Consider the following 144,179-nt stretch of genomic DNA (forward strand, 5'->3'; position numbering starts at 1 on the left):
GTGAAGTGAGGTTGGCTGTGGCTTGCTCTGCTTCTCTCATCTTTCAGAATTCACCCCAATATCCTGCTCTGGTTTTTTTTTTATTATTATTAATAAGACCATTTAGCAATTTGACCACAGTAAGGGCGGGGGTCCCATGATGGATAAAGGCTTTCCAGGTGTAGAATTTTGGGGGTGGAGCACCCATATTCCTGATAACCCCTCACCTATGCTCTGTAAGGAAGCCCAATAAACTCACTGGTTCCCCAGAACTCTGGTTGGCTCCTAGGAGAAGGGTGGATGCTGTTTACATCTCCCCCTGGGGAGGGACATTACCTAGCAGAATACAATTCTGTTCACCCCAGTACTTCAGGAAGAGGCACGGGCCCCACCTGCATGGGGACCCTGAAGTGACCTGCCTCCAAAGAAGGACAAAGGCCCCAAGTTAGCAGAGAAAAGTGGGACTAGGATCTGCAGATCAAAGCATCTTCGCGCTTTGCAGATAGGTGTGGCTGATCCTAGCTCCGCCCCAGCCCACTCCCTGCAGTGCTGGACACCTTAAATGGCTGCCTTCCTGTTGCTGAACTTAAATTCTTTGTAAAGGCAGGGTCTCCCTGTGTAGCCCAGGTGGTCTTGAACTCATGATTCTCCTACTCCTGCCTCAGAGGGCTAGGGTTCTAAGCATGTGTCATCATGCCTGACTTGCAGCTTGGACATTTAGCATCTCCTAAAGGTCCCCAGGTTGACACCACTGAGAAGCAGTAGAACCTTTAGGAAGAAGAGGCTCCGAGACCCCAGCCTCTTCCTGTCTCAGACTTTCCACGACGATGTGCCACCACAAGCCCAAGGGCATGGATGGGACCGAATAACCACGGAGACAAACCCAGGAGACAAAAATAACTCTCTCTTTATAAGCTGTCAAATTCACGGAAGGCTGGACGATAACCCCCACATGATTTCAAGTGGACAACAGTAGCAGCATCACTGGTGTCCCAGCCAGAGTGGATGACAGGCCTGGTCATGAAGGCAGTGCCACCAGGGGCCCAGACCCCAGACCCACCAGCCACTGCATATCCACTGCTGCATTAAAGATGCAGCTATCATCATCTTGGTTACTGGCTCCCATGATGTGGTCACACAACTGAGACTAGGGTGCACTAATTAGTAAGTGCTCAACTCGCACTCAGATGGGGGGTGGGGAAGAGGGAGAGAGCAGGGCATCTCACATGTGCATTGCCAAGTTCTGTGATGTCAACGCTTTCGTCATGGGCAATTTCCAGGTACTAATGACATCAGTGAACTTGAGGCTGGGAAGGCTGAACAAGAGGAGCACACAATCACATGGCATCCACATTTCTACCACAAGTATGACAGCCAGCACTCAGAGAGCACGCAGAATACTAAATGTGCGTTAGGAAGTAGGCTTGTAACTACACATCTTGGTCTTCTGCGTAAGTAATCTAAGCTGACATAACTTTGGTTTTAACAGTGGCTGGCCTTAACAACTGCCAGCAAATTCCCTATAAAACAGAACAGTTGGTTCCTGTAAGCCCTGATGAGCCACATCAGATACACAGCTCCCCGGAAAAGAAGAAAACACAGTTGCCACACGGTAGCCAAGGGCCCAAGTTCAAGACATAGAAAAGCCTCTCTGGGGCATCCAGGAATGTTGGGGAAGAACTGCACAGGGTGTGGGAGGTGTCAGGAATGGCCACATAGCGGTCAGTGTCTGGAGGTTGTCTTTTGGTTGTGGCTGTTTCTGGATCATAAGCAGCAACTGAGACCCAAGCCCCTAGTTCTGACTGAGGTCTTCCTGTACTAACAGAGCTGTGAGGAGCATGCTGGATATTCTCATCCCATCATTTGTAGTTCTCTGTGAGGAAAGAACATTCCTCTTCCCAAACAGGGACCCTACCTTTCCCCGGGAATGCCCACCAGCTTCCTGAAGAAGCTCTGCCTTGCTTAGCTCCATCTCCCGGGGAGAGTCCTGTCTGTCATAAGAGCGGTCTGGAATCCCTCTCTCCCTCCTTACCTCCCATGCTTCACTTTGGGGCTCAACCTTGGAGCAGAAGCAGTGGGGAAGATGGCCAGTTTGGGTCTAAGGACCAGGGGAAGGACAGTTCTACAGAGTCACATGCCAGAGCACAGTGTGGAACAGAGCAGCCCAAGTCCCCCCCAGAAGAAAGGGCTATAAAACAGATCTGCGTGATAACACAGTGTGAGTGCAATTAATTGTTGTCAAAGCATTTTGCTGGCTGCATTCATCTCTTACGTGGGAGAATAAAACTGTCATAACGATGACAATTTTATTCAACATTGGTGCAATTACCAAGCCTAAAAATAGGGAGCAGGGGGGTATTTTTCTTGAGGCTGAGCTGTTACCCCTGTTGCATGGCTGGGACTGTCACCACCACCCCCTACCCCCACCCCCAGGAAGGAGAGAGAACAGGAAGAAAACAGACTCGCTGAGGATTGCTACTATGAGACATCTAGTTTTTTTTTTTTCTCCTACATAATCCTTTGGCACAGCAGAGGGAGGGGCGATGTGGGGAGGAGGGAGGGGCAGTGTGGGGAGGAGAGAGGGGCAGTGTGGGGAGGACCAGAAAATGAGATTTCCTGGGACAAGATTGTAGAGACAAGCTCTCTGCTGTGAGCTCTCCAGACACAGTTGACTTATCACACCCATGGAGGCAGTGTGCACCTTCTGTGACAGACGAGAAAGTGGCGTCTCAGAAAAGTTAAGCACCACAAATTCACCAACTCTCTGATTGCAGTCCGGCACCCCAGGTTGCTTGCCAGGAGACACGAGAGGCTCGCTGCTCAGCTCCTGTCCTGTCCATCCTCATCCTCTCTCTCTCTCTCTCTCTCTCACACACACACACACACACACACACACACACACACACACACACACACATATCCCAGCACCCCTTCTACACCGCATCACTCTTTTAAGAATGCAAAAACATCAAGACCCCAGAGGCAAAAAGGCTCTGGTTGGCAACTTGGCAAGTGTGACTCTGGCTTAGGTCCTTGACCTCTATAAGTTTTGTACCAAAGCTTTCAACTATGACTATGAAGACATTCATAGTTCCTCCTTCATAATGTCATTGTGAACTGAACGAGATATATATCGAATGGTTGGCAGGAAGCTGGGGCATTAGGTAGCACATAGATAGCAGGGCAGAACTTCCTGCATAGAGTACTCAGCATTACCAGGCACAGGAGACATGAAGTCATGCCATCTTTACAGCAAGCCAGGAGGGAGCCTGGCTTTCTTCTCTCCCCTTAACAAAGGGTGACCTTAAGTGACTCACCATCATCCAGGTCACACAGCACAGCCACATAGGGCTACCACAGGGAAACAGGGTCCATACTCCAGGCTAGCTCAGGCACAGGCCTGAAACACCCTGACCTATGCTTGGTACATGGGTTCTGTCTTGCTCAATAAAAACATTTCCTTTGGATTCTTGAGGCTCCTGGAAGTTTGAGGCATTCCTCCTTCCTTTCATGGGGCATACAATGAGAGACAAAGTTAGCCGCCTGAGCAAAATTCCGTGGGAAGAAGCCTGCATGGTTTTAAAGCCACACCCCTGACCAGCTGTACACATCTGCAAGCAGCTCTTCTCATTTACGGAGGCACCTGGCACACACCTGCACTCCATCGATCGCCCATCCACCTTATTTTTACCATCAGGAAAATGAGCTTCTCCTGGGGGACTGAGAATTAGTTGTAACTCCCGTGAGATCCCTGGACTTGTTTCCCAGTCACAGTTGACAGCAGGGGAAAGTTTTGAATGTGTTTCTTTCAGAAAGGTAAGAACTACCATGTTAAAAGCCTAAGGGAAGAATTGCTCACATCCCTGAAAGAAAGCCATGCCTCTAAAGCTCTATGCTTTCAAATCCTTCCTCATAAAAGTCAATGCTAGCCATTGAACTTTGGCAGGACCTCAAGCTAAAGGCACAGAAGGGGCATGTCCTCGTAAGTCAGACTTCAGGTTCAAAAGCAGGTCTTCAAAGTTTCCTCTCTTTAATACCGAGAAAACAATTGGATTTTGTGGAGGATTCAATGTGCCAGGAAGAGTATAAAATGTAAAAGCCCTGGCGTATGAATTTCCAGATTCCACATTAACAATCTCTGATATTGGTGTCTCCTGTCAAAAGCTACTTCAAGCCCTTTTGGAAGAAGGTGAAGTATGAAAGAGACTCACCCTGAGAGGCACACAGACCCCTTCCTTACCTTCTCCATGACAGTTGCTTTTTTTTTGGGTTTTTTTTTTTTGTTGTTGTTGTTGTTGTTGTTTTTTAAGATGGTGATGGAGTTAGCTTTGCACCTGCCACCCAGACTTCACTGCTTGCTGGCCATAACTAGCCACCCTGCGAATGGTACCCCGCTGAGGCCATGCAGCCTCAACAAGTTACTCAGCAGTAGCAAGGGCTCCAGCCAAGGGACAGCATCATCCTCCCCACACCTCCCTGTAAAGGCTATGGTTTTATACTGCTGGGCCCTAGGGAATCTGCATTTTGTTTTTGTTCTTCCTTGTGAATTTTATTTTATTTTCTCCCTATTTTGTTTCCTGCAGCATTTTTAGAAACACGGTGTCGTTTTGAAACTGCCTTTTTTTTTACCTACTAGTTTGCCAACCATATGGAGGAGACACATCCAACCCCGGATGGATTGAAATGAGAGAGCCGGTGAGGTGAGCCACTGAAGCTGCTGCTGCATTTTAAACATAGCACACAATGTGTTACACAAACACCATTCAAAAACCTGAGTCACAGGATTCAGATGGGAGCATATATAAATAGCGTGTGTGTGTGTGTGTGTGTGTGTGTGTGTGTGTGTGTGTGTGTGTGTGTGTAACAGTAGAAAAGCAAGGAGGTTTGGGGAATCAGGTCAAAATCATTGTGCCCAAGTTAAACATCATAAAAATCTCAGCCTTGTCACTATTTACATCCCCTTGTACAACTGCCACCCCACCCCCCAAAAAAGGAGCAAAAGCCAAGTGGAAAATTCAAATAAGCAGATGTCCCCACATTGAACTGATCAGCACAAAGGCTGTGCAGCAGCATCAATTGAAGTGATAATTATGGTGTCTCACTTCCTGGCTGTCCACACCCATGGACACAGCAGCTCTCTGCTTCTGGACTTCAAACTGCTTTGAGGTTTGTTTGTTATTTTAGGCTTTGGCTCATGCCAGCCAGCTGATTGGCATGTTATGACTCTGATGGATTTTTTTGGTGCCGTGGCAGGACACATCTTGGGAAGGTGAAGAACTCACACCTGGGACATGTTGCAAACATTTTAAAAATCCATTTTCTCACACTCCCCTCCCCAGTTCGCATTGAGCATGGCTTGCTGTCAATGCACTGTCCCACACCCAGCTCAGGAAGTCACTGCTCAGGCTCATGGACATAACCAGGGCCTAAAAATGACATGACAGCAGGCTCAGGGCAGACCCACTGGCCTTGCAGTGAGCAAAGCATGAGGTCATAGCTCTGGAAAAAATAGAACAAGAGTCCTGGGCAGCCCCGTGGTATCCTTGAGTGTCTCAATCATCTCTGAAGACCTGGCCTTGGCCCTGAGTCATTCTGTCCCTTGGCTGGTACCTTCTAGCTTCTGGCCTCATTCCCACCATCTAGGCAGTTATCCATGTGAACTTGCAAGTTACTGATGCTCAGTGAAGTGGAGGAAGAAAGCAACAACCGCATCTCCAGAGGTTGAGTGTTTCATCAGCTATAAGCTGGCACCCCCGATGCTCAGAGGGGCTCTGCAATCCATGTGGGATGTGAACAGCAAAGGCAGCAACACACACAGCAACAACAGACACACATGGGTCACACGGCCCTGTCTGCTGTGTGACTCCAGCTCCTTCCAATCAGTCTCTGCCGAGCGGGGTGTCTCCATCATCCCCATCTGGTCCTTCCCCAGCCACAGCTGCCGTGGTTCCCAGCGGCGGCCTCTTCATCAGCAGGAGTTAGGAGCTCACTAAGGTGTAGATCATGCTGAATGCAAACAGAAATGGAAGAAGAGATGTCAGCAGGAGCCTGCGGCTCTCAGCAGTCCCCTTCCAAGGCTGGAGCCCATGAATTCACCTCAATCCTGTCTCTATGGTCTCTGACTCACCTACAGAGGCTTTGCCACACCCCACAATGCAGAAATGTTTGTCTGTTAGGATGGCATTCTGTGACCCCCGTGAAAGGTGTGTTGTCTCTGGATGCCTGTGAGACACTTCTTTGGGATGATCACTGTGGCTCATCGCTTTTCTTGCAATTATGAGCCAGGTGCCTATGGGGTGAGGGCACAGCAAATTCTTTATGCCACCAGCTGCTGTCACATGCTCACATGATGGCTGTGTCCAAGGGTCCCCAGGTGATGCTACATAATGTGTCAGTTCCAAGGGTCAGGATGAATAGCGTTGTCACCGATGCGGGTGTGGGGGCATGAACACACAGGGCAAATAACATAAGTAAATCTTAACTTGGTATATGTCCCCAAACCTCCTGCTTTAGGGGATGAGTAGTGACCAAGTAGGGGGACCTGCATTCCTGTGACCTGACAAGAGCTTCAGGCTGATTCTGCAAGGCAGATGGGTTGACCAGAACTACAGTCTACTACTTTTGTCTATTTAGAGGAGGAAGAAATAGAGTTTTTTTACGTTAGAGACACCTCCCCTAACTCTAACAAAGTGTCTAAGAAGCAAAACCAAATAAAAGCACCTAAACTATTTTCCTTCTAACCCTGCACAGCTGGGAAACCACTGGGCTCCTCTGGAGTCTCATGTCTAGAGCCAGACATGGCATATTCGCCAGGCCCCACTGGTTGGGTCTGGAGCTACACAGATGGCTTCTCACAGTACAGCTCATGACAGATCAACCACATTCTAACTCCAAAGCTAGTCAGTCCTCTGTTCATTGTGGACTGAGCCTAATTGTAGATAACCCTGTTTAACTTACCGTGATTCTTTTATTTGGGATTCATTGAACACCTACAACATACCAAGCATCATTCTCAGCGCAGGGAAATAATGGTGAGAATGTGGCCTGAACCCTGACCATGAAGGAAGATGCAGCCAAGCATCACGGATTTAGTGAATACCTACTATGTGCTGTGTGCACTGGGCGGGGCACCGCAGAGGTAGAGGAGAAGGAAACAGATGAGTTCTCTGCCATCTGGAGACAAGTGACCCATAAACAATGTAAGTATAGACACGGAGGAAACAGCCAAGGCGAGACCAGGATGGCCCAAAGTCATGGGATGATATAGCTTTGGCAAATAATGTGGATCGGGGTTACACTTGGAACCTTTCTAGCCAGGCCTGGTGGCACAGGCCTGTGATCCCAGCTACTCAGTAGACCAAAGGTTCAAGGTTAAGGGTGGCCAGGGAGATTCACCAGAACTAGGTCTCCAAATGAGTAAAAAAAAAAAAAAAAAGAGCCGAGGGCATGTAACTGGGTGGCAGATCACTTGTCTAGCATGGGTGGGGCTCTGGGTTTGCTCTTCAGGACAAGGAAAGAGGACAGAGAGGGGGAGACGGGAATGGGGAGACATAGATAAAGGGAAGGAGAAGGGGTACAAAAGAAAGGAGAATACAAAATGGAAGGAGAAAGAAAAGGAAGATCCTCCTACTGAGTGGGCAAACTGTCTACACTGGACTCTTCCCCCGGTTGACTATAGCCTCATCTCTATCACACGTAACCCGTAAACGTCACCTGCACCACAGGACATTCTGAGAAGGGGACAGTGGTAGGGGCCACATGGCTAGCACAGTACAGTAGAACAGGCTCATTATTTTGGGTTGGAGACATTTCTCAAGCTCTCTGAAGCCTCAAGAGCTACACCTCACTGTCTGGTGGTCCTTAGCTTCAGTTTCAGCATCTCCAGTAAGACACTCAGCTCAGAGGTGGCTCTGCATGGACCTCACCCCCACCCCCACCCCCACCCCTTAACATGCCCCGGGTGAGAGCTCTGCACTCCCTGCCAGTTCTGGGGCTGGGGTTGGGAACTCTCCAGGTGGAATTAACTAACAGGGCCTTCCAGAAAACACAGAGGCACTTTGAGGTCAGGTACAGTGGGGAATGCAGGTACACTGAGCTGGTGCATGGGCTGCAGGAAGGCAGAGGAGTGACATGTACAACTGTGCTTTGAAGACAAAGCTGTGGGTGTGCTTCAAATGCCATGGCAAACCTTCGCTGAGACTAGAGGACAGAAAGTTCAATGGCCTATGAAGGACTTAGCTATAGAATTATCACTCCCAGCTAAGGGCCCAGAGCCACCAACATTGTCCACGTAGCCCCATGGACCAGCAGACAGCTGACAGACAGGAATTCTGGGAATTCCTCCACCTTTGGCTCCAACAGCTCAAACCCCAAATCAAGGGCCCTGCTTCAGTCTCCCAAACTAAGATGGATCTCAGGATGATGGGCCAGGAGCCAGGGAAGGCCCAGCCATGTTCTCCTTTAAAGGGGGTTGCTGCTATTTGGGGACAGGCCGCTCAGCCCATGACTGAAGGTGGCCTGGAGCCTCATGAAGAAAATAAGGCCGAATTCACACCAGAGAAGAAACTCCACCTGTAAGTGGCCTCTGCCTTCAGACAAGCTTTGTCAACCCTCTGAAGCCTCCCGGAATAGCAGCCAGCTGGAGCTGCTAAAGCCTTTAGTCAAAAGGACTTAGGTGAGCTGCTGGTCACTTCAGCTTCTCCTAGTAGGCTCCAGGGGCCCTCAGGATTCTACAGCTTAGAGCAGGAAGCATCTGGACCCTTCATGAAGGATAAACCTCTGAGGCTGGAGTAACCCTTGACTTCACAAAGAAAGCACTAGAATAACTCTGTGACCCCCCAACTCCTCATTGCTGATGTGAACCATGAGGCTACACCTCCTGGGCCTCCCTCTCTGCTGACCCTGGAGATTGAGGGGTGGATGTAGGAGCAAGCTAGCCTTCCAGAGTGCCAGGTTCCACCACAGGCACATGTAGCAGAGTCGTCATGGAGCTCCTGCAAATGTAGGAGTCTGGACAGTAGATCTATTCCTACTGAAATGCCTAGGAGTTATCAGCCAACCACATTGTAATCAGCTTCCTGTCTCTATCCCCTGCCCCTCACTTTGATAAAGACTTGTTCAGGGGTTCTGTACTCAGTTTGAAGTTAGCCTTTGAATCATAATTGGTGTGACCATTATCTGTGACCATGGGAAATGTTTCTACCTTCACAGATCCAGGTTCCTCCTTTTAAATATATGGGTAAGGACAGAATGCATCTTATAAATTTGGCAATGCATACAGCGTGGGGGCCCACAGAGGCTCCCTAATAAGGCCTTACTCAAGATCAGAAAGTCTGGGTTTGCTTTGCCCAGCAGGGCTGCATAATAGGATGATTTGGCCAAAGGCATGGGTACCAGGTGTTTTGAAGGGTCTACACTTGTTGATACTTTATACCTGGACCTTGACAGGGAGAGGGCTTTTGCTCCTCCCCTTGATGATATATAAAAAGCCCATCATAAATAAATTTGAGGTGCCTGGGTGTTGACCCAGGGCCCTCCTGAAGCTATCCTGTGTCTCTTTTTCTTCATCTACTTCTGTATTTCTTCCTACTATTTCCCACTTCCTCACTCCCCATCTCAAGGGACCCTTCGATAGGTGGGGATTGAACCCCATCATTGGTCCCCTGACAATACAGGAGACCAATGTTTTTGAATGTTGGGCAGTGTAATTCCCCAGCCTGCTACATCCAATCTGAACCCAGGGGTGGCTGTGAAATTAGCACCCCCACCCTCCTCTGCCTCTGCAGAGACAGCACTGGGGTGTTCAGGGACATCTGTGACCCTGCAAAAGCAGGGACAAGATAGCAAGGTGGTCAGGAAAAGGCCCCAGAAATGAATACAAAAGGGATCAGGAGACATTTCCAGAACAGGGAGCCTCCAGAGTACAGACCACAGGATGACAGCTCCCAGCGCTCTGCTGAGCCAGGGCGTTCAAGTGATGAGGTGAAGAGAGGGGACCCGGAAGTGGAGCTGCAAAGTCGGCAGGATTTGCTCAATTAGGACGGAGTTATGAAACATAGAACTGCAGCATAAGCATTTAATGACCCAATGTGCCACTCTGCAGGGTATGACTGCCACTGGAGGGCGAGAGGCCACTGTTACAGCACCCAAGCGTCTTCACAAACAAGCTGAGGGCAAAGGGTAATGAGGCTGGGCCCCTGGGTTCACTGATCCCCCAGTGGGCTGAGCTGCTGGGCTCTGAAGGGCAGGAAGCCCTGCTGGGAAGAAGCCCTTGACAGTCCTTCAGCTGCCTGCTAAGAGATGTGATTAGATGTTTCCCTGAGCTGCTAAGGATGTGCACAGAAGCCTCTTCCTTCCCCAGAAACCCTTGCTTCTGAGTCCTGACAACTGGGATCAGAGTCTACTGGCCGAGATCTCCTGTCATCGGCCATCTCCCGAAAAGCTAGCTCTCCCAGGCCAGCCTGAAGCCCCTTCCCTCTGCTGCTGGGCCGAAGCCAGAAGGAGGGTGGGACTCACCAGTACAGGTAGTAGAAGAAGGAGAGGAGGTAGAAGGCTAATTTACACCAGGCCTCCTTCTGACAGTAGCTCAAGGTGTCCGCGTTCATGACAACTGGCGGGTCGTAGGCCAGTTCTGAGCTGTCTGCTGGACAGTGAAAATACCTACAGGAAAGAAGACATGGCAGTGAGGTCTCTGGGGCTCAGGGCTCCCCACTCTGTCAGGCCAAGGCCCCTAAGCATCAGACATTCCCCTGAAAATCTGCCTCCTGCCAAAGTCAGATTCCAATCACTGCTATAGTGCAACTCGGCCAGAACCTTCTGGTGGGTGTTAAGGTCCTCCAGCAGATCTCTGGTATCATATAAAGGTGCTCTGGCAGAAGGAAACATGTCACCCAGTAGTATGGCCTGAATGTGAACTCTCCCCCATGGGCTCATATGTGGGTACACTTGGTATCAAGCTAGTAGCGCTGTGTGTATGTATGTGGAGGTAGGGCTTCACTGGAGGAAGTGGAGAAAGTTATAGAATAGTCCCACTTCCCGTCCCAGCTCTCTGCTTCCATCTTCCAAGACGAAACAAATAACAGGACAAGTTCCTGCTGCCATGGACACAGCCCTATCCACCATGCTTTCTCTACCATGGCAGGCTGTATTCCCCCAAGCTATGAGCCCAAATAACGCCTTCCTGCTTCAGGTTGATTCTGATAGCCCGGTATCCTTGGGAAGCACCAAGAGCTCCCTTTGGGTACAGATAGGTGTGGAAGAATTGTATCCCCTACTTCCTCAGTGTCTATAATCGGCCTTGAGTACTAAGTGCCTTGGACTTGCCCCTTTCCCAGGCTCTCATCTAAACTCCTAGATACCATGCAGAGACATTACAGAGTCATTATTAAGGGTATGGGTTGTTTCATTCTTGTTGTTTGTTTGATAGAGGGGCCCAGAAGAGCAAATAGAACATTGACCATCTTTGGGGAAGCTGGGAAAGAGAACTGTAGGTGGAAGAGTCATCGTCAAAGGCCACAGCCACATCAAGCCCACAGCTGCTGACCAAGGCCAGGGGATCATATAACAACTGGGTCCCTCATCATTGTCTGCAGCTCTTAGTTCATGTCCCACCAACATCTGCAGGGCATATATTCCCTATGGAGCCCAGTGCAGCTGGAATGGCCAAGTGCTGCTCTTTAGCCACTGTGGGAAAGGATCCTGGGAGGCAGAGGTCCAGACTGCCTCTCCTGTCGGGCCTGGAAGAAGCGCCAGGCATGGGCCTGACCTGAATACTGCCATGTTAGCAGACACCTGCAGAGCTGGCATCGTCTCAGTCACCTCTTCCTTCCCTTTCAGAGAACTGCACTGGCATTATCTGTCACCGACACTGTGCTAAGAGGACATCAGAAGCCAGATCTGATGACAGCTGCCAGCTCACAGCCCTTGGGCCACTCACCTCTCCTCTTCGCCAGAGCAGATTTCAAACCGATTTGCTGTCACTGTGGCTTTGTTCCCAGGTGACCTCATTAAGCAGAGGCAGAGCAACAGGGTGACCAAAATGACTTGGTGGAAAGGAATAAGACTGACTCTTTTGCTTGCCGCTCACCAGACTGTCCTTCCCTGGGTCAGTCATCAACCCAGCCTGGGCTCAGACATAAAACGGAGATGAAAATTGTGATGCTGATGTAAGGTGATGTATGCAAATAGCCTCCCCCAAACAGCCACCAAAAAGTGGTGGCCAGGCGGGTTTGACTGAAGCCGAGTGTGAGGGCACACTTGTCTGCAAGAGAGACGGCATGGCATTGACCTGACAGAAGGGAGGCAGATAGGTCAAGGCTATTAGCTCAGTCTGTTACATGCTGCAAGCAGAGGACCTCAGCCCAGGACCCAGGACTCATGGTAATGCTGGGCATGGTGACGTGAGGTTGTAATTTCAGGGCTGGAGATGTCAAGACATATGCTCCTTGGGGCTCACAGGCCAGCCAGCCTAGCCTACTTAAGTGAGTTTCAGGCCACCAAGAGACTTTGCTCCACCACCCACCACTGCCACCCACAGGTAGATGGTACCACATGAGGAACTACATCGGAAGTTGTCATCTGAACTCCACACATGCACATGTACATGTGCCTGTATATACATAAACACATGGGATTGGGGGTGGTGAGCAGACAGAAAAAAAGGAAAAAAGAGAGGAGAAGGGGGTGTTCTAGGACTCTAGGTAATTAAGGACTTGTGTCTTCCGTCTGTCTGTCTTTTGTGATCTGATGACTTCCTAAGAGTAGAAGTAGACAAGGTTTTTACAGGCAACAAGACCATGGCTGCTCCTGACCTCCACGCACACACATTCCAGGTTTGGATAAGAACTAGATCTAAGAATAGAGCGCAGATCCAGCGTTCACAAGCTGATTGCCTTTTCTGTATTTTTGTGGGGTTGGAGGTAAAGCCCACGGTTGCGTGTACAGTAAGCACACAATTTTCCACCAAGCCACCTCCCCAGCCACTGACCACATTTTGCTAGGCTTCATCGACAGACCATGACTTAAAGACCCTCGGGAGAAATTTCTTTTGTAGGGAGGACATCCAGCCTGGGGCTGCATGTGAGGTGGAGAGGGCACAGATGGACTCTCACAGGCGAGGTGAACCATCACCATCATAGCCTACTAGTTTAGAGGCTTCCTCTCCCTCACCTGCAACCAACTGTTGGCCAAAGCCTGTTCAGTTTACTTTCAAAGTTCTGTTCTCTCGCCATGCCAACTTCACTGGCCAGGACCCATCTCCATTATCTCGTCTCCTTTATTTCTTCACCTGAAGTTTTGCCATGTTCCTAATTAGATTTTGACTTCAACACATCTCTACTGGCCCATCCTTCACACTCTGCCAGAATCACCTTCTAAAGCTCTAAAGCAATGCCATTTTCCTCCTTCCTTCTCATGGCTTTCCATTCCCTCCAGTCCCAAGCTCTCCATCAAATCTTCTTGGACTCTCCATATGAGATTCCCAGATGTTCATCAACTGCACCCTCCAAGAGCCCCTGTCCAACCATGTGAAAAGATAAAAATTGTGCCCCAAGCATGCCAAGTGTTCTCTCACTTATGGGCATTTGCAAATGCTTTTCTGGATTTTTCTACACTCTTCAGACTAACTTAAGTGTATCTTTCTCTACATTCCTACACATTGTCCTCAGATGTCTGCTAAGAAAATAATTCCTTCTGCTTCTAGGATGTACCTAGGATAAAGATTCATACGTATTTCATCTAGGAATTCCCCCTGAAAGCCTAGCAAGTAGTAAATGGCCCATACATTTGCTAGTGACATAGTGGAATGTTCTAGGTGTGGCTAATTCAAGGCTATACTTTATGGGAAAGTGGCAATGATGGACCAACTGGCTTGGGGGTCCAGAGCTCTGCGATTACAGGGTTCGAGGAAGGCAATTGAGCCACACAATTATAATCTCCACTTCTCTGGTATTTCCCACTTCTGCCCCATATCCGTCCTATAGAAAACCCAAACCATGTGATCCAAAGCCCAGTCTTAGAATAGTTAACATCATAACTGCCCCCAGGAAATCTAGTGCAACTGGTAGGTGCTTTTTTTCCTTTTCTTTTCTTTCTTTCTTTCTTTCTTTCTTTCTTTCTTTCTTTTTTTTTTGTGGAGCTGAAGATCGAACCCAGGGCCTTGCACTTGCTAGGCAAGCACTCTACCACTGAGCTAAATCTCCAACCCCAGTGCTTTTTTTTAAAGGAAACAATTTAAACATCAAAGTTTGCCCTTTCAAAGTGTATACACAATTCAGTGAGTTTTAGTATTTTTACAGAGTTGTATATCTATCACCACTACCTAACTTCAGAGCATTTTCATTACTCTTATCCTCAAAAAAATAATTGCCCACTGGCAGTCATTGCCTGTTTCCCCTCAGCCTTTAGAAAGTACTAGTTTACTTTAAGTCTCTACAGATCTGACTATTCTGGAACTTTCATATCAATAGACTCATATAATGTGTGATCATTGGGTGTGATATCTTTAACTCCTATTTTCTTTGTGGCCCATACACACTGTAGCACATTTAAGTACTTTGTGTCTTTTAAACTTCCAAATAATGTTCCATTGCATGGATAGATCACATTTCCTTTACCCATTCATCAGCTAGTCAGCAACAATGTTGTTTCCATGTTTTGGATACAGTGAGTAATGTTGTAGCCACTTTTCACACTAACCCATATGACTGGGGTTGATCAACAGAGTCAAGAGGACTTACTTCCAGCTCTGGAGAGTAAGTTTGTTCTAGGTAGCTTTGTTTGTCGATTTGGAACAACTTACAGTCACCTCCCAGGAGACCTTAACTGACAAACTACCGAGGTCTTATTGACCTATGGGCATGTCTGGGGATTGTCTTGACTGTTGACTGATGTATGAGGGCCCAGCCTATTGTAGGTAAGTGGTACTATTTCCTGGTCAGGTGGTCCTGAGTTATGTAAGAAAGCTAGCTAAACATGAGCCTGCCAGCGAGCCAGCAAGATACCGTCTTCCATTGTTTCTGCCTTCCAGCTTCTGCTTGAGTTCCTGCCCCTCACTAACAGGCTGTAACCGATAGCCTGTTCCTTCCCTAAAGTCCCTTGCTCAGAGTTTTGATCACAACAGAATTGTGTCTCTAACAAGGTTTCTAAAAGAAAGGGATAAAAGGAAGGCACCTAGTGGCTGATCCATCTGGGCACACTGTCATTGGGTGGGAAACTGAAGGAGGATGGCCCAATCCAGACAGACGGCAGACAGACCTACCTCCAGAAGTGATAGAAAAGCAGCGGAACGTTCAGCCCCAGGGTGAGCCACTCCTGAGCACACAGGAACATGATGCAGAAGAGGCTGTGAATGGAGTACTCCGGCAACACCAGCTGGAGAGGGAGCACAGACATACACAGGCCTGGTTAGAGGGAGGAAGCGCCCCACCCACTCGCTGCCTCCCATGCAAAGGTCTACCCTGCAGCACGGCCACTTCCCTGTGACTGAACACTTCAGGAAAGTACTCCGTGTTGTAGACCCAATCCTGAGTAGGCACAGGCCCTCCGTACTTGCCTAGGAAAAAGGGAGGAGGTTACCCAGCATATGGGCTGTCTGGAAAAACTACTCATGTTCTCCTATCACCTGCCACCTGCCTTGCTCTGTGCTTCTGGCTCCTCTGTGCCCTCTAGCTAATAGGTGTGTTTATTCTCAATACAGGAAGGACTCGGGAGTTCCTAATACAGAAAGGCAATGGCTGGTGGTGGGAAGGTCAAGAAGAACCAGAGAGAAATGCCAAGTAGCAATGGTGAAGACAGGTGGCCTCTAGGTGAAGGGAGAGAGATAAGCTCAGACACAGAGGGGCCAGCTGGAAGAGGGGCACCTCTCCTGGGTGGGCACATGTGGCATACATGAACTGTAAGCTAAAGATAACTAGAAGGTAGGAATTCAACCCCTTCCAGTAATAAAAGCTTCAGGTGTGCAAACACACTCATGTAGGCAGAACACACATATACAAGCATGTGTATGCACAGCCTGTGCGGTTCACTTAGACCTTCACAGATGCCCTGGTCTTCCAACAAACTCTCTCTTTCAAGGGCCATCTCAAAGTTGTTTCTAAGGGAATCCCTGCCCATCCTCTCCTCTCATCCCCATACCTAATCCCTTTTATAAACTTCTATAAAAAAGAAATACTTAAGTTTTAATTCACTGACTATAGTCCAGAAGGCAAAAAATAATATTACGTGTGTGTGTGTGTGTTCACATCTGTGCCATACATAATATATGTGTGAAGATCGGAAGATAATTTGTGGGAAACAGTTCTCTCCCTCCACCATGCGGGTCCCAGGGATAGAACTCAGATAATCAGACTTTGTGGCAAGTGTCTTTACCTGCTGAGCCAACTCACCAACCCTGCCATAGCATGTTTTCTGACCCACCCATACAGACCATCCTACAACCTGTCTGTATGGGGTTCTCTCCCACACCTGACACACATGTATATACTCAAGCACTCCATAATCTGACTCAGCCACGGTCTATCTTATTCCAATCTCCTTTTGCAATGTGCTCTGCATGTCTCCCAGTACATGTGACCAAATGTACTGGTCTGACCAATCCCATATGGCTATAGCATGGCTAGGTGCAGTCTGTGGTCACCGCCCTAGATTTGTATGGGTGGGAACAACTGCTTCAGATCAATTCGCTTGGGCACAGATCATGGCTTTAGCCTCTCACTGTAGGCAGATAAGCTACCTGACCAGTTGGCCCCTGTAGAAGATAAGGACACAATCACACATTAAAAACAAATGCACACACAGGTACACATGGGAGAAATGTATTTTGTAATTGGGGGCCGTCTTTGTTATCACCATCTGGTGGAGAGTGAACTGCATTAACCCTAAGTTACTGAGTCCGTGAGCTTGGACTCAGAGCACAAGCATCATTCCTCCGGGGCCATGACTTCGGGGTGAACCAGGCACTGTCTACGCCTATGAATCTCAATTGCGTGGTAGGACAGGGGGGCACGTCCCATCATTTCTCCTTAGAGGACCTCAAAGCTGTCGTTGCTGGTGTCACCTGTACCCAGCAGGAAGAAAGCCCACATTCTTGGAGCTGGCATGCCAGCCTTGCTCTGCCATGCACGTCTCTACATTTTGTAACCATCACTTCCAAGCACTTATGCCAAGTAATTAACATGTTTAGAGACAGCCACTTGGGGCTTGAATCATCCATTACAGCTCTATTCCCGTCTCCAATGCCAATGACAAACCTCTGAATGGTGACAGTTCAGAATTCACGTCCCTCTATCAATCACACTGCTCCTCTTTCTTTGGGACTCGATTGATAGTGGAAGCTGGGACAAGTGGGCAGCATCTGTCACTATGCCCCGTGTGGAGGAAGCTACTTAATAGAGGCTAGCTCGCCTTTTAGGGATGAGAAGAAAAGCTAACAAATCCTTCTGCTATTCTGCATGGCTCTTCCAACTACCTCTGAGCATCGAAAACACTAAGCAGGCTCCTCTCCTTAGCCCCAGGAGACTTCCTGTTAGCAACAATGCCCTTGTGGTATACTTATTGTCCCCCATGTTTCTCTAGGCATCCTTTGTCACACTGGTTTAGACAACATAAGGACCTTATTCCTCCCAGACCAGATGGAGCTTAGCCAGGCCACCTGCACTGGCCTGTACCATGGCCCCTCTACACCATCCCTTCCTTTCCACTACTTGGCCTTTGGAGCATAAGACACTGTGTCCCAGATCCCAGCAGCTGTGAGTGGAAATTCCATAAGAAGCCTGGAACACTTAGCAGCCAATGAAAAACGCCCCAAAGTCTTATTTTGTTCTCTCTGACGTTGCAAAGCACAGTTACAACAATGGGTATACTCCATCATCCTGACACCAGAGGAAGGAGAGAGGCCCCCAGGCAGCCTGCGATGGGGGAATGAGAACAAGACATGAACTTCTGTTGTTCTGAGCTACCGAGAGTCACGACACACTTTGATCCATCTGATGTAGCCAGAGCCCCAGAATGAGAAATCAATGAGAAAAGTAAAGCTGTGTACATCTTCCCTCTTCATCCTCCCTGAGCATCCTTCCAGGCCTTTGTTTCATAAGCCACAGAGGATGCTGTGACATGCTCCTGCCACTGGGCATGTTGAGTGCTAGGCGAAAGGTCACCAGGCAGGCATAATGTTTATTCATTCTGGTGGGCGGCCAGCTGGGTAGCTCCCTCCCAGCTCAAAGAGAATAATGGCTAGAGAAAAATGCCCCACCCTTGAACCTACCAGAGAACGTACAGAAGAGGTGATTGAAGCTCTGACCATAACCCTAGCCAGTGTCAGCCCTTAGCACTGGCAAATAGATTCTGTTTTCTATAACAGAGCTGTTGAATGGCACCAATACCCCTGGCCAGTGTCAGCCCTTAGCACTGGCAAATAGATACTGTTTTCTATAACAGAGCTGCTGAATGGCAACGGTACCTGTGATTCACTGAATGAATTATAAATAGAAACCACTTCATGCAGGCCACAGTCTGCTGAGACCCTGTGTCCTGCTTTCTGTAGTTACAAATAGTAAAAGTGGTCTCTCTATTGTAGGGTTGTTGAAAAGCTGGCAGTTCAAGCCAGGCAGGCTTGCCTGCACACACCTATGATCCCAGGCTAACGGGGCAGGCTACATAGTGAGATCTGTTCTCAAAAAAACAAAATCTAACAAGCAAAAGACAGCAATGAATGGCAACTCTGGAAGGGTCAAGGCTTTATGATCAAGGCAGGACCAAACACTGTTGGAAAGACAGAACAGACCTAAATGGGCATAGAAACCAGACGTCTGCATTCTAGAAGCTAGAGCTAGAAAAACCAGACAGGGGCTGAGAGGATGGTTCAGTGGTTATAGCACACGTGAGGACTAGAGCTTGGATCCACAGAAACCCACATGCATGTCAGGTAGGCATGGTGGCCCAGCTGCAATTCCAGCCTCAGAAGGAGGTAACAAGGGATCTTCAGAGCAAGCTAGGTAACAAGACCAGCCATCAGGGACAAGCTCTGGGCTTGACTGAAAAACCCTGCCTCGAGGGTGAAGAAAGAAGAGTGATTGAGGACCACCATCAACCTTGGCTCTCTACATACTCGTGCATACATGGGCATGTGCACCCACACACACACATCTGCCCATGCACATGCAAAAACATGTACCCATGCATGTATATATATATACATATATATGCTCAGACTCTCTCTCTCACACACACACACACAAAATGGAAAAAGAAAAATCAACAACAACAACAACCAAGAAGTCACTGCCCCGGGTAGCTGTTTCACAAGCCGCCAAAAGGGCAGCTTGTTTAGTAGGGTATAGGTCAGGCCAGACGCCAGGTTAAGACTGGAGTAGCTGGCAAGCCCGTTCCACTGCTGGCTTCCTGTCCAGATTCCAGTAGTGGGTTTCCGTCTGCTGGCAAACGCTCCCATCTGGATGTTCCTGGGCCACATTCTCTCCTGAGCTTCTAGTTTTCCCAACAGTGGCCTCTCTGCTTCCTCTTTCCGAATCTGACATCATCATTTCCTACAGGGGCACTTCGATCTGCTGCTCTTGTTTTCTTTTTTATTTCTACAGCCCCCTGCGTGCCTGGACATCTGTACCTCCCCCAAAGCTACCACAAGAACCCTCTGGTAGAGTTCTGTCCCAGGGGACTGTGGTGATATAATGTGTACCTAATAAAGCTTGCCTGGGGATCAGAGGACAGAGCCAGCCACTATATTAAACATAGAGGTCAGGCAGTGGTAGCACACGCCTTTAATCCTAGCATTCAGGAGGCAGAGATCCATCCGGATCTCTGTGAGTTCAAGGCCACACTGGGAACAGAGCCAGGCTTGGTGGAACACTCTAATCCCAGCACTAGGAAGGAAGGAAGGAAGGAAGGAAGGAAGGAAGGAAGGAAGGAAGGAAGGAAGGAAGGAAGGAAAATGTCAGGGCACAGAAAGGTACATAAGGCGTGAGTAAACAAGAACTCACTCTCTTGAGGCTGAGGATTTCATAAAGGTAGGAACTACTGGCTGACTTGTTCTGCTTCTCTGATCTTTCAGGTTTCACCCCAATATCTGGCTCCAGGTTTTTTATTTATTTATTTATTTTTCAGAGCTGAGGACCGAACCCAGGGCCTTGAGCTTGCTAGGCAAGCACTCTACCACTGAGCTAAATCCCCAACCCCTCTGCACAGAAAAGCATCCTCCATATATGGCTTGGCTCTAAGCCTTCACATCTTGCTTTCCCAGGAATTTTTTTTAATTAAATTCATTTTTGTATGCCAAAATATGTGAAATTTTATTAGTAATTAAAACAAAGTATTAAATACTTGGTTTTAGCAACCTCGGGCATTTAAAATATATTGTATCAAAATAAAAATCAAAACATACTAGAATTATAATCTGGAATTTAAAACTCTTTGTTGTCTGGGTTGTTTTTTGTTTTTGTTTTTTTCTTGATTAAATTTGTTCTTAGATAATTCATATATGTGCTAGATTCTGGAAGGGAAAGACTCATTGTCTCCAGTTAAATTCTTTTAAAAACAAGATTTATATTTATTTTTATTTGTGATCAAGTATTTTCTCTCTGTTGCCCCAGCTCTCACTCATTTATTCATCCACCCATTTGTTGCCACGATACAGGTTGTTGGTAACCGCATGTGTCTTGGGAGAATAATGCCATGTGACAATTTTGGGATTCTCTCCTTGTCTGGTAAAGAAGGGCAGTGGGTATGGGAGGAGAGACTTGTCTTAGCCTCACACGAAGAGGAAGTAGAGTCCATGGCTGTCTATATCCTAGATTGGAATTGCAGGAATGATGTGTTTCCTGGGGTGTGGGGGGCTCCCTAAAGCTGGGGAATGGAGCAAATGGTGAGATGGAGCAATCATCTGTGAGTCCCAAGAGGGTAGGACTTCTGGGAGGTAGTGTATCCACATGCATGTGTGTGTGTGTGTGTGCGCGCGCGCGCGCGCGCGCGCGCACGCAGGAGCATGCACCTGTGTACATGTATGTATGTAGAGGCCAAATAGGGACATTGGTGGCCTCTATCACTCTCCCCTGATGCCTTGAGACAAAGTCTCTCACTGAGCCTTGAGCTCACCTTTCTTTTCTTCTCCCAGCGAGGCTGGCAGGCAGTAATCCCCAGCAACCCTCCTGTCTCTGCCCCACCAGTGCCGGGTTACAGCTGTGCATAGCCACCTCCAACTTTTCCTGAATTCAGGCCCTCATGCTTGCCCAGCAACTCTCATCCACCCAGCCATGTCCCCAGCCTCAAGGACCAGATCTCTAAAAGGAACAAACACAGCCCACGGCCATGGAAAGCCCCTGGCCACAGAAAGTCCACTGCCATAGAGATCTGGGTCTGAGTTTAGTTCAAAGACTGTGGAGGCTGCAAGGCTCATCTCCCCCAGCTCTGAATGTGTCCTGTCAGCTCAGACAACAAGCTTTCCAGCTATAATCACATTGGGCTGAAATGATGAGCATTATGTAAATTCCTCCCTGTTACATAAAGATCAACCATGTGATTGAAAGACCAGCCACTGAGCACACAGGCCCTATTCCCCTTATCTCTAAAGCACCACACCTGCTGGTGAGGGATGCAGGCTAGACTCTGAAGGACGGTGCTCTCAGAGGTGAGCCAGCATCAAGCAACGGATGTACTGCTACGGCAACAAGCGTGATCTTCACATTGTGGCAAATTGCCTACTGGGGAAGTAACTTGCCCTTCTTTTCTGAAGGTCGATGAAACAGCCCACAGCCAGAGTTGGCTTCCCAGTTCTCAATCTAGACTTGTCAGTCTGTCAGTCTTCTCCGACTGACACCACCTTCCAACCTCCCCAGCTGCGAAGACAAACAAGCCATGGGCTGCTTAGTGCCCCGCCTCTCAAGCCACACAGTGCTGGCCCTGTCTGTGTCCCTGGTACTCAGTTCCTGTGTGTCTGCCAGTGCATGGGACCCTAGCCAAACAGAATCAGGTGACAGTCTCATGCACCTGCAGCGGAGTCCATCCCTCTGTGTCCTCAAATGAGTCGGGCCTCTTGTTGACTTACCTGAGCAAGGGGACATCAGGACGATGCTATAGCTTGAATAGTCCCCTGGGGTGGCACTACTGCGAGAGGTGGAGCCTAGAGGAAGGTCTTTATACAACTGGAGGTGTGCTCTTGAAGGAATCATGGAACCTCCACTCTACTCCTTCTGTGATCTCTCTTTTGCTTCCTGGCTATGAGGTGAGCAGTTCTGCTCTGTCACCTACCTGCTGTGACGTGCTGCCTCATCCCAGACCCAAAACTGACAGGGACGACCAGTGAAGGACTAGAATCTCTTCAAGCCTGTGGGTCCAAATAAATCTTTCTTCCTCATAAATTGATGATGGAAAGTGTCTTGTTACAGTGATGGGAGCTCAGCAAGAATGGCCGGCACGGTTAGGAAACTAGCATTTTGCTGAACTGCGATAAAAGCGTCTCTGAGTTGTCGGGAAGCCTCACACTGAAGCCGTCTGATCTGCACTGGCCACTTCTAGGTGGTTACTCTGAGCGACAACTGCCTTCGGGAAGGCATTTGACCCTGGGGAGGGCAGTCCAGTCGTTAGCCCTGTCACCTCAGGAAGTAGGATCCCAGCCTCAGCCGGCCTGGGGGATTCAGTCGCTGAGACCTGTGCTTGAGCTGACTTGAGTTTTGTCTATTAGAGGCCACTGACTTGTTCGATGTTTTGACCCCCTGTAATTCTCATGAAGGTTTGCCAACTATTTTTAATGGTAAGCCAGTGTCTCTAAGCAACCCAGCACCGACCGAGCTGCAGTCTGGAATTATAATCGCCAATTTTATCTGCACCCATAGCTTCAGGTGTGGTTCCAGGCCCACCACTTCCAGGAGCTCCCCTGAATGCCCGCAACAAGTATTGCTTTGATATTGACTACCCACAGCCACAGTCAGACCCGCATGGCTGACCTCTGAAGATGGGAGTCTTCAAGGAAAACAAATAGGTCATGTCCCCCCTGTCCCTCTGAACCAGGAACATGGGGGTTAAATGGGGCACAAAGGCAAGGCAAGAATTGCCTGCCTGAGTGGCTCAGGACACGAAGACAAGAATATTCCTTCTCCTCTGTGGATGCCCAATGGTCATCACAGGCCCGAAGACTCTGGATGCTCTTTACAGCCTAGAAGGACTTCTTTTCCTGACTGGCTATCTGGGCCTCTATTCCTCCACACCCAGGGCTCTGGGTGTGGCCTGACCCTTCGGTTCCCTGCTCCTTGGGTTCTGCTTCCAGGCTTAGTGGCTCTGACTGACTTAGGCACCTCCAGTCCCACCTTTGGGCCCTCACCCCCTGCTGTTGCCATGTACCGAGCACACTGGTCAACTGTCTGTATAAAATGCTTCTTCCCAGGCTGCCCACTGTGGAAGTTCCCCTGTTCTGAACCACGAGAAGAAGCGCACACACCGCCAGGCTCCCCCAGAGTACTCAGGTGGAGTGCGGGTGGCTTTGTTGCTGGTGGAAGGTGAGGGGGAGGGGGATGAGGTGACAGGGTAGACGTGTCTCAGTGTCAGGCATGCCTGATTCTCCCCTGACAAAATGGGTCACATTTCTGTCAGCTTCAGCAGCACTCAGTAGTTCCCAGGTTTTAAGTGTTTCAGAATCATCTGGAGGTTTTGCTAAATGGAGTAGGGATGGGGGAGTTGCTGGGCTGCCTCCTTCCCCCCACACACCTGAGATTCAGATTCTGTAGTTCTGGGGTGGGTGGGGGGCGGGGCTGAGCTCTGACTGACAAGCTCCCAGTGTGCCATGAGGATGCTGCTTCTTCAGTGTGTGTTCTCTGGACCAACCCACCCCCTGGCACTTGGCAGCTTGTTAGGAACGTAGAATTTGGGTCCTATCCCAGATCTGCTGGAGCAGAACCTGCCTTGGAAGGGCCCCAGGTGGTTTATATGCACATCAAGGTTTGAAAAACATTTCTCAACACTAATTCTCCAAAGGGTTGAGCCTGGCCGGAATAGCATACAGACTTGTTAAAAGAGCAGCTCTCTGGGTCCCACCCTAGACCCCAAAACTAGCAGACACTGGACAGAACCTGTAGTTTCAGTCACTTCCCATGTGATTCTGTCAGAATATTTAAGCCAAGGTTACACCTCAAAGGTCTTTCTTGCCAGAAACTGAGTCCTCCAGTGGGGTCGAAGGTTCCTCAAGCACTTCACAGGGACAGACTGAGCCTATCACCACTGCTTGGGGACTGGGATCTGCTGCGGAGCATGCACAGTCATGCAAGTGAATGTAGCCCCTAGAGGACCCCAAGGCTCCCCTAGTCCCAGGCTCCTCCAGTCCATGGCTTCCCCAGCCCAAGGTTGGTGGCATCTGCTTGGTATGGAAGTTCACTGGGCTTCCTCCTGTCTCCAGAGGTTCCGCCTCAGATTCCCATTGTATCTTCCAGTATTCTGCAGGCCACCTCTTCTCTCCCTCACTCTCTCAAGCAGCGTTCATCTGTCTTAGTGTTTCACTGGATACTTCTAGCCAAGACAGGTGACTGGTTCCTTTTAGGACCAAACTTTGGACTCTGGCCAGGCTTTGCCCATCCTTCACACCCACTGGGTCTGACTTTTTGCTTGCAGTGATGAGACACACTTGAAATTCAGTAGTCGACCTGTCAGGTTCCTCACACACTTGCTGAGGAGACTGGCCCACCTAAGAGCCATGCAGGGGAGGTGAGAGCTGGAACAGTCCCTCACACAGTGCCACATTTCCACAGGAACAGAATTCTCCTACAACTTGCTGAAAATTCAGACAGCTGATGTTAGCACTTGTAGCTAGCTAGCTACCCACTCTCTCTCTCTCTCTCTCTTTTTTTTTTAATCTAAGCTAGAGATGAGGGAAGAGGAATTGTGCCCATACTAGAGCAAACTGCTAGGAAATGTTTCTGACTGTGTTAAGGGGAAGAGCAGGAACCAGAGGGAATGTTCCAGAACGCAGGGGAGCTAAGGGCTTGACTAGCTTAGTTCTGATGTGGAAGAGTCCAAGCCTGACCTGCTCATACTATGGCATGCCATCAGGGACAGGGCAATATGAAAACAGCATTGTCTACAAATAAGGAAAGTGGAAACCCAGAGACAAACAGGTCACCCAGAAACAGCATGATGGAAAAAGCAAAAAACTACTCATCCCAGCTGGAGAAAGGGAGCTGGGCACTTGGAGGAGACAGCCTAAGTCAGGGTCACAGGGCTGGCTTGCTTATGGAAGCGAAGGGTGTCCTTCCACTGAGAAGGGAGCGATAGCGCTTGGTACTGGGTCCCCGAGAGGAACTCTGCCCCATCACACAGGCTGTCACCCACAAATCCTCCATGGTAGAAACTAAAACCCTTTAGCCGACCTCTTTCCAAACAGAGAAGACTTCCAGGAGATCATTACAACTATTGCATCTGGCCAGGGGGACCCTTGGGGACAGGGCACAACCACAGGCAGGAAGACACCTCTTCACCTCTGCTTTTGCATGTTCATTTATATATTATTCCACTGTGTGCACGAGGAGGTCAGAGAACGCCGTGTGGGATTGCTTCTCCTTTTCCGCCTTTATGTGGATTCTGGGATTGAATTTAGGCTGTCAGGCCTAGACGGCAAGCAGCTTTACTCACTGAGCCATCTTGCCAGCCTCCTCTTCCCCCTATGCTTACAGTACATGGTAGATGGTGGTGAGAGTCCCTGGACTCACCTTCCTGCAGCTTACTAGTGAACTGAGTCACACCCACCATCCCCCCTTCCCCTCCCCTCTTCCCAGCTGCCTCCTAGTCCACAAAGGGAGAAGCGCAGCTTGGGGGAAAGACCCTATCACCATACCCTCCCTGTCCAGCCCTTTCCTGGCTTCCTCCAAATGAGGTTTCTGAAAGAGGGCAATCATCCACACATGCGTCAAGCATGTGCCTTAACAAAGCCAGCCTTCTGTCTTCAATAGCATCATTGTCTTCTAAAGGAGAGTCCTTCCAGGATAAAAGCAGCTGATGATCTCACTTAAGAGCTACTAAATGGTGCTAATTACCTGTTAGATTCAGCAGGTCCGTAGGATTTTGCTCAACACAAACCAGAGGGTGAATAGTATGAACCAGTGAGAACTGGCATCTGGGAAAGGAGACACATGCAGCTGTCACCCATCAATTAGTGTTTGCTTTGTTTGTCTCACTGTTTGTTTTCTGCAGTGTCAAAAATCGAGCCCAGGACCTCCAGCATGCCAGGTGTCATGGAGCCAGTCCCCAGTCCTTCAGTCTTGTTTTTGATACAAGGTTATCACCCAGGCTGTAGCCCAGGCTGGCCTCAAACACTCCTGGCTCTAGCTCCCAAGTACTAGAATTTCAGGCAGTGCCAAAATACCCAAGACAATGAATATTTATGGACTGGCCTAATGGTGGGTGTCCAGGAAAGTGTCCTTACCCCCCACTGAAGTGCAAAGACAAGGGAGATGAGCCCAATACCCTCCAGGGCCTGGGTAGAGCAGGTGGTCCAAACCTGAGCACCTTCCTAAGTGTGGACTCAAAATCTGGCCATGTGAATAGAGGTTGGGAGACCCAGCTTTACCAGGAGTCTAACTTGGTAAATTCACATTTTAAGGAAAAGACATAATAAATAATATTGTAACTGTTACTTCTGGAATGAGCAGCAGTGGCAACCTCTTAGTGAAAACATCAGGGTCCATTTCCTATGAGCGTAATGAGTATTTAGAGTAAGTGTGTATGGAACTCTCACAGCTTCATGTGGCATGTGGTACCTCCCTAGGCAACAGTTACTGCCTAGAAGATGAGGCATTTGACATACACAATCTCCACAGAACTTTCCAGCTGAAATATTCCAGCCACTTTGTAAAAAATAGCAATTGAACTCCCTTAAAAATTGAACCAATGAATCTTCCCTCTCTAACCTATTTCCAGGGCTTGCAAGTTGTCTATGTGCTCCCCTCCACCACTTCCTGTCCTCAAAACATGCCGTGAATTTGGGGGAATCTGATCATCTGAGTGTCAGCAACAGCTATGCTCATTTGGTTTGAAGACAGTTTGAGCCCTTGAATTTTTGCAAGAATTTAGTCCCTGGAGTCTTGTTAATGGCACTCAGAGGGTGGAACCTCAACCCACTAACTATTGAGTCACTGGGAATTGATCAGGTCAGAACACAAGGCTAGCTCTCTGTCTTAGCTACTTGTCTATTGCTGTGACAAAATACTATGACCAAGGCAACTTATAAAAGAAAGTATTTAATTTGGGGCTCATGGTTGCAGAGGGTTAGAGTCCATGACCATCATTACAGGGAGCAGGTGTCTGACAGGCAGACATGGCAGAGGAACAGTAGCTGAGAGCCCATATCTTGATCCACAAGCAGAAAACAGAGTTATTTAGGCCATTTCCCTAACATGCCTCTCATTGTCAAGCATACTTTTAAGTGTGAAAAATCCTACCAGCCCTTTCAGTAGCCTGAAAACTGAGGCCAATCCAAGACTAAGTTGGTGAGTCTCGGGATCAGTAGGCCTGGTCCTACTTTAGTGTCTGTCTGTCCCATATCCACAGACTGTTACAGCCTTAGCCTGGCTGGTCCTTTACAGGTGTGTCCCACTGGGCAAGGAAGAATATGAGTAGGCTCAAGACTCCAAGCTCTGGGCACCCAAAGCCCTGGCTTAGATGTAGCGGGAGGCCAGGAACACAGGACCCAAGTCCTTACAATAGAGCAGAAGGTTAGCTGAGCATGTGAGTAACATATCATCCAAAGAAGAATGTGGGGAAGTACAAGAATGTGGGGGAGCAGAGTTGCCTCGAAGAAGAAAGGCCTAATACGGGGGCGTTGTCCAGGAAACATATTGTGATGGAGTTAAGTGTGTCCATGCCCAAATGCATGCACTGAAATCCTAACTGCCAATGGGATAGTATTCAGAGGGAAAGCTTTGGGAAGGAACTAGGTCATGACAATGGAGCTCTCGTGAAAGGAACTAGTGCCCTAAAAGCCTGGATCGCTCCTATGGTATAAACAGGCACTCCAAAGGGAGTCAGTGGGGACCCATGTTGAGGTATTTCAAAAATGACCTATTCTCCTCCCTCCCATCTCCTCTTCTCATCCTTCTCACTGGGGCAACATCAGCAACAGCAGCAGAGGGCTACCTGGAGACTTCCCTCCTGGCTCCATAGCTCGTTATGATAGGCTCAAGCTTGAACTTGACTCTCAGAAGCCCCTTCTTGAGTCCTCGGGAAGCTCTTTGAATCCTGAAAGTCCTTCCACTGCCCCACTCCCCTGCAGGCACCTACCCCCAAGACTTCTCATGCAGCCCCGTCCTCCCCAGTCACCTGCCACTAACTGGGAGAAGTCTGTCCTCTCCATGTCCACCTCAGTCACCAATAACCCCCCGTTCTTGGAGCTTTCGACACTGACTTGTCTTTGGAGGTCCCAAGACAATAGAGAGGACAGAAGCCGTCTGTGATTCCCAAACAAAGCTCAGGACACAGGTTCACCGCCTCACCTACTCACTCAGGATTCATTGTTCCTCCAAGTCTGTAAGCTGTATGTTTCACAGACACACCGTCCTGTCTGTGTGTGGCATATGTCCCAGTGTGGAGAGCATGCCCAAAGTGGTGCTATGGGGAAGAAATAGATGGCTGGGAGGCTGAGGGGCTGGAGGGCTGGGGGATGGAGGGCTGGGAGGCTGGAAGGCTTAGGGGCTGAGGGGCTGAGGAACTGGGAGGCTGGGAGACTAAAGATCTGGGGAGCTGGGAGACTGTGGATCTGGGAGGCTGGGGGGCGGGGGATGGGAGGTTGGCATTCTCTAGAAATGCTGCCCCCAAAACCAAAGCTTAGGAAAATGAATGCTCCGACTTTACTTGTCCTTCACAGCAGTTCAGGCAAGAGAAGACAATGGTCAGGACGGTTAGCTAGACACACACTGACCGAGTTGAAAAACTCTTGAGAGGTCTTCATTGATTATCTGAGAGATGGAGGAGAGGGAAAAGTGGGAGGAATAGACTCGCACTGATAGAGTTGCAAAACACTTGAGAAGTCTTTATTGATTATCTGAGATGAAGAGGCGGAGAGAAGTGCGGAGGAACAGTCGGGACTTCACTCAGCATCCTGAAGCCTGCCTGGCTGGAGTAGGTGCCTGGTTGGCGCACAAGCTTGGGCAACATTCAAAGCAAAAGCCCTTTCACAGAAATATGTATGTCCAGCACAGGCCAGGGTCTGAGGTACATGGACGACACACAGGGCAGTCTGGTTCTAGACATGCAGAAGCCGGTCCTAGGAGAGAGCTTTGGGGACTGTGGAGGAGTCATAAAATGAAGTCTTAGATCTTGGGCTTAGAGCTGATGTCTCAGGGAGTGGGGAGCAAGAAGGCTGAGAATAAACCAGGGCTATGTCCTCAGTGTGACTAGTACTCAAGAAACTAGGGAAGAAAGAAAAAACAGACTGGATGTCAGGAAAAGACCAGCCACACAGACAGAAGGAAAACACAAATCGTGTGTCAGGCAGGCCCTGTGCTCCAGACAAAGAAGATATGCCGAGCCAGATCCTGCAGAGGCAAAGACCACAGGGAACAAAAAGGCCAGTTTTCTGTGACACCAAAGTGCAGCCATTTCCCACACTGTCTAGAGCAGCTCTGTGACAAAGGCTGGCAGAAGGCAGCGCCTAGAAAGGAACATGGCAATAGGGGATTCCCTCGTTGGCTGCATGCAAGAGGAGCCAGCTGTGTGTGTGAAGGCATTCTATGGGAATACCTGGCCCAATGTCACTGTCTAGGTGACATCATACTTCGGTGAACATTAGGTCTTCACCTGAAGTGATCCACTTACAGGCAAAATGTCAGAATGCTAACAGTGTATCTAGAAGCTAGAGACAGTCTGTGAGTCTCCGGTGGCACCCACAGCACTCAGGGTCAATGCTTTCACAGTCAGAGAGTGGGTGTTCAATACATAATCAATGAAGTGATTCATGGGCTGACCTGAGGTCCAAGTAATCACTTCTCCATGGAATAGCAATCATGCCCAGGTCATACTGTCATCTACAAACTCCCCTAAATGTTTTTCAGTTAGCAACAGATGCCAGAGTCCTGGGCCAGGTGGAATTTATGCTATCTGAGACCACAGCCCTGTAAATGTATAAATAAGCAGGTAAGTCCTTTGGCACGTATCCTCCATACAGACCAGGGCATGCAAAGCAGGCAGCACCCCAGTCCACCCTGGCTTTGGAAGCGTGTGAAGAGAAGCTACCAGTCCCTGTCCTTGGTTATTTTACCCCCATGATCTCTCATCATGCTTCATATCTTCCCTGGTGCCCAAGGAAACTTTGCTCCTAATAAGTTGATTCTCAGTAATGTAAGGAGTCCAGGTAAGGTATGTGTTTGTAATACTCTTCTGATAGAAAACTCCAAATAGTGAAGACATTGCTTATTAGAGCAGCTTGCGTGATTTCTAACCCAGTTTCTAGGGCATTCACTTCAGGGAGACCAGGTCAGGCCGAGGCTTCTTAGATGAGATGTGTCATGTAGTCTATATGTTGTAGACCGATTTTTTTAAAATTGCATTTAAATTAGAGGAACAAAACTCAGCGAGAGCAGAGTAACAAAACAGACGATGCCATACTGGTCAGGGGATAGCTAACACCTCGGGCTTTGGAGCCCAGTGCCTATGGTGGGATGCTTTATGCAGCCTTGGTGCAGCGGGGAGGGGCTCGGACCTGCCTCAGCTGAATGCACCAGGCTCTGCTGACTCCCCATGGAAGACCTTGCCCTGGAGAAGGTGAGAAGAGGGGGGTATGGGTTAGGGGGGAAGGCTAGGGGGGCAGAGGAGGGAAGAGAGGGGGACCTGTGGTTGGTATGTAAAGTGAATAGAAAATGTCTTAATAATAAAAACAATTTTTTTAAAAAGGGAATAGCTAATGCTATCAGAAGGCAAATATGAGGCGTGAATAGAGTAAGTTCAAGGCCAGCCATGGGGGAGAAGGTCTAGCTCGTGATAGAGTGATTGTTTAGCATATACCAGGCCCTGGGTTCAGGACCCAGTACCAATAAAAAATGCTAAAGTTCTTCTTCCTTTCAATAAAACTGGGTTAAATGCCTATTATGCTGATAATAATAATAGTAATTATGTTCAGTGCCTTTCACTGCTGAGTGTTCTTCTGTGTTGTCTCTTCTGTTCCTTGCAGTAATTAAGCAGATGCTTTTATACCCCCATGTCACGTTCTAGGAGAAAGTCGAACACTGGCTCCCAAGGTCACATAGCCCACTGACTTGGCCAGAATTGGCTGCTGGGCCTACAGCCTCTGTAGACAAATAGAAATCAACTCTTGGCACTCATCACATGTACATGGGCAGGGCACCCAACAATCAAGGCAAGGCCAGAGGCGTGGGGTCAGCAGCAAAAATAGGAAGTGTGCGGTGGATTTGTCTGTGACAGTCCAAACTAGACACACTTCCCAAAAGACATGTCTTATTTCCTCTGTTCAGCTTTTCAATAAACCCAGAGACACTTCCTAGAAGTAATGTGTGTGGTGATTATAGTTTAAATCAAAGACCCAAACAGGGAAGGCCTCCCAGGCAATGTGTATGATTCCTGGTCCCTCAAAAGATGGTATTTCCCTGAGTCTGGACCTCAAACCAGTATGGTCAAGGAAAGCAAAGCATGCTGGGGCTTTTCAGAAAGCACTTAGGTGTCTTTGCAAGGTAATTAACTTGACTTAACAATGGACGCCTTTTAATCAGAGCACGGTTGACAAACAGCACAGCAGTCGGAACCTGAGAAGTTGGGGAACTTGGGCTAAAACTCCGGAGTTTTCAAGGTGGTTGCCAGAGCAACCTCAGGGACCAGTCTCAGGAAGAACTGAAGTGTTCTATTTTAGAAACACCCAGTTGATCACAGGAGCCAGAAGGAAACAACCAAATAATAAGGTACTGAAAATTCTTATAATACCTTATATAAAGATGAGCAGTTCCCCAAACTGGAAACAGTTCATTCTGGAGGAATATTTTGACCCTGGGAGCAAAATGATTGCAGAATGACCCCAAAGAGGTCTGATTATCACCTGTGTCTTACACACACACACACACACACACACACACACACACACACACACACAAAGAATTAAAAGCTTCTCTTTCCATATGAACTCCCTCTCAATCTTGGCTACGTTACAGGCTCCTATGATCTTTGGAGCTTCATCTCCTGAAAAGCCTCTCCTACATGAATGCATATGTGTGTTCTTCTAGTCTACAAACACTTGCTAAAACAATTTACCTTGTTACTATATAAGATGTCCTGCCAGCTGAACACCAATGAAGATGAGCTAATGACACAGCTCTACCTTTAGGCAGAGTACAAATTAGAGGATGGGCACAGAAGACAAACAGAACCACACAGCATCATGAGACTGCAGCATATGATTGTAGAATCTCCCAGAGCCGTGATTTATAGACTGTTATAGATGAGGTCCTTTGGTAGATCATTATCAAAATGTAGATCTCCAAGCATTACCTCCATGTCCAGAGAATGGGGTGCCTGGGGCTGTATTTTAAATGCTGAGCATATGGAGCATGCTAGGAGAGAGAGAAAGATCTCATTCCTAGTGGAAATGGTAGTTAACAATTTCATGCAAGGAGTTGGGGTGGGACCTTTAGAAGAGGCTTTCTCACCTAGAGAAAGAACAACCCCTCAAGGGTCTAGCATATTCCTGAGGAGAGGCAGGACCATGTACACCACCTGGGGGAGGCTATTGGAGAAGGCCATGAAGGTCATTGGAGGACCAGAGAAAGACTTCATGCAGTTATCAGAGCTCCATGAGCCTGGGAATAACACATAAGCAGTCTTTACAAAGGTAAAGGACTATGATGGATGCTTGGGCAAAAGTGGGCACCAGAATGAAAGGTCTGCTGTGTACCTGCTGTTGCGGTTAAAATAGGCAAGCTCATGAAACCCAGAAAAGTGATGATGGTCCTGACTGACTGCCACTCTGGATACAAAGCTGTTGTCATGATGGTGGCACCTCAGACCAGCCCTATAGCCATGCTCTGGTGGCTGGAATCAACTGCTGTCCCGGCAGAATGACAGTCACTATGGATCTAACCACCGAGAAGTCAAAGACCAAGCCGCCTGTGAAAGTTTGTAACTCCAATCACCTCATGCCCACAGGTGCTCTGTGGACATCCCCTTTGACAAACAAGGTTGTCTTTCAAGACTCAGCTCTGAGATGCAAGGTTAGCTGAGATGCCAAGGTCAAGTGTGAGGAGCAAGCTAAGTGGGCAAGAACAAAAGGTTCTTCCAGAAGCTCTGGCTTTAGGTGTTTTCTCCCCGTCACTAAAAATAAGAGAAAAAAAGAAAAGAAAAATCAATAAGAAAACAACTTGTTCCTAAGAGTAGCATATCTGAAGAAGGAAGATATGAAGAAATATTATCTTAAAAAATCTCAAATAGTGCTTTGTTTTAAAGCAGATTGTAGGAGGCTCACAATGTGCAGTTAATTAATTGTGACATATTTGTTCCCTGTATAGCTATATTTAGCAAGACCGGGGATCATACTTTATTTATTTGTGCTTTAAAGCATTTGTCCCTGGATTTTCTCAATTCCTACTTCAGAGAAGATGCAGGTTTATAGACAGGCATCTACAAAGCACCTCATTTGAGCCAGGAATTCACAGCACTGTGGGGAAGGAAGCAAGGAGCTGCAGCCTTGGACTTCAAGGAGAATATAGCCAGACACAGGAGATCTAACAGGTAAACAAGATATCATTTTACAGGAAGACTGCCTTAAAAAAACCAGCAAAAGAGAGAGGGCCAGAAGCATTTCTTCAGTGATGGAAGAGAGAAGGCTTTGCACAAGAAGGGACAAACAGCTACACTGAAATGCAAAGGCTGGCTGGCGTGCAGGTCAGTGACACAGCACGGTGATCATATGCACAAGGCTCTGCATCCAAACCCCAGAAGAACTGAAAAGTAACGTTTTAGACAAGAACATTCCAGATAATAAAATAGAGTAAGAAGCAAAGAACAGGGATCACAGAGCAGAGACTGCATCCTATGTGTCTTTCTTGTGCAGCTGGCACATAGCCAGCACTCAATACATGCGGTGTGAGGAAGTTGAGTGTCTAAAAGCGAGCAAACCCCAGCGAGGTTTAAAGACAGATTAAGAAGGAGTCATGGAAGGCCGCAGAAGTGATGCAGGTCCTTTATTGATGGTCTGTTCTCCAAAGCTGGAATCTAGAGGCTCTAGGTAAGATAATCACACACAAGGTTTGCATGCATCATTCTGACACCACTGAGAGAGGAGAATGAGAAGAACAGAGGGACAGACCCAAACCCAGGAAAACAACAAACAAAACACAGGAAGTTACTCCAAAAAGGAGAGCCTGAGCCCTTTGGGCAATGGCTTGGAGAAGAACTGTCATACACAGCACACAGAATCCAGAAGGTATGGAACTCAACTCAGGTAACATGGAAGATGCTCTCACCCAGTGAGCAAAAGAACACAGTTGTAAAGCCATGGAGAGTTCTGGCGTTGGAGCAAAGGGAGAACCCTGGGTCCTTCTTGTCCTCTCTTCACATTCTGGTTTCAACCCTCAAAAAAGCAATGGCCACCAACTTTCCCACATCCTAGGGAAATGATAAGGAGGAAGCCTGTGGTCTGGCCTCTCTGGCTTTGGGACCTACTCTTAGTACATACAGGTATGTCCTTTAGCACATATCCTCCATACACACCAGGGCATGCGAAGCAAGCAGCACCCCACAGCCCCACCCAGCCAGTAGATGAGTGTGCAGTAAGGGTCCAGAGCCTGCCTCTATGGCAACACCAGCCTAGAGTGAGTCCTTGACACTCTTTCTCAGAATACTCAGAGATGCCAGATCCCAACATCCCCTGCAGGTGGTGAAGTGGACGTGATGCCATATCTAAACTCTGTCTCTCCTCAACTGGGCTAAAACTCAAATACATGGAGTAGTATGGTTCACTGGTACCACTTACCCTGAGACTGAGTTTGAAGGAAATAGGGAGGTTAAGATTCTCCATTAACTGTTAAAAACTACATGCCTGGAGTTGCAGAGAGAGCAGAACAGGCGGCAGAGACTTGGGGTACAACCTGAAGAAGGTTATGACTGAAGATCCACTAGTGACTGAGATCTGGAGCCCAGAGTCATGTTGTTTGTTGCAAGCCTGCTGAGCAGACCAAGAGTGACATGACAGAGGTGATCTGAAAGACAAATGTCCCATCTCAAGACTTTAAGCACTCCCAGCTGACTGCTGTCCTGGGGGAATATGAATCAACTACTGTAAAATCAGTGCTTTTTTTTTCCTCAAAAGAATCTTGAAATTCAGAATTTTCTGTGAAGTTTTCAGTCTTAAGAATATTAATTAAAAGGGTCAAGGAAGCAAATTCTCAGGTCACACCTAACTTCAACTCTTAGCAGAAAAATAAAAGGAAGGAAAGAAAGAAGGGAGGGAGGAAGGGAGGAAGGGAGGGAGGGAGGGAGGAAGGGAGGGAGGAGGAGGGAAGGAGGAGGGAGGGAGGGAGGGAGGGAGGGAGAAAACAAAGTGAAGGAAAATACACATGAACTATATCTGGGGAGTAAGGCAAAGGACAGAGATAAACTAAAAGAACACAAGTCAGAGAGAAAACCAAATCCTCTCACACCTGGGAAGCCAAAATCAACAAGGTGACTAGAGTCATGTCCCCAGGAACTCAGAAAAGCATTAAACAAAGACAATGGTCTACTGGATTTGATGATCAGAACACAGTGGGTGACCTTCAAAAGCATCACTTTCAGCAGAAGGAGAGGGATGTCCACTCCGCTGCCGGAGACCCCAAGATGAGTAAGAGGATGAGCGGCAAGGATTGCAAATGACTCCCTCCAGAACTCAGCAGCCCACAACAGAAGGAACGTGTGGGAAGGTAGCATGGGGGCTACCAGGTTAACGCGATCTCTCTTCTTGGACAGAAAGATGAGCGGTGTTTGAAGATGAGGAGAAATGTGCTAGGTGCTAGCGAGAAAGAGGAGATGCTCTAGACATGGGGGTTGCCTGGCTAGGTCCCTAGGAGACTCAGAATGGCAGTCACCAGAAGGGGATAAAGGGGCCCTGAGTGTTAATATTCTGATTGGTCCCTTCAAATCCCGCCCTTTGCCATCCTGCGTAAAACCTCGTTCTAAGGGAAAACTCCTCACTTCCTCTTTCTTCCACTTTTCCTCCCAAGAGGAGGTGTGCACCCTTGATCTCTCTTCTTCTTCTTCTTCTTCTTCTTCTTCTTCTTCTTCTTCTTCTTCTTCTTCTTCTTCTTCTTCTTCTTCTTCTCCTCCTCCTCCTCCTCCTCCTCCTCCTCCTCCTCCTCCTCCTCCTCCTCCTCCTCTTTGTCTCTCTTTCCTATCTTTCTCTTCATCTCTCTATTATAATAAACTCTCCACATGGATGAAGCATCTGGGATGTGAATTACTGGCCGCTGCTGCCATGACTACATGCATGCATCTGCCCAGCATGTTTCCCTGCACACACAGGATATCCTTGGGGGTCCCACCCCACCCTCACCCTCCACACAATAATTCTTAACATTGGTGCCCAACATCACCAGGCAATCCCACCACTTTCTCCTGCCCACTGGCAGTCTGAGGAGCTCTGGGATCCTGTACCACCTGCCATTTTTCAGGCTGGAGCATCACTGAAGACTCTTCACCCTACCAGATCGGTAAGATTCCTCCCTTCCCTTCTGAATATTTTCCCACAAGTGAGGATTTCTCTTGTTTCACTTGCTGATACCACGTGTCTTTCAGGCTCATAGCCCTTTAGCCCTGTCCCTGTGCAAAGGCATATGGAGATGGCCTGTGCCTTCTCAATTCCACAGCCCATAGCCTTTGTGATGACAGTCCATTGACCCTCTGGGATGCTGGAGGTCAGTCTTATGGGACTTATATCTCATTGTGGCCCCCAGTGCATTGCTACTTCTGTCTTTTTTCACAGTCTATTTCCTATGTGTGAATAGAAATGTATGATTGATTTGGCCACCTATGTTTCTTTCTGACATTTATTTATTTATTTGTTTGTTTGTTTGTTTGTTTGGTTTTTCGAGACAGGGTTTCTCTGTGTAGCTTTGTGCCTTTCCTGGAACTCACTCTGTAGTCCAGGCTGAACTCACAGAGATCCGCCTGGCTCTGCCTCCCGAGTGCTGGGATTAAAGGCGTGTGCCACCACCACCTGACTGACTTTTAAATGCTTCAATTTCTCTGCTCCTTATCTGCTCAGTTTATTTTGGGAAAACAACAACAACAACAACACATGAATACTTGGTCAGGTGCCATATTTGATATAGGCGATCATGTGATAAAGGCGCCATCTTAAATAAGGGTAACCACATGGTCTAGCTGCCATCTTGGCTAAAATCAAAACAGGCAGGTCATATGACCTCACCACCATTTTTACTAAGGGCAGCATGGTGCTCAGGCCATAAGTGTAGAGGGAGGTTAGGGAATCGCCTCCTGCCATGCATTGTTTCACTATCATTTCCAGGCAGAGGAAAAAGTTCCCTGGCCTTGGCCTCTCTCAGGCTCCAGCCATCTGGGTGGGGCAGAAGTCCAAAGATGGCCTGGCATTTGTTCCTCAGCAGCCACTCATGTGGGTGGGACCTGGAAACATAGAAACTTATGCACTTCCCTCCGGAGGATCAGCAGAAACACATGTAGGCAGTATCATTATATTAAGATTTTAAATTTCAGATTTTAACATTAACACAATTCTGATACACTTTGGGTCACAAGCTCAAGATTTGAAATTTTCCTTGGCTACTCAACTCCTGCTTTTCCACAATTTGGATTTCAGTACTGATTGATAATACTAGTTTATCTAAAACTTTTTTTTTTTTTAACCTCACTTGTCTATTCCTAAGGATGACATTTTTATTTTTCTCTCTCCTGGTCTTGGGATTCCTGCTCTTCTCAATTATTACGACCATGGGCCAAAAGGCTCCAAATGAATTCATGAATTTTAACTCCCGTCTCTAGTCTGTATTTCAGCAGGCTGGCAGAAACACTGAAGCAGCAGTGTGGACACAATCTGCAGCACTTTCCCTGCTATAAATGTCAGCAGAGAAGCTTGTCTATGTGATGTGGACCAGCCCAGCCAATTGCAATTGTTCCCTGCCTCTACAGCCAGGTCAGATGACCACATACTTAGGTCCTCTCCTTACCTTTAACTAGCCAGAGTCCTCCTGACCATCTGCACCCTGTTTCAGCTTGAAGTAGCTATGGAGAATACATTGTCCTATGCTCCCTGTTCCCAGGACAGGCTGGAGGGCTAGGTTAGGCATGGAAATCCTGGCATAGAGTCCACCAAGAGGGTTCTTTTCCTTTTCTCAGAGGGTCCTTTTCTCAGAGTTGGGCTGCACCCTGACTCACAAGCCCCTTTTCTCCTGTTATCATTCAGCCTTGGGATCTTTCCCCTGTCACTCTTCTTTGCCTTCTCAGGAGACACCTTAAGAATAAGTATTTCTATATAAGTCATTCAGGCTTATAATCTGGCTGTACTCAAAGATCAGAACTACAGCTACAGGAACTTAAAAATAGTAATAGATTCATATATCACTGCCAACAGCTTAAAGAATGTCTCTCCTCACTCAAGGTCTATTTAGGCTTAAGAATGTGAACTTCCCTGTCCTTGCTAACTTCACTAAGCTGTAACTAACTGGGAAACCTGTATATTCAGATTTAAGTCATATATATGCTCTCAAAGTTATAAATACATCTAACAGATTTTGTTCCCCCAGTCCTCAAACAGCTGTAAAGATCTGAGGATATGGCATTTAATATAAAAGCCTTTTTATGATAAAGAGACATGTCAGCTACTGGCTGTATCCTGTATCTCCTCCAAGAAGATGGATGGCCGCAGAAGAACTTTCACCCAGAAGCTCATGGCAAGGCTGGCCATGCAGTGAGAAGCTGATCCTGTCCAGACTGTGAATAAGTGGAACAACAGAGGACCGACTGCCTCATACTGCAAAGTCAAGGTGGGTCAGGCTCCCCAAATTTCTACTCCACAGAAAAAAAATCTGTCAGCTCTTCTGGGCCTATCAGCTGAACAAGTGCTGCCTTTGGGGCGTCTAACCCCCCAAACGACCTCGGAGAGACTTGGGATTGCTGCCTAGGTAGCTGGAAAGCTGTCTCACTTCTTAAATTTATCCTTCTCAGATCTGATGATGTTTGCTGACTAGGGTATCAGTTTAACAGCCCCAATCCCAAGAGCATATATGTATGTATATATGTACATATATGCTCTCCAATTACAGATAGGTGTGCCTTATTCACAGGCTTCATGATACAGGATAGACCAATTTCAGATATAACTACAGAGGTTCAACATTTTAATACTGATAAATTCAGCAATTCAGCTTTGATAAACTGATAGGACACTGACTACAAAGAGTTCTTAAGAGTTCCTAAAAGGATTTTTAACCCTTTTGCCATGCTGTGAATCCACTCCAGCTGTCTTACAGATACCTACAGACTCCTGGGAAAAGTTTTGCTACCACATCAAGAAATTCGGTCTGATGAAAACTAACTATCTCCAGAGTCCATTTCTGACCCCACCTATTTTTCAAGCATATTTTTGCAGATTCATTTTTCCCACCTGACCTCCAGAGAAATGGCAAATGGCTTCTATACTCCTGATTTGGCATGCCATTTCCCCCCAACTTCCTGGAACACCACTGCTGTAACCTACCTCCTCAAGGAACGTTGCTGAGATCTTCCACCATGTGTGACTCCTGGTTTCTCCCTCCCCACTTTGCCCCTTGTCAGCTTGAAGTAGCCTCGGGAATTCAGCACCCTTGTTCTCCCACTTGCTCCCATAACTCACCCCTTTTATAAAAATCAAAACAGAGGAATGTTAATATTCTGATCTGCCTCTTGAAATCCCACCCACCCCTTGGTGCTGCCCTGAGTCTTGATGTAAAAGCCTCATTCTAAGGAAAAACTCCACCCCATCACCATCATCATCATCATCATCATCGTATCTCTCTCTCTCTCTCTCTCTCTCTTTCTCTCTCTCTCTCTCTCTCCCTCCCTCCTACTTTTCCTCCACACCCTCTTTCTCTCTCTCCTTCTCTCTCTTTCTCTCTGTCTCTTTCCAATCTTTCTCTTCATCTCTCTATTATAATAAACTCTCCATGTGGATGCAGCGTCTGGGTTGTGAATTACTGGCTGCAGCCTCCATGACCACATGGTGTACATCTGCCCAGCATGTTTCCCTGCACATTAGGGATACCCTCGGGCATCCCTCTCCCACACAATAATTCATAACACACTAAGAAAGTTTGAAAAGCAGGAACATGCAGTGGCAGGGAAGGAGATAGGGGACTTAGCACCACACCACTTACCAAGCACTCTAGTACTGAGAAACTAGGTGATGGGAGGTGCTGTGACAGTGGTGGGCTGGGTGGATGAGAGGACAGCTACATGAAGACCCTGCTTCAGTCAGAGGGTGGAAGCTGAGTGGGCTTAGGCACTCTCCCACAGAGCCTGTGAGCTGGGGCAGCATGTAAGGAAGGCCAGCTTAACCAGGGCAGTTTGTACCCTTCTGTGGGACTATACAGTGTAGGGACTCCAGCTGAGGGGCAGGTACAGCCTGCAGGCTCCATAGCTGACAGCCACAGTTTGTGGTGGGCAGCCATGCTGCTCATACTATGTCTCACACTATGTACGCACGAAGACCTTAAGAAAGTGAGGGCTATGAAGCCATCAGTCTGAGGGAAGCATAAGGGTTGACATTTCTTTTTGTTGTTGTTTTATTTAAGAATTTTTAAAATTCATTTTTACATACCAACCACAGATCCCCCTCTAATCCTTCCTCTTGCTCCCCTCCAAGCTCCCCCGCTCAACCCACCCCTCATCCCCTCCTTCAAAAGGGTAGGGGCTCCTATGGGGAGTCAGCAAAGCCTGACACATTCAACTGAGGCGGGACCAAGCCCATCTCCCCTGCATCAAGACTGAGCACAGCATCAGGTAATGGGCTCCAGAAAGCCAGCTCATGCACAGAGATAGATCCTGATCCCACTGCCAGGGGCCCCTCGAACAGACCAAGCTACACAACTGTCTTCAAAAGGGTTGACATTTCTAACAAGCTGTTGGGTGACGATAAAGTTGCTGGCCATGGACCACTCTAATAATAGTATTCCAGGATTCACACTGCTCACCAGCCATGATGCTCACACTAACATGCTTATGAGATCTAGTGAAAGCTGATTATACTTGAGGAGCTGTAGTCACTTGAATATGGGTGGTGCTCCCCAAATGTTGGTGTCAAAGGTTTACACCCCAAGCTGGCACTATTAGGAGGTGGTGGAATCTTTTGAGGAGGGGGGAGGGGGGCACTGGTGGATGGCATTCGCATCATTGATGTGCTTTCAAATGGGCCTCTCTTGTTTCTTCCTCCTCATGAGGTAAGTGGTTTGCTCCGCAAGTTCCTTTCACGAAGTCCTGGTTTGTCACAGTCCCAAAGCCACAGGAGCGTTTAGTCTTAAACTGCCATCTTCAAAACTGTGAGCTAAAATAACCCTGCTCTCTTTGTAAGTTGTTGTAGGACAGAGATCTGACTGATAGAAGAATCCACAGAGGGATAAAGCCCAAATGAGGGAAGAGACAAAAGGCATCCCCTACATGATACGAGCTGAGTTTAAAAGAACGAGAAGGTCCAGCTCCAAGTAAAAGTCAGGGAGGAATGACTAAAAAGAGCAAAGAGAGCTGATGCACGTGGCTGGAGCAAGTCTCACAGCCCCAAGAAGGGTCACCCTCCTCTGCAGAACCTTCTCGGCACCCACTGCTGCTGCCAAGGGAAATCCAGTTACCACCCTTCCCCTTCCTTAGCTACAGTGAGTGTGTAGGGCTCAATACCTCACATATCCAGCACAGAACACACAGGCAGGAACCAGAGGTCTTGAGAGAGACAGGGGAATGGGAGGCAAAGGTGCTGAGCCACCGGAAACAAATATTGATCAGGGTGATTTGTGACTTAACACAACTAATAATCAATGCTATAGAGCTTGGTTGTGTGTGTAAGATGCATGCAAAGTACGGAAACTCCACAGTGGCCAGTGACGGGGAGATGGAAAGGACAGGGCTTGGCCCTGTAGCCTGCACCTCTGTTCACGTACATGCTTACACGGGGAAAACTCAGCATGCAGGTGGCTGCCACCATGTTCCTCGGCCCCCCTGTGCATGGGAATGTCCCCCATTCAGTGACTCTCCAAAGGGGTTAATGCCATTAAAGCAAAGACTGCATGTACTGCTCTAGATTGAAGGAGACCATGGAAACATGACAGCTTGATGCCATGTGCGATTCTTGATTGAACCATGGGTTAAACAAACTATAAAGAAAATTATCAGAGAAATAGTAGACTATGAATAAGAGGCATAATTCAATGGCATTTTAACTTCTTCAGTGTGACCATAACACTTCTGTTATCCCAGAGAATGTATGTAGGGATGAAAACCATCACGGGTACAATGAAATGATCCAACAAAAATAAAATATGTGTGCTAAACACACAGGGTGTCGGGGCAGGGAAGAGCCCATGAAGCAGGTGTGGCTGTTGCTAAGGAACTGTGACTCCTGGTGATACAGTATCAAACTTCATCATTACACTCTTTCAACGCTCCCTGATACTGTTCAAAATCAAAAGTTAAGAGAGGTTCTCTGGGGGTTCAAGCGCAGATCTTCCTGTTGTCCACTGCAGACCTCAGCTGCTGGGGGATGCCTCTGTTGGCTTTCAGAGCCTTTGCTTTGCTGGGGAGATTGAAAGGAGAGTGCTCAGCCCTGCAGCTATACTGTCCTTGCAGGGCGACCCTTCTCCTCCAAGCTGCTACTTCTAGGTAAGATGAGGCTCTGCATTTGCTCCTCTTCAAGGATTGTAGGAGTCCCAGCTGCATCTTGTGGGTGATGCCAGCTGACTCACCTGTAACAGCTGGTCGTGACTCTCAACTGGATTTTGTATCATCTAGAAAACACATTTCTTGATGTGTTTGTGAAGGCATTTCCAGAGAGAATTAACTGAGGGATGACAACCTGTCCTCCATGAGGATGTCAAACTTCCCATGTTCTGCTTAAACACTTACTGTGTATGGGGCTGGCTGGCCATAGAATACTAGGGTCCTACAGAACCAGGGAACAATACTATGTGTAAAATAATGAGGCTATTTTTTGCCTCCTGTGGGGGAAAAAGACAGTAATTTCTGTCTTTCAGGACACAAATTGCTTCAGAAATGATTCTAAGCTCAAAAACTGGGTAGAAGGGTGAAAATCAGGGAAGGACTGGGTGCGGCTATTGCCAGGCCCACATAGTTACCAACCGTGGTGAGAAACATGAGATCCAAGGGTTCTCTGGGGTGCTCTTTTGCAAACACGGCTGCACACGGCAATCATTTGGGGAGCTTTAAAAAGTACCCACGCTGGGTCCCATCCTCAAAGATTCTGCCTTTGTGGGTTTGGGTAAAATTCTGGTCATCAGGATTTTTTTATTCTCCCCCAGGTGATTAATATACTGCAAGGTTTGAGGCCCTCTGCTAAGCCAGACTCGTAATTCACATTCATTAACACGCTTGCTGCCCCGTGGGGTTCATTTGGGTCGCTAGCATACTTAACCTTGGGTAGCATTTCTCCCCTCCCAAGGGCAGGGCCAAATGGGGTGTGTGGACACCAGACCATTGTCTCATAAAGATCTCCTGCCCCTGTAACGGGCAGAGGTACTGACCTGGTGCAGTAAGGTGCCCTCAGGTCAGGGGCAGGCTGTGGGGGGAGGGGGCGTCTCCAGTTCTGCCAGCCAGTTCCTCACAGCCAGCTGGCCACATCACAAAATGCTGTGTTCAGATCTGAGTTTCCAGTTCTGCAAAGGGGTTTGGGGGTGGGAATTAAAAGTCACCCCTGACAGGGTTGTTTCTACAGGCCCAGGACAGTGTAGGAAAAGGCTACTTCCTGAGAGGAAGCCATGCAGTCAAATTTTCTCTGATTTCCAAGAAAAGCTTGGTAGAGGGAGGGAGGGAAGGAGGGAGGGAGGGAGGGAGGAAGAGAAAAGGACTCAGGTTTGGTACTGGCACACCTCCCCCTGAGGCAGGCCAAGGAACCCCCTGGGAGGTTTTAGAAGACTGTTGTCTGAGCTCAGCCTGGAAAAATTAAGTGCAACTTTTTGGATTTGAGTCATTTGGAGCCCTGGGTTTTAAACCTCTAGGGGTTTCCAATGTGTCGCTGGGGTTGAGAAACGCTGGCCTGCTAGAACGCGTTCCTGACTGCTAAGCTGTGCATCTTCCTGGGGAGTGAATGATGGGTTCCATTGTGACAGGCTGGCCTGAGGGCCGCCCAAGGCCACTGAGTCATAGCAATACTGGCCTGGAGAAACAGATACCCTCTTGAGGGGGGTGGGGGGAGTATTGAGACAGGGTATCACTATGTCTCCTGGCTGTCCCAGAACTCACTCTGTAGCCCAGGCTGGCCTCAAACTCATAGATATCTACCTGCCTCTGCCTCCCAAATGCTGGGATTAGAGCACTTGCTCAGTTCAGATGGGATTGAATGCCACCACGTTCAGCTCACAAAGGCCCTATTTGCACCACTGAGTAGGATACAGACGGCTTCAACCTTTGGGGGAAAGTAACCTGGCAGGTTTTTTAAAAGTACACATCCATATTACCTAGCCTTCCAGGCTCCCTTCTGATAGAAGCACACAAATTATTGTTGGGTTATTCACAAGGGGCCAAATAAAACCAGGAACAGAATGGTCATAAATACGGACATGACTAAAGAGTGTTTACTGTGGGGTATCATGCATACTTGGGTGATCTTTCCTCTTTAGTGAAGAGGAACCCACACTGACATCAGAATTGTTGCCTCAAATTAGACAGTCCAGCTGCACATTGTAGACAATGCCTGCAGACCGGATAACTTCGTGGATGCCACCATAAGAAAAGCTTTAGTTGAGCCACTGTGGCATGGTGACTGCTTGTCCCCCTTCTCCCCCGGTTCACATGCTGAAAGTACTGCCCCTAACGCGGTGGTATTAGAAGGCGGGACTTGGAGAAACGATTAGGATTAGCTGAGATGATGAAAGCGGAGACTTCAGGGCTGGACAAGGAGAGGAGTAATGATCCAGAGCCAGCAGCTTCCTCCACAATGAAGACACCTCAAGGTGACAGCCACCTGTGGGCCGTGAAGGCTCTCAATCTATTGACGCCTTGATCTTGGACTTCCCACCCCCAGAACTGTGAAGGTAAACACTGCCCAGGCTGTGGTGTTTTATTATAGCAGAACCCATAGGCGGAGACAGCCAGTATGGACTCTTCTTCCACATCTGGCTAACCTCACTTCCTCCAGCAAAAGAAACAACCATTGCATCCTCTGTACTCTAGCCAGAGAACAATGAACTTGTGCTGGCCTCCCCAGAGCTGGTGCTTGTAACTACCTCTTGGCACAGCCTGCCGAGGACCCTAAGTGGTCTGTCATCCTTATTATCTCCTTCAGCCCCAGAATGGCTCAAGCTGGCTTCCAACCAAGTGACGACTTCTGGCCAGGAACATGCCTCGATCTCCTGGGAAGGAATGTTCTATAAACAAAACTAGGGTAATTACACAACTACAGTCCTACTCAGCAATCTGCACTTCTATAGGATGTGAGCGTCATTTATATAGATTTGATTCTGACCCATATCTTCTGGGGAGACAGGGGCGAGAGCTAATTAGAATGATAAATGACCCATGCTTTACATGACATGCACTAAATTAATAGTGGAGACTTTGGTGACAGATCTGAACGCTACTTCCTGTGGGAAGCATGGCTTCTTGAAGGGATGAGGCCGGGTATCTTTGAGGCATCTCCTTTTCGTCACAAGTTTTCCTCACAATAAATTGACTTTTCAGCCGGGTGGTGATGGTGCACACCTTTAATCCCAGCATTTGGGAGGCAGAGCCAGGTGGATCTCTGGGAGTTCAAGGCCAGCCTGGTCCACCAAGTGAGTTCCAGGAAAGGCGCAAAGCTACACAGAGAAACCCTGTCTCGAAAAAAAAAAAAAAAAAAAAAAAAAAATTGACTTTTCATTCAGACAAACATAAGACTACTTCCTTTTCCAAATTTCCCCTGTGATTATAGGGAAATTCTAGAAAAGCAAAGCCCAGGCACTGGCTGTTCACTCTATCTGCTAGTCACCAAGGGACAGAGTCAACAGTAGACCAATCGTTTTCTCTCTCATCAAGGGTTGGTTGTTTTCATAAAAATCTCTTCCCTGGCATGTGTTATGGATTGACTATTCACTATCCTTCCCAAACTCATGCTGAGGTCCTAGCTCCCAGGACCTCAGAATGTGACAAGCATTTGGAGACAGGGTCTTTAAAGAGGTAAAGTTATGACATCACTAGCATGGGCCTTAATCTAGCGTGACTGTCATCTTTGTAAGAAGGGGGTATAGAACACAGAGCACACAACGGAGAAGCCACAACAGGACACAGGAAGTGGGGAGCCATCTGCAGGCCCAGGAGAGGGCCCTCAGCAGGAACCAACTTTCAGTTACCTTGGCCTCATGTTTATTGGCTCCAGTACTGAGTGTGGTGATATTGTGTTCCCCAAAGTATTGTGCACCCTAATAAAAAAGTCAGAGAATGGAACAGCCACTAGACAGACATAGAGGCCAGAAAATGGTGGCACTCATACCTTTAATCCTAGCATTCCAGAGGCAGAAATCCCTCTGGATCTCTGAGTTCAAGGCCACATTAGGAACAGCCAGGCATGGTGACACACGCCTTTAATCCCAGGGAGTGATAGCAGAAAGTAGAAAGATATATAAGGCGTAAAGACCAGAAACTAGAAGCATTTTGGCTGGTTAAGCTTTTAGGCTTTTGAGCAACAGTTCAGCTGAGATTCATTCTGGATGAAGACTCAGAGGCTTCCAGTCTGAGGAAACAGGATCAGCTGAGGAACTGGCGAGGTGAGGTAGCTGGGACTTGTTCTGCTTCTCTGATCTTCCAGCATTCACCCCAATACCTGGCCTCAGGTTTGAGTTAATTAACAAGTACCTTTTAAGATTCCTGCTACAGCTGAGAGACAGTGTTGTGTGATATTTTGTTTGTGTTCTGACAAATAAAGCTTCCTTGAAGTCAGAGGGTGGAGCTAGCCACTAGTTAACCATAGAGGTCTAGAGGGCAGTACAGAGAGGAACAGGAAGTGATAAGGTGGGACAGAGACAGGATCTCGGCCCTTTCGGACTGGAGGAAGGCTGGAGGAAGGAAGTGATTGTGGCTGCTCTCCTGATTCTCTGGTCTTTCAGGTTTTACCCCAATCTCTGACTCCTGGTTTTTATTGATAAGATTAATTAGATGTATGATTCAAGACAGTAAATGTCTAATGTGTCATGGTAGCCCTGGCTGACTACACGAGTTCCTGAGGGGGCAGTTAATGGTCATGGCACCCTCTAAAGGCTTTCTCCCAAGCCACCAATTTCTCAACAGTCCCTTAGAACTGAAAAGACTCCTTGGTTCAAAATACCATAACCTAGTTTTGACTTTGAGGGCAGGAGTCATGAGGGGAATGGTCATACTGGGGAGAAACTGGGGCACACAGGCCTATGGCTAATGGTGCATCCCATGGACACAGAAATGTGAATGGCACCAAGCATGCTTTGTAACACTTGAAGGAGTGGAAGTGTCTCCAAAATGTAGCGTCATGTCTTTAATCTGTGCGTGTAAATGTACGGTCTGCTGAGAAGGGCAGGGATCTGGGAAGCAGTGGCAGATCGGACTCACAAAACAGCCCAGAGAAGCCTGTGAGGCCTCTGAGCCACAGTTCTCAATGTCCACCTCATCCAGCAGAAGAGGAAAGGAAGTGTTCTCCCGAGGATCTGGCATTGTCCCCCAAGTTTCTTTCACTCACTCATTCATCTGTCATTCAGACACTGAAGTCTTGCTGGTCACGTGCTGTACCAGGCAGTGAACACCATACATCTATTTTCCTTGCGGACTGTGATGGTTACTTTTGATATTCATCTTGATTGGACCGAAAGATACCTAAAGGAGTTAGCAAAGGAGACTGCTGGGTGTGTCTACAAGGATGATTCCAGAAGCCAGTGTGTCATGAGGACTCTCATCGAATCACCTAACTATTGACCAATCCAGAATGAGAGGAGACTGTCAGGAGGTGGGAGGGCTGTGGGAAGTAAGGCTGGTTAGAGAAAGTGGGTCCACTAAGGGTGTGTCCTTAGAGGTTACACATTACTCTGACCTTTTTCTGTTGGGACTCTCCTCGACTTCTTAGCTGCCATGATGAGCTGCTTTACCATGTCCTCCCTGCCAGGTGGGACTGAAGCCTCTTGGACCATGAACAAGGTAAGTCATTCCTATGTCATTTCCATCAGGTGTTTGGTCCCGACACAACTTCTAACTACAACACTGACCTTCCAGGCTGCTGATGGAAACTTTACAACTTCTGACCTCCTTCCACACCAAGGCCTGGAATATCCCATTTGAAATCCTTTATCAGCAACTGAAAAAAACAACTTAATGTCCCTTAAATAGGCATTCGGTTAGCAGCTGGCATGGCCGCTATCGAAACTCCGTGAAGTACCACAAAGGCAGGTATTACAGGATTCTGCAGAGTCTCTCAGATGCCATCTCATCATCGAATCCTGCGGAGAGGATTGGAACTATGTGTCATCCTTAGCAGAAACCTTCCTGACAGGGTCTTTTATTTGGTTCCCACCAGGACACTGTGGTGCTGGCACTACCTCCCGCTGGTGCGCTGAGTGGTAATGGCAGAGAGATCACTGCTAAAAGGCTATCACAGTGAAGCTGTTCTGGCTGTGTGCTCCCCACCAACCTCCCGGCTGTAATTGCTGCACATTGTCCAGAATTCCATCATTGCTTTGACTGCTTGACAGATACAGAAAGGAGACGGTGTGGGTTTTCTGTCCCCTAATAATAATGGCATTTGCATTGGTATTTCACATTTAACTTATTCGGGCCATTTTCCTAGCCTGTTGCAGAGTCTTATCCCAGTGAATCTAAACTCCATGTGTTGTATAATTGTCTGTGCCATAGACAGCTTAGGGCCGAGAGCCAATGAAACTAGGGGCTGGCGGAGGACCAGGGATCCAAATTGCTTCAAGAATCCCAAGCCCCATAGAAGTTGCAAAGGGAGCTGGCACGGCAGCTCAGAGATGTGGCTTCTCCGTAGGGAAAGGACACATCTGGAGCAAGCCTGTCCGCTTCCTCAAGCTGGGAGCCCACGGGAATCTCCATCTGTAGCCAAGGGCTCTCTGTGGCTCCTGCCTGGGTCTAAATGCTGCTGGGTTTAGCTTTGGAGAGAGGCAGAGGAAGGGCAGTGCTGCTGAGAACAAGAGGCTATTAGATTTGGTAACACTGGCCCACTTTGTGACCTAGAAACACAGCTCATAAATGTTTCCTGCTCCTTCAGCAATTTGGAAAAGGGCTGGAATGAGGGCCTAGAAGGGTGAGCATTTCAGGAGTCGAAAAGCAGAATTTTTAACTCTCGCCACATCTTGGAAAAGGGGACATCTGCAAACAAAGTTTGTACCAAGAAAAAACAAGTTGTCCATGGACTGCTTGAGATGAGTCACCCTGCAGGGCTGCCATCACTTTGGAAATGAGGAGCCCAACGCCTCCTATCTTACTTGGGCACCCGTTGGCAAATTATTGCTTTTATTCCAGTGCCATTTAGAAAATTATGGCTCTCTAAATCACACCCTGGGGACATGGAGAGTGGAAATGCCTCCCCACCTGCATTACCAAAGTGTGGCTTCCCTCCCAATTCAGTGGCTCACAGCCTGACTGCCCATTAGAGTCACCCAGGGAGCTGCTAACAACCTAAGGTCTGAGCTGGGCTCCAGACCAACTAAACCAGAAACCATGGGGTGGGACCAGGCAGCCTATTTTTTTTTAAGCTTCCTGGTCGATTTGAATGCATAAGCGAGGTTGGAAGCCAGAATGCTAGTGCATCCACGACAATGCTTACCCACTGGGCAGTGAGAGCCGCTCTCCTAACAAAGCCTGTCTAACCTGCCCCAGGATTCTTTGGTCTCCTTCACGTGTCTCAATCGCATGCACCATGATGAGCTTTTTGCCACATGAATTATGGAAATCATCATCCATGGCTGCATGGGGTAGCTGCTCAGGGCCACTAATCCATTCACTAATCCATTTAACTAATTAACATAAACAGAATCCCTGCTGGGCACTACAGGAGGGGCAGAGGAGGCCATGATCCTTGCATTCAAGAACATAAGTGTGTAAAATACATGTGCAAGGCATCACGATATAAGGTTTTGTGTGGTCAATGCTTTGAGGGACTCTGGGAAGGAATGAAGAGAGAAAGTGAGTTCTCATTTAGCTAGCTTAAACAGGTCTTCACAATAGCACCCCTCCCTTACACACACACACACACACACACACACACACACACACACACACACACACACACACACACACACACACTTATGAGGCCCCAGATGCACCTATCGACCTCAGTATACAATTCTGGACCACAAACTGAGTAGGCTCTGAATTTTGAATGGATTACAATTGGATGGATAAACCCAGCTTGGTGCTCACTCACTAGCTCCATCAAGACCATCTCTGAGCCTTCTTGGCTCCCTCCCTCCCACTCCCACCAGGCCCAGATTCCACCTGGTACCATCCAACTGCACTCAACCTGTGGCACTTCACCTCGCCCCCAACCCCTCCACCCCGCCCTTGCAGCTCATCAGCAGTTGTGGGGGGAAGCCCCCTGAGACTGATGCCAGAAGCTATCTCCCAATATCCACTCCCCATTTCTGCTGAGAACAGTCTCCCCACATAAAGACAGATGTGGCCTTTGCCTAAAATCTGGCCAACGAGTCAAGGAGAAGCAGAGTGCTAACTTATGGGCTGTGTCCTTCAAGGAAATAGCCCACCACGCTTCTTTCCTCCATCCTACGGCTTGAACAAGGTTATGGAGTGACCCCCCTTCTAGGCTACTTGGGCAAGTAAACACTTGCAGAACCCAAGAGATGGGAGGAATCCGGGTCTCTAGATCCTCTTGGGAGGCAGAGGACTCTGTGGGCCTGGATGGGTTCCCTCCAGAGTGAGTTCCACTATGTCCCTACCTCAGTGCTGCTATTGGGTCCCTTACAGCCAACACATGTCTCCATATCCCACGTGTCCTGCAATAAATACCTGGAGCTCCTTTCTACACTAATGAAGATGGTAAGATATTACAAACACCCAAATTATTTCTAGCAGACTGGCCAGTGATCTCGCACCCTCACAGCACTAAGAGTGAGTGTCTGTAGGTCTTCACGTGGGGTGGGCCAGGCTGTGGGGACTGTTTCATCACGAAGGCAACACAGGGCCAGCTGACTGTCTTCCTGATTATGGCATTTGATTGAGCATCATTATTGCCATTGGTCCCCAAAGCCTGGAACCAGGGTAGCAGCAGGAAGGACTACAAAGGTTTGGAAAACGACAGTTCCCGTGGATGGACACTCATGAAACAGCAGGTGTGGGGAAGGGACTCTGGAGGCAAATGTGCCAACCAGGTGGCTTTGATGACCTGAGACTTGGCCAACTTATCAGCCTGTCTGAAGATTCAGCACAGATCAAAGCCCTTCAACAAACCTACTGAAACTGACTTGCCAGGATTAGGGATAGTGCTAGCATTTTCCATGGAAACCTGTGTGTGTGTGTGTGTGTGTGTGTGTGTGTGTGTGTGCGCGCGTGCATATTCATAGGTTTGGGATGTTTAAGGAGTATTTGGGTCATGGGCTTCAGTCCTCATGAACTGGTACAGAACCTCCAGGCCTGGATTAATGAGTGACCTGGAGAGTGGGTTATAATAAAGCAAGACTGCCCTCTCTTCTACGCATGTCTGCTGAGCGCTTGGTTTTCACAGCCATGAGCTCAAACACTCCTGTCCTCTATGAAGTATCCACTGGCACTCTGTGGTAGCAACAGAAAAGAAACTGAGACTCAAAGGAATCAGCTTTTCTCAAGTTTTCCCATTTAAAGCTTAATCCCATCCAAAAATCTGGCCTCACAGAAACATCCAGAATCATGTCTGACCACCAATTGAGCACCATGGCCTAGCCAAGTTGATACATACAATTAACCATCATGGGTGGAGGGGCAATCTCTCTGTGTAGTAATGTACTCATACTGTTGTAAGACATAGTCAGGGGTTGTGACCACTCGTAATGAGGCTTCCTAAGGTCATTGATCCCAAATCCAGTCTTTGGGAGCTGCTAGACTCCTTCCCTGAGTGAACCCTACAGTGTAGTCCAATATTTATCTCAAATCCAACTGTCTGTTGAGCATAAGGTGAGGAGGACATTCTGTCCAGACACAGTCAAGACAGAGCAGGCTTGGAGATGCCTGACCCCAGCTGAGCCCAGGACTCTGCCTCATCCTGGACTGTTTCCACTGGAGGCAGCAGTGAGTGAGCCACATCTGCCTGTTGACTATCAGCTTCTCTGGGTTGCTGATGTTCTCTCTTTCCCTTATCCCTCAACTAACCTCACCCCACATGCCCCGGGTACCATGTGGATGACTGCTTATGAGTGACTGGCACATCCTCCATTCTAATCACCAGGCATCCCCACCATGCTTCCCTACCCTGGATACCCAGGGGGCCTCTGAAAAGAATGTAGACAGTCGGACCCTCTCAGGACCTACTGGATTAGAACTTTCTGGATGCAGTTCATCCAGGAAGATGTGGGTCAAAATGTCTCCATGGGGGACATTAGAAACCTCCAGTTCCACTAACAGTGACAGCAGACTCTGGCATTTGTTACTTCCAGATACAAAGCCAGCATATGATTTCCACAAAAGGGCACCAAGGCTCACTGAAGACCACTGACCCTTTGCCCTGTGATTTCGTCCCTCCCAGTCTGTCCCTGACTTGGTCCCAAGATGCGTTCCAGGAACTAAAATGCTAGTGGGTTTTGTATAGCCCTAAGCGTTGAAAAAGCACTAACGCTTTACCATTTCCATCTGACACGGCGAGGATGAGCTCCGGTAGGTGTGGGAAGAGGAGATGTGGACCGGAGACAACCATTCCAGGTTTGCTCCAATGATGAGGAGCAAATGGCCTGTGGGCTGCCAGAGAGTTCAGGGAGCCTCACGAAGACAAAAATGCTCCCTCCCTGCCAGGCCCCACCAAGACCACAGAGCAAAGCTCATGTCCCATGGATTCATAAGAAATGTAAATGGCAGCTACATTAGACTGACTTGGTTCTTTATTATGATGGCTGTGGAAAACTGATGGTGTCAGGCAGCTGCCTAGATTCCACTGAAAAGCTGGTGTCAACAAGGCTGCCATGGATATGGTTATCGGGCCCTGGGGTGACCCTGCAGCTCTCTGGGAGGAGTGAGGTAAGGACAGGTCCAGTCCTTGTGCCTCCAAGCTTCTGGTTCAGGGACCTCATGACAGCACTATTTACATGGTGAGTAAAATGTTCTGTCTCTCCTCTGACTCACCAGGAGCTTGCCACCGAGAGTCCTTGAAAATAAATTATTCATGAGACACGATGTCGGCACCACTGGCAAGTTTTGTTCCAGGATATTTTTACTTGTCTTCAAGCACTCCCTTCAGGGTAAACTATCCCACCACCAAGTTCAATGGTATTAGGAAAGATTCCCCCAGGCCCTGCGTGGCTCTAGGATTCATGTCTTTCCCTTTAAAATAGATGAGCTGTATTACTGTAGAGGTGGCCCTTATGGGTTACATTTTGAAGTAAACTAATGACTTGCCCTATAGAATAGAGATTCAGACTGTGGACTCTGTTCAGATGGACTTGCCTACTGATTTCACTTAGGGACTATGAGACCCACAGGCCTCAGTTTCTCTCTCTGTCCAGTGGGGCCAATAGCACCCACTTCACAGGGTTGCTCTGAGGACTCAGTGAGTTAGTAACTACTGCCATTGTTCCACCTCAGATGTCCCCAAGCAATGGATATTTCTAGTTGGAAGTCTTATTTACATTACAGATGGCCTCTCTGAGGCATTCCACACAATAGCCTCTGAGTTTATGAGTCCCTATTCACCGCATTATGTCCTGCAATTAAAATATCTCACCCCCACCCTGGTGCCCTGCAGGAAGGCAATATAGGCAGCTAAAGAGATTTGAAGTCCAGTCAGCCCCTGTGGCAGAGAGAACCCATGATTGGAGGGAGGGGTATCCTCACCATCCTCCCGACTAGTCGGTACACAGCAAATATTATGCACCAAAACAATGTGGATCTTTCTCGAGGTTCCGGCTTATAATTACACCAATTAGCCACTGTCTTTAGTCAGAGAAACTGGACAGACTTTGAAGCCATCTATCTGAAAATTTGTGGAATTAGCAAATGGGGTGAACTCTGCCACAGAAAAGTACCACTTTCAAAAGAAAGGTATTTTTTAAAGCAAGAAATTGAGGAGGGTAAGGTTGCTCAGAGGGTAAAGGACTTGTCACACAAACCCGATGACCCGAGATCAACCCCCAGAACATCATGAAGGGGAAAGGAAAGGGTGACCCCACAAAGTTGTCCTCAGGCTTCCATCCACATGTGCTATGGCACGCCCACATATATAAACAACAACAACGACGGCGACAATAATAATAATAAACAATTAAAGGATTTCCCCACTAGGAAGGACATATATATATATGGTGTCCACTGCCAATGCTCTCATGTGGATCTTCACTATCCCCCAAGGGCCTGTGTGTCATCTGAGTGGTGCTGTTGGATGTGGTGGAGCTTTTGGTACTGAAGATGCTTCCTCAAAGAGAACTGAGGGACCCCAGCCTCTTCTTCCCCCTTGTTTTGTAGCTCAGGAGGTGAGTGATTCTTCCTGCCATGATGCACTAACCATGATGTCAGAGGTCACATGAAGCCACCTGACTGGAATCTCCAGAAAATGTGAGCCCAAATAACCCTCACCTCTTTATATTTGAATTGCCTCAGGTATTTCATTACAGTGATGGAAAGCTGACTAATACAGCTATTGCCGTAACAGTGTTATATAATAAATCATTCTAAAATTTGGCATCTCAAAACAAGGGTAATTTACATTTGCTCACACAGCTAATGGGTATGTAGGCTTGTGAAATCTATTGGGCTCGGCTCTGAGTGACAGATGGCTCAGATGGCTTCCTTGGGGTCTCATTCTCCTCACATAACTGGGCCAGCCTTGGAGACCTCAGAACTATAGAGGGAGAGGGTATTTCCCAGTGACTCTCATGGCCTCAACATGTGCAGACATCTAGCAATATCCCCGTGGACAAATCTGGTCCTGTGGAGAAGAAGCCCATCTCTCTCTCTCTCTCTCTCTCTCTCTCTCTCTCTCTCACACACACACACACACACACACACACACACACACACACACACACACATGAAGCCTTATATTGTCATGTTTCACTGGACCCTGAAAACCATGAAGCCATCCCTGGATACAGTGTATAAGGGTTTGTGTATCCGTGTGTGGCAAATTGAGACTATGGAGCCTTCTTGTTTAACAGAAGTGACTTCCACTGGGAAAGTGGCTGCTTTTGGAGCCACATCATGGAGTTTCTACAACAGATTCAACTGGTACTGGCAGCTTTATTTCATACATTCATACCTGGGCTCCTCCCAGTAATAGAGGGGCCACGGAACATGTGGGGGGTACCTGTAGTGTTACTGCCTCTGTGGTTGGTCCAGTGTTGAACACAAGAGCATCCGCCCCCTCCAATCATCCCACTGGGATCAGCTCCTCTACCTGGACAAACCCCACCCACTCTTCCACATCTCCATGAGAATTCTCTTGAGAGTGGAAGCTGTCTGTGCACAGAGCTGATTCCCTCCACTAACACCAGAAAAGCTTCTGTGGAACCAGACATAGTCTGGGAGAAACTAGGACATGAAGAAAGAGCCCAGAGTTGTCAAGCAAGAGAGATGTTCCAAACTAAGTAGTCAAGTCCCCCAGCTTGGGCAAGATCAACCAAACTCTGCAATCATCGTGGCCGTGGCTCTTCTAAATCCAAATCCGAGGCCTGAAGATCACTGCTAACAAAGCAGGCTCCTCTTTATTCTCATCCTGACTCTTTGGGCCCCACTTAAGCCCTTCCCTGAGACCACTCTGAACTCACAGGTGCAGCAGGCTGTCCCTCCCCAGCCTGCCTGCCTGAGAAGCCTAGGAGCAGCCACCCAATCTCCCGTGACACATCTCCCAAACAGAGTGTGCAATAGCCCACAGAGCCTACTACACACCGGGTGGAGAGACCCGCACAAGGAGCCACAAAACATGAATCATGAGCCCAAGACGACACCAGCACCCTGCCGTTCAGACAATTACCCGAAGAACACATTTTCTGATAATTATAGAGCTAAAAATGGATCCACTTTGCAACCCTTTCCTCTCTCCCAAGAAGGCCAAGGAGGTGGCTTAGCAGCAATCAGCTGCTGAGACGTATCACATTCTGGGTTGTTTTGGGGGGCTGGTTCCAAGAAATTTCTTGGAAGGTAGAATTCCCAGAAGGTGGGGATGCTAACTAGATCCATATGGCTTTCATGCTATCCCTAACACAACTCCTAGCTTGGGAATCTGAATGGAGCCCATTTAAGATGTGAACAACAGGAGGGAGGGGCCCAGGCTGTGTACCACTTCTGTTCACAACCTTGTCTCCAGAACATCAACTGGTACTTACCTAAGATGAGGGAAGGATGTCACCAGCCAAAGAATCATCTCAACCTGTGTGCCCATGGAAATGCCATAAAGGATTTTAGGAGGAGTAAGGGGCAGGCCACTAACAATGACATTTAGTAGGTGTTAAGTACATGTGAACTGCATGTGTGTATTATCTAATTTTGTTCCCAGGATAACACCATGAGGATGAATTGTTTTGTTCTCTCACTTAAGAGTTACCCTGAGGCCTGGGGAAGTGGCGCAATGGTAGATCACTTGCCTTGCATGCATGAAGGCCAATGTTTGATACCCAGTATTACCCTCCTGAAAAAAGGAGGGCCATCCTGAGCCATACTCCACAGGTCACAGAAATGCTAAGGGTAACAGCAGGATTGGAAGGTGGATGTTTGCACACTTCACCACTGTGGTAGTTTGAATAGGAATCCCCACCCCCACCCCATAGGCTCATATATGTGAATGTGGCACTGTTTGAAAGGATTAGGAGGTATGCCCCTGTTAGAGGAAGTGTGTTACTGGGGATTAGCTTTGTTTCTTTCTCTCTCTGTCTACAGATCAGGATGTAGCTCTCCCCTACTGCCCCAGCATCTGCCTGCATGCCGCCATGCTCCCTGCCATGATGATAATGGACTAACCCCCAAAACTGTAAGCCAGCCCCCAATTAAATGCTTTCTTTCATAAGAGCTGCCTTGGTCACAGTGTCTCTTCACAGCAATAGAGCAGTGACTAAGAAAACCACCATCCTTTAATCCTAAAAAAAAAAACAAAAAAAAAAAAAACTGGGATTGGCTGGGAGCAGATATTGGGGGGTGGGGCTAAATACTGACTGCAGAGAGGGCAGAAAATACGAACACGGAGGGAATGAAGAGGACCAGAGAAGCTACAAGTTTAAAGTCTTCTGAGTTGAAAATGAGTACGGCATGGAGTTGGCTTTTATTTTAAAACACAGGCAGTCTGGGCATGGTGGCACGCACCTGTGGCACACACCTGTAGTCCCAGGACTAGCAAAGTGGAGGCAGGAGGATGAGGAGTTCAAGGCCAGCCTTTGCTCCGTAAGACGCTGTCACATACACACACAAAAAAAAGAAAGATAAATTAAATAAATAAATAGATACCATCTCTAAGGGGCAAGGTCGGTATATTGTAGATATTTGGTACTGTCCTGGCACCCCCAAAATGAAGACTACAGCTTTGCTGCTAAGAAGAGGGACCAAAAGAGCTATTATTTATGCACTTAATAACCACAGAACGGGCATCTTCAATAGGCCACACACTGCTCTCCATTCACTGTCACCATATCTGATGATCAACTCAACATCACTGACCTTCCTGAGCCTTGTAGTAGCAGAGACAGGCCTCATGCAAGAGTACACACTGAAGCAGGTCTGAAGTATGTCTGTAGGAATAGTCTATAGCTTACCAAGTTAAGCTAAAGAAGATGTGAACTATAGCTGGTTCCCGATGGCCAGATGCAGAAGTCTCAACAACTCAGAATTACACTCGGAAAGAAACCGTGCTCTGCTGACATCAGTGAAAACGGCCCTGGGTACCCAGGGCAGGCAGGCACAAAGGCAAAGGATACACAGCATCGTAAGCCAAAAGCCAGGCTTGGGGCAAGAGCTTGGAGCAGAAGAGAGACTCCTGTAAGGAGTAAAGTGGCAGGCACTTGACTGGTGTCTGCCTTGTTAGCCCCACAGTGCTGGCCACTCCATGGAGCCAGAGAACCACGAGGCTGCAGGGGAATGATCTCACACAGCTACTGTGCCTGAGTCCGTCAGCTCGGTGTTCCTGCTCTCTGATGTCTTTCTTGGACTGTCTTCCCTGATGCTGCCCACCGCGGTGAGCAGCAACTGTGTCGCACTAGCATCGGAGGCAGCAGCCAGAAAGGAAGGGGTAAGGAAAAGGCTCTTCTTAAAATACAACATTCCCTGAGTAAAGCATTTCTGTCTACTGCTCAGGGGGGCAGATGCAAACCACATGCAGAGTTGCATATGTCAAAGCGAATTCCTGGCTAGCTTACGCCACATCCTTGCTCTGACCTTGGAAAAGCCTAGGGCACAAGACTGTAGGTATCAGGACCTTGATGGGGCAACCATTGCCTCCTGTGGCCAGTCTGCGGTCAGGCAACAGAAGGCTGAGTAAGGCTAAGGGCCGTGAATATGGGTGATCACCTGCCAGAGAACACAGGCTGGTGCACTCAGGATGGGAAGGCAGCAACTTGGAGTCTGAGAGACAACAGTTTGAGTTTTGTCTTCCTCAGGCTTATGTCACTTAGGCATTATCTTAAAGAACAAACCAGAGAATATGGAACTGATAAGCAGAGTGGATTACCGGTGTCTGTGATATTATCTAGGAAGCAATTTTTACATTTTTAATGCAAATGATATGCTGTTTTCTTAGTCATTCTTTATTCCTTGGATCACTATTATCAAATGCATGCTCTTATCTGAGCATGCATTCCTGCTGAAACAAATAAGATTCAGAATTCTTCTGTTTCTTAGAAAACATCAAAGGCTAAGTTATTAGCTAGAGAAATGATGGGCTTCTAGATTGGGCTCCCTCCAGTGAAATACAGAAAACAATTTTAAAACTTCGTGAAACTCTTTCCCATGTCAGTGTTGGTGGGGCCTTTGGTTTTGCTGTATTTGGGCAGACGATAGCTTTCCTGTGGCCAGTACCCTCTACTCTGTACTGAGGCCAGGGACCTTGCTTTAAAACCCATGAGTCCCTCTTCTCTAAGCTTTGCTGACTTATTTTCCTGGCTGGAGAAGGGCAGAGTCTGAACAGACAATGCCTGGGTGGCATGCATGCAAATGTACTTCCAGAAGAAACTTGGGGTGGCTGTGGTCTACTGTCCCTCTGTGACAGCACTTTCTTGTCCCACCTCTCCAACATACCCAGTGATCTTGCCGAAAGGCCAAATTGCAAAGCTGAGTAACAGGTTCAAACCTCAAGACACCCTGCCTCTAGTTAAAAACTTCCTTACATCAGGAGATGTCATTACAATCCTGAGCCCAGCACAGTCAGGAACAAACACTGGGAGATGGCAGGAACTGTAAATGCTAACCATCATCATACAGAAAAGGGACACCCTATAATGCCAACCAGAGAGCCCGTGGACATAGCCAGTGTCTTGGCTGACATCTGACTGAAGGCCACCTCCTGTAATTAGTCCCTCTTGCCTCTGAAGATTTTCAAAGAACAGAGGCCTGCTTCTACCTTGCCCTCCCTGCTGCCATTCACCTGATGACCCCTTCCCCTAGGATCCTCCCTCCCTCCACCTGGAGGACCCCTCTGACCTTTCTCAGAAGGAAGCAGATGCGTTCGATGTTCCTCAGCCGCTCCCTCTGAGGATGCACAGGAAGGAAAGGAAACAGGAGGTTAAGGGTAGGCTGAGAGTGTGAGACGTGCATAATCACCCCAGCAGAGGAAAAGAACCCACCAGAGACTAATCCTAAGTACAAGCCAGTGGCTCTTCCCAGTCGAGTCTGAACTTGCTTTTACCTCATCAGGACCACTTGCTTTTCATTCTTTTAGTGTTTTGCTGTTTTTTTAGAGACAAGGTCTTACTGTGTATCATGGAGCTCATTGTGTAACCTAGGTTGCCCTCAAACTCATGAAACTCCTCCTGTGTCAGCCTCCCAGGTGCTGGTTTTACAGGCATGAGCCACCATACCTGGTGGAAATTCACCCTTAAAAGAACTCCATCGCCGGGGTGGGGGGTGGGGGTGAGGTGGCACACACCTTTAATTCCAGCACTCAGGAGGCAGAGCCAGGCAGATCTCTGTGAATTCGAGGCCAGCCTGGGCTACCAAGTGAGTTCCAGGAAAGGTGCAAAGCTACACAGAGAAACTCTGTTTCAAAAAAAAAAAAACAAAAGAACTCAGGGCAGATGACTCAGGGGATAAAGTGTTTGCCACTGCAGGCATGAGGACCTGAGTTCAGATCCTAGAACCCATATAATGAGCCAGCTGCTGTGGTATGCATCCTTCATCTCAGTGCTGTGGAGACAGAGACTGGAGGATTCCTGGGGCTTGCTCACCATCTGGTCTAGCCAAATCTAAGACTTCCAGATTCATTGAGAGATCCTGTCTTGTATTATGATGATGATTTAATTGTGTGGTGTGGTGTGGTGTGGTGTGGGTGTGTGTGTGTGTGTGTGTGTGTGTGTGTGTGTGTGTGTGTAAAACCATGCAGAGAAACTGAGGAAGACACATGACATCAACCTCTAGCCTCGGCACACATGGTGCCCACACACATGAGCACGCACACACATAGTATATCTATTTTTAAAAAGAACACTCCTGGCAAAAGCATGCATTCTTCTTTTCCCATCCAGCATTCCTTTCCCTATAGTCAAAGTCTCCATGCATACACAGCAGATAGTCTGGATGCAGAGTGGGCACCATATGCTCACTGCGTATCTCGGGCACAGGACACCTCATTGGATCTCTAAGAGCAGGAAGCTTGTATCCTCATTAGTGGATACTATCTTGTGTTGCCTTCTCTATGTGAGTGTACTTGGAGGAAACAAGCCCTCCCTGGAGTCAGGCTGCCAATTGTGCCCTGGGCTATGACTTTTCTAGAAGTCAAGTCCATCTGTCTCCAAGGGCTGGCTCATTTCCAGGGAAAGATGCTATGTAGCTGAGAAGAGGATGCTGCCCACAGCAGACGTTAAATGCCCCAGCTTCCTTTCTCTGCTATAACTGTCAAGATTTCTGAGCCACGCTGAACACAGCTGTAGACATAATGGTAATGAGTTTCCTTGTGGATCAGAAGAGGACAGGCGGCCGGGACACTTCGGTTTCCCTAATTGAATCATAAATACAGTGATCTCTGCGCAGCCCATAAACCCGGAGGAAGGAGCCACATCAGGATGAGTTATTGCCCACGTGGCAGGGAAGACCAGTTACACACGTGAAAGAATTCATACAGATGCATATACAAGCAAGAAACACACGTACTCCAGCGATCCAGAGCCCTGCAGGAAAACACTATGCCTCCCTGTGACAGAGACCTCCCAGTGGGGGTGGAGGATGGGAAGGGAACCTTCCTGCCCTGGAAGAGGTCCACCAAAAACCTCCACCAATACTTGAAGCTTTAGGGCATCTTAAATCTACAGAGCATGGGGTTGTAGCTCAGTGGTAGAGGGCTTCCCTAGCTTGTCCAAAGATCTGAGTTCTGTGCCTACCCTAAAAAGGGGGGGTTAAAAAAGAAAAAATTCCAAATGGATCTCGTGTCCTCATGCCCTCAAGAAATGAACTTGCACAGTCAGCAAGTTCTTGGGACCCAAGTTCCTCTAGAGCCAGAACTGTCAACCAGTGAGGCAAGTGTGTAAGTCTCAGAGCCTGAATGCTTCTCTCTCTCTCTCTCTCTCTCTCTCTCTCTCTCTCTCTCTCTCTCTCTCTCTTCTCTCTGGAGGTTTCAAGGCCAGAGGACTGGAGACAGTTACATGAAGTGGCTGGAGTATTTCATTCCCTGCTGGGAAATAATGTCCCCACAACAGGGACAATCATAACATGTCGACATGCTTGCCTAATTACTAATTACAGCTTTTTAGGACTTTTCAGTTTTGTTTGTAATCCCTCTCCTCCAGGGGCTTTGGTCTGTCTGCATCCGGGCTTCACAGAACCCAGCTCCTTAATTAATCTGATAACCAATTAGACATGTTTCTTAAATAGGAGTTTACAAAAAAAATAGAGCTGGGATGTAGTTCAGTGGTAAAGCACTTGTGTGTGCAAAGGCTTGGGCTCCACCTCAGCAGCTTAGGAAGAGAAAGGTGTAGAGGTTCATACCTTCATCCTTCAGTGTCCATTTCTGTCTCTGGCAAGTAGTTCTGGATGCTACCTAGTGACTGCTGTTTCTGCACTAACTTTTTCCAGAAGAATCTACCTTCCCACTAAGGGGTGGGGAGTATGCAAGTCCTAACTTAATGCCTAAATAAAGAACTTGTCCTGATAAGCCAAAACAGACTCCACAAAAGTGTCTCCAGTTCACCAGGTGCCTACAACCTGGCATGGAACTGGCATGATAGAAACAAGAGGCTGGACAAATTCCCCACTTACTCTGCTCAGGAATCCTACCAGAAAACTCCAGATAAGCTGGAGGAGGGAGCTCAGGCTCCTGACTTCCTGGCATTTGGAAATGAACACGCTTGGCTTTGAGCCACTCTGAGCACCTATGGGTACTGATGAGCAGGTGTGTGCTGTTGGTGCCAAATTCAGTGTCCAGAAAGACATGAGCCCCTGGGCAAACACCATTCAGGCCTGACAGAAGACAAGCTATTACAGGTGGAGGGTAAGGCTGATAGAGAAGAATAAAATTACAACTTTTATGAAACTACACTAGGCTTTCAAGTGGTTCTTAGGGATACTTTCAACTAACCCAGTTTGCTTTTTATAGCTGACTTTGAAATAGTTTGGCTCTACTTTACAGAATCAAAGACTGTTAACCAAAGCAGGGCTTAGATATTGTAAAGCCAAGTCTTTTCAAGAGCCAGCTTGAGTTGATGGTCAGAAGATGGACTTTGGAGATGGGCAGAGCTGGGTTCTAGACCTTACATTCAGAAACAGAACCCAGAGCTAATCAACTAGACTGCACCAGATTCCCGGGTGCACAACAAGCTGACTCCAAGCCACAGGCACCAGAGATGAAAGCCCACCAGATAATGGGGCTGTAGCTGGTGCTGCACCCATCTGTCTACCCTCTATAAGAAACCCAATCATTGACCGCCTCCCTCAGAGAAAGAGGTCCATACATACTACTTGCATATCCTGCAGACATGCTGGCCAACACAGAGCCTTTGTCTATGGCCATAGATAAGGAACCAGACATCACTGGCACCAGGCTTGAGGACTCAGCACAACAAGATAGCAGATCCCCCCAGGCTACAGGAAATGCCACACTTGACTGACACCGCATTGCAAGAGCTTAGCCAACCTCAGCAAGGAGGCTCTGTAACAACTATCAGCAAGGAACAGAGGCAGGACCAGGACAGTGTATTCTCCTTTATTCTGTTCTTTAAAACCTCCACTGTCCTTCACAAGCCCGGTGACCTGTAGGGACACTCCCTGCCCACCACCAGCACCACCACTTACCGCGTGGACAGGGTTGCACTGGTCTATGGGACTCTTAAAGTCCGTCCTTAACTCATCAAAGGCGATTATCTGAAAGAGAACACGTACAGTCAATACTGTGCACATGTGATCTGTGCCACAACTCCCTGCGGCTCTGTCCCCAGACACCATAGGAGGACAGGACAGGGTGGAGGCCACACAAAGCTGGACGGGAGCTTGCCACTGTCGAAACTGGCAATGGGCACATGGGTTTGTTGTCTTCTGTTTATAATGTTTGCTTTGAAACTTCCCAAGTAACATTTTTTTTAAACATTTTCTATTGCTTGTGCAGCCTGTACAAAGATGTAGGGAAAACTAGTCTGATGTAGCTAAGCTTGGTAAAGGCATAAAAATGTAACACTTCCAACCAGCACTTCTAGCACCTTCCCTGACAGGCACTGCAGTTTATTGATTCATCTGTTTGTCTGTTTGTTTGGCAAAAATGCCGACTGTAAGTAAAAAGAAGTCAGGGGAAAATGGAGAAAGAAAGGGAAGAAGCTAAGTTGTCACGATGACAAACAATGACAGCTCTAAATGTCCCAAGACTAGATCAGCAGCCCGGGCGGGCCATGCCCACCACTGCGCACTCCGAGGCTCAGCTGGAGCTGTGGCTCCCCATTTGTCAGAGGGGGAGGATAGAAAGGGGACCTTCAGCCATCACAGGATGAGGCATGACCCATCCACAGAAGGAACCAAACGAGGGTATAGGCTCTCAAGACCCAGCTACCCTGTCTGCCACAGAGGTCTAAATGGCAGAACACAGGGGTGTTTGACCCAGAGACTTTCCTTTCTTGGGCAGAGCGGGGTGGAGGGGGCAGGGTTTAGATATTCTCAGTAAAGTCTCCTCGCTGCTATAGTTGGGATCTTGAATGTTATCTGGAGGCCCATCCAGTGTTAAGGGGTTGCTACCCAGCCCATGGCACTCTTGGTTTGGTTTTTGTTAGGTTATTTGGTTGGTTAGTTGGTTGAGTGGGTGGGTGGTTTGGTTGGGTAGAATTTTTTTGGTTTTTGAGACGGGTCCATGTACCCTGGGCTGGCTTCCAACTTATGATAGATCTGTGGATGCCCTTGAACTTCTGAGTCTCCTGCCTCCACCTCCTAAATGCTGAGATTACATGTGTGTGCTTCCACACTTAATTCATGCAGTGCTGGGGATGTAACTCAGAGTTCCACACTAAGCAAGCACTCCACCCACTAAGCTACATCCCAGCCCATTGCTATGTTGGGTAGTAGAAACCTTTAAGAATTGGGGCATAGTGAAGCGAAGACCTCTTTAGTTTTATTAGGTTGTTTTTGTTGTTTTCCTTCCTGACCACTTGACAGTGCAGAGGCGAACAGGCCTTCTCTACCATGTGGCTCCCTTTCCATGATTCTCTGCCTGACCACAGGTCCAAAATCACAAGGCCAATAAACCATGAGCTGAAGCATTGGATGAAACCAGGAGTTAACCCAAACCTTTCTTCCTTATAAGTTATCTCAAGTATTTTGTCACAGTAAGGGAAAGATGTCTATCACACCTACTGAGTATAAATGAACATAACCTCCACTAAGGTACATTTCAGGGAACCCTGAATATTTGCCAAAAATAATGAAGCAAGGAAGCCAGCTTAGCACCCAGAGAGCTCCTAACCCAGCCCCATGTGGCTGAGACGAAGAGCCAAGTGAGCGTGGGTGACTTTACTCTGCAAAGCAGTGTATTTACAGCATCCCTAAGTCTCCTTTCTTCAACATGTCTACAGAATCAGAGGAACACACCAGCATAACTTGTGCCAAGAGGACGTTCCCTGTACCACCTTTGATGGACAGTTGGTTATCTAGCCAGGACTTCTCAGGATGCTCGATCTGCTGCTGGTTCTATCAAGCTGAGCATCCTCTTCACTGGAATGACCTATGATTCTCCCTAAAGCATCCACCCACAGCCAAGGCCAGAGCAGTGAACCACAGCCTGCAGGCCAGGCCAGCCTGACACCCACTCTCATAACCTGCGGACTAAGAGTGACTCTCACATTTTTTTTTAAGAGTTGAAAAATATCATCAAAAGAAAAATACTGTTTTTGTAACATGTAAAAAATGTGCTAAATTAAACCTTGGTGTCCATGGATGGAGTTTTGCTGGTGCTTGGTCATGCTCATCTCTCTTTCTGTACATTGCTTTTGAAGACTCTGAGGTGGGGTGAGACAAATATGTCCACTAACATGTTTTTAGAGGAAATAGTTGATCCCTGATCTATTCTTGTATTTGTCCTCCAGAGCAGTGGTTCTCAACCTCCATAATGTTGCAGCCCTTTAATACAATTCCTCATGTTGAGGTGACGCCCAGCCATAAAATTATTGTCATTGCTACTCTGTAACATAATTTTGTTACTGTGACAAATTGTAACGTAAATATTTTTGGTGATAGAGGTTTGCCAAAGGGCACATCCCACAGGTTAAGAACCACTGCTCTAGAGGGTTGATATCCTATACATTGGCACTGACCATGTGGGCTAATACTTCAGTTTAAAATTGTATTGTCTAAAATTCAATCCATAGTCATTGTTAACTGTTTTATAAAAAAAAAAAGACACACCAGGGAGGGATCTGGGGAGATGCTTAGGTGGTAAAGCCACACAAGCATGGGGGGGGGCCTGATTTTCACCCCAGCATCCCTGTAACAGCTGTGGGACATGATAATACCAGAATGGGGAAGTCAGAAACAGGGGCATCCCTGGGACTGGCTAGCCAACCAGACTGTACAAATCTGAGAGCTCCAAGTTCAGTGAGGGATCTTATCTCATAAAGTAAGGTAGAGAGCAGCCAAAAAGATAACTGTACAAAATAAAGAAAGGAAAAAAAAAAGATACCTGTACACATGCAGACACAAATGTATACACATATGATCATGCACCTACACTATACACACATACACACACACACACACAGAGAGAGAGAGAGAGAGAGAGAGAGAGAGAGAGACAGAAACAGAGACAGAGACAGAGACAGAGAGACAGAGAGAGAGAGAGAGAGAGAGAGAGCCATGTGCACACAGCCACATAAGTCTGTTATCTATCACACAGCTCATGTATAACAACAGTTCAATTCCTGCAGGAATTTCTAAAAGGCAGTGCTACATTAGAGACACACAGAATGGGTCTAATTCCCCACACAGAGCCTTTAGGGATTGCCACTATTGTGACCTCAGCACATCTCTATTCCCTAAGCAAAATCTCTCCACCCATTGTTTACACAAACCAATGCTAGGTCACCCCATCATCCTGATTACCATCCACTGACATGACGGGCTGGACACGTCCCCCTGAAAACGTGCCTGTTGTAACTGAGCATTAGACCCAAGGTGAGGCTTGTTGCCACAGAATAAGAGCATCGGCCACCATCCCTGCTCTGCACCACAAGCCTCTGAACATGCATCTTGGCTGTACCAGCCCTGGATCTTCTCCCTGTGCTCCAGCTAAACCCAATCCACCTCATTCTACATGAGTATTGTTGGTTTGGGGGTCTGAGAGCAGGGAGTGACCTTTATCCCTATTCACTCTTCCTTAATCACCCAATCCAATCTTTTGAGACATAACCCATCTCCCAAATGTATATCCTGATGAATGCAATTTCCTCAGCATCCTCCTCAGTATCTCCTCAAACTATGGGCTCAAAGCAGGACCATGGACAGAGACTTCCAGCTGTCATTCTCCGGCGCCAGGGAGGCTAACTTCAGTTCTTTCTGTGCCTGGTATTTATCTATCGGACAAGATAGATTTTTCTATCAGCTAGAAAGACAGACAAGTCCCCACATTCTGATCCTGTTCCCACCCCAGCCTCATGCCTGAATCTCTGTCCCTGTACAAGAGAGAGCGGGCAGGTGAACATGGGCTGACTGGGGCAGCAGTGGCTGGCTGTAAAGCAGGACAGAGGAGCTGCTGGGGATCTTGATACACTCAGTTTCATGTCAGGGATCCATCCTGAAGGAGGATAGAGACAGGAAAGCTGTGTGTGAAGCTCATGCCAGTGAGCTCCACCCCAGTGAACTATGACCTGGCTGCTTTCTGTGATAGTCAGGGTCTTCAGCATCCCCACTAACCCAATGTCACAGCTGAATCTGTCCACTTGGTTGAAAACTTCAGGAGGCATCTTTTATACTCAGGTCCTTTGCTAGTCACTTGGAGATACTAAACTCTTCAAGACACAGCTCCTGGCCTCATGATGTACCCTGCCTGTGGCAATGGGGAATATGCACACAAACAGTTCATTGTATTACCAATGTAATAAGGACCAGAACCAAGAAAATCACTATATTCCTCACAGGGTCACTATGTCAGGTGCTGGGCCATGTACTACACAAACTTGCATCATTCAATCCTTGATTCCCTGTGGTTTATTCCTCTTGGTTTATTATTGCCCCATTTTAGAGATGGAGAATGATGTCAATGATGCCAAGACACTAATCCAGGCAGTATCCACAAAGCTGCTCCACAGAATATATATGGAGGAGGAAGTGAGGGCTCTAAGACACAGTGAAGGATGAGCAACTGGCCAAGGAAACAGCACAGTGTCCCAGGAGAGAGATTTAGGGCATCCTCTGCCTGTCCAGATCGTCAGCAGACTCCTCGGCCCTGCTTCCTGCTTGGTCTGAGAACAGGGGCAGCATGGGTGAGGGCAAGCCTCAGGCTCCAACCCTATGAGTATGAATGGCACAAGGATGATGCTGTGGTTGAAGGTGGCTAGAAAAATGTCTGTGACTCGGTTGTGCACACTTGAGCCTCCTGTGTGTCCCAATAATCCACTGGACCACATAGCCCAGCACCAAACAGTACTAAGTGAACTTGAATTCCTGACCCAGTGATACAGTCACATCAAACATCACACTCATTTTTTCAAAACTGAATACAGTAAGATTCACCCTTTTAGTGAAAACTCCTTAAATCTCAACAAACGTGCAATCCTGTGAACTCACAGTGATGGTGATACGTAGCAGGAATCTTAAAGAGTTCTTATTAATAAAATCAAACCTGAGGCCAGGTATTGGGGTGAATGCTGGAAAATCAGAGAAGCAGAACAAGCCACAGCTATCTCACCTTGCTATTTCCTCAGGTGATCCTGTTTCCTCGGGCTAGAAGTTTCTGAGTCCTCCTCCACATGAATCTCAGCTGAACTGTGCTACTCCAAAGCCTGAACGCTTAATCAACCAGATGCTTAACTAACTACATGCTTTACTTTTTTAGTTCCTGGTCCTCACGCCTTATATACATTTCTCTTTCTGCTCCCACTCCCTGGGATTAAAGGTTGGGTTTCTGGGATTAAAGTCGTGGGTCATCATGCTTAGCTGTTTCTAAAGTGGCCTTGAACACACAGAGATCCACCTGGCTCTGTCTCCCAAGTGCTGGGATTAAAGGCATGTACCACCACCGCCCAATTTGTGCTATGGCTTACTCTTCCCATTTTCTAGTCACCATTTTTGGCTTTGTTCTAGTGGCTGTCTGCTCTCTGACCCCAGATAAGTTTATTTTGGGGAACACACAATATTTCAGGCAACACAATACCCACCACAGTGATATATTGCTTTTATTGCTCCCCCATCCTGTTCTCTTGACTCTGGGAGTCAGCTGCTCTCCTACCCCTAACTCTGCTTCCCACCTGGCAATCACCCATGTCTGTTTCATCTCTAAAGCTTTACCTTTGTCCAAATATCACAGAAATGGAACCATGAAGCATGTGGGCTTTTTGGGGAGCTTCCTTTCACATGACAATGTGTTCAACATTAGTCACATTGTTGCTTATATCAATAACCTGTTCCTTTTCGCTGCTAAGCTGTACTCAGGTCTAAAGATATACTAAAGCTCACTTATCCAGTTCACCTGCTGGAAGATGCCTGGGCTGTTCCTAGATTTTGATGTTTGTAAGTAGAGCCAGTATAAACATTTGCATAGAGGCATCTGTCTTCCCTGGATGATGGGGAGAAATTGCTAGGTGATTCGATAAATATATGTCTAGGTTTGTAAGGAACTGGTAAACTTTTCCAAAGTATCTGTAACATTGTGCCAAATGCCATGTGAGAGTTCCAGGCACATTACATCCAGATCAAAAATTATTAGCTGGTTCAATGGGGATGGGGATGAAGCCACTGTGGTTTCAATTTGCATTTCTCCAGTGAGTAATGACACTGGGAATCTTTTCATGGGCTTCGTTGCCATCTGTGTGTCTTCTTTGGGGAAGCATATGTTTAAATCATTGGCCCCTTTTGCACAAATAAAAATAAGAATCTGTTTTCATATTGATGGTTTCTTTTCAACACTGGGGACTGAGCCTAGGGCCTCTCACATGCTAAGCATGCACTCTAGTACTAAGGTCCATTCCTAGCCCACTTTTTCCCCTTCCTTTTTTTAGAACATTTGAGATAGGGTTTTTTCTATGTTTCCCAGGCTAGCTTTGAATGACCAGAGCAAAAGCTTTCATTGTGACACTTGACAACTATTCTTTTACGTACTCCACTTTTGGTCCTGGACTTAAGACTTGAATGTCTCTAAAAACCCTTGCCTGTGGGGACGTTTAAACCTCAAGTCTAATTTCAGAAATATATTTAGGATTACTCTGAAATCTCACTCCTATTATGTGAGCTCTGTGTACTTATTGCTTCAAGGAACTGGCCTGTTTCATCCAAGTTGTTAAATTTAGTCTGTTGAAGCCAACTTCCATTGTTACTACCCAGCCACCAGCCACCAGCCACCCCACTTCTTTTCTCTCCAGACATTTGAGATGGGGTTGGAGTGAGTACAAGAAAAGGCAGGACGGGCCCAGAGCAAAGCAGTGGAAAGAGAGAGGAGGGACAAGTCCTCCAGATCCTAGATGGCCAAGGTGTGTAGGAACCTCTGAGACTGGACCCTGCCTGAGAGCTCAAGACTAAGCAAGGCTCCGGGGTAGGACCTCAGAAGCCTCTCGAGAGCTACTGATGAGGGTGGGGGAGAGGTAAAAGTGGGAACCTGGTGCAGTGCAGAGCTGGACGCTCTAGAAAAATCACAGCTGTGGTTCAGGGCAACCACAGAGAAGGAACGGGGGAAGGGTGCTGCACTGATGAGGAGATCTTTCTGCATTGTTGACCCAGCTCCTACCACCCCTGGTCAGGCTCTCTCTTCTCCTAGTGCCCCCAACACACCAATGACAATGGAACAAAGATGGCCACCAACCGAAACCCATGTGAGGAGTCTCCCCCAAACTACAGCTGTACCAGTCCTTGCTGTGTCCACCCCAAGCCTAGCTGTCCTCTGTCCAGTCCAGCCTGAGCATCAGGAGGTAGGCATCTCAGAATCAGCTTGTGAGGTGGGGAAACACAATCCTAGATTATGCCTCATGAAACAGGTAATCTGCTAAAAATAGTAACTGTGCACTCCCCCAAAACCTTGCTGGAAGGTGGAGAAGTGACCGACATCTCACCATCCATCAGCTGATGAGTTCCCATGCTGCCCATCAGAGGTTAGCATCAGGAGGATGAGTCTGGAATCATCTCTTCCCCATGTTTGTTGTGGTGTCTCTTATTCTGGTTGAAGCTACCCTGCCTTGCATTCATACTGTGTTATCTTACTGATGTAATTTAATCTGAAAGGAAAACTCTGTGGATGTGACAAGGACTTCCTCTGGGACATAGTACAGAATATAGGCCCAGTGAGAGTTTTAATGGCATTCTTGACGTCACAGGATGAGTGAGACACAGTTAGCACATGCCTAGACATGAGCTCTGAGGCAGCCAGTATGCTGTGCCCACTCTGTGACTTGAAAGGGTAAAAGAAAGTGTGGAGTTACTAAAGATGAAAAAAAAAATCTTGACTGGATGCCCAGGATTCTCTGGCACCATCCTTTAGCTCTGCAAACAGCTGTGATGAAGAAGATGAGGCCGTCTGTCACCACAGAGACTATAATCTGGGGCAGGGAGATAATTAACAAATAGATAAGAAGATATCAGAAAATGGTAGGCTAGGTGACCACAATGAAAGAGTTGATATGAAGAACTTAGAGTGGGGTTGATGGTCAAGGAGGGTTTCTCTGAGGAAGCATCACTTATGCCAAGAAAGAGAACTGAGCAACCAGGAGGCCAGGCATGGAAAGGGCTGGGGATCTGCTTCCACTTCTGGTGCCGTGTGTGTCTTCCAACAACAGGTAACGCAAGCAAGGAAGTGTTGGTTTGGCTCATCACTACAGCCTGTAATCCACTGTTGTAGGGAAGTCAAGGCAGGAACTCAAAGTCCCACGTCCACAGTCAAGGGCAGAGAGCAAAAACACGGAGCCTTGTCTGCTTGCTGCTTCCACAGCTTTCTCCTCTCCTAAAGTAGTTCTGGACCCCTGCCGAGGGAATGGCACCACCCACAGTGTGCTGGGTCTTCCCACATCAACTAACAATCAAGACTACCCTGCAGACACGACCATGGCCAACCTGATCTAGATAATCCCTCATAAAGGACCTAGAGTCTATCTAGGATGTGGGCTGAAGAAACGGCTCGGCCAGTAAGAGCTCTCATGGCTCTTCCAGAGGACCCGGGTTTGATTCTCAGCACCGATATGGTGAATCAAAATCATCTGTAACCCCAGTTCCAGGGTATCCAATGCCCTCTTCTGGCCTCCGCAAGCACCAGCACACATGTAGTACACAGACATGTGTGCAGACAAAAACACACACACAAAGTAAAAATACATATTCTTTAAAAACAGCTAAAATTTAAAGACTCTAGGTTGTGCCCAGTTGACAATGAAAACTGACCTGCAGCGTTGAAGAATGTTCCAGAGAAACAAGCAAGTTTTGATGTAAGGAGGATAAAGCTTGGCAATGGGAGACGAAGGAGGGCCAGCAGAGAACAAGATGGGCTGTGATAGAGAAATCAAAAATAGCCTGATGCAGAAACAAACCAGGAAGGGGCTCACTGCAGAGCTCACATGGACCACTGTGGGATGTGACCCTCGGGTGACTTGCAGGGCTGGTTACACTGGCTGCTCACACTGCCTCATTCTAACAGGAGTTACACAAACAGAGCCTGGGGAGGGGCGGGGGAGCACTTAGCACAGGTCAACAAGAATGAAACCAGGATGGGTAAAAAATTCATGTCCTCCGGGGTTCCCCCATTGTGCTGTAAGCCTGTATTTAAGGCCTCCTCCCTCCTTCAATAAACGGCATTCAGCATTAAAAAAAAAAAAAAAAGGAAAGAAAGAAATTGAAGACAGCGATGTTCTAAAACAGGAAGTGGTGATGGTGTCATGGGCCTATGAGGATGCTGGACTAAAGTCTATTAAATGGTGCAAAAAGGAAAATTGTATACTATGTGAATTATCTGTCAATAAAGGTCTTATAAAAAATAATAATAATAATAGACAAAATGAAAAAAATCCTGGAACCTCAGTGCAGAACATTACTTAGTGTCCTTACAGATTTAGGAAAGATGAAGTCATATTCGAGCAGAAGCCCCAAGTCCAATAAGAGGCCATGTAATGACAGATAGTCATCAAAGTGGTATAGCCGCCAGCCCAGAGACACCAAGCATGGCTAGCAGTCGCCACTAGCCAAGAAGGGTTCTCTTCTCCAGCGCTACGACTTGGCACCACCTTGTCTGCAGAGGTTAAGCCTTCAGAGCTGAGAAGATGCCCTAGTGTCTTAATCTACCCAGTGCGAAAGGAAGAAGTACTTGGTGAGGCAGCGCCAAGGAACTAAGGCACCCCTTTTCAAAGTACCAAAAGCTTTATTCCATAATCTGATTCTGTGTCCAGGAAACATGGCTGAGAATGTGGGAAGGGAACAAGCCAGGACATTCCTGACACAAAACACTTCCCCTGGGAAGCAGCTTTCCTCCCGTAAGTCCCCAAACCTGTGCACAGACAGTTCAGACACAGAACAGCGTCTCATTTCCTCTCCATGTCTTGTTCCTGTAAAAGCATGCCTTTAGCCCGGCAGTGGTGGTGCATGACTTTAATCCCAGCACTCGGGAGGCAGAGCCAGGTGGATCTCTGTGAGTTCAAGGCCAGCCTGGTCTACAGAGCGAGATCCAGAACAGGCACCAGAACTACACAGAGAAACCCTGTCTTGGGGCGGAGGGGAAGCATGCCTTCAAGAAAAGCCTCAACTTTTTGATTGGCTGACTATAGGACCTATGTTTACTCCTAGTTTTCTGTCTGAAATGAGTGCAGCCTGTGTGCTATCGTCTCTTCCTTCACTGACTCTAAACTGCTCTGGGAAAGTGTCTCATGCACTCCTGGGAAGAATGGAGTAGCGGCTCCAGGCTCAGACAGCTGCTTTGAGGCTGTAGGCAGTGCTGAGCATTTTTCCAGGTCCTTGCTCAACCATCGAGGACCACGAAGCATCTCAAAGCAGCTGTCTCTCATCCTCAACTGCTGCTCACGCCTTTCTGTCACCGGGAAGCTGGTGCCTCAGATCGGTGGGTATTTTATGTGGCATCCCCAACAGATGTGGTACCTAACCCCCAAACAGATGTGGTACCTTTTCCCCAAATGAAGCACAGAGAAGAGTAAAAGGTCAGTCAGAATTGCCCACGGCCACCCGATGAAGGGGCAGATCTGGAGTCCAGGACTCACCCTCTCCTTCTGTCATCCTTGGCCTTTGCTAGTGGGTCTCACTTTCCATTGTAGAGGGAATAAGGAACACTTCATAACACATCCATGAGTACCACCGGGCATGACCCAGCAGGATAGGCACCAGCACTCTGCCATCTAAGGATTCCCAAACAACGTGCCTGCTTATCCTCCATGACTAAGAGCTAATAAGACCAAGAAAGGCAGCTTAAAGCCAGCACAGGGAGCCGAGTCTTGTCCTAACTCCACTGGATCTCATCTAGTTGGGGCCCTTTGGAAAAGCAGAATCAAGAGCTGTGTCTTGGGGTTGGGGATTTAGCTCAGTGGTAGAGTGCTTGCCTAGCAAGCACACGGCCCTGGGTTCAATCCTCAGCTCCACATACAAAAAAATAAAAGCCGTGTCTCCTGGGCAACACACACCGGACAGCTTGTTACTGTCACAGTGCCCTACCCCCCCACCCACTCTCATCATGACCAGGGATCCCCGTGCTGTGGCCTGCCAAGAAGATGGGACCCCGCCAATTCCATACCCAAGTCTAAAGGGGCAGGGCCACTTGGATACTGCAAGAGTGGCCAGATGATTAGGGAGAAAATGGAACCCACCCTTCTATCTGCTGTTCCTCCATATCTGACCCCCCACCAACACCCCACATTCAGCCCCTGATCCTCTGACCTCCTTACGCTACCATAACAGTATAGATCGTAAATGGCCCCAAAGGCCTCAATGTTAAAGGCGCAGTCACCAGTCTGTGGTGCTGTTGGAAGGTGGTAGATCTTGAGACGTGGGGCCTAGTGGCAGGAAGTTAAGTCATCACAGACATATTGGTCGGGACTCCAGCCCTTCTTAGCTCTCCTTCCCCTTCTCTTGCCCTGTCCCTCTTCTGCTTCCTGTCTCCTCCACTAGGCAAGCAATTTTGCTCTAGCACACCCTATAAAGACCTTCTGCCTCACCACAGGTCCCAGAACACTGAAGCCACTGACCACGGACTGAAACTTCCAAACTGCGAGTCAAAACCTCCTTTCCTTTAAGCCAATCTTGCCAGGCATTTGACCACAGCAAACGAAAGCTGACACAGCCACTATGGCCCTCTCATCTGCCCTTCTCACAGACACACGTCCCAGGTACCCCTCCTGACATCATAAGCCGAGCTACCCTTAGCCCCTGTCCCTCCATTTTCACAGGCTCTGCCGGGATGAAGAAGAGTCCTCCTGCAGTTTCCACCTGCCCATTGCTAGCTCCATGACCTTGAACAAACCCTTCACCTCCCCAGGCTGTGACTTCTTTGTTTATGAGATAGGAAGATTGATGTTCATCCCTCACCTGGCTCTGGGGAGGGTGATGAGGTGGCATTGCCTGCGGCAGAGGAGAGAAATGAGGACTCGTTGGGCTGGGAGCGCAGACTCCCACTGTGTCCACACTGAGGGCAGCTCCACAGGGAGCTGAGGCACACTGTGTGAGTCACAAGGTCCCTGCTGGAATTCAATCTCTGCCTCACTGATTTGTGTGACCGCAGGCAAGTTTTATTAACCTTTCCAAACCTCGGTTACCTCCACTATAAAGAAAGGACAATAATAGTTCCTACTTCAGGACCATTGCAAGGAGTAAAAGAAACAATGGGGGCTACAGAGATGTCTGGGTCAATGACGTGCTTGCCATACTGAGGTGATCCCCCTGCAAGCTGAGAGCGCACTTACAATGTCTCCATGTGCACCCATGCACACCCGCATATGCACACATATGCACATGAAACACACACACACATATGCACACATATACACATGAAACACACACACACACACACACACACACACACACACACACACACACAGGGAAAAAAAAGAATTACATAAAGCAAGAGACCCAGGGCCTGTGCTCAGTAGGTAACGGTGCCACTCTCTTAACCAGTTACCTTCCCTCAGATGTCTGTCCCATGCCTCTGACCATGGCTCTTCCCTCTTGGTCTTGATGGATGCCAAGAGAGCAGGACCTGCCTCCGGCCAGCAGCCACCAGGACAGAGAAAGTCCAGAGAGATGCAGATAATGAGGACGGCTGTGCACACTGACTTGTTAATGGAGGTGACAGGTGACACTGCCACTGAGCTGCAGGGGTTGGGTAAGGGGCAGCAGCCTGGAGCACTCTGAGCCTCTCTGTCAGGCTACCAAGCTAAGGAGCCCTTCTCCACCCAACCCCAACACCACAGCCAGAAGCTGGGCTCTGGGTAACTGTCCCCAGCCCAGATGACCCTCTGTCTAATCAGGCTCATGCATTTGCTGGTACCTTGAGCTCTCTCCATTGGACCAGGGTGAAGGATCTGCTCCTCTCCTGGTTCCAGTGGACTCTGCCCTTTGGCGAAGCAAGTCCCTCTCCAACACCCAGGCCTGCAGCGCCTGCCATCCATAAAGAACCAGCATTGTTTACTCCTGTAGGTACTTGCTGGGCGGTGACATGCACCAAGGCCAGTGCTGGAAGCAAGGTGGACAGGAGCCAACCTTTACCGATCTTTACTAATCTTTCTGCGGTGACCTGGAGCCACAGTGACCTCTGGGGGTGGGAACTCACTGCTCCAGGCTTCATTCAGTTCATCGCCTGAAGAGGGCCTTCTTCCATCAACACTGAAGATGAAGGTGTGATGGGAAGTGATAATGCCTACTGCGGCCAGGGCTGCCATTTTCAAGCCTTGGGTGCTGGATTGCTTTGGGCTGGTCCGAGACCCTTGGTGACAAGGCATCACTATTGTCCTCTGTTTATGACACATTATCATCATTGATCTGAGCAAGGCTCTCTTTTACATTCTCTATTCCCTTCTGTGGGTACCCATTCACTGCTTTTCATGCCACAAGCTCTCTCTGACAACTCAGGAAAGTGGTGATTAGCATTCAGCGAGTATCTTTCTGCTCATGGTGTTCTTACAAGCTGTGTGTTTGCGTACATGTCTATTCCTTGCTTGCTTCTCACCCTTTCTTAGCAGCAGCTCCACAAAGTACCACAGGAGTGAGTGTTACACTATCCATGCTCCCAACAAGAAAAACACTCAACATTCATCACTCCAAATGCCACCTGAGGGACATGCTGGCAATCTCTTTGGGACTTATACCTAGGAAGGGAGCTGTTGGTCTCTGAATCCAAGAACACCTTAGCTGCCACACAGGGTGGCCAGCTGACTTCTCCACAGGACCCTATGTTCAAGTCTCTACTAACATGTACCAATTCCCACTCCCCACGCCCACAGCAGTACCTCAGGCCTAGAGTGACCCATCTGCTGCTTTGTCCATAACTCCCTGGGGCAGCAGCTAGCCTTTGGGGCTCCTCTCTATGAACTTCCCACTCAGATACTCTGTATCTTTCCAACAGGAAGGCTGTGGCTGCACAAACTCCCCTGGAGTTGTGAACCAATACTTACTTACCCCAGACAGAGCATCACCAACAGACCACATACCATCCCACCCAGGTTCAACTTGGTGAGCTGATGAGATTATTGGCCTTATGGAACACAGGTGAGGGATCACTTACAGGCATGTGGGATCCCTAAAGCACCTTCATCACTGGAAAGTCTCACCTCTGACAACTTTCTCCAAGCTGAACAGATGGCGCCCCTCCCCTTCAGGTAACATACACTACAGCTTACATATACTCCAGCACCTCTGGGGACCACAAGACCACATATACTTAGGATACAATCATGTAGAGCTTGGGGAGGGACATGGGAGAGAGTGGTGAGATCTTAGGTGAGGGTCTGACGACCTTCCTATGCCTTCCTTTTGTGAAGGGACGTCAACAGGACCGACCTCAGGGGTCTCTTGGGAGCGGTCACAGCATCTCTGGCAAAGACAGTGATGGCAGTTACATGAGGGAAATGTTCCGCGATGGCCGCCCTTTTCTTTGTGTTTCCGAACTGTGTGTTGGGGGCGTGGGTCCACTTTCAGTGTCGGACATTTTAAATGCCTTCTCTCACCTGTCTCCTGTGGCATCTTTCACAGAACCAAAGTCAGTCTCATCCATTTAGTCTCGTGTTCTATACATTCTGGTTTTGTCTGTCTTCCTCGGGCCTGGGTCACGAAGAGACCCTCTTACACACAAGTTCCAGCTTCACTTTGAGGTTTTAGGACATGACTTGGTCCCCCCCTGTCCTCAAATGTAAGCACAGCAGCCATGCTGTGTGCCACCTCCAGACATCACTTGATCCTCTGAGTGCTTTGTGAGCACTTACAATGGGCTGGCTCTATGCTCAGAGTGGCAGGTAAGTGATCTGCTCCAGGGTGATGATGGGAGTGGAGCAAGGATTCTGTGTCTGGAGGTAACAGGAATTGGGAAGGGGTGGCCTGGAGTAAAGGGAATGAAGTTCACCCTGGGAAGTATCTCAGTAGGCACCAATGATGGTGTAAGCTTTAGGGCAACCCAAGGGCCCAGAGATCATCTAGATCATCTAGAGGACAAAAAAATCCCCTCCAGTCTAGAATTTATACAAGGGCTTTGATTTTGGGCTATAACATTGAGATCATCGAACCCAAATGTAGAGTAAACACTCAATGCAAAAATCCTTCAGATGTGAAAAATCTCCCCAAGGTCACCGTTCACCACTGCTGAGAATGCACTAGCAGCCTTCCTTACCCTGGTGCTTCTCATCATGTTAGGTCAGTGGACAGGAGGGTCTCCTGAGGTTGCCTCTTCCTAGTTTCAGTGCTGCTGGGCTGTGGCTCCCAGTATCTGCCCCTCAGAACGAGGCTATGGCTCCTTCAGGAGATGACTCCCCTCCACAGACACACACACACACACACACACACACACACACACACACACACACACACCATTTAGTTCTGATAACAGCTCCTTCACCCTGTCACACCTATGAATGTACATCCATTAACCCTGATTGTCAGGATGACCGAGTTAAGATGCTGGCTGTGATGACTAATATTGTCACTTTGAATCTGAAGTCACCTAGGAGACAAATCTCTAGGTATGCCCACGAGGGGGTTTCTAGATTGGGTTAATCGAGGTGAGAAGATCCATTCTAAGTGAGCAGCACCATCCTACCAGCTAGGGTACAGAGCTGAATAAAAAGGAGAAAGCGAACTAACATCATCTCTCTCTGCTTCCTGACTGTGAATGGAACATGACAGCTGCCTCAAGCTACTGTGACCTTGACTTCCTCCAACATGGCAGACTGCACACTCAGACTGTAAGCCAAAACAAACCCTCCCTTCCTTAGGTTGCATTTATTGGGCATTTTGTCATATCAACAAGACAAGTAATGAAAACAGATGCCTAGGGGATTAGAAAGCACACCTCTAGGTGTGTCTATGGCCACCTTTCCAGAGAAGATTAGCTAAGATCCATCCTGAATGTGGACGGCACCATCCCCTAGGCATGAGTCCAGAAAATGCCCAAGGCATAGGCATCCTTTCTCTCTACTTCCCAGACACCATGATGTGAGCTACTCTGCAACGCAATGGTCTCCTTGTGACAATGGATGAAACCCTCTAAAGCTATGAACAAAAGAAATCCTTCCTCCTTGAGATTATCAGGCATTTGTCACAAGAGGAAGGCAAACAGGATGATAACAGCTTCCTCACTCATCTCTTAAGCAGTTCATCTCTATACAATACTATACAATGCCCAGGTACTCCTCTGTGTGTGGTTCCCATTTTCTCCTGGGTCCCTAACTCATACCCAAGCCCATATGGAACTGAAGACCGGGCTCCAGATGCCTTCCCTAAGTACTCTGGATACAACCTAGCCCATAAAGAGATGTCTGGTGGATCAAGTCTCAGCATTTGATCCCAAGAATGGAACTAGCTTGGCCTAGAAAACTTCAAAACAATGCTTTTGTTGCTACATGGTTGTTTGGCAGAGGTATTAACAACAACAACAACAAAAAAAAATCTCAGCAATGCACCTGCAGAATATCTAGGTTTGAACAACACCGCTTCCTAATGAATTCTGCAAAATGAATTATCTACCAAACATCCCCAAGTGTAACTACAGGAAGTAGCCTGCTGTTCCATATAGAGTTATTGGATTTAACCAATTAAATTTTGCAGGACATTGGCTGGTTCTTGTTTTAGAACCAGGTTTCACACAGTCTAAAATAAGTATCTCTTGAGGCCCCTCTTCACTTAAGATTTTTTTTAAAAAAGGAGCCCTGTAATAGTCAGCATATAGAAAAACCAGCTTATTCAAATCAGAGAAAACCAAAATAAACTCTCCAGCAAGGAGGTGTGAGCAGGCATCATCCAGAAGTAACCTGGAATCTGAAAGCATAGGTTTGAAAGGCAACACCATGGCCTGTCTTCAGTCAAGCAGCACAGCTGACCCACTAGGGCCAGACTAGCTCTAGAAGAAAGGATGGAGAGCAGCAGAGAGGGCTCGGTGCAGCTCATCAGTGTGAGCCAGGTCCTAGGCAGCAGTCACTGGGAACCCCACAGCTTACCAAGTTCACAGAGAGAAAATGACTCAATAGATGTGCTCATGACAGATGTGTAAGGGTGGTCCACAGATACAGAGAACGGACTGCAAAGACGTGTGTTTCCTCAATAGATGTTTGTGACAGATGTGTAAAGGTGGTCCACAGATACAGAGAACGGACTGCAAAGACGTGTGTTTCCTCAATAGATGTGCTCGTGACAGATGTGTAAAGGTGGTCCACAGATACAGAGAACGGACTGCAAAGATGTGTGTTTCCTCAATAGATGTGTGGATGACAGATGTGTAAAGGTGGTCCACAGACACAGAGAACGGACTGCAAAGACGTGTGTTTCCTCAATAGATGTGTGGATGACAGATGTGTAAAGGTGGTCCACAGACACAGAGAACGGACTGCAAAGACGTGTGTTTCCTCAATAGATGTGTGGATGACAGATGTGTAAAGGTGGTCCACAGACACAGAGAACGGACTGCAAAGACGTGTGTTTCCTCAATAGATGTGTTGATGACAGATGTGTAAAGGTGGTCCACAGATACAGAGAACGGCCTGGGGAAATGTCTCGGTCACTGGAGCACTAACTACACAAGCGTGAGGACCTGAGTTTGATCCCCGGGTACTCACACAAAAACCCAGGAGTGGTGGCAAATGCTTATTATCCAGGCACTGAAGAGGCAGAGGCAGGAAGACCCTGGGATTTGTGGGTCTATCCTAGCCTGATCCACAAAACCCAGGTTCTAGTGAGAGACTCAGTATCAAAAAACTATACGGGCCGGGCGGCGGCGGCGGCGGCGGCGCACACCTGTAATCCCAGCACTCAGGAGGCAGAGGCAGGTGGATCTCTGTGAGTTCGAGGCCAGCCTGGTCTACAAAGCGAGTTCCAGGACAGCCTTCAAAGCTACAGAGAAACCCTGTCTCAAAAACACGAAAAAACAAAGCAAAAAAAAAACACAAAACTATACAGGTGGATCTCGAGGAATGACCCCTAAGGTTGACCTCTAGCAGGTGCACACAGATTCACATATAAGAACTAACTCACTCTCTCTCTCTCTCTCTCTCTCTCTCTCTCTCTCTCTCTCTCTCACACACACACACACACACACACACACACACACACACACACACACATGGGATTCATTAGAGGAATATGGAAACTTCAGGATAATCCAATTTCTGCCTCATTCCCACTGTCTTGGCCTTCTCAACACACGCATAACAAGGCTTCTGAGACCCTCCCACACCCACACTGCCTTGGGCACATTAGAGAAGAGAAGACTGGACATGCTGGGCACACTTCATGTGGACAGGAAGTCTGGTAATAGCCCAACCCCCCTGAGCTTAGCCAGAAGACCCTGGGCATGAGGAGCCCCCTCTCTCTGCCACCACACAGTATATATAGGGCTTGCTTGCTGAAATAAGAGCCTGCCTGCCAGGGCCAAGCTCCACTCAGCACCTGCCTACCTGTCTCGCACGGGCTTGGCCAAGCTTCTCCCTGCCCCACCTCCCTCCTTCCTACATCAGCTGGCTGGCATTCACAAGGTGCAGAGTGATTGGCTATCTGGAATGGGCAACCACGCCCTCAGTAGCTCTTCCCTCTGCTGTATCCACCTCACTCTCACCAGAACTGTGCGATTTGGTGCACAGAACATCCAGGCTGCAGCCAAGGATGTTCCATCAACACCCCCCTCTGGTTGACTGACTTCCATCTGGTCAGAGTAGCACACAAAGAAGATGGGTCCGAGAGAGGCCACAGGCCAGTTATCTGCTCCCTCACAAAACCCAAGTCACAGGTCAGACTCACAGGCCAATTCTTGCTTTGCAAAAATATTCACTAATGTATGCTAACCTTGCTGATAGGCTCAGGAATGCTAATGAGCTAGCAGTGAGACTTAACACGAAGAAAGACAGAATTTATTATAGTAAGTGGCTCTCAGGAAAGCGGGAGAAAAAGAAACCCACTCTGTCGGTGATGGAAATGGGAGGTGATAGAGCCCACAGAGAGCAATCTGATAATGCTCATTGTTGGTGGGAAAAGCCTATGTCCTTTATGCAAGAATTCCCTGCTGAGCATCTGTCCCATTGGGATAAAGGCAATGCTAGGTAAGGATGTATACCCCAGCCCTATTTGAGATTAAAAAAAAAAAAAAAAACAACAAACCAGGAATGTCCACCAATCAGCATACACATGATTGGATAGACAACGATGATCCAAACTGTGGAATATTATGCAGCCCCAAGTCAGATTTATTCAGTTAACTGAATAAATTATGATTCTACAGGAAAAATAAGGTATGGAGACACACATACAAGTTCTGTTTGCATATGACACACAAACTTGGGAAGCATGTGACTGGTATATAATGGGCTGCTTGCACGCCCTCTGCCCTGCTCATGGGAGGAACAGTGGTTGGAAGGAGGGCACGGGTAAGCAACAAAACCACAAATGTAGTTTTAAGGTAGTGCTTACAGATAAATAGGAGCCCTTCCAATTCTCCTTGTGTATGCACGTGCACATGCATGGGGCCACAGGCAGCTCCCAGCCACTCCTGTAGTGCTTGCAGTTTCACAAAGCCTATTATTCACACAGTCAAGGAAACATGCCCAAAGCTGACTCTGGGCTTAATGTTGCTCCCTCCCTCGGATCTGTGTGCACATCCCTCCCTCTCCCTCCCCCCAGCCTCTTTCCCATCCTTCCCCTCTCTTTCTCCTTCTCCCCTCCTCCTCCCCCCACTTTCACCCCAGCCATCTTCTACAGGGAAAGGAGCCTCCTCTGCACAGCCACGCAGAGCCCTGCTTGCTCTAGAGGACACACCAAGCACCCAATAACGTGTGTGTGTGTGTGTGTGTGTGTGTGTGTGTGTGTGTGTGTGTGTGTGTGTTGGGGAAGTATGTATAAGTGTTGTGTACTGTGCATGATTTAGGTGTGTATGTTGTATATGTGTTGTATTGTGTGTTTGGTGTGTTGTAAGTGTTATATATGTACATTGTGTGTATGGTGTGTATATATTGTGGCATGTACATTGTATGTGTATGCTGTATACAATGTGTTATATGTATGTTATGTGTGTTGCATGTGCCTTTTGTGTGTTAATTATGTTGTGTGTGTTGTGTATGTACATGTTTTATTTGTTTTGTGTGTTGTTCTGTCTGTGTTGTGCTACACATTTGTTGTATGTGTTGTGGGTATGTTTTTGTGTTGTATGTGTGTTTGTTGTGTGCTATATGCATGTGTGTTTTGTGTTTGTGTCATAGCATATGTTTGTTATGTATGTGATGCTTATTTACATGTGTTATGTGCATTTGTTGTGTGTTGTATATATGTGCGTGTTGTATTGTATGTATGTTGTGATGTGTATGTATTATGTGTATATATGCAGTGACCATGCAGGCTCCTTATTGGCTCCTTTCCATTATCCAAGGACTCCAGCCTGACCCTGTGCCTTGAGGTGCCGGAACTGCAGCAGCAGCAGTGGGTCCCCTGGGGGTGATGACCCAGGGTCATCTCCATCACCTGCTCTGAAGCTGGATGCTGATGAACTCGTAACCAATGTCTACCTTTCAGAGACTTTGGAAAGCTCATTCATGGGCAGCAGTGCAGTTTGCTAGAACTATTTAAACTGGAGCATATCTCCCTTCCTTCCAACACCCTCCCCACCTCTGTCAACTTGAGCTAACACAACAGTCCAGGGCCCCAGAGTCCCAGAGCCCAGTGCAGGCCAACAGGGCCAAGGCTGCTGCTCTTTAGTGGGAACAGAGCCAGGTTATTTGGTCCTAGTGTTCATTTTCATATTCTTTTACATAAATTTACATGTTGGCCTCAAGAGGACAAACTTAAAGAATTTAAAACCAAATTAGTTTATGCAAAGTCCTGGTGCTATGCACCCAGTTGGCCTCCCTGCTTGGTCTGAGCACAGGAAGACTGTCTCCTTGCATGACCAGGATCCTCAGCTGGATTATGAAAAGCTAAGGGTTCTCCACAGCTATCTCCACAGCCATCCAGTCACACAGGCTCTGGTCTAATAAAAGGATGGATCTGTGATAGATTCCAGACACGGCTTTAACAGGACACAGAGAACAGTAGTGGCGTGGCCTAGATGGAGGAAGTAGGTTATGGGGAAGTGACCCATACCTGAGGCCCGTACCTGGGCCCTAAACTTTCTGCATGCCTTTCTTTCTGCTCTCTGCCTGCCAGGAAGTGGAGAAGCTCCTCCACCACACACCCCTGCCACCATTGTCTGCCCAAGCACACAAGGCCAAGCAACCATGGACTGAACACTCTAAAACTGAGAAAAAATAAATAACTCCCAACACATTGTTCTCAGGGGCTTTGGTCTTAGTGAAATGAAAATAACCACTACACCCCGAACAGTACCGGCATGCCCCAGTTACACAGTGAGAATCTTCCTGGTTACCTGGTAACTGGAAGCTGCTCCCCAGCCTGGGTGGTGAGCAGAGGATATGAGCAGACGGTGTGATCAATGTGGCCACATGCCTGGTGGGGGAATTCATCACTTGTAGGACACTCAGGTTGCATGCAAAGCTGAGCTTTGGGTACTTAGCCTGGCACATACCCTGTGCCCAAACAAGGTCTCTGCCATAGATAACTGTGCCTAAGATAAGCCAGACCAGAGTAAAACCACACCTGGCTTACTCATAATTTTTGCTATTTCAGACATCCAGGGTTCTTTTGTCATTTTTGTTTGTTTTGAGGGTTTTTCACCTTTTATTATATTCATTTTACTCAATACTGAGTTTCCTAAGGACATTATCGTACATGCATAGGATTGCTTTAAGTATATTCCCAACCTTTGAGAGCCTTTAGGCACATGATACAAGCCATCATCCCACCCAGCTCTTTAAACTTGGAAGAATTCAGCCGGGTGGTAGTGGCGCACACCTTTGATCCCAGCACTCGGGAGGAAGAGGCAGGCAGATCTCTGTAAGTTTGAGACCAGCCTGGTCTACAGAGTGAGTTCCAGGATAGCCAGGGCTACAGAGAGAAACCCTGTCTTGAAAAACCAAAACTAAAACAAAAACAAACAAACAAAAACCTTGGAGGAATTCTCCTGAACTTGCATTTGCAATAGAACCAGCATGAAAGTGAGGGACCGACTGGGACACAAGAAAGAAGGGCAGTCTGCAAATCCCACTGGGACAGACCATACAACAACTGCACTAGACTAGAGAACTGATCTTCCCATTCACAGCAGAGGACCCCTGGGCATTTCTGTGGGCAGTTTTTCCCTTACATGTCTAAGGGTCTAAATAAAGCCAGGTAGACCAGGTAGACCAGATAGACCAGGTAGACCAGATAGACCAGATAGACCAGATAGACCAGGTAGACCAGGCAGACCAGGCAGACCAGGCAGACCAGGCAGACCAGGTAGACCAGGCAGACCAGGCAGACCTCTAGCAGCATTTCAGGGCTTCCCACCTCCGAAGTGAGAGTCAACCAACCCCTGGACCCATCACTTACCCAGTGAATTATACTGAGCACTTAAACTGAACCAACTTTTGTGCTTGGAAATAAGGATACACAGTAGCATTCTTTTCCTATTGCTGCTATAATCAATCATTGTAAATGTAATGCCTGAGAGCAATATAGACTGATCCTACAGTTCTAGATGCCAGAAGTCCAAATGAGTCTCACTGCACTGAAATAGGGTATTACAGGTGTATTCTTTTGCAGAAGAAAGCCTATTTCCTTATCCTTTTGAGCTTGCAGAGACTGCCTGCCTCCCTTGACTTGTGGTTCCCAAAACAACCTTGTCACCATAACCTCTACTTCAGGTATCATATCTCTTCGACCTCTCCTGTGCCTCCTCCCATTATTACAGACTCCTGGGATTACATTAGCTCCATCCAGGTAGCCCAGGGTCATTTTTCATCTTAATCTCCTTAAGTTCCTCACGTCTTTCAAGTCTGTTTTTCCATCTGTGTAAGGTAAGACACTCACTGGTCACAGAACTAGGAGGTGGACACCTTGGGGTGAGGCACTATTAGCCTCTTGCAGATGGTGAGCCTCACAAATATGGAGAGAGCCACCGGTTGCAGGCTGGCTGCAGAGGCTAGGGAATCAGTAAGAAAAGATGTACTGGGGTGTGCCAGGCAGCAGCCATGCACAACCCAGGGTAGATCAAGACTCCTGCACCTCTTGCTTCTCTCTGCATCTTGTAGAGGTCACCCTAATTTGTGCTGGTAGGATTTGAAGCCCCTCTTTCCTCCCCCACCAAAAAGGAAGGTTCCTAACTGGCCTCCAGAATCTGGGGGGCTTGCTTGCTTACTGAAGGCAGCATTGATGTACACTAGAATATAAGTATGCCCTTGCAGCAGGCGGGCCTTCCATCTAGATTCCTTCGAGACTGTGTATGGCAGGTGACAGCACCCTACACCTCTAACTCCAACACTGTCTCAGTGTGCCAGCTTCTCCCTGAGCCCTGACACTGCCCTGTATATGTAACTGGCATCTGCTTACCACAGACCCTGGCACCAAGCAGACCTGTCATGAGAAGAGATTGATGAGAGATGCTCCCTTGGTCCCATGCTCCTTCCTGAACTCATCCCTTCCCACGGATTCAATGCTACCTCCAGCTGATGAGCTCCCAGTGAGCCCCACCTGCTCTCCACTTCTAACTCACTGCGTCCACAGCCTCTTCCCCAGGTCCTGTGGAGGCTCAATCTCAGACACCCAGAGCAGAATCCATCAACAGACTTCCACAAACACCCCCACCTGCAGGTACCCAAAGCCCTGTTAACTGTAACCCCTGTGCGGCTGACCTATGAAGCCACATGACCCACCCAGCCCTGGGTTTGCAGCTTATTACACAAACACGGAGGCACCAGCAGAAGTTCTGACACACCTGGGACATGTCCTCTTCTCCATAGCACCTCATTTGTTCCCAATCCACTTCCATTTCCACCTCTGTGACACCCAGATACCAATTCTTGTCCCTGCAGCTTGCCCCACTCCAGCTCTGTCCTTTGAGTAGGGTTAAACATGTCTGTGCTCACTTTCTCAAGGCTCAAGCCCAGATAGTTCCCTGGTCTTGGGTAAGAATTTCCTGCCACTGCCTGGGCCACAAAGACTCCAGTCCCTACCGGCAACAGCTTTCTCAGTACTCACCCGATACTGAGTCCTTACCCAGCCCAAGCAGGGAGCTAGTCAGGCACTCAGCAAACCTCCACATTTCCCAAAGTTCATCCTCCACAGACAAGCCTGAGCACACTGATGGGTTGGACTAAACTTTCCATGTTTTTCATTTCAATGTACTAAAACACTCACATCAATGCACCATCTGTAATACCCCAGCCAATGTGTCCTTGGGGCTGGAGATGCAGCTCAGTAGTGGAGTACCTGTATCCCCATCAATGAAAAACAAAGTGACCCTGCTTTGAACTTGCACTGCTGGACCCTGCTGTCTTATGTTTAAGTAGCATCTTATACTGTAAGATCCCTCAAGATTAGTCCTTTATCTTCGTCTTTATTTGCCCTGCAATCCCCAACACAGTGTGCTGACAAATGGATGCTCAGTAAATATAATGCGATTAACCACAGCTTGTTTTCCCGAAAGGGCTGCCTAGCATGGGGTGAGAAGTATCCTGTACACCGCCAAGGGCGACAGATTATTTGATTTATGAATTAAACATGGACATGCTTCCTTTCTCATTCTCCCTGGTGCTTCCTGCCCTTTGGCCATTTCAGTCCTGATTCACTCCTTCAGGGAAAGTTCTACAGAGAGAACTTTCTACAGCCTAGACTCCTCCCCTGGGTCAGGGAAACATGGTGTGGGGGAGTGGGGAAAGTGACTGGATTTGGGACGTGCTTGTCTTTAGATTTCGAGGCTACAACAGATGGAAATCTGCACTAACCACAGTGAGAGCTGTGCCTGCCACCCCACACGCCTTCCAAGCCTGTGCCTGCTTCACACGTTAGGGCTGGAGTTGGGATCCGGGTGAGTCTCAAAGCCCATCTGTTAGACATTGGGCCCTAGTTTGTGATGTGTTGGAAGACACTGGAAGCTTTAGGAGGGGGTGTGGCCATCAGGTTGTGGCCTGCTCAAACTGACTCCACATCGCGTAGAACAGCAGCTTTGGGGACGTGCCTTGTTGGAATGACCCTTTCACTCTGCTCCACTCTTCATGTAAATGCTGATGATGACCGACTCTACATTCTGATTATGGGAGGAAAGAGCCATCCCCTGTCCATGAGACACACACTAATCAACAATTTATTTACATAATAGAAGTTAAATTGGGAACACATGGGCATATCTAAGCTGTATTAGGAAAACCTGATTCATGGACTTACCAAACACACCAGGCTAAGGAAAGAGGCAACGTCCTCACCTGAATTAGGTGTAAGGAGGAACACCCACATGGGAGCACATCCACCCAGCTGTCATCAGACCACCGAGTACCAGTGTTATGGGATCAACAGGCCATAAACTCCTGACTGACCCCAGGGGCTCAGCTCAGCCAAGTCCCCTGCTTGACACAGCCTACCGGAACTGCTACTCATCCAGTCCTGCATTTGACAACTTGGTCCTGAACAGCTCCCCACCTATGGTTCATGAATCTATCAAATCCCTGTGGAGATCCTTCCCTGTCTAAACCAGCTCTCTGCCTGTGCCCTCACGGTAGCCCCTTTGAGTCTGCCAGGCCCTTTTAACTTCTCACTGGCTAGCCTGTAGCCCATACTTATATGTCATTATGTGAAGTGAATGTATGACCTGAGGATAATTAACATTGGGGTAAAAAAAACCTGTGATTGACACTGGCCATGACTACTAAGTAAAGTTGATAGTACTTAGTGAGTTGAAAAGCTTGTGAATTTATTTTTATTCCATAAAGCCATACCCACACCCAACCATGTTTCTGTACATCTCACAACAGTGGATGTAAGGAAGAAAGGAAGGTAGGCCAATGGGGTCATACCCTTAGAGGGGATACTGAGACCCCAGTCCCTTCCCTGTGCCCACCTTTGCTTCTTGTTCCATGAGGCACGTAGGCTTCCTCTGCCACATGCCCCCACCATAATGTCTTCTGCCACCCCAGACCCAAAGGTATGAGGACCAAGTGATCATGGACTGAAACCATGACCCAATAAACCCTCCCTCCTTCAAGCCAGCTATCCTAGGTACTTTGTCACAGTGAAGGAGAGCCAGCTAAGACACACCCTAAACTGGAACAGCACCCACACACTGAGGGACACTAAGACCACACCACCCACATCACTGGGGAGCCACACGGCCCTGGATGGAGCAGCGGGAAATGCTCGGCACTTCAGGCTTTGAATCTGTCACAGCAGGCTCTGCAGCAGGACAACAAGCCTCTCTGTCACTTCTTTTTGGAATGGCCTTCTAGAACAGGGCTGTCTAACTTGGGAGCCCGAGAACCCACTGCAACATCAAGAAATGACCAGACTCCATGAGATCATGCAGAGCAAGACCCAAACAGTCCAAGAGGAAGCTGGGGGTGAGGGCAAAAGAAAGATGGAACGGGGAAAGAAAAACCAGTTTTCCTTGGTGGAGACCTCTCTCCCTCCAACATGTCTGCATTTAAAACTAAAATTAAACAGGCCCTTCACTGAAAAGAGAAAATGAATGCAGGTTTATACTGCCGGCTGCTCCACCAACACCCACAGCCACCCTACCAAGATCTAATGGGGCTTCCATTGCCCCCATCAGCCACTCAGACCTCAGCCACTGTCCACACAGGGTGGGGAAGCAAGAGAAGGCGTCTTCCTCCCACGCTCCTACTTAGACGCGCCGCTACCATATATATATTGCTTAAGTCAGTTTTCAGAGTCTCCCTCACTTGGCCTCTTCAGTTCCTGGGAAGACCCATGAACTTGAAGGTGTCCTGTCATTGCGCAAAACTTCAGCCCTCTAGTGGCAATGGATGAGCATCACAGCGTGTGAGAGGGGAAAACTGGTTCTCAAGGAGGAAGGAGGCTGCTCCAATACTGTTTGGTGGGATAAAGAACACTCATCACTTACAACACTCAGGAGAAACTTAGTAAGATGCATGAGGGCAAAGCTAGGTGGGTGCTCCTGGCATGCGCTTTTCCTAAAAACAGAAAGGCCCCTCACATACCACACTCCCTCTGACATTCTGCAGTCCATCTCCATAGCGACCACCTTAAGTGTTAACTCATCCACCAGCAACCCTTCAAGTCTCTTCAACATTATTGAATGCCTGCTTCATGAACCCTTCAGTCTGAAGGGACACCAGCTTCACTCAGCCCGGACCGTTATTCAGATACCCCAGGAACTTCACCGGAGCCTCCTGCTTGTGCTGGTCTCTCTCCCAGATTCCAGGGCCACAGTAGGGAGATGCCAGCCTTCACTATGACAAGCTCTCACTCACCAAGCCACCCTGCATGTTCTACCCACCAGGTCATTCCAGCCAAGCTAACTGGTCTTCCGGGTCCACGGAGGACCAGTGTGGTTCTAGTCAGGTCTTCAACAGGTCTCCTTCAGTTTTCTTAAGTGTAACAGACTCCCACAGTACTATACTTCACTGAAGAGCTTTGGAGAGCTCCCAAATCAGCTATCACCAGTTCACAGTGGCACACCTTTTCCTTCTGTCCAGGTCACTAGTCTCTTACATCAGGGTGGTGGGCTTTCCACCCCCAAATAGCGGACCCAGTCATCACAGATTTCCTTCTGTAGTCAGAGCTACTCTGATATACGTGGTCCTAGGACTCCAAGAGATCATGACTACCAACAGATCCTGGAAAGAGTTCTGTGGATTCTGCGCCCATAGAAGGCAGGGAGCATGGTAGCCCTGTGGTCGGGGGTCACACTCTGGTTCACTGCCAGGCATGGGGCCTGGTTCAGGCACACCCTGACTGTGCTTCCCTTTCCTCGTCTAGAAGGTGGGTATACTACGGGAATCGGTATTAGCAGATCAGGCTAAGATTTGCTGAGTTGCTCTCCTTAGAAGAGAGCTTGCTGGAGTCTGTGATCAGCCGATACCAGCCGTCACTGTGAGGGTGCCAGACCTTCGTGCCTCCAAAAAGAGCAACAGTGTGAACGAAACAGCATTAGCTAGCAACATCTCCACATCAAAGCTGTGTGTGCCTGCCCAGCCCTTCTAAGCAAGAGATCCAAGCAAGACAGGCTCAACATTTCCAATGTTGTAAACATCTCTTGGTCATTCTCCACATGCCCTGAAGTGAGCAAACGTCCAGCCCATAAATGCTCTGCATGGAGCTTTACCATACACAAGGAAGAAAACTTCAGCTTTCGCCCATTTGATGAAGACAACCCAAGTGTCTGTTGCTCACCATGGATACCAGCACCAGAAAGGAGGAAAAGAATGGAGAGGAGGAGCTCTCATTCTTCTCATGTGATGATATACAAGAGACTCAGACGTCACACCTTATTTATCCTTCTTGACAAATCAAGCAGTACACCCAAGAGTCGGTCTTTTGATGAACCATCTGTTTCTTTCGCTATTAACAGTCAATGGGAAAGTGGATGCCCGGGCAATTGAGAGGATTCAGGAATACAGCTTTCATTCCTGTCCAATGACAAGAGATGGTAAGGAGCTGGACCTTGATAAAGAACACAAAGAAAAGGATGTGTGTCATAGGGAAAGCCAGGGAGGGAGGGGGAAGAGTTAGCTGCTTTTTTTTTTTTTTTGATGGAAGGCCCTTGAGTGCTCCACATGGACCCTAGGATGTGCTCAAGCTGGGTAAGCAGAGCCCCTGCCTGTGGAACTTGTGTTCTCAGCAACATGCCCTGCTATTCATCACGACCCTGATAATGACAGCAGAGGCTGGTCCCAGCTTCCCTCAGAGCCTGGGCTGATGGCAGGACTGAGAAGCAAAGGTAGGAAGAAAGGTGGAGACTAAACCTGACTCTATCAGCGAGCTCAGATGCCCAGAATATCGCACCAGGGTGTAGGGGACAGGGGAGCAGCGAGGAAAGCCAGTGGAGAGTCCAGAGGGCCCAGCTGGGAAGATGGGAAGGACTCCCCACTCTGTCAAGCACAGCCAGGTCTAGTCACTACTGCAGGGAAATGACTAGTGGGTCAAGGGATGTATCTCTCATCAAAGAGTCCCCTGCTCTGGGCTCCTGCTTCCTATGGAGGAGCTGGACCACTTGTCATCCAATGGGTGCACTGCCTGGGAATCTCAATCCAGCGCCTTCCCTTTATATCTCTGCAATGTGCCCCCCTTCTATACACAAAGCCTGGAAGACTAACCATGGCATCTTCACATGCCAATCACATTGAAAACAAGCCTCAGTGTCCTGGAGGATGCCATGGGACCCATTAGGGAAGCAAATGCAGTGCACATGATGTATTTTTAAAAAGCCATCTTTGCTGAATGTCAGTTCAGCAAACACCTTCACTCATGCTCCTGGTCAAGTACTCCTTCCCCCTCACCTTCTGATCTGCTGTTGCTTAGGAAAGGACCAGAGGCTGCAGCCGGCCAGCTCCAACTGCCCCTAACCTACATCATCTAACCACTCAGCCACCTGCAGGGTGACGACACACACAAAGCAATCTCAGCAGATGGTGGCAAAGTCCCCCAGCACCACCCAGCTCCTTGTGCCTGAGTTAGGCGTTGACCCCTGCCACCAGGTCTCAAGATGGCGGGGTGCCAGAGAGCCAGGGAAGGGCTTTTCATTTCCTCCACTCTTCCTTGCCAGCCCACTCTGGGCACAGCACTAACAAGCGGAGAATAGCTAGAAAGGCAAGTGGGATGCTGAGGGGTAAATAAATTATTCAGTGATCACAGGATCTGGAGCAACACAAAGAGTCTAGGAAGCTCCGAGTCACCCTGGAGTGCACGTGGTGGCTTCTCCTGACAAATGACACCAACAGCCTTTGCAAAGAAAGGGCTTCTCTAAGAAGCACTCTTCAACTTGGAGCCCTGGGAAAGTCTGGGCTTCTCAGCCCTGCCTTCTGGAAGAGGATGGCCTGGTCTAGCCAAGTGCAGGAAACTGGGCAGGGAGCACACAACTGCCACAAGTCCAGGGTACGCTCACATACTTGCACACTCAAGGGCAGCAAGCACAAATGGAAGGTCCTGGACAGGAACTGGACATTGCTGCAGAGGGAAGATGGGGATCTCAGACAGGCCTGAATCTCCACCTCATTATAATCATCATCCTCTTCCTCTTCCTCCTCCTCCTCCTCATCATGGAGGAAGTTAAATGGAACCATCAGGGCAGCAGCTGCCATGTTCCCAAGGAGGACTATTGGAAGGGTAGCCCTCAGGAGCCCCCAGCCCCCTGCACTTCTGCTGGGAGCGGGCTGCAAGGAGCTATGTAGAAGTCCTCTCCTTAGAGAAGAAAGAATTCACCAATCAGCCAGGGGAGTCCATTTCCTAGGCAACACAGGAGGGCTCCCTGCCTGCTGAGAGGGGTACACAGCACCTTCAGCGAACCCCAAGGCAAACAGGAATCCCAGATGCAAGCAGCATCAGCATCAGCAATTTCCTGGAGGAAGAAGAGTGGGCATGGAGGGTGTTTGGTAGTAGAGGAAATAATGGCACGTTGGAGGGCCAGGTGTGTGGGCAAACTGAGAAAGAGAAGCGACGGGACGAACTTTACTCGATGTGGGGGTCTTGGAAGGAGAATCACAGAACAAGACTCAAAGAGACATGGGATGTCGGAGCAGCGGTCTGGGCTAGTGCTTCCAGAAGCTTCCTAAGTGCTGCATGCCCAGCTTTCCTGGGAGCCAGACAGAGTCCTGAACACACCAAAGCCTTCTGAGCAGGACGCTAGGGGCGGGAGAGGAGGGGTGGGTGGTAAGCCGCTACTCACTCCCTCACAGAGCAGGAAACTGAGAGCCAGTGAGATGGGCAAGATGTAGCACAGTCAGAGAAGACAAATCAGCAGGACCGAAACTGGGGACAGGGTCTGCGCCAAAGTCTAACCATGTCCTCTGAGCCTGGGGATCTCTGGCTGCGCTTACCTCTTGACCAGAATCCTGTGCCTGTGCTCTGCAGCATCCCACCTGGGATGTCTCTCAGGGGCCACGTGTCACCTAGACAGACTGTTAAGGCCCCCAAAGGCTGCTCTGACACTCAGAAGTGTAGACTATCCTTGCCCTCTGCAGGCAGCCCGCACCTTCCCAGGGGCTTGTTTCTGAATCTCACACTGTGAGCCTTTTCTCTCCTGTATTGTTACACTGGAAACAAGCTTAGCAGGGTTTCTATCCCGGAGACTATAAACAGGAAATGCTGCTAGCTTAACTTCTCATATCTTTCTTACTCATCCATCTGAAAAGCAAATCTGAGGGTTCTCTGCAGGCGAGGGTGGCAACTGCCACTGGCAAAGTGGGGATAGCTGGAGGAACACGGAGGGCAGATGTTAGAATGGCAGAGAGGTGGGGAGGGTCCTCAGAGACCACCACACAGCACCACAATGCTTTGTCCCTATTAGCTGCGATGGTAGTGATGGTTAGCTGACGATGTGAGCAATAAGACCTCAGCTGTCACCTGGGGACACTCTGTCATAACCTGGCTCAGGCTCGTGGCCTGTAAGACTATATGGAATCAAATGGCAGTGCCAAAATAGAAAGGGTGTGGCTTCTATGATGGTTTATAGGGCCAGGGATGACCCAGTCCTGAAACACACGGCCTTCACACCAGGGATGGTCTACTGGAAACACACAGCCTTCACACCAGGGATGACCCACACCTGAAACACACAGCCTTCACACCAGGGATGACCCACACCTGAAACACACAGCCTTCACACCAGGGATGACCCACACCTGAAACACACAGCCTTCACACCAGGGATGACCCACTCCTGAAAACACACAGTCTTCACACCAGGGATGACCCACTCCTGAAAACACACGGCCTTCACACCAGGGATGATCTACTCCTGAAAACACAGCCTTCACATCAGGGATGACCCACTCCTGAAAACACACAGCCTTCACACCAGGGATGACCCACTCCTGAAAACACACAGCCTTCACACTAGGCATGACCTACTCATCAAAACACACAGCCTTCACACCAGGGATGACCCACTCCTGAAAACACACAGCCTTCACACTAGGCATGACCCACTCCTGAAAACACACAGTCTTCACACCAGGGATGACCCACTCCTGAAAATACATAGCCTTCACACCAGGGATGACCCACTCCTGAAAATACACAGCCTTCACACAAGGGATGACCTACTCATCAAAACACACAGCCTTCACACCTTACACAAGGACTGTCAAAGCAGAGGAGCAGGTGATAACCAACTCAGAACACAGGGAACAGAGGCAAGCATCTTGTCTTCTTTGACAATTAAAGATACAACAAGTCAGGGAGGGAGAGGCTGCTCCTCAGGAGTGGTTCTGAGCTAGGCCCCTAGGTGCGTGCCGCATGACTGGGTTAGGGTTGATGACCACACGCCTGCCTTTTGGATGGAGGCCTGCTCCTAGGGGGTGATGATAGCTCTTAAGGACAGATGATAAGTTAGTAGGTGGCTAGGTAGATAGAAAGTGGACAGACAGGTAGACTGATAAAGATAAATGGATGATAGAAAGATGGATAGATAATAGATAGGTGATATAGGGTATGATATAGATTATTAACTGATTGGTTGATACATCCAGAGTTGATAAAGGGAGATGATAAATAACATATAAATGAAATATTTAAAACCCTCTAACACCTTCCTCACGCTATGCGATATCATAAATACGGGGATTAGCTTAATATTTTATTAGTTATATAATATCTCTCTCTCTCTCTCTCTCTCTCTCTCTCTCTCTCTCTCTCTCTCTCTGTGTGTGTGTGTGTGTGTGTGTGTGTGTCTGTCTGTCTGTCTGTCTGTGTGTCTGTGTGTCTGTGTGTCTGTGTCTGTTTAGACTAGAAGTCAGTGTCAGGTGTCTTTATCACTCTCCACCATATTTTTTAAGATGGGATCTCTCATTAAACCTGGGGCTCACTGGCTAGCCTGGTAGACTCGCTGCCCAGGAAGCCTTCAGGATCCATCTGTCTCTACCATAAGCACTGGGATTACAGATGTGCACTACCATACCTGGATTTTTGCATGGTTTCTCAGGATTTAATCTCAGTTCCTAATGTCTACACAGCAAGCATTTTATCCACAAAGCCATCTCTCCAGCCTCTCTTTGCTCTGTTTTTTTTTTTTGTTGTTGTTGTTTTTGGTTCTGTTTTTGTTTTGAGACAGTCTTGCTATGTAGCTCAAGCTAGCCTTGAATTTACCATAATCTCAAATTCTGGGATTACAGGCACACACCACTATGTATGTCTTAATGTAATTAATACATTTCTCTTTATGCCATCTAGAAAGACAACCTAACTCACCAAGTCCAGTTGTGAGTTGTGGAGGAGGTGTGACTACTTGGCACACACAGCTGAAAGGACCAAAGACACACATCCATATTCTTGATTTACATAGTTATAAAGCATTTATGTGTAGTTGGAAGGTTTCTCTGGTCCTACCTGGCCCAGCGGCCCCACAGCCCACTTATAAAATAATCACTCAGAAGCTTACATTAATTATAACTGCTTGGCCATTAGCTCAGGGTTATTACTGACTAGACACTTAAATTAACCCATAATTCTTATTTATGTTTAGCCACATGGCTTGGTACCTTTTCTCAGTTCGGCCATGTCATCTTGCCACTCTTGTTAAAGGACTTTCAGTTTCAAATGAAAAGACAAATCCAGATGGTTCTAGGAGTCTAGATTCAGAGCAGCAGAGGAGAAACCCAAGCCTCCCAACAGTGCCCAACACAGGACAGCACTATCAGCCAGATGGAGCACCCTGCAGAGCAGTGTGCACACCCAGTAGCAGGGCAGTCACACTGCTCCTGGCTCAGCCCCAACCCCAAGCCTCTCACTGCCCTGAGGTTTGGAGGACTGCATGGCTGGTTATGGTTTTCTTTCCTTTTGCACAGAGGTGCCGATTAGTGTGTTCATAGACAAAGGGAAGATTTAAATGAGGAAATGGATCAAGAAGCGTCACTGAGCAGCTCAGCTTTTCACGTGGCTTGGGTGGGGCACCCATGGGTGTGACCAGGCTTGGGTGGGGCACTCAGGGGTGTGAACAGGCTTGGGTGGGCATGAGAGGGTGAGAACAATAGCCAGCTGGCCTGCCCCATGGCATCTGGATCAACGCGCATCCCAGACCCCTCCACTCACTGTCTTCCTTGTGGGACTTACTTCTCATCAGGGTGCTACAGCCAGAGCCATTTCTGTTGTGGCTTTAACTTCCTCTGGCCTCTGTGTAACCATCCCAGAATAGTGAGCAGAAGTGGTTTTATCAGAAGAGCCAGGCAATGCACAGCTCTGAGACATAATATCACAGCTCCCCGTAAGAGGAGAATGGTGCTGCCTCCCTCCTGTTCACAGAGCAAAGTCACTTAACTCTGTACAATGACCGAAGTTGCTGAGTCCGCAGTTCTGCAAGCGAGTGGGCTGGCGGAGATGTGGGGGTCATGGTAAGTGGCACAGCTGGGCTGAGGAAGTCCTTCCTGCCTGGCTGTGTGTAGCAGGGTGCTTCTCAGCACAGTTCCATGCAGTCATGGCGGGTCAGCAGCAGAGCAAAGGGAAGAGCCACTCAGGTGTGTGCACGGGAATGTGGAGAACAGAGATCCACCTCAGGACTCATTGCTCTGGCACCATCCAGGTTTTTTGAGACAGGGTCTCTCGATAGCCTGGGGCTCACCAAGTAGGCTAGGTGGGCTGACCAGCAAGCTCCAAGGATCTGCCTGCCTCTGCCTCCACTGCTCTGGGGTTACAAGCAAGTGCCTAACTTTTTTATGTGGGTTGTGGGGGTCAATCTCGAGTCCTTATGCTTGAACAGATCTCCCTGAGTCCAAGGACTCTTCTTTCCTACTCTAGATTCACACAGTGGCTGTTCCTTCCATCTAGGTAGCTATGTGTTGTGCTGCTGTGGAGCTGCAGGGGTGGGAAACCTGTCGTAGAAGCATGCTGCTGCCTCCAAGGCCTCAGAAGTGCTCCTGATGAGAAGCCCTTTGCTAAGAGTCGGCGGACCTGGGGGAGGAATACATTCAGGGCTGTCAGGCCAGTGAATCAGTCCTGCTGGCCAGACCACGGCCTCATCAAGCTGAGGATGCTGCTAAATATGCTCTTTGCCCACAGCTCACAGGAAGGCAACACATTCAGGGATCTGTGGAAACAAGACAGCAACCCTTGTTTTAGAAAGATGCTTGCTTTATCTCGAGTATGGGCAAGATGACAGGCTAAAAGACAAACCCTAGGTGAGCAGGCAGTGAATGTTGGCATTTTCTGGTCACTCACGCTTATACCACTTCCCTACAGTCTGAACTCTGCAGAATTTTGTTTCTGCCCCCTTAGCACAGTCCTGGTGGGACAGTGACCCAGGTCCTTCCACTGTGCCTAAGACCCTGTCATACTTAACTAAAGGTAACCATGTTCACAGTGTCCTAGAGAGAGTGACTATGGAGCAGAGAGCAAAAGCTGGTTTTCTAGATTCTTCTTTCATTCAGTGAGTACCGGTTCCTTTCCAGAAATCCCTCTTTAGACTGATTTCCAAGAACCTTAATGATACACACCCTACACAGAACCCGGGGCTGTAAGAGGGACAAGAAAAACCGAACAAGAGAAAAGAAAGGAAGCAGGCAGCGTGAGGTGGAAGAACGGCGGCATCCAGGACTGGATAGGGCTTAGGCCGCTGCCTCCAGGACCTGCACCCCACATACGAGGAAATAGAGACTCAGGAAATGCAGGGCCTGCCTAAGGTCAGGAGGAAGTTTGCTGAGTGTGCAAGCCTGTCAGCGGCTGGCCCTTTTCTAGGCCATAACTTTACATGTCTAAAACTGCCAACCAATGGGAAAGAACGTGTCGGGACCAAATACCAGACTTATCTCCAGTCGGCACTTATGTGGCGCTGGCCTCTGCTCAATTTGCAATCAGTCTCCAGAACCTCCAAGGAAAAGGAGTCCAGGATCAATCTCAGCCCCAATGATGGGGTGGCTTCAAGGGACACTACATCTGCTTCAAGTCCTGTCCTGTCTTCAGATAATGATTCTGTACTCTCCAAGAGACCATCTCTCCCCATCGACCACTCAACACACTCCATCTCAGTAGAGAATTTGTGCCCAAACTGGGAGTCATGGCCCATGCCTTTAATCCTAGGACTCAGGAGGCAGAGGCAGGCAGTTCTCTATGAGTACGAGGCCAGCCTGGTCTACATAGCAAGTTCCAGGATAGTCAGTGCTACAATAGAAAGACCTTCTCTAAAAACAAGGAAAGAAAGAGAGACAGAAAGAAAGTAGGAATTTGTTCCCAGCCTTATCTCCAACTCCATCTTTGTGAGCCCCAAGCACCAGTTTGTTGCCATGACAATCCAGAATCCCCATCAAATGAAGTCCCCCGCTCCATCCAGTGACCTACCAATGATCCATGACAATAAGGACAAAGAAAGTCCATTCCAGATTTCAGGCAGCCCACAGAGTCACTGCAATAGAATGTGGCCATCATGGTTGTTTCCCAGTGGCCATAGAGCTGGGAAATGGGACCATCTGCACATCAATTCCGAAATTGGTCCTTTTGGGTCCCGGTCTGTCTGTGAATAGTGTGAAGCAGTTTGCAAAGCAGACACAACAACCAGACATGTGGCACAGAGTCCACACACAGGTTCACAATGGACCTCTCTCCTGCTATCTACGGCTCCCCATGAAATAGAGTAGTGCCCTCAGAACCCAACCCATATCCTGGCTCTAGACTTCCCGGGCCCCATTTCATCTTACCACTCCAAAGAACTGGCTCATCGTTTAACCCTTCCCCTACCCACACTCCTTCAGAGAAGTTACTAATTCCTTTTCCTGATAAGGTTTGCAGAACACATTTAAATGGTTTTTACCCCAGATACAAATGTCTCTATTACATAGGGGGCCATCTGGGCTGCCACTGCTAGCCAGCCATGTTGCTATCGACTCTTTTTTTAGAGTTCATGAATCAGTTGCCAATAAGGAGGGGGAAAGGAGCTGATGCCAAGACTCTGTCTCCTCCCCTGCACTTTTCCCCAGCAGGAGAAATGGATCCCAGAGTCCAAATGGACCATGTGAACGCAGAAACAGAAAAGATGCCGAAGACTGGTGCTCTGGAAATGTCAGCCCACGGTTCTAGACATCATGGAGGTGGGAGGTGGTGGCAGCTTACTTCCCAGCCCTGGAACCCACCAGCTGGGCTAAGTGGTACTGTGCAGTCTCCAGTGGATCTGAGGTGCATGCAGAGAAGAAATAAAAGGAGCCCAGGAGCAGTGGAGAAAGGAGCAAAGGGAGGGGAAGACAGAGCAGACAACAGAGAAGAGGAGAGGAGGGGAGGAGGGAAGGAGGGAAGGAGGGAAGGAGGGGGAACGGGGAGGGGAAGGGGAGGAGGGGGAAGGGGGAGGGGAGAAGGGGGAGGGGAGGAGGGGAGAAGGAGAGGAGGGATAGAGGGATGGAGGGGAGGAGGGGAGGGAGCCAGAGTCCCTAACTCTAGGACGACACAACCACAGACTTCTACTGCAGCCAGCCTGGAGCCCCTGCAGGGCAGCCATGGGGAGCTGAGTTCTACCTCATCTGCTGCTGGATACAATGTAAACAGTAGAAGTGGGAGCTAGACCTGAAAAGGATATGAACCAAGGGAGAAAAGCATGCATAGTGCCTGCCTGTGCCTTTTCCTTTGTGAGGAGGGGAAAAGACACAGAAAATGGGATCCAATGGTTCGGTCAGAGCCTGTCTTAAGCACACTACCTAGAGTGTTTTGCAGACCTTCAAAGGATAATCAGATGCTCTGGGTCCCTCTAGCCAAACAGCCTTGGGGAAGTGTAGCTTTGGGCTCTGGCGGAGAGTGGGTACACAATGGTGGGAGCCCTTAGCCACCACAGCCTCAGGATGCTGTTGTTCCCACTGGGGCATTCAACCTATACTCTACCAACTATACCAACTAGAGGGCACATAACCCTCCCCACCTGCTCCTCACCTCACTCTGCTACAGTAGGAAAGAGAGAACAAACTATCCACACAAGACAGGTGTCCGGGGAAGCAAGAGCTATGACATTTTTAGTGGTGATGGTCAGCAACTGGTTTTACCTTTTTCTTCTTTCTTTCTTTTTTTTTTTTAATATGAATGGCTGTTTTGCCTGCATGTATGTCTGTGCACCATATGAATGCCTGATGCCTACAGGAGCTCAAAGACGGTGTCAGATCCCTGAGAACTGGAACTAGGGATGCTGTGAGCAGACATGTAGGTGCCTACAATTGAACCCAAGTCCCCTGCAAAAGCAGCAAGCGTTCTCAACACTGAGCCATCTCTCCAGCCCCTTTTTTTATCTTTTAGTGAATCTGGCTGAAAACACACACACACACACACACACACACACACACACACACACACTTTTGTGACTCAAGGTAGGATTCATTCAAACAAACAAATAAATAAAACAAAACTAGAAAACAAAGTTAGCCTCTAAATTATCTCCCAATGAACTGACAGATGTTCCATTTCCACGCCCGCAGCAGTGCCCAACATACGGGCAACCCTGAAGGTTGAGTCCTCAGCTCCTTTCCAGGCCGGGTAAGGCTGCCTGCCTAGTCCAGCCCTCCCCACCTCCCCCCACAGCACCACCTAAGGGCATGCTGCACCTCTGCACTGACCTGAGATGAGAACTGCAAATCAGGTTTTAATGAAGTACATTTTTTTTTTTGCAAGAGACCCTTTTTATCTCCTAATAGCACATGCTTTTGTCAGTTCATACACAGCCCTGAGCTTTCTCAGCTCTAAAATTATGGGAAACGTTGCTAATCTCTTCTGATGGAATCCTCTGGAATAAATGGCTGTGGTCACAGGCAGACTCCTGGAAGAGTGGTCATTGGTTTAGAATTTAAAAAATCTCTACTTAAGGGCCATTCATAATTCCTGGCAACTAAAGCTTAATGATAAGATTTAAATAAGGATCTTACAATGGTTTGTAGAATATTGTAGAATAGAAATAATGCAATAAACCTGGCCAGGTTTTTTTTTTTTTTTTCTGAGACAGGGTTTCTCTGTAGCCCTGGCTGTTTTAGAACTTGCTTTGTAAACCAGGCTGGCCTTGAATTCAGAGATCTGCCTGCCTCTGCCTCTCAGTGCTGGTATTAAAAGTGTGTGCCACCACCACCCAGCATGCCATGTATTTCAATGCTCATGTCTGGGACATCCCAGAGGTCTACTCTTGGAAGCCTCATCCCTAGTGGTGTTATTCTGGAAAGTTCTGGAAACTCTGGGGCCTAGCTGAAGGAAGTAGGTTATCTGAAACCTCTTTTTTATGGGATATGCTCATCTTGGGCCCCTCTCCCTTCTCTTGGTTTCCTGGTTGCCATGATGCAAGCTATTCCCACTCTACCACACCCTCCATGCCATGGCAGACTGAAAATGAGCAAATTACACTTTGCTTCCTTAAACTGTTTCTCTCGGGCATTTGGTCACAGTGGCAGAAGTGTGATTAATTTGAATGGCCCCTTCCAGGGACCAGAGGGTCAAGGGAGAGCAGATAGTTGGCACAAAGATGGGAGAGCCAGAGAGTTTCTCTATGTGAGATTAGAGGAGCCGCAGAACCTGATCCTGGAATTCTGCTCTGCGTATTGACACAGGAGAACTGGTAGGGGGTCTTGGGCAGGCATTTGTGTACTGTTTGCTATAGTGTCATTCAGAATGACAGGATGGAAGTAAGTGGAGAGGATTAGTCAGGGTTCTCCAGAGGACCTAAACCAAGAGGCCTTAAGTAATTACAAGAGGGAGTTTATTAGGTTGGCTCACACAGTCAGAGGCTGATTAGAGAGACCCCTTCCAGAGAGCTGGGAAAGCCAGCAGCCTGGAACTATTGAATAAGAGAGAACAACCTCAGCCCCAGTCTGAGGCTAAAGGCATGAAATGCCCTAGAGACCCCCTGCCAGTTGATATTCCAAGGCCAGAGAATCATCCTGATGCTATGAGCAAAGATGGAGCAACAGAGAAAAACAAATGGACTATACACTCACTCTAGAAGAGTCGAGCACGCAGGTGTGCAAGCCTTCCCTCTCTCCTGTTTCTCCTACTTTTATTTCCACCCATGTCCCAGCCCACTGGATGGGGTCACTCACATTCAGGGTGAGTCTTCAGAGTTTGTCTACCCATGTATGAGTCGTCTCTGGAAATGACCTCACAGCCACACCCAGAGTGTGCCTTGCCAATTCACTGGGCATCTCTCAACCCAGTCAACAACCAAGATTCAGCACCCTACCAAGTGTTCATTGATAGATGAATGGATATGTAACATATGGCACAGACATCTAATGGAACAGTATTCAAGTTAATGAGGAATTCAAATTGTGATATACACTACCACAGGGATGAACCTCGCAGACATTACACTAAGTGAAACAAGCCAAGCAGAAAGGGGGAAAAAATGCTGTATGCTCAGTTTATATAAACAAGGGACCTAGAATTGTCAAATTCGTAGAAAGCAGAGAAGACGCCAGGACTAAGGGGAGCAGGGAGTTACTATTTGATAGGATGGGTTTCAGTTAAGAGGTGATGTTCTGGAGATGTGTGGTGGATGGGTGCAAAAACATAAATACACCAATGTACTTATGGTGTGTTTAAGGGTAGGATTAAAACAGTTAAGACATTAAATATCTTCTGCATTGTGCCACAATTTTTAAGCAAATTTAAAATAAAATTTTTAAATGTTAGAGAAGCTACACAGACCCCCAGAGCAGAGACTGCAGAGCTAATGAGATCCCTTTCTCTCTCAGGTAGTCTGAGGAGATTTAGTTAAGGGTAGAAGCAGGACAGAACTAGAGGGAATGTGGGAAGCCAGCCTGAGTCCAGCCATGCACCAGACCGAAGACAATCCAGTTTAGCACCCACTTGATTAGCATCTGCACAAGTTCTGGAGACAGAGGAAGCAGCCAGCCCCTGCCTTTCATGTGCCTGCGTGCATCGAGGCCGTGGCCAATCCTTCAGCTACAGCGGCATAGTTGTGTTTTGTTTGCAATTGTTTTCTAGTGCCAAGAGTTGAACTCGGGGCCTGGAAAATGCCACAGAGACACACTTCTAAGACTATACTTTCAAGGGTCATTTTATGGTTCAGACACTCTATCTCCATCCTCAGTCCAACTTACTGTTCTAAGACTCTGGCCTCAGGGCCAGGTAGTTACAAAGTTCTGGCCTGAGAACACCTGCATGGCAGATTGTGCTGCACAGCCCACATTTCAAGGACCCTTGGAGGTGGTCCTGGCAGCTAGAACTCTGGGGGAGAGATTAGAGTTAGGGAAAGGGGCCAGGTCAAGAGAGCAGGAGAGGAACGTCTCTCTCGCTGGGCCTTGCCTTACCAGCTGGGCCTGCCTTACCAGAAGCCACCCTGTGCCCCTTCCCTGGAATTCAGCTGCTTTCCATTCCCATTCTTTTACTGCGCTGCTGAGCTGCATGCATGATCTCCACCCTGAGCAGCCAGGAGACTATGAGTAACCCACCTACAGGAACAGAGCTGGAGGGGCAAGCCCGCTGGGCACCTTCCTACCCACCCATGCCTCTTTCACAGGAACATACTTCCCGCCTGGGTTTGTGAAGTAACGAGGCCCTCCTCACCCTGGGCCAAGCCTCCACCTTTCCCCAGTGTGCAAGTGAGATTATACACGAACTACTGTAAAGAGAACAATAGTGATGTTGGGAATGTGAACCCTCAGAGCATCCGTAATGCTTACGAGAAGACTAAATGAAATGCCTTTGTAACAGGAGAAGAAAACAAAAACAACTCCAATGGGTGGTGGTGGTGGTGGTGGTGGTGGTGGTGGTGGTGGTGGTGCACACCTTTAATCCCAGCACTCTGGAAGCAGAGGCAGGTAGATCTCTGAGCTTGACATCAGGCTAGCCTGGTCTACAAAGCAAGTTCTAGGACAGCCAGGGCTACACAGAGAAACTGTGTCTCAAAACAAAAAAACAACAACAACAAAAAAAAAAAACAAAAAAACAAAATTAGAAAAGTGCCAAGTCCTGAGGCAGCAAGTATAGCCCCCAGGGAGCCTTGGAGAAGCCATTCCCTCAGGCAATGGTATCTAGGCTCCTGACTCTTATACCAAACAGGCCTTTATATCATGCTGGTCCCTCTTTTAGTCACAAAGAAGATGCTGGAACATCCCAGTGTGTGCTGTGCTCAGCACCTGCAGCATGCCATCCAGCAGGGCCAATTGCTTGGCACTACTCATAACCACTATCACCAAAGCTACAGACTCCCCCTTCTTCAAATAATGAAACACAAAAACTTCTGGTTTCACAGACCAAATGAAGCTGCCAGAAATGACTTATTCCTGTCAACTGTCTGAGAGCCACTACCTATCAGCCATGTGCTCAACCTGCAGTCACCGTGTCTCTCAAAAGTCTATGAATGCTTAAGTAAGACTGTAATCACTCTTACAACCAGCTTCAACATCATTTGAGAAGCCAAGGCACATGTTCACATGCAAAAGTGTGTGAGGACACAGACACATAGGCAAATTTCTATACTTCTAACAACTCCCAAATAACCAGGAGCCGCTTCCCAAATTATTAACTCAGAGATTTAATAGTATTTATAAATGCTCAGCCAGTAGCTTAGGCTCTTACACTTAAATTTAACCCATAATTTTTATCTATGTTTAGCCATGTGATTGGTACCTTTTCTCAGTCCAACATTCTCATCTTGCTTCCTCTGCATCTGGCTGGTGACTCCTGACTCCGCCCTTCCTCCTCCCAGAATTCTCCTAGTCTTGTTGCTCCACCTATACTTCCTGTCTGGCTACTGGCCAATCAGCGTTCTATTAAACCAATTCGAGTTACAAATCTTTACAGTGTACAAGAGCATTATCCCACAGCATTTCCCCTTTTTGTCTAATTAAAAAGGAAGGTTTTAACCTTAATATAGTAAAACTATATACAACAAAAACAGTTAAGTAAGAATTACAGCAACACTATCTAATCCATTTGCATTTGGGAAATTAGAGAAAACATTTAATTATCTATCTTAGTGAGTCTAAAGTTTTGTATCTAATTTACTTTCTATTGTAACTAAGGAAAACTATAATTATAATTATTCAGTCTTCAGTTCCATCAAAGACCCCAGAAGGGTGAAATATTATCAGGCCAGATAACCCAAGGTCATGAATTCACACTACACTGGCACACACATAGAGGTCCAAATGAGCCAGATCGCCCAAGGTCATGGGCGGAGCAAATTCCCACTACACTGGCACACACACAGGGGTCCATCAAGTTTGTCATGTCATGGGAGCTGGTGACAGGCTGAAGTGAAGAATGACTGAAAATGAGAACAGAGGCATACAGGGGGCAAGAACATGGAGAATTAAGATTCAGGAGAGATGCTTTTTCCTTGTGGCAAGAGCAATAAACAAACATATCCAGAGACCAATACAGTCTAACTGTGGTGCTGGGGCCCTCAGATGGAGACCGTGGGAGACTAGATGCAAAGGTAGGCAGATGCCTCCAATGCCCACCACAGGAATCTGAACCACTTCCTACAGCAACTTCATCTACCCTGAGATTCTAAGCTGAGTCTTCAACCCCATGCTCTGCTGTGGGATCATCTAACCAAGCCTGTCAGGTTTTTTTTTTTTTTTTTTAATGTCTAGGATGCTGTTCTGACTTTCATTTCTGTTACTGTTATAAAACATCCTGACATAAAGCAACTTGGGGCGGGGGGATTGTTTGTATCAGCTTAAAATTCCAGGTGACCATTGTGGGGAAGTCAAGGCAGGAATTTCCAACAGCTAGTCACATACTTCCACGGTTGTGAGAAACTGTGTATGTAATGTATACATGCTCACTTGCTTGCTTACATGTGCTCAGCTCTTCAACAGTTCAGGAACTTGGCCTAAGGAATAGTGCCGCCCACAGTGGGCTGGATCTTCCCATATTGATTAATGTAATTAAGACAATCCCTCATAGATAAGCCCACAGGCCAACCTGATGTAGACAATGCTTCATTTAGACTCTCCTCCCAGGTGATTCTGGTTCTGACCAAGTTGACATTTAAAGCTAACCATCCCAGGTACCTCACTGTGTACACAGAAATGACAGTGGCCCCATTTCAGCCTACTCTTGACTTAGATACCTTTTTCATGCATTGTTTTGGCTTTATTTTAGCCTATGTAAGAAAGTCTCGTGTTTGCCTCTTTCTATGCTCAATTAACAATATCTGCTGCCCTCATCATTAAGTTCTACATTGGTATTCAGAGACCAACTCAGGATTTAATTGTGCACTTGGGAATTTTCATGACCTTTATGGGATTTAATCAGATTCCCAGTGCTATTGAGCATACAAAATCTCAGTCACCCATGAAGATTCAGACATTGGACATAAATAACCCCCAGCAGCAGCTACCCTAGACCCCAGATTGGAGGTTGGAATGCATAGGCACAGCTTCCCTGTCTGTATCAGGACTCACTCAATACCTCTCCTCTATTCAGCACAATTCAGTTCCCTTTCTGAGGTCCCTTCAGCCACCATAAGAAGAAGTGACCTGAATTGCAAAGACATCAGCTGGAATTTAATATTTTCCTCTTCTGAGCCATAAAGAGACTGTCTACATCTGGTTGCCAAGTGGTGAGAGAACAGTGTATTTCACAATTATGACCAAAAATGGGTCTCACCGGGACTGGGGAGATGGCTCAGCAGGAAAAGGCACTTGCCACCAAGCCTGACAGCCTGAGTGTGATCTCCAGGACCCACATGCTAGAAAGAGAGAACAGTGACCCCCACAAGTTGTCCTCTGACCTCTACACATGTACCATAGCTTTTTATATACACACATATATACACACATAATAAGTGTAATAAATTTATCATGGGTATCACAAGGGCTGGTAAGATGTCTCAATGAGTAAGAATGCTTGCTGTGCATGTATGAGAACCTGAGTTTGAATCCACAGCATGTGCATGCCTAGAACCCCATCATTGTGAAGTAGAAATTGGCAGATCCCAAGAGCTCATTGACCACCCAGCCTAGCCAAAAATGCAAGCTTTTAGTTTAATAAGAGACCCTGTCTCAGGCGGCAAGGTAGAAGGCAATAGAGGAAGACACTTGACATCCTGCTCTGGGCTCTGCATGCATGCACAAGGGAACACACAGTCTCACACTCTAATGCACATACCACATGACAGATCTCACCATATTCATCATATAAACACACACATGGGTATCGCAGCTACCCAGAGGGACTACTATCTATCTAACAGCATAAAATCAACCCCTGTGGAGGTACAAAGTCCACTATACAACCCTCCTAGACATGCATATGGGCTGAAGTCACCATCTCAAAGACCTTTCAAGCAGAGCTTTCTTGCTGAGATCTGTCATTGAACCTCCATCCTTCAGGGTTCCCTCACCCTCCCTGTCCTGGCTTGTCCCTTTGAGAATCTCCCCTCTGCCTAGAGATGTTGGACTAAAGTTCACCACTGCAGTGGTTTGAATAAGAATGGGGGGAGGGGACTGGAGAGATGGCTCAGTGGTTAAGAGCACTGGCTGTTCTTGCAGAGGTCCTGAGTTCAATTCCCAGCAGCCACATGGTGGCTCCCAACCATCTGTAATGAGATCTGGCACCCTCTTCTGGCATGCAGGCAGAACACTGTATATATAATAAATAAATCTTTTTTTAAAAAGGAAGGAAGGAAGGAAGGAAGGAAGGAAGGAAGGAAGGAAGAAAGAAAGAAAGGGCCCCATAGTGCACATATTTGAATATTTGGTTCCCAGTTGACAGACTGTTCAGAAAGGATTAGGGGGTGTGGCCTTGTTGGAGGAGGTATGTCACTAGGGGTGGGCTTTGAGGTTTCAAAAGCTCATGCTAGGCCCAGTCTCACTCTGCCTATGTGTTTGTGGATCAGATGTAAGCTCTCAGCTATTGCTCCAGAACCACACCTGCCTGCTGCCATGCTTCCTGACATGATGAATATGCACTAACCCTCTGAAACTGTAAGTGAGCTCCCAATTAAATGCCTTCTTTTATGAGTTGCCTTGGTCATGGTGTCTCTTCAAAGCAATTGAACAGTAGACAACTTTCCCTCATAGACACCAGGTCTGGGATGCTGCAGGCCTCCTGTGGGTCCAGAAATGTATAATTTTAGAATTATACAGTATCATAGCCCATATGACTATTCTAAGTCTAGGAAACTATTCATCAAGGAAGAGTTTATCAAGCTTGGCTGGTCCAGTAAATTAACCAGATGCTGAATTTACTTATTCTGTGGTAACTGCTCTATTCATCACACCACCATGCACTGGACATTGGGACCACACAGACAGCAGCAGTTCCAGTCCCCAAGAACCAGTAGCCCAGGGCTGTGGCCAGTGGAACAGTGGGATGTAAGGCAGGAGGCAGGAGAAATGGATAGGATGGGTGGAGGCTTCACAGAGAATGTAAGCCAGCCCAATAAAGAATGGGATGCGTAGACAGCATTCCGGGGAAGTGGAAGAGCCCATTTGGGAACTGGCTGGAACACAGATGTCAAATGAGGGGAAACCCTTAACTGGACCTAGTCTTGGAAGCCCTTTAAGCTTTGCAGGTAAAGGCCAGAAGGGGTCTGAGTATGCAGATGACATGCAGAGATCCTTCCCCATGTTGGAACTGCCATTCTGGGGAGGGGTTGCAGCAGGTGGATTCATCCAGGTGAGATGAAAACCCAGGAGGCCAATAACATTGAAGGGATATGATGCCCTGAGGAAGAACAAATCAAGCCTGGCCCAAAGCAGGGTCGTGAGGCAGAGAAGAGGGTACAGGTGTGTGTGACTGTGTTTGGATGGTGCATGTCCCCAGAGGGCACATATTAAAGGCTTAGTCTTGGAGCAACACAATTAGAGGCAGTGCCTTCAGGAGATGGAGCCTACCAGGAGGTCACCCAGTCACTTGGGGTGTGCCCTTACAGGAGATTACGGGACCCCAATCTCTTCATCCCCTTTCTTTTTGCTTTCTGGTTAATGTGATTTATGACTTTGCTCTGCTTCATACTCATGGTGGACTACCTCAGTAGAGAACCAAAGCCATCAGGCCACAGGATCATAGACCCTTCAGAACTATGAGCCCAAGCAAATCTTTTATGAGTTCATTCTCTCAGTGACAGAAGTTAATACCTAATGGTAACTAAGAAAGGAGAGATACAGAGGTCCCTAGGTAAGGACCAGGGTCCATTGATGCCTTGAGTGATGAAGGCACACAGGTTCAGAGTGGAGCCAAATGGGCACAGGGCAGGTGGTCCATGGAGGCAGATGCAGGCCTGTTCTAAGGGCAGGTCGAAGAGGCAGAAAGTGAACAACCAGAGAGAACTGTGAGAAAGCATCCAGAGGTGCTTAGAGAGAGGAACATGGGGCAGGGTGCTAGAAACACTTAGGAATGGGACCACAAGGAAGACATGAGCAGCAATGTCAAGATCACAGAGAGGCGTCCGTAAGCACCGAGACCCAGAGATGGCCCAGCAGAGGTCTGCCAGCATCCTTGGCAAGCACTGAGTGAAGAAGTAGTGTGGGCATAGGGCAGGGGTCAAAGACATTTGAGGAATAATCTTAAAAACAGGGAAGAAACACATCTGGTAAAATGCTGATCTTGTCCAGGCCTGGATGATGGATGCAGAGGGCCTGGCTTTATCCATCCCCAGTACACTATGTGTCTGATAGAAGAGGAGAAAGAGAAAGGGGGCAGGATTGGGGGATGCAGAGCCTGTCTGCAAAGAGGAGAGACTTGGCCCGTCGGGAGGCCTGGAGACATAGTTGTGGGGTGAGACACACGGAGGATGCAGGGAAACATGTCGAATTGGTGTTCACAGAAGAAATCAGCTTCAACAAAAGGGACACCAGGGCTTGAGTCAGGGAAGAAATGGATAAACCAGAGCATAGCTGGCGAAGTTCCTGGAGGGCGGTACTAATGTCTGATTGTTTCATCAAAAAGCATGTTGAAATTTAATTGCAGTTGTGATGGTACGAAGAGGTGGGACCTTTAAGAGGCAATGGGATCATGGGACACCACCTTCATGAATGGATTAAGGCTGTTCTCAAAGTGTAGTGTGGAGCACCCCCTTCTTTTCCTGAACACATGCTCTCATGTCAGGTGATGCCTTCCATCATGTTGTGGTGCAATAAGAAAGCCCTTGCCAGCTGCAGCCCTTAGATCTGGGACCTGTGAGCACTCAGAACTGTGAGCCAAACAAATTTCCCTTGTTTCTACTACCTGATCCACTATGTTCCATTAAAGCAACAGAAAAGACCAAGACAGCAGGGCAGTGAGTGCTCCTGATGACACCCTCTGTCAGATCAGTGCAGGGAGTGAGTGCTCCTGATGACACCCTCTGTCAGATCAGTGCAGGGAGTGCTCCTGATGACACCCTCTGTCAGATCAGTGCAGGGAGTGAGTGCTCCTGATGACACCCTCTGTCAGATCAATGCAGGGCAGTGAGTGCTCCCGATGACACCCTCTGTCAGATCAGTGCAGGGCAGTGAGTGCTCCCAATGACACCCTCTGTCAGATCAGTGCAGGGAGTGAGTGCTCCTGATGACACCCTCTGTCAGATCAGTGAAGGGAGTGAGTGCTCCTGATGACACCCTCTGTCATATCGGTGCAGGGCAGTGAGTGCTCCTGATGACACCCTCTGTCAGATCGGTGCAGGGAGTGAGTGCTCCCAATGACACCCTCTGTCAGATCAGTGCAGGGCAGTGAGTGCTCCCGATGACACCCTCTGTCAGATCAGTGCAGGGAGTGAGTGCTCCCGATGACACCCTCTGTCAGATCAGTGAGCCTGATATAAAGGCATGGGGGTGGGAGCTCCTGGGACTGTGAGAATGTGACAGTATGGTGAAAGTTGAGGAATCAGACCCAGCCATGCTAACAGACTATGGGACTCTAAGGGTCAGCCAAGGTCACACGGAGCATTCACCTGAACGACAGAAGTTCTTGGGGATCCTTGGTGAGAGCAGAGGGGTATATGAGTGGGTTCCTGGCTTGGAGGGTTTCGACCATAAAGGTGACATGGGACATGCACAGATAAGCCAAGTGGCGGATGATGAGCTTGAAGGGATTCGTGTCCTCAAGGGACCACGCCCTGAGAGAAAAGGGGCAAATCACAAACAAAACAGGGACCATGACAGGGTGCAGGTAAGAGGGCCAGGGCTGCCTGGAATGGCAGGTGTAGATGAGGTCAGGAGGCCACAGACGCATAGGTAGTCTCCAGCACGAGGTCAGCTCAGTGCCTACCACAACACAGGTCAGTGAGGATATGACCATGACCAGGCCCCAATCCTCAGTGGATCCTACACTGAGTGGCCCACAGAGGCAAAGGACAGTGACAGCAAAGGATGGAGAGGACACCATCCGGAGAGCATGTTGATGGGACAATTAGGTACTTCTCACCATCTAGGAAGGAAGTCAGGAGGAGAAAACTGGCCCAGGGAATAAAGTGCAGAGCCACATGGACACAAAGTAGGCAACAAATAGCAGTGGCTGGAGGGACAGGCAGGAAGTGAAGTCAAGTGTGGTCTCAGGGTTGGTACGGGTAGAAAGACCCACAACAAGGCCACGCAGCTTCACCTGCCTCCGTTCAGAGACTGGAGAGTCAAAAGAAAACTGCCTTGCTACCTCTGCCACATCCCACCTTAGGAAGCCTAGAAACACCGGCGACTGATGAGGCTCAGCACTGGCTTATGTCCAGAGCATCTGACTTCCACTCCCTCCTCTGCTCTTACATGATGGATGGAGATTCAGTGATGACAAGACTGGCTTTGGGAGACAGCCAGTCAACACTCACAACACAAGCTGAACAAGAAACAAATATCACACCTGACGGGGGAGCCCTCCAAGGTCACCACTGCTTCCCCCAACCCCTGTACCCCACCCTTGCAGGGGGGCTCCTCACTAGCATCAAGGGCCCTGAGCCTCTTGGAATGGTGGGTCTTCTTTGCATGAGTTGTAGTTCTCCGGGTTCCAAAGCACCATGGTCCAGAAAAGGATGCACGTTCCTTGCTACCTAGGGTGTGGTCCCCAAGGGCAGCCAGAAATGGGCCAGGCAGAAGGGCAGGAGAGTCTGTTATGAAGCTGATTAAGCTCCTCTGTGCTCCAGCATCCTCCTCAGCTTCGGAGAACAAAGATGGGCAGTAAAGGCCCTCCTCTTCCTGCATGGATGGAGAGAGACCGTGGGATGGCAGGGCACAGAGTGGACAAGTAGCAGCTGCTGGTGGCTGACCCTGGATGCTGGAGGATGGCTTGATCCAAACAGACCAGCAGTGGAGGCCAGGGAAGGGCTGGCAGGGGGGTCACGCTGTCCCTGGCTCAGGCCAAAGAGGGTCTCTGAGAAAAAGGTTACAATGAGCCCCAAGCATCCTGTTTCACAACACATTGCCCCCTTTCTTTTCATAGATGGATAACTGGAGAAAATGAGATGTGTTCCTAGTGGCTGGGTCTGTGACAGGCTAGAACTGGCTGAAAGGTCTTCAGCCGTGAAGACACTCGTCTAGTGAAACTTCCCCTCAGCAGACTAGTTTGCATTATCAAGTTCCAGGATGAACGCCACCAAGAGCCCAACGCCATTTCAAGATGGGGAGATACATCAAACCTTTCTGGAGAGCAGCACTGGGAACTAACATTATTTGTTAACTGCCAAAGTTCAGAGGGAATCTAGCTATTAAAAACCTGGAAAACTGAAAGCCTGAAATCAGCGGTAATGCATCTTTGATCTTTTCAAAAAACAGTTTCATCTGTGTTTATATAATGAGACCGTCTGCAAACAGGCTCAGCCAAGCTGGAGCAGAGAAGATTCTGAATTGTGAGTAAACACCGTTCATCTCAAACTGGCTAGAAACAGACATCGCACCACATAGCAAACCTTTCAGGACACTTGTGGGCTTTTTCCCTTCTAAACATCCACATGCAGTTTTTTTAAGTGTATACACACACACACACACACACACACACACACACACACACACACACGCCCAATCTTTTCTAGATGGAAAAGTGGGTGGTGACTTTTGTTTCACAGCATATTGTATTTTCAAACTTTTTGGAAATGAACCTGTATCCTTTTGCTTGTATAAGTAAAAGTCTAATTTTTTAAGAAGATGAAATAGAATTTCTTCTTTTAAAGAGGAGTCCACAGAGCTGGGTGTAGTCGTAAATGCCTATAGTCCTAGCACTTCAGAGACAGAGGCAGTATGAACATGAGTTCTAGGCCAGCCTGGACTATATATCAATACTCTGACAAAAAAAAAAAAAAAAAAAAAAACCCACAAATGAAATGAAACAGGGTGGAAAGGAGAGGAAAGAGGAGTCCTGTTTCCAGCCTTGTTCTGCTCTAATCAGGAAGTCCACTCTAAATATCTTACTGACCTAGAAGCTAATATTTGGGGTAGAAACTATTACTAAATTAATAATTCAACACCAGTGATCACAGCTGGGAAAAGGGCTTGGCCATAAGAGTCTCACAGACTCAGATCAAATCCCAGGTCCAACATATACTAGCTGTACAAGCTTGAGCAAGTTTCAGAACCTTTCAGAACCTCTCAGAGCTATAGTTTCTTCCTGTGTAAAAAAGTCATTTGTGGAGACTAAAGGATGCCCTGGTGTCTAAGAGACAATATTCATGAAGAGCACAAAGATATGGTTTAAAACAAACAAACAAAAAACTCAATCTCACTCTGCTTCTGCAAAGCACGACAAATGTACTCAAATTCAGTGGCTGATGGGAAATAATTTCATGTGAAAACGATGCAGACAGATTTTCGAGGCAAAAATCAATATTTAAATATGCTTATGACTAGCCACATCTATCTTTGCTTCTAGACATCCAGGGAGGGTGGGGGAGGGGAGATGAGCTAACTGGAGGTACACCTGAGAGGTCTTCTCCAAACTACGCAGGACCGAGCGTGGGTAAATACATACTGGATAAATAGTAACTTCCATTATTTCTCTTAAGTAGGTATGTACGTATACAAATAAATAGAATGAAAAGTATACCACCTGCATGTCTTCTAGCTCAGGGGGTGCAGTCATTTTAGCCGCTGTGTACTAAATGCGGATTCATTGTTTGGGATGCCAATACATACTAAGCAATCAATATGACTCATCAGATCAGGAAATGTATAGAAATATAAGGTGCCAGAAAGAAGGCAAATGCACCATCTACTAACTCTCCTAAATAGTAGGCTGAAGTGATTACCACCATTCAACCAATATCCACAAATGCACAGGGTGCATATTGGGAAATAAGAGAATACCTGAGGCCCCCTTTGAGTGTTCAGGAGTCAGATCCCTGTGGTGGGGATCGGATTGCTTGATTCAGAGAGAGAAGGGGAGACTAGGAAACAGGGCTGTGCCTGTTGCCAGTGTGCCCCTTGCATTAACTGTGCCAACAGAACCTGACTTGGGATTTGACCACACTGCATTCCCTCAGAACCAGAGATGAGGGTTGGGGGCAGAAGCCAGCGCAAGATCACCAGGACACGCAACTGTCATTCAGATGTCTCTTGGTCAACTTAGCTGCACAGACCATCCACTTAATTAGCTTGTTCCTGAATTGTTTATTACCCTTCCTATCCCCACCCACATGCACCTTGAGGGAGAGAAGAGAATTCTTCCTGGTGACCCACCCTGCCTCAGGGACCAGTGCAGTGAACAGCAAGTCTGAAGGAGTTTGGGGTGCTGCCACCCTCCAAACAAAGCAAGACCAGGAAGAAACAGCAAATTAAGTATTAAGCTTTGAGGATGTGGCTCCCTCTCCAAATCCAAAGAAGCCACTGAAGTTCCTTTAGAACATGGGAGCAGATCTCTGCTGCATATTTGGGCACTGTCTACCCTGAATCCCTCTTTATCCTAAACCTAGTACGGTTTCATTTTTTTCTTAGCAATTGTCAACAGCCTCAAATTCCACTGTCTGTAACAGACTAGACCCAGCATTCCAGGGCAGAGAGGACAAAATCCCATCACATCTAACTAGCAGGACTTTTTAGATCAGCCCCCAAATTCCTACATCGGAATCCATTCCTGAACCAACCGATAAGTGATTACACAATCTTAGAAAGAGCTTAGATGTGATCTACAGGGTCTTTTCGGGGGCCAGTGGCTAGAAGCCCCTTCCTCCTCCCCAGACGCTCTCTCTCCCTCTGCTCCTTGTCACAGCCCTTAGAGCAGGAGATGCCAGGTTCTATTTTAAGACAAACCCTCTCACCCTAGAAACCACTCAAACAAAACACCGGCATCTCAACTACTCCCCAATCTTCTTCCTTCTGGGTAATCTCCTGTTGTACACAAGCTCTCCAAAGGTCCCCCGAGCCTCCGGGAGCTGGTCTGGGGTCCCTCCCACCACCACCACCACCACCACCACCACCACCACCACCACCACCACCACCACCTCCTCCTCCTCCTCCACCACCACCACCACCACCACCACCACCACCACCACCACCCCGCTGGAGGGCAAGGCTGTTAGCAGTGGTTGTCAGGCACGGGGACCTTGGCCTTTCTGACTATTCACCCCGTGGTGAGAATGGGTACCTTAACCAGCCTCAGCAGGAAGCTAAGGCAGGGGTTGTGTGGATCTGCTCCTCCTGTACCTTGCTCCTTACTCCTCTTCAAGAGTCCTCGGCTTAGGAAGTTGGGGCGGGGGAGGAGAGGCTGGGGGGCAGGAGGAGGTAAAAGGGGGATCTTTGATTGATGCGTAACATGAATGAAAAAAATTTCTTAATTAAAAAAAAAAAAGAGTTCTCGGCTCCACACCATACCACACCACACCACACTTGACCTAGGACCCATCTGCTCTCCAAGCTGGGAGGAAGCTTGTGTCCTAGGGATGATGGGACCTGACCAGGTCTACACCACCTGGAACCTTATTTATCCTGGTCCACCTCTCTCTCTCTTCTTCACTCACATCTCTCTGGATTTGCCTCCCCTCCTGCCTGGCCTCTCCCTACTTCCTCTTACAAGGCGCCCCGGTTGTGTTTCCACTTAGTCTCCAATTATGTCTAAACGCAACCCACCACAGATGCTGACATTTTAAATGTTTAGTTGTTATAGTTACTTGACTAATTGCCTGGGCCCCCGGCAGAGCGTCTTCTCTCCTGCAGGCAGGAGGGGGGTGGGGAGAGTCAGGCAGATGGGGTTTTAAGCCGCTACTCCACTTGGAGCCGGCCCGGGACACCTTGCCACGCCCAGGAGAGCCCGGCGCAGAGACTCCACCGGCCATAGGCTCCAGCCAGGGCAAGAAGGTGCGCCCGGCACCTGTACCGCCTGGCCTCAGGATGCCAAGAACTGTGTCTCCTGCCCCGGGACAAGAGAGATGGACAAGGTCTGCCCAGCAAATGTTTCTATCTGGCCTCACAGTCCGCCTACGCCTGCAATGTATAAAAGGCAGGTGAAATGAGGAAAGGAGGTATGCATGGGAGGGAGAGGGGGCTTGGGGGGCAAAAGAGAGTTAGAAGCCGGCTGCAGGTTACTCACGTGCCAGATAGCGAAGAAGATGAGCGCAGCGCAGAGCACCAGGGACAGCATGTAGCAAAAAGCAGCGAAAGTGAAGGCCATGGTTGAGGACCCCGATCCCACCACACACAAAGCCGCTCCCTGGAGACCAGTGCCCTCCCAAACGGGGGCCAGAAGGACCGCTCGTCCGCAGGATCCCGGAAAACCCAACCGCTAGGAGCACGCACAACAAGCAGAGACAGAGTTGAGGGTCATTGAAGCTGGCAAGATTTGGACAGGACAGGAGACCCAGGACGTGGAGCGCCCACAGGCACAGAATGTCCCTGGTGGCCACAGTTCCCCTAGCCGAGGAAGAAATCTAACCAGGAGAGAACACCTGCAGACCTGTGTCAACTAGAGAGACCAACAGGCATGGGGTGCGAGGACTCCACAGAGGACTGGACGAGGAGGTCCGTCCCCTGGAAAGAGCCTTCTCTGTCCGCTCCGAGCCGAAGAGGTGAGGCGAGCGCGCCACTCAGACTCCAGGTGCCCCGGCTCCGAGGTCCCCAATCCCACAGCCGCTCTGCCCGGGAGCACAAGTCTTTAGGTGGCGGCCGAGGCGAGCCAGGTCCCGTTAACCCTGCGCCCTGGACTGGGGTCTTCCAATGCAGCTGTGCGCTCGGAGATGCATCCGTCCCCGGCCCCAACCGCGTCCCCCGGCCGCCGGCTTCCGTAATCCGGTGCCTGGGAAACTGGGTCGGACCGGGGCGGCGTGGGCTTCAGCCTAGCGGGCCAGCTCCCGGCCGGGCGGCTGCGGCGTGGCTTTCCGGCCAAGTGCTGCTCGTTACTGAGCCGGGCTCCACCTGCTGCTGCTGTCGCCCGCGCAGCCAAGACTGCGGCGCTGGGACCCCTCCCTCGAGGCGCCCCACCCTCGCCGGCTCCGGAGCGCGCCCTCCCCGCGGGCGGAGACTGCGGCGATGGGGGCCGGGAGACGGTGGCGAGGAGATGCGGTGCGCGCCCTCCTCTCGGAGGAAACTTGCCGCCCCGAGCGCGGAGGCGGGAGGGGCAGGGACTCTTTAAGCACGTGCGCCCGGAGCGAGTGGGAAGGCGGAAGGCTATGGCGATGACGCGTCCGCCGCCCCTAGGCTTCCAGCAGTTTCGTGCACATCAGAGCGGGAAGTGAAGGGACTTGGTCAGGGATTGGCTCCTGTTGGTTGAGTCTTGCTTAGGCCGATTTCCCAGACTGTAAGGTACTCCTCATCTGGGAGGGCCTTTTCAGCTCTACCCTAAGCCTCCCCACTGTCGCACCCCCACCCCACACCCCATGCGCGCAGAATCCTGCTTTAGAGCCCACCCCTGGCATCCTGCATGATTCGGTTCCAGCTGACACTGGGGTTCAAGGAACCTGGTGCCATGGATAAGGCAGAAGCAAGTGTTTCTGTGTCGCGCTGTGGCATTGTTTAGAGCAGGTGAGGTTGGAGGCAGACTCCCTGCTCCAACTTTCTTAGCCTCAAATAAAACCTGCTTTCTTTATCAGAAAAGTAGCAATGAGTATCTTCAAACCAAACGGGACTTAGCGGGGAGCACTTGGTATCTGCACACTCTGTCACAGTGTGTTAGCATCTTAGAAAGTTTGTATCATAGTCACTCTATGAAAAAGGTTCCAACCCTGCAGATAGAGTTGGGATTTCAGATGAGCCAGTCCAGAAAGCAGGAAGAAATGTCCTGAAGGATATCTTGCAAGTCACTTGGGAGTCTAGATACACATCATAGTTTGGAGTGAATCTCAGAGCATCAGGTTATGTCCAGAAGACAATGTTTCACTCCCATCGACCAACCCCTGGATCTTACAGTTTTTTTGTCCCCCCTTCTGCCACCTCTCCATGATGGCCCCTGAGCCTCAGGGAGAAGGGGTGGGATATCGCTGTCCCATGTGTGGCTGGCTGAGCACTCGACTGCACATCGACAGCTTGTGTGTGTTTCTGCATTAACTGTCCTCCACTGCACAAAGGAACTTTTCTCATGAGATCTGAGAACTGCCCTTGTCTAGGTATAGAGATAAAAAGTTAGAGGGCAATTCGATACTATTTCCAATTAGCAAAATAACTGTAGAACGTTGTCCTCTGGGCATTAACAATTCCCCACCCGCGGATCCATGGATCCGTGGATTCTCAGCCAGATTTACAGTAGCAGGCATGAGTTTCCTCCTGTGGCAGGCCTTAAAACAAATGAGAAAGCAGCTAGTTACTCCCCCTTAACATTCATGCTACTGTTGCACCCATGGGCATATCTGGACATATCAGTCATTATTGTAGCTCACTGGGTTCACGGCTGAATACAACAAACAAAGCCTGAATAGCAACTTCTGGTATATGAAAGACAGACTTGATTTCTCCATGTCCTGGTAACAAAGTTTCTTCAGCAAGAGTCTTATCATCAAGTTCTAGCTGGCAAACAAGAGCAAATGACAATATCCTATGTTCTTTGGGATTCTCTGAGACACCCGTAAATTCTACAGGCACTCCAAGTTAGACACATAAATCTCAAGATGTTAGGACCCACTATGAGTGAGAACAGGCAATGTTTGTCTTTCTGTGCATGGAAACCTCTTACTTTTAACAGTTAATGTACACTACTGAAAAAGCATTCCCAGATGTTTCTGAAATCTTGGTTACAATGCCAGACTTTTTTTTTTTCTAGTAGATGTGAGCACGGTCTCATTGATGCCATTTTTCTGAAGTATGAATAATAAAGTTTTGTCTGTTGCCTAAGGCGTTATTCTCAAGTGCACAAGATCAAAAAGGTTTAGATTTTTCATTTTAAATAAATTATTAAAATGTGTGTGAAAATTTCCTAGCAAATAAATATTTCAATGTCTTGATTTATAACTTGTCAAATAAATTGCTTTCTCACTTAAGTAGGTATGTTTTCCAACAAGTGGAACTATGAATTTAGATTGAATGTATGCTTACATAGACACCATTATTTTTAATGACTATTGAATACTTCATGTTTTAAAATGCTTGATTATGCTTAAGTACATGTTGCACAGTTTTAACATTTGAAGTCTATTTTCCTAGAATTTTAAACTGTTTTTTATCAACATCTTGCTTAATTCAGAAGATTTTTTCAAATGTATTATTGTATAAAAATTATCTTCTGATTTTTAATCTACCTTTTGACTGATTATAATTTAAGAAATTAAACCCTAAGATTTAATATAATGTGATTGACATGTTGATGAATGTGTGTGTAAATTATAAGGATTAATAACATTTTTTCAACCATTTTACATCTTAGTTTGCAAGAGACCCTTGTGACATAAGAGAGATGTACAATCAAAGACAAATAGAAATTTACTAACATGTATATTTCATATACCCGTGGGAGACACACAGAGAATGAGGAGTTCTTGAAGAGGTGGCTTTGAATTCCAGCTTATGTAACATCTTCGAATGACAGTACATTCCTTGAGAAGTGACTAGGCAAAGGAACAGGACTTTGAGTATCCAGGCATGGTGACATGGGAAGAGCAAATAACAGGCAGAGTGAGGCGAAGGTGGAGCTTGTTTGGGTAGATGGGCCAATAAGGTCCAAAGTTGTAATGTGTGGTCAACCTAGTCTCCACGGTAGGAGAACGTGAACTTGTTCACGCTGCTTGGAGGGAAGTGCTCTGTCTTTCTGAGCGTGTCCTGTCTTCAGGCAGGTAGAGGGAGGGCAGAGCTCACCAGCACATGCCCTGTCCTCACTGCTTTCAACTCAGCAATCATTCCTGTGTGGGGGTGATATATTCCGGTCTCCCACACAGCCTTTTAGGAATTAGTTCCAAGTGTCATACATTTATGTCAGTAGCAATGGCGGGAAACCCACGTTTTTGTTAAAATCATGAAATTATTTTCTGTTGAAGACATGAAAAGTGTGTTTTTCATGTCCCCATTCTCTCAGTGTGAAGGACATTCAAGGCAAGTGGCATCCCCTCCCAGATGCAGCTTATTATAAACATCCCTGTGTCCTCCATAGATGCAGATGACTGGGGTGTGTGACTGTTCAGAGAATGCTAATAAGTATATCCACAGTTGGCTGTCTCTCTATTCTGAGATAGTTTTTAATATTTTATTGATGAATTCTTAAACATGTAAATATTGAAACACTGCATTTACAATGTATGCAAGAATTGCAATGTGCAAACAATACATCTAAAGTAGCAATTATTAGAATCAGGGGACAACTGTGATTTCAATGCAGTGATAAAACTGAGAGGCACACAGCAGGGGGTGCTTTGTAATAAATAAGTACATGGGAGGCCCATCTATCAATGGCCCTTGTGACATCCTGTCATGGTTAGCCTGAATTAATGGGTTTAATTTAGAATTTAATTATTAATTGATTTTTTCTACCATGGTCTGCAAGGGCCACCATACTGTTTACCAATCAGAACAGAAATCTTTCAATAGTGTAAGGGTTGAGGCAGTTACACTAATGAATGTTGGCTGAATAATGTATAAGGTGAGAAGCAGAGTGGCTGTAAAGACAAAGGCTTTTTCCACCTTGGGAAAAGGTTTGTCTCTCAGAAGACATCTGGGGCATGCCTGGAGTTGGGAGAGGAGACAGCGTACTTCTGCCAACATCCAGAGAGAAGCAAGAAGTGACCAGAGAGGGCTGAGGCCAAGGCTTTAGAGAAAAGAGGACGCACATATTACATCATGCCGGTGCTGGAGAAGACACAAGTGTGGCTGTGTGATGCCAGGGAAGGGGAGGCCAGGCCTAAGCCTCTAAATATCTCCAGCTAGCAAAAAGAAGGCCAGAAGTAAAAGGACCAAGACACAGGAAGACCCTGTGTGGACATGTGACCCTTGGCAGGGGTAGAAGCTTCTGGTCCTTTGGGGTTGTACCATCTCCCACCCAGAATCTTTGCCCAAAGTTGTGAGGATCTTCCAGCACCCCTAATAACAAATTTCCTTCTAGTCAGGCATCAAGGAGGCTCGGCGTTAGATTTAAACTATTTTAAAGAGAGTGAGGAGGTTATGTGTGCAGTCCATGTGAACCTGCACTTTGTAGACTTTCCACATGTGAATGGGGCCTGGACAGGTTGAAGAAACAGTATCCGAACCCAGCCAGCACCAGTCTGGTGTACAAGGGCAAACAGAGTGGCATGGATTATAGTGGGCTAAAGTCACCAGCTCTGCATGGAGCTGGCGATGGCTGGCTCCCAACTTTAGAAAAGTTATTATTAAATCAACTATATGCAAGAAAAAAGAGGTAAAGTGTCCTATGGAGCATCAAGGGATGAAGGGAAAACCTTTAGATCCTGGTTTTTAGAAAGCAGCTATAAAATGCAATCTGGGGACAACCCGAAAGCAGTCATGGCGAGACATTACCTCCTGTTGCGTCTCATAAGGGTCACAAGAATGTTTGCAAAACTCTTCGATGCTGTTTGGCATTGCTTGAGTTTTGATGAACAGTCACTTTAAAAAGGCTCAGTTCTTAAGACACTCCAAACATCTGAATTCACCAGGAGAAAGAAACAGACTTCAGGAAAGTGTCTTACCTAGACAGAGTCTGTGGTTGGGACTCGGGGAATAATGGTTGGATGGTTGCAGAGAACCAGGAGTGGTGGGTATGGAGAATGTAGTGAGGTGACTTAAGCTGAAGGCTAGAGAGTTGCTGGCACTCCCACGAGGCTTGACAAGGAAGCAAGGGAAGAACTAAATGTATCCCAGTCACACCAAAAAGCCTGAGCTATGCCAATTAGAGGACAGGCTTGAGTTCTATGCTAAAGGAAGCACCTGGTCAGGTTTTCCTATGGATAGAATGGGGTTTCTAATGGGACAGAAGAAGACTTACACCCCACTAAACTAAGCTGCCCATGAACTGAAAATCCTTCCCTGTATGCACTGGTCATTTCCCTGATGTGTGTGAGCATGGACTAGAGGCAGGAGTGAACTAGGGCAGGAAGGGGACATGGGGGTTGGGGTAAGCATGATGATGAGTCACGTCTTAGCTGTGTGGGAGAGCCAACACCTTCACCTTTCTCTGCCATCGCCTTTGGTGATGCAGGGAGTTACTACACACGTGGTTAGAAAAGGCAGCAGCCAGGTGTAGTGACACCCACCTCTGATCCTAGCATTTCAAGATGGAAGCAGGAGGAATTCCAGGCCAGTCTGGGTTACAAAAGGAAACCTTGTCTCATTCAAAAGGACAAAACAATTGAGAAGGAGCAGGAACAGGTTGATGTGTCAGAACAGTGTGGATCTACCTGCAGAGAAAGAACTGGAAGTAACTTGCCTAAAACTGCCAGCTTGACTGTGATGCCTCCCTGAGCACCCGCCCCCAGCATCCTCCCCTTTATTTTTACATCACTGTTAGCTGGACCAGGGTGCCGGGACAACAGAAAGCCAGACTCAGCAGTATAGTACAAGTGTGGATGGCCAATCAAAGGCCACTCAAAACCCCTCTGCTTTTCTTCCCTTTCTTATAAAAGCCAGAATGAGGAACCACATCTCCTGAGACTGTTTGACCAGGTAGATAGAGGTAGCCACAGGTCAGAGTTCCAGCCAGCAAGGTAGGAGATCCTTGAGGAAGCCTCCCTTTCCTCCCACACAAAACTACACTTTTATAAGATGCAAACTTTTGGCTCTTTTCTGTCTTCACACCTGCAATGTGGATGTGATGGCTGGAGAAGCCACAACCTTTTTTGTGACCATGAAAATCAAATCACATGCTAAGAGTGGAGAGTAAGCAGGAAAGCGGTCCAAGACACTAATGGTGTCAGGGCTGCCACATTAGGTCTAAGCTTGTAATTCTGATTTTATGTTATCTCAGGACCCTTCTCCATGCTATCAGTGAAGAACTATGTTCACCTGCCAGCAGCAGAATACTTTATTTCTGTAGGTTCATAAAAGGAAAAGTTTTGGCCTTGGAGATGGTTCAGTCCATAAAGTGCTTACTGTGTATCCACGAGGACCTGAGTTTGCATTCCCCAAGACTCGTGTAAAAGCTAGGTGTGATGGCACAAGCCGGTAATCCAGTGGTGGGGAGGTGGAGATAGGTGGATCCTTGGGGCTTGCTGGCCACCCAGTTTAGCCTACTTGATGGGCCCCAAATCCCAGAGAGAGATCCTGTCTCAAAAACAAGATGGACAGCTTCTGAAGAATGACGCCTGACACTGACCTCTGGCCTCCACACACACATGCACCAGCATGCACAAGAACGTCAACACACACAAGCTCACTCACATGCACATGCAACACACACACACACATACACACACACAAGAAAGTAAGAAGTTCCATTGTCTTATTCCACAGAATTCACAGGATAAGTATTTAAGGACAAGCAGGGTGGATCACTTATGTGGCCAGTGGTTGTGGGTCCCAAACTCAGTTTTCCCATTCTGAATTATTTATTTATTTGTCCGTTTGTTTGTTTACATTGATGTATTTGTGTGTGTGTGTGTGTGTGTGTGTGTGTGTGTATGCATGTGCATGCATGAGAGAGTACAAGCATGTGCGTGTGCCACAATATATGTGTTAAGGTCACAGAACTATTTGTGGGAGTCTGCTCTCTTCTTCCACCATGTGAGTCCACGGGATTGGACTCAGGTCATCAGGCTTGGCAGCAAGGCCCTTTCCTTGGGGAGCTCTCCCCTGCCTGTGAATATCTTTCTCCTTCTAGGCATCATTGCTCTGGGATATGGTACACTGTGTGAGGACATACCATTGTGATTGGTTTACTAAAATGCTGAACAGCCAATAGCTAGGCAGGAGAGGTTGGTGGGACTTCCAGGCACGGAGAGAAACTGAAGGGATGAATCTAGGGGTGTGGATTTCACCAGTGAGACACATGGAGTCAGACATACAGAGTGGAGGAGAGGTAAAGAGCCACATGGCAGAATGTAGATTGACAGAAACAGGTTAATTTAAGTTATAAGAGCTAGTGGGGCAAGGCTAAGCTAAGGCCGAGCTTTCATAACTAATAAGAACTCTCCATGTCATTATTTGGAGGCTGGGGATCCAAACAAAGTCCAACAAGAAAGTCCTACTACACATCATGCTTGCCTTCCAGACAGACAGCAGTTTGAATCACCACTTCCACCATGGTACATGGCCAGTCTTTGCAGAGCGGTGGCAAGGGAGAAAACCACGCAACCGGGTTTTCATCATTTATGACAGGGAAAACAAGAAAGTTTGGGCACTCGCTGTTCATCCCAACCACCTCCCCCTGCTTTCCCTCAACGTGCCACAGGGTTCTCTCTTTCATCTCTTTTTGGGGAGGAAATGTTCACTTACCACATAGACTGGAAATTGTGTGGACCCTGGACAATGACTAGCTAGCACATATGGATAATAAATACTCTTTTTAATTCAATAAGCAGGAAATGCCTGGGGTTCTAATTTCCTGCGTTTCTATAGTCCCCTTTACGGGTATCATTCTGTCATTGGTAAAATGGGCAAAGCAGGGCCAGGGAAAAGACAAAGAAAACCAAGGCTGTGTTACAGATGGAGGTTTGCAACTGAGAGGTAGAATGGTGTGGCCATTTTACTGTTTAACATTTTGTTTTGATAACATTTTCTTGTGGTGTAGAACATCCCAGTTCTGCAGTACTCAGCTGGAGAATTCAAACTAAACCCCTCACCAAACATAACTTTGGAAGAAATACAAAGACATATGGAAAGTATTAAAGTCCTAAGAAGAAAGTAAGACATCTCTGAGGCCACATCCCAAGAGATTGGGAAGTCAGAGAAGTTAGCCTGGCACTCAGGGCATTTGTTGCTCTGAGGCGGTGGCTGAGGGGCTGTGCTCCACAGCCAGTCAGCACCTTGTGGGGCTGAAGGCAAAAGTCCGAACCCCAGAATCACCAGGCTCAGTGCTGGGGAAGTCCCTTTTTTGGCATGAGTTTAACAAGACTGCTCCATATGAGTCACAGTGAGCCAGAAATAAGCCGGCTCTTAGCCCAATGCCATCTGGTCAGCCAGAAATCCACTGCTACAGTGTGAGAGAAATATCCCCCACAGGCTCATGGTCTGGAATAAACTGTGCTGTTTTTGAAGACTGTGGAACTCTTGAGGTATGGGCCCTAGTTGGAGGAAGTGGGTCACTATAATTTATAGATACACATATAAAATATAAACTATAACTTTATATCATGTAAGTATATTTTATATGGAATATACAATACATTATATGTATGTATAATCATCCATGGGCATATCTTGTTCATTTTGTAGCTTATCAGGTTCACAGCTGGGTAGGACTATTAATAACTCCCCCCCCCCCCACCTTCTATACTACGAAAGCTAGCCAGAGGCAGAAAGCTTTCTGGTTAGGACCAGTTTGATTTCTCCATGTCCTGTGACCCAATTGTGTGATGTCTTCAGCAATAAGGTCTTACCACTATGTTCTGGAGGGCAACCAGGTGCAACAACAATTACCTGTATTGGTTAGGGGTTCTCCAGGACACCCTGACCAAAAAGTCAAGGGGAGATATCTCACATTTGGCACTGGGCTTTTTACTTAGCAACCTATGGTGTCTGGGAGGAGTATTATCCCCTGCATAAGGTAATCCCAAATAAACTATTTATACAAATATACGTGAGGCTTATAAGGTAGTAGGTATCCCCACGACTTTTCCAAACATGCTTAGTATTAGTTACCCTTCCCTTCACCCTGCTACCCTTTCCTCCCACTTAAACCCCCTCCTGTTACCCCCCCTCTCAATGTCACCTCTGTTCTATCCCCTTTCCTAAGGTCTTTCTTCCCTCCCCCTTCCAATGGTCCCTTTCTAGTTTCCTAGATTCTACAGTTACTCCAAGTTAAACACACAGATCCAGAGATCCGATGCTAGGATCCACATCTGCGAGAGAACATGGAACACTTGTCTTTCTGGGTCTGGGTTACCTCACGCAGTGTTCTAATTTTCTTTCTGTTGCTATGATATACACATCATGATGGAAAACAACTTGGGCAGGAAGGGGTTTATTTTCTCTTACACTTCCAAGCCACAGTCCATCATTGAGGGAAGTCGGAGCAGGAACTCAAGCAAGAACTGAAGTAGAAACTATGGAGGAAGGCTCGGCCCCTGGTTTGCTCTCATGGCCATCTGTCTTACACAGCCTAGACCCATCTACCTCAGGCTGGTGTCACCCACACTGGGCTGGACCCTCCCACATCAAGCATCAACCAAGAAGAGATGGGACCACAGGCCAATCAGGAACCAACCAAAGCCCCATTTATCATCCAGACTAACCCATTCCTAAACTGTCAAGGCAACTCTGTCTTGCTTTTCCCCTGCAAACTCCAATAAATGCAGACTGCCCTCCCTCCCACCCCTTCTTGCCCTGTGGCCCTCTGTGACAGGCCTACTGTGTCTAGAGCCCTGGAGTATGATAGCTCATGTCTCAAACCCACTGCCCTGAACTAGGCTGCCCCTGAGCTAGGATGACTCATCTCCAGTGTGAACTTGATTGGATTTGGAATCACTTATGAGACACGCCTCTATGTGTATTCGAGGGCATTTCCAGAAACGATTATCTGGGGTGGGAATACCCACCCTAAGTGTAGACAGCACCACCTGACTGAATAAAAAGGGGGGAAGGGTAGAAAGAAAGTCCTCATTGCTCATGCCCGGCAGATGTGCTTCAATTCCCCCTCCTCAACTTGTAAAACTTGATCTCCATGTCAGCTAACTCTTCCTGCTATAGTTTGGATCCAAAATGTCCCCCCAAAGGCCATTGCTAAAGACTTGATCATCAGCCTGTGGCCCTGTTTCCACGGGTAGCAGATATGAGCCATCTTGGCCTGTGTGATCAGGATGCCAGGAGGCTGCCAATGAAGAAGACACAGCATTGCCAAGAAATTATGGGGTGGAGCATGAGGGGGTGTTGGGGAAGATAGCCTCAGCCACAGAACTGATGATTTCAGAGTCCTCTAGCCTGAGAGGCAGGCAATGGGAGGAAGCCTGGAGCTGACATTCCCTACTCATCTGAACATCGTTTCCTATGAACAATGCTTTCTAAGGAAGCTAGGTGATTTTCTTATGATTAGCACACTAAACAGGCCCTGTACCCAGAGAGCACACAATAATAAGTCTTTGTCAAAAAGCACCCTATTTTGTTCCAAACCCTGGCTCCTTCCATACCTGGCAATGTATAATTTTTTCTTAACACTGCCTAAGAGGCAACCATTATGCCACTTAGAAATGGTGGCACTTGAGCGGAGGAACTCAATGGCACATGCTCGAGATGGGAGGTTCCACTCCCTCCCAGCTTCATGCCTGACTCCTAGGTTCTCAATACAGCCCTTTGTCCTCTAAAGCACAGGGCATCAGGAACAGTGTTGGCCATGATGATTATCATGATGATTCTGCATCTTTTGATAAGTGCAATAAGCTTCGAGTCCTGAACTTTTCCATGGGATATGAAGTATCTTCCTACTCTTCCCAGAGGAGAGCAGTTGGGACCTTCTTCACCAGGCCGAGTGTCCTGTAGAAAACCTGAGGTTACTTCCTGTTTAACTACTCAGCTAATGACTGACTCACAAGGGCCATGTTGAATCTAGTCTTATGCAGTCCAAATGTTCCTGCCATGACTGTACCCCAATTATGTACTGACTTCAGTATGTCTTCACTGAGCTCTGCCCTCCTGGTCCCCCACTCTCCAAGCTCCACAGAATCTCAGCTTTTCAAAGCTCTGAAGCACACCATTCCACTATCCCAATAGAAGCAAAGCATGCCTGCAATTGTCATAGAGGTTAGATCACATGCACGTTTGTAGGGATGAAAGAAGTGTCACATAGAAGACAAAGAGTCCTGGAGTCTCCTCTTAGAGAGAAGGTGTCCCTCCAGATGATTACAGCTCACATAGTTATGTATCCATGAAAATGATTTATAAATAGCTGCTATTAATAGTCAACACAACAACTTTCTCAGGCTCCAGATGTTGTGACATTGGCTCTGCATCATCTCCACAGATGCTCATAACGCATTTGTGCCTATTGATGACCACATTTTACCATAAGGAAACAGACTCAGAGAGGCTAGGCACAGCCAGACATCACAGTGTGCCGCATAGGCAGCTGGGAGTCCTGCCTGATCTGTGGGTTGGATCTTGAGCTCTAACTCTCCCTATCTGGACCTGAGGTTGGCCTCTCAGAGAAGTGGATGGATGCTGAGCTTCTAAGAACAAAACGAGCCACTCCCTAGAACAGTGTCTGCTACCTTCAAAACCAATAGCTCTCCAGTTGAGGTCAGCCTCCACCCCTTATGTCCTGATGTGGAGGTCAAGGAGCAGCTGTCCCTGTCAAGATGCCAGGCCTGGTGAGTCTGATGTCTCCTGGTCTTTGACAATGGGCCTCCAAGAAAGCTTCTATGCTCTTCATGCTCACATGCCATTTTTATGGCCCAGAGCTAATCAGAAAATATAGATAACTTTGCCATGAACATCCAGTCAGAAATGAAGGGATCAAGATACAAACCTGAACAGTCCTAAGGCAGAGCTGGACCCCCAATTTTCCCATTCCAGTATGAAATGTAAATGACTTCACAGGGACAAGTGGGACAGAGGAGAAAATTGACAAAGGAGCTGCCTGGACAACTTAGAAAAGCAGGGGAGGTATGTGTCCATGAATGGGGTGCAGGATATTGGGATGGAAGTGTACGGAAGGATCAGGAGGGCAGGGAGGAGTGAAAGAGGAGGTAGGTGAATCAGCCAAAACCACAAGTGTATGAATAGCAATAAGGCAACCTGTTGTTTTTTATTCCAATTTAAAATACACAAATAAATAAATTTCATCACACTTTGTTTATTTTGTATGTGTACATGCACCACGGCATACATGTGTGGAGGCCAGAGGACAATGCGTCAGTTCTCTTCTCCTAACATGTAGGTTCCAGGGACCCACCATCATCTAGCTTGGTGACAAGTGCCTTGACTGCTGAGCCATCTTGCTGGCCACCAGCAATAAAATTAAAAAATAAATTACCTACTCTCAGACATTCAGTTACATCAAGGGGAAAAAAAAAAAGGATAGCACAGAGAAGACTCCAGCACAAAGCAGTGATTAGAGACAGAGGTGTCCAAATGGGATTGGGGATTTAGTTCAGTGGTAGAGCAAAGCCCTGGGTTCAGGCCTCAGCTCTGGGGAAAAAAAAAAAAAAAGACAAAATAACAAAGGTATCCAAGTGTCATCAAATGACCCAGCAAGCAGCCCTGACCAAAGACCCTGGAAGCTGGCCCTGAAAAGAGGCTGCAGCCTGTAGCTCACACAGAACAAAACTGGTTTGTTTCCCTGAAGAAAGGTGTGTGGCTTTCCTTCGTTTAAACCCAGATAGTCTAACATCATCCAAGAGATTCAAGTGTTGTTGTTTCAGATCATACACTTATAATACTGATACCTGGGTTTCTATAAGGGGTTACATCTTCAACATCATCCTTAACAAGTTACAGCTTGAATTGAAATGTCTCCCACAGGCTTTGAATGCCCATTTCCTAGTTGGTGCACAACTTGGGGAAGCTGAGGAACTGCATTGGATGGGGCTGAGCTTGTGGAAGTAAGCCATTCAGTGGGAAGCTTTTGAAGACTAGAATCCAGATCCTGGCCCTGACCTCACTCCTTCCCTCTTTCTGGACCACTACGATGTGAACAGCCTCTACACACATTCCTGCTGCCACAGACTAAACCTTCCCTGCCACAGTGGGCTGAAAGTGTGAGCCGAAATAAATATTCCCTCCTTCAAATCGATTGCATCATGCACTCTGTCACAGTGTGCAAACAGAAACTGAGCATGGGGGTGCTGGGGTACAGTGAGGTCTCTGACAGACCGAAGGCAGACTCAAGCTCAGAAAATCAACTCGTACATCTTGGATCTTCTTAACTACACAAACTTGGCTCAACTCTTAAAAATCAGTTTCCTAGGCATTGGGAAGTTATTAGATATTATGGACCCTAGTAAAATGGATCTAACTATTTAATGGGTCAGGGGCTCGCCTTATGTCTTGGCCTAGGCTGGATGCTAAGTCACCTTCAGAACTGAAAGCAGGGGTCTCTAGGACTATCCTTCCTCTGGCTGTAGGTGTCAAAAGCTCAAGACGTTGGCCATCCAAATCCAGTCATTTTTCAACTCCACAACTCAGCACCATCAAGTCAGAGAGAAGAAATAGGTGCCTGTTGCCTAGTGTTACCACAAACTGAAAACTGCAAAAACCTGGCTAATTACTCAGGACATGCTGTCAGACACCTCTGTGTCAGATTCCTGGGTGTCTGGATGGTTATTTACAACTGAATTAATTTACACTGCGGGTGTTTGAATTTTTTTTTTTTTTTTTTTTTTTTTTTTTTTTTTTTTTTTTGTCTTAAAGAGAAGCGAAGATCATAGCATAAGTTACATTGTTTCCTAAGCATCCTCTCTTTAACCTCTCATATCTTCACAAGCTGGGGATACGAATCAGCCGTGGAGCCAGAAGACTTGGATTTAGAAAGTTCTTACCTGGGAATTTGCACCACACTCCTAACTGAGGCCGCTGCCACCTCCCCTCCCACAACGAACCTGCCTTTTGCCTGCATTTTCACAGTGTACTAGTCTGAGACAAAAGCTCTTAAAAAGAAAATCCAGGTACTCTATAAAACATGATATGAAGAAGATACCCAAAAGAAAAAACAAAAGGTTGCTGGTAGCTCTTTGTCTAGGGGTGGATCCCAAGAAATTTCTCCTGTCCACTTTAACACGTCATTGATCTTGCCATAATTCAGCTCTTCAGTCATTTCTAAGACTGCCTGGCTTTTCAACCTCTCCATCCTGTCTTCCGCCATGTTCCCGGAGCCCTGTGTTAACTTGGAAGGAGGAAAACTGCACAACCCCCCCCACCCGCCCCGTAGACAAAGCACAGCAGGAACTCTTGACCACCAGGAGAAGGAAAATCAGCCCCTTTGAGGGATGAGTCCTCTTACGGGGTGTCCAATGCAGTGGGCATCCTGGAGACCATCTACGCAAACAACAAACATGGACTGAGCAGATTCTATTTGTATAGATTTGTGCATACCCACAGACACGTATGTGTGTAGATAACAAATACAATTAGAGCAAAAGAGTCTATCAACTTGAGAGTTGGGGGGCATGGGAAGGATTCAAGGGAGAGTAACTGGGGGAACCGGAGAGAGGAAAGTGATGTAACTCTATTTCAGCTAAAAATATTTTTAAATTTATTTATTTTTAGTTCATGTGCATTCGTGTTTTGCCTGCATAGATGTTGGTGTGAAGGTGTCAGATTCTCTGACACTGGAGTTACAGGCAGCTATGAGCTGCCATGTAGGTACTGAGAATTGAATCCGGCTCCTCTGGAAGAGCAGCGAATGCTCCCAACAACTGAACCATCTCTCCAGCCCACTAAAAAACCCACACTTTTTAAAAAAGAAAAAATGCTGGGCAGTGGTGGCGCATGCCTATAATCCCAGCACTCGGGAGGCAGAGGCAGGCGGATCTCGGTGAGTTCGAGGCCAGCCTGGTCAACAGAGCTAGTCCAGGACAGACTCTAAAGCTACAGAGAGAAACCCTATTTCGAAAAACCAAATAAAGAAAAAACAAAAAGAATATTAGCTAAACATTTAAGGCTTTTAATTCTCCCAGAAAATATTCAGTGAGACCACAGACTGGGTCAGGGTCAGCCCATCAGGTCTTGGGGACGCCGATATCCAAAGAGGTGATCAAGGTGGATGGCATCATCCCTATCAACAGGAAGCCCCCAGCTGAGCATGGGAAACACTGGGGAGACACAGAATATGGTAATATTCAGGTATGGCATGGAATTTACATATAACGAAAACAGGCAGAAACTATAGATACTTTTCTGTAACTGTTCTTATCTTGGAAACACACACACATACATGAACACACACAGAGCTTAAATAGCCTTATTTTTTAAAACCAGGCTTTACTAGACTAGACCTATTTTTTTTTTCATGTAAATCTCTTACTTTCTCCTCTTTTCCAGGCCTGCTTCTTTTTTTCAGAGCTGTCGTGGCCACACCTCTTCCTTCTCAAGATGGTGCCTCCAGCAGGGACTTTCCTATGCTGATGGCACTAAGCCTTGGGAGCCACACGCTGTCTTTCTGAGATATTCCTGGTCACATCTGGACCCTGGTGTGTGCTTCCCTTAGTGTCTGTGATGCCATGCTGGCCCCTAGGGCTGAAGCCCCGGTCTCTGGCCCACCTTCATGGCTTTCCCTGGTTCTGTCCCGTCCCAGACTCTTCTCTGGCACTCACCCCTTCAACGTGTACATTCCTGGAAGGGCTGAGTAAATTCTACACACAAAAGCATGGCTTCTGCTCTCACACCACTTTCCCATGCCAGTGCTGCTCAACACAGTGCCACTGGACAGATAGCTATTCTCTCGTTGTTCTGGTAACTTGAAATCCAAAGCCAAGGCTAGTAGAGGCATGCTTTCTCCAGAGTCTGGAGTGGTGGTCCTTTCCGGGCCTCTTCCTAGTCTCAAAGCTCTTCTTAGCTTTCCTCAGCAGCATCGAGCCAATCAATCTCTGCCACCATGTGCATACAGCCCCTTTCTAGTGTCTGTGTTTCCTCCTTTCAAACGAGTTCACTAGTCATTGGGTTAGGTCTACCCAAAATCCAGGGTGAATGCATCTCGAGATCCTTAACAATTGTTAACTGTTTCCAGATAAGCCCACACTCAGAGCTCCAGGTGGAGGTGTGCTGGGACCCACTATCTAGCCCACGGTACACACTTGCTATCACTTGCTTCCCAGGGAAGCAGAGTGTACCCTAAAGTTTCCAGCATCTCACTGCCACTGGGCCTCATGGAGCGTTGAGATGCCACTGAAGATAGACCATCCCTGTGAAAAATGTCCCTTTCTTTCTCCCCCAGCTCTGGGAGAAGGTGGCTTCCCTTCTCCTGTGTCACACCCAGAGTCACCTCTTACACACACGGTAAAAATTCTATAAACTGCACAGACCCAGCTTTGCTCTTGTTATGTAAGATGCAAGTCTCTAGAAAGACTTTTGGTCTTTCAGTGAACTGGCTTTCAAGACTAAGCTAGCCTGGTTTTTAAAATCTAATCTAGCTTGAATGACCCCTCTGTCCCAGGCTATCTCTGCCTTCCCTATGCAGCTACACAGCTGCAGAGCAACCGAGACCTGGGGCTTCAGAGTGAAGGAATGGGTTGGAGTAAACACTGCCTGGAGCACTGGTATGCATGGGCTGTGGAAGAGCATACATGACCGCTAAGGCAGTGTGTTCTGCCCGTCTGGAGTCACGGCACCAACACCACATAGAGTAGCTGTTCATTACATGAGTGTCGAATGGCTGGCGTCTGACAACCTTCACGACAAATCCTTGAAAAATAAATGTCTGGGATTTCGTAAAGGGGCGTGATAGTTTGAATGAGAACACATGTGCATGTTTGGTCCCCAGCTGATAATCTATTTGGAAGAATTAGGAGGTGCATCCTTTTGGACAAGGTGATAGCTAGAGGCATGCTTTGAGGTTTCAAAAACCTAGTGTCCGTCTGTCTGTCGATCTCTCCTCTCCTCTCATCTTCTCTCTCTCTCTCTCTCTCTCTCTCTCTCTCTCTCTCTCTCTCTCTTCTTCCCTCTCTCTCTCTCTGCCTGAGGATCGGGATATAAAGCTCTCAGCTACTGCTCCAGCACCATGCCTGTCTGCCTGATTGCCATACTTCCTACCATGATGACCATGGACTAACCTCTAAAATTATAAGCGAGCCCCCAGTTAAATGTTTTCTTTTATGAGTGTCGTCTTGGTCATGGTGTCTCTTCACAGCCATAGAACAGTAAGGGAAGTGGGCAGAACAAGCGTGATTTAAAGTGGGGGAGGTGTGACGGAATCATCCCAGCACCAGGGCTGTGGAAGCCTGAACATATATGAGTTTGAGGCCGTCCTCAGCTATATGGTAGGAAGGGGGAAAGAGATGTGAATTTCAAGAACACTAAGGAGTTAAGTGACTGGCAGCAGTGGGAGCAGGGACTGAGGGATCGATCCCTAAAGGGTGTGAGAGCTCCTCCACAGAGGATCTCCGTGGAAGAGAAATGGAGCATTGTGATTCAGACTAAAACAGGAAAGGCTTCAAGAGTGCTTCACATAAATTCACGCTTTATTGATCTGTCACTACAGAGAAGACAGCATGTCTGGGACTCATGCCTGCCCTCTGGAGGCTAGTGGCAGACCTGGCTGTGCCAGATAAGGAAGCCCCATCTCTCCCGAGACAAGGGGGAGCCCACCTCTCCCTAAGGCCCTGAGCAGAGAGATGGTAAGCATTGTTAGCACACTGTTAAAATCACCCCTAGTGACAAGGATAAGTTCTTTACCCTCTTATCATAAATGTGCCTCTGGTGTTTGCTTGTCTGTAAGTAAACATTGAGGAATGCAGGAATTTGACCCCTGTCCGCTGTAGGATTCTCCCTTGGTACTCTGGCTGCCTTGAACAAAAGGATTGTCAGTCAATGAGCCAATTGGAACCATTTTGAACACTCCATGAGCGTCTTAAGGAAGCTACACAACACTAGCAGTTGAAGATGTAGCCCTAGCCAAGACTGACAGTTTGTATCAGACCCTTTTCTATAACAAGCTCTAGATGACCACACCACCATTTCCCCCTAAGCCAGATGAAAAAGGAGTTCTTCTGACAGAGGGACCGCTGTGGCTCATGCAAAAGGGACAATAGTATGACTGACAGAACACAAACTTTCCTTTGCATGAGCGTTTTCTAAGATGGGTCCAAAGACCCCCCCCTTCTCCTGCTATATAAGCAGGCTATTCAGGCTGGGACACACCCTCCTGCGTGGCATTCCTTAGCATTGCAATAATGGGCCTAAGCAATGGTTTCTCTGATGAGTTAACAGCAGTTGTGCACGAGAGCTATAACACCAGAGAGCCACACATGAAAAAACCCGCAGACACGGTGGTGCAATACCAGAGCAGTCAGCATGCCTGTGGCAGTGGAGCAACCCACGGCTTGACATCTGAAGAAGAGGGAGCACTGAGTAGATAGCAAGCCAAGCCGCAAAAGTGGTATGACAGTCAGCTTCATTGCCAGACATAAAAGAGAGAAAGCCACAAGGCCAGCTGCTCAGAAGAACAGAAACTACAGCAGCAAAGGAGAGTTGGTAGCAGCTTCCCGACCAAGAGGACAGCCATAGCAACAAGAGACAAGGGGACATTTTGAGAGAGTGCCAGGCCAGAAACAAGGATCACAGACACAGATAGAGGCTGGAGAACCAAGGCTTAAGAGGGCTAGAAAGCCAGAAGGAACTCAAGGGTCATGGACACCCCACCCTCAAGAGCTGTAACACTGGTGGCTGTCAAGCGCCCATCTGGAAGCTGGAACACCAGCCTCTGCTGAGAGCTCAGGGTCCCACTACCCCAGGCCAGCCGGAGAGCTGTAACACTGGAGGGTGCCACCTGCTGCAGCTCTTGCCTGCCTGCTGCCACTGCTCTCTGTTGTCAAATGCCAAAGAATACAAACACTTCCAAAGCCAATCCCTTGAAGAGCGGCTCCTTGTTTACCAATGAGTCTCAGCCCAGTGGAGAATAAGGACACCAGCCATCTGATTGGGAACACTCCCATTCCTAAACACACACCCTAGGAACATACTTGAAAATCACTTTGTGTAACTCAAAAGCCATTTTATGTGACTTGAAATTACCACTAGGTAGCTCTGATAAGAGCTGGGCCTCAGAAGCAAGCCCCTGGCAGCTCAGATAGGCGCCTAGCCAGGACAGGCCTTGATATGCTAATGAGCTAACCCAAAGGCGATATTGATCAGTGAGCCAGCACCAAGCTGTGAGCCCTGATAAGCAAAGCTACTGCCCAGAAATGATATGGAAAAATTGAAACTTTGGGAATGGTCTCTGGATCACCCTACTGTGTTCCCAAGACAGGTTTCTCTGGCCTCTGTCTTGATATCCATCCACACAGGCCCACCTGTGGGCCCTAGCCTAGCTGTTGGTTTAGCTCTCAAGGGCCCCCTGGGATCTCCATCAGTACCACCCTCCCAGCCTGCCACAGCTCAAGGACTTCATGGTGGATGTTGGCTGAACCTGAAAATTTCCAAAGTCCTTGCTGGAGAAGACTCCCCAGTGAAACCCTGCAGCAGCATTTCTGCCCAGACAACTGTTTCCCCATTTGGTAAAATGGATGCTTAACTTGTATATTAACATGATATTGTAAACAAACCAAGCATATGTGAAAGGCAAGTCTTGTGTGGACATTCTAATTGCTGCATACCTTACAGTCCATAGACTATGTTCTCCGACATTCCTTGGCCCTAACTTCATGGGACCAATGCAGACCCAGGCTACATGGCATTTCTGGTCTTACACTGAGTAGGGAAAATGTCCTAGAGTTAATTACACCATGTGGTGGTTTGAATGATTCCCATGGGCTCATATATTTGAATGTTTGGTCCCCAGCTGGCAAAACTGCTTGGGAAGGATTAGAAGGTGTGGCCTTGTTGAAGGAGGTGTGTCACTAGGGATGGGCTTTGAGGTTTCAAAAGCCCAAGCTATTACCAGTTACCCCCCTGCCCGCCCCGTGCCTTGTATTTGTGGATCAGCTGTAATTTCTCAGACACTTCTCTAGCTCCATGCTTGGCTGCCTGCTGCCATGCTCTCTACCATGATGATCATGGACTCTAGCCTTGTGAAACTTAAGTGAGAGGGCCGAGCAGACACCATAACAGGCTGCTCATTCTTCTCTCAAAGATCAGGCCTCAATGAGAAAGCAGTTTCTGAACCATGAACAAAGGACAATCAATCTCCAACATTCCCCCAACCCCAAGAGCAAGGACAAGGAGGCCTGGTACAGGCCTGAGCCAGCCCCCACAGTCAACAGGTACTGGGCTAGCCAGCCTCCACAGTCAATAAGCTCAAGGTAACAGCCAAATAAGGACAAAGCCTGGGACTTGTCAGCATCTGACTGGCCCTAACCAATTAGAATGTACTAGTACAATTGCCACTTGCTTAAGTCAATCATATCAGAGATGACCTAACCGCCTTAGGAACTCCCCTTTAGCTATGCTTAAAAGGAGCCCATACATCCCTCTCAGGATTACTGACATTTTGCCTTTGTATAGCATGTTGGAATCTTTCTCGAGATAATAAACACTCTTGTTGATCGCATATATGGATGGTGGTCTCTGGTGGGACTTCTCTAAGACCCTAATATAAGCAAATCCCCAATTAAATGCTCTTTGTTTTATAAATTGTCTTGCTCATGGTGTCTCTTTATGCCACATACTAGGACTATTCCTAAGAAACAAAGTATTTCACAAGGAAGAAAACTGTTTTTAATTTTTCAAGGAAAATTAGAAATGCTGAGTCATAGGAATAAAATAAAATACAGCAAATGGTAAATATGTTTGTTCATCAAATTCAAGTTTTGCTATCCTGATGAATGCATATGTGAATATTTCTACAAGTCAGTCTTTGTTCCATGACAAAAAGAATCAGCTCCCAAGAAAGAAGGGCTTTACATCAGCTCTTTTCTCTGCCTTTAATGAAACATTGTGTTCTGACATAAAGGATCTATGATGGAACCTGTTATCTTTTTTCTAGTCTCCAAACAAAACTTAAATGCACTCAAGAAGTACCTAGTTATCTTAAATATAATCAAGCATAATAATATCTCTGAATCCCCCATTACTCTAAAGATATTCAAGGACAAGTTAGAGCTGTATTGTTTATGAGGATTGTCTACCTCTACGCAACAGAAACTTGAAGATTTTTTCCCTAATGCCTTTGCTCTGTGTATTATAACTCCCTCTTAAAAGGAATAATTGTATGCAAATAAAGAGAAGAAATTATAACAGCTTTTTTTAAAGATTTATTTATTTATTATGTATACAGTATTCTGTCTGCACATATCTCTGCAGGCCAGAAGAGGACACCAGATCTCATTACAAATGGTTGTGAGCCACCATGTGGTTGCTGGGAGTTGAACTCAGGACCTTTGGAAGAGCAAGCAGCGCTCTTAACCTCTGAGCCATCTCTCCAGCTTATAACAGCTTTTATAGCATTACAAATAAAAGCAACATCAGCAATAATAATGTGCAGAAAACATCTTTTTTTAAAAAACTATTACAAGTTTCTCAAAGAACCATGTAGTGAGCATAATTATGTCCTGGGGTGGATTGAGAAGTGAAGCCCATGGAGCTGTGAATGAGATAGACACCCAGCACATCCTAATCTGAAGGACACACTGGAGTAGAGAGAGTCCCCTACTGCCTGCTCTTGCTTTACATAATCTCTCTCACCTTAACCCTTCTTATCCCAATTCCATTACTTTGAAAGTGAGCCATTGCGATGGCCTCCCACTTCTGGGGTGTTTAAGCACTGAAAGCAATGAGATTAGCTAAAGATTTTTTCCTAACTACAGATCCCTTAGACTTTATACCAGACTCTTGGGCCAGAATCTCCAGGGGTAGAGTCCCAACAAGGTTAGCTTTTAAAACGCTCTGGTTAGGCATCCCTGGACCAAACAGCCCAGTCTCTGAGCTCAGCCTCCACTGGAGCACAGTATCCTTGGCTCTTTCTCTAGTTGCCCTTAGTCCTCTAGTTACGCTTGCTAGTCCACCCTCCAGCCAGGCTTGGGGTCATCCCCTCTCCCGGACCTCCCCAAACACATCTTCCTCTGTAACATATACTTGAGATCTTCTAAAACTCAATCCTGTTTCCATAAAGCCTTCTCTGGTCAGTTGTGACTCTGTTCACTCCCAGTGACGTTTCCCAACCTCTGAGTTACCACAGCACTCTGGGTACCTGGGATGATGTGGTGGTGTGAATGAGAAATGTCCACTAGAGTCTGCTTGGGATGTTTGGATGGTGTTGTCTTTCTGGAGGGAGTACTGTCCCTGGCAGCAGGCTGTGGTAAGAAGCCTTATACCGCTTCCACTCCACTCTCTCTGCCTCATGTTTACCGTTGAGGACCTGAGCTCACAGCTTCCTGCTCCTGTGGGCATGCCTGATGCTCACCATGATGGACTCTCATCCTCTAGAACCATAAGCCAAAATATATTCTCTTTTCCATATGCTCCTGGTCAAGGTGTTTTACCACGGGGGGGGGGGGGGGGGGGGAATACTGATGGTAAATGTATAATGTGAAGATATAGAGAATGCCTAGATGGACTCACTCAAGTGATTTGCGTAATTTCTATAGAGCATGAAGCTTTTAACAAATGGGTTTTGATGCTCTATAATCTGTTCATAGAGCCTACGAATGCTCCAGGATGTGTCATGTGTGTTCTGAAGCTCTATCACCTTTAACACTTGTGAACCCCAGAAACGCATCAGCTGAAGTCACACAGCTATGTGACATCAACAGAAGACCCATGAGAGATGGATTAAAGACAAGTTGGTAGCTATACTAGGGAGGGAAAATTGAGTGTGTACATGTGTGTGTATGTGTATATATGTGTGTAATGGGTGTGTATGTGTGTGTATGTATGTGTGTATATGGGTGTGTATGAGTATGTGTGTGTATGTGTGTGCATGGGTGTACATGTGTGTATGTGTGCATATGTGTGTATTGTGTGCATATGTATGTATTGTGTGAGTGTGTGTATGTGTACATATGTGTGTATATGTGCATATGTGTGTATTTGTGTGAATGTGTGTGTGCATGTGTGTATGTACATGTGTGAGTATGTGTGCATATGTGTGTATGTGCGTGTGTGTGCATATGTGTGTGTGCACACACATGTGCGTGCACACATGTGTGTGTATATGTGTGTATATGTGTGAATGTGTGTGCATGTGTGTATGTACATGTGTGAGTATGTGTGCATGTGCATGTGCGTGTATATGTGTGTGTGCGTGCATGTGTGTGTGCGTGCATGTGTGTGTGCATATTTGTGTGTGCGTGCATGTGTGTGTGCATATGTGTGTATGTGTGTGCATGTGCATGTGTGTGCGTATGCATGTGTGTGTGCATATGTGTGTATGTGTGCATGGGTGTGTGTGTGGTGCTGCTGCTGTCATCATTCTCCATCTTTATACAATGTGTTTGTCATTGACAAACCCTGTGAAAGAAAATCCCAACCATCTGTCTACACATCATAAAAAAATGTTCACTATAAACCCCATTAATACACTGATAGACTTGGAGGCCTGGCCTCCTGCGGCTACCTATGAACTGTAAATAGCAGTTAAAAGAAGTAAATAAACTCAGGCACAAAGACAGGACAGTGAGTTCCTTAAGGCCTCAGAATACCAAAGCCAAACGGCCAGATCCCACTAACTGTTGAGTGATAAAGAAAAATGTCTGTAGGAAAAGCCACCTTCTCTGGCCTTCCCACAGATGCTCTGATTTTTTATTTAATGTTTTTGATCACCAATCCTATGTGGTGCATGTCCATCCATCAGTTATAGAGGTAAATATCTGCAGGCACACACCACTAGCTGAGTCCAGACATGTGAAAAAGGCCCCAGGGAAAGCGCCTTCAGCTGTCTCCTTTTGGCTTCCCAGAGTCCTCCTCAACCTATTCAAAATTGGATATAAACATTCTATGCATCAAACTCTAAACTTATGAGAGACCTAAATGTCATCCCTAAAAGCCCTTAGCAAAGCAAATGGACTAACCATGCCAAATCATCTCCCAAGAAAAATGACGTCTGCCACCTCTAAAAAGCCAGCCAGGCAACAACAAACACTGAACACACAAAGGACAGCTCCGCCATGGCACAAGCCATAGGCACCACTTTCAAAAGAGCAGTCCAGTTTTCTTCCCTTAGAGGGAGCGTGTGACTGTGGCTCCTCATATTCCCTTCTCGAGAGCACTGAGGAGTATGGTTTGAGTAGTTGTGCGCCAGCCAATTAGTTTAAATATATGGTCAGGCTAATTAGCAGAGCAAGAGACCCGTGAAAGTAGAGAAAAAAGTGGGGGTCGAAGGGAGTGGTGGTCTGTGGTGTTTTCCCCGCAATGGAAATTTTTTTTTTTAATGTCAAAAATCTGGATGTGACATGGAAGTAGGAGAGAAGGGAAGGATATAAAGGGAGCTGGAGGGGGTGGGGGCTAACGGGCGTCAGAAAGGGCAAATATCACATTTTCTCTCACAGGCACGGAAGCAGAAGGAGGACTCTTGGGGGCGGAGGGATCATCAGAGGGGGAGGAGGGATGAAGAAGAGAGTGAGCAAAGTAAAATGTATGTATGAAAATGTCACCGTGAAACCTATTATCTCATAAGCTACCTTCACTTTTAAAAGGAGAACAAAGGCAAGTTGGGGGTACGGTCAAAGGTGACATACCAGTGCTAGATTATATGTAACCCCAGCGCCGAAGCAGGAGGATTGTGAGCCCCAAACCACCTTTGGATTCACAGAAAGGCCCTGCTTCAAATAATAAACCAGCAACAAATAAAACAACAAACCGGCTCCTTCTATCTCCGTAAGTCCCACAAAACCATAAAGACGACAGAGAACGGGGCAGAGACCAGAGCAACATGGAAAGGAGACCGGGAAGCAGGTGATGAGCTAGGAAAGCCGAACCTGAGCACAGGGGTTCGGAGGGAAGCCTGAGCTGCAGCTGGATCCCAGTCCTTCCTTCCCTCAGTACCACCCTTCAGTCACCTCTGCTGAAGGCTGGAGGCTGAGTCTGGCTGCGGGGAGTGATGGAGGGGGATAGCATATTAAAACATGCATAGCAGGTGTACTAAGGGATGACGGGCTACCCTTGAGAGCCCATCGCCTTACTCCCCAGGTCTACTTCCACCCATATTGACACGCCGTTAGACATTACCCTGTAGACAGGACATGGGGAGCATCTTCCCTGTAGAAGCTTGTCCAAAGGTGGGGGGACGACCTAAGGATGCCAACAACAAGAAGGTCCCCCACGGAACTGCTGCCACCAGATCACCTCAGTGAGGCCACCTTCAACAAGTTTTCCCCCACACACATGAACCCCCACACACATGAACCCCCATTCACTGTAAGGAAACCCCTCCTCATACATATAAAAAGAGGCCTCGGACCACTGGGTCATGTCAGGGCAAGACGGGCCAGAATGAACAAGCAGAAAACAGCAACCAAGAAG

The 144,179-nt window shown here is 47.8% G+C and overlaps 1 protein-coding gene across 1 annotated transcript; it reads right to left on the bottom strand.

Annotated features, from left to right (window-relative positions):
• Positions 1 to 865: 865 nt before the first annotated feature.
• Positions 866 to 119,246, bottom strand: Cnih3 (cornichon family AMPA receptor auxiliary protein 3). Its single transcript, XM_036202390.1, has 6 exons — positions 118,171 to 119,246; positions 63,724 to 63,792; positions 59,926 to 59,973; positions 15,236 to 15,348; positions 10,495 to 10,638; positions 866 to 5,985 (listed from the first exon to the last, which is right to left on the bottom strand). Exons 1-6 carry the CDS (start codon positions 118,249 to 118,251, stop codon positions 5,958 to 5,960), a joined length of 483 nt encoding a protein of 160 aa, XP_036058283.1. The 5' UTR covers positions 118,252 to 119,246; the 3' UTR covers positions 866 to 5,957.
• Positions 119,247 to 144,179: the final 24,933 nt, after the last annotated feature.

This window comes from Onychomys torridus, chromosome 11 (genome assembly GCF_903995425.1).
Source record: "Onychomys torridus chromosome 11, mOncTor1.1, whole genome shotgun sequence".
Taxonomy (NCBI): Eukaryota; Metazoa; Chordata; class Mammalia; order Rodentia; family Cricetidae; genus Onychomys; species Onychomys torridus.

Bases quoted from the DNA above. Each gene is read 5' to 3' on its own strand.
- Cnih3 (XM_036202390.1), bottom strand. From the start codon at position 118,251: ATGGCCTTCACTTTCGCTGCTTTTTGCTACATGCTGTCCCTGGTGCTC. The intron at 59,974-63,723 runs GTAAGTGGTGGT...GTGCATCCTCAG, and splicing joins AGTGCAACCCTGTCCACGCG to AGGGAGCGGCTGAGGAACAT. The intron at 15,349-59,925 runs GTCAGAGGGGTC...CTCCCTCTCCAG, and splicing joins TCTGCTTCCTTCTGAGAAAG to CTGGTGTTGCCGGAGTACTC.